This window comes from Lissotriton helveticus, chromosome 11 (genome assembly GCF_964261635.1).
Source record: "Lissotriton helveticus chromosome 11, aLisHel1.1, whole genome shotgun sequence".
Lineage (NCBI taxonomy): Eukaryota > Metazoa > Chordata > Amphibia > Caudata > Salamandridae > Lissotriton > Lissotriton helveticus.
Genome location: NC_136072.1, coordinates 67,664,695 through 67,808,873, shown reverse-complemented (window position 1 = coordinate 67,808,873; position 144,179 = coordinate 67,664,695). Strand labels below are relative to the sequence as shown.

At 46.1% G+C, this 144,179-nt stretch overlaps 2 protein-coding genes across 4 annotated transcripts in view; both read left to right on the top strand.

Moving 5' to 3' along the window:
* ECE2 (endothelin converting enzyme 2) overlaps positions 1-24,817 on the top strand; it is a 309,525-nt gene extending 284,708 nt beyond the window's left edge. Inside the window, exons 12-19 of the mRNA XM_078667332.1 lie at positions 3,708-3,806; positions 4,090-4,167; positions 5,180-5,283; positions 7,693-7,803; positions 12,720-12,787; positions 19,194-19,384; positions 21,128-21,223; positions 24,509-24,817. Coding sequence (XP_078523458.1) covers positions 3,708-3,806; positions 4,090-4,167; positions 5,180-5,283; positions 7,693-7,803; positions 12,720-12,787; positions 19,194-19,384; positions 21,128-21,223; positions 24,509-24,685 — 924 coding nt within the window. The 3' untranslated portion in view covers positions 24,686-24,817. The remainder of the gene's footprint in view (positions 1-3,707; positions 3,807-4,089; positions 4,168-5,179; positions 5,284-7,692; positions 7,804-12,719; positions 12,788-19,193; positions 19,385-21,127; positions 21,224-24,508) is intronic.
* A 35,493-nt stretch (positions 24,818-60,310) lies between these two features.
* LOC144792935 (mitochondrial ubiquitin ligase activator of nfkb 1-A-like) lies at positions 60,311-142,064 on the top strand. 3 transcript variants are annotated; one of them, XM_078668140.1, is made up of 5 exons: positions 60,311-60,423; positions 103,536-103,675; positions 132,950-133,037; positions 134,767-134,887; positions 137,816-142,064. In XM_078668140.1, the coding sequence occupies exons 2-5, from the start codon at positions 103,559-103,561 to the stop codon at positions 138,549-138,551; spliced, it is 1,062 nt and encodes a 353-aa protein (XP_078524266.1). In that variant the 5' UTR covers positions 60,311-60,423; positions 103,536-103,558; the 3' UTR covers positions 138,552-142,064. The 3 variants fall into 3 exon arrangements, with proteins under 3 accessions (XP_078524266.1, XP_078524265.1, XP_078524267.1); XM_078668139.1 differs by having other exon boundaries at positions 60,354-60,452; positions 137,816-139,089; XM_078668141.1 differs by having other exon boundaries at positions 60,395-60,554; positions 137,816-139,089.
* The last annotated feature ends 2,115 nt before the right edge of the window (positions 142,065-144,179 follow it).

Genomic DNA, 144,179 nt, shown 5'->3' with positions numbered 1-144,179 from the left:
CCACTTAAGCGTCTGTTTTAGGACGAAAAGCGGCGATAATTCTAATGCCCTATCAGCATGGACACGCTAACGCGTGAAACTATGCCTTTGTGCATATTTTCCTAGCGCCTCGCATCGCTAATGAGATGCGAGGTAGGCGTTCCCGACTGAAACTCAGTGGGAATAAACGCTAACAGGGCTACTCTCTATTATCTAGTAAATCGCTAAAACGTTTTTCGGCATTAAATGTAGCACTAACCAGGTATTTCGCCGGTTCCATTACGCCTGATAAAATCATGACTTAGCAATGTTTCGCATGGGAGATGGATCATAATGCCAGATCCACCTCTCCCTATTTACAAGGTTTTCTCTAACTGTTGATTATATCGCTGATATTCCTGTGATATTTCATTCCTATCGCCGGTTTTGCCGGGATTCCTATCACCTCGGCGATGCGCGTTGTAAATATTGCGCTGACCGGGCAATGGAATCTTGCGTTAGGCAGAGTTAGATTTCTGCACGCTGCCTCTTGCTGAAAAGCCCCATAGGAACTAGAAACTAACATAAAAGAGACCAGAACTGCAGGGTAAAATGGAGAGTGAAAGAGGGGTAACAAGCAATGGGGAGATAAAACAAAAATCAAAAACAAGGAGGCCAGGGAGCAGATGTTGAAGCTAAGGATAGAAACACAAGACATATGAAACTGAAATCTCTTAGAAAAGAGTTACTCCTAGACATCTCAACCCTGAAAGCTGTAGAAAAGTTTGAAGGATGTTATGTTTCCCTTTTGCTTTTATATCATTATATCAGTCTTTTTGTTTTGACTGTATCCAGCATTACAGACATAGTGATGTTTATCCATCATTAATGGCGGCTCCTTCTTTTCTTTTCTTGGAGTCGACCCTAAATATCCTCTGGGCCTGAATCGGTGCATTATTACTAGGTCTATTTTGGTCTGTTGTGCTCTGCAGTTTAACTTTCCCATAACACTTACTCATGCAATATAGATTGTAGGTGAAATTCTTTGTATGAAGTATCACAATTTGTGATGCAGGTTTCATAAAGCCAAATGTACAGCTTTAAAAATTCACAACTTGAATGTCCAAGTCTATACATTTCTTTTATTTCTTGCTGATGTAGGTACATTTTTCATCCATCTCTTTTTTAGCACCCATTATTTAAAACTAGCAATCTCAGCATTAATAGACGATGATAAATAAATCATAGCAAAATGTGTACATATGGTACCATGCCGGTGACATTTTTCAATTGTCCCTGTCATGCACTGGCCTTCTCCCAATGTTCCATGTACAGATGTTCAGAGGTTGGTACAAGCAATGTTTCCATCTTTGTTCTTTCCACTGAAGCAAAATATCATAAAGAGATGGAAATTAATTGTGAATCAGTATAAATGATGCCATAGAATACAACATTTTCACATGTTTAATTATGCTGTAGAATACAAAATTTGCACATTTCTTAAGAGATTGAGGGAAACTGCCAATAGAAAAATATTTCAAATATCAAAGATATACGCTGAATTCAAATTCAATAACTTGAAGATTTTCTTTCAACAACAGAACACAATTATTTTAATTCCTTTACTTGAACATTTCTTTTTTGGATCATAAAACTGTTACTTCAATGATTTGAAAGTGTACATAAAAGAATTGTGATACTGAATACATATTAATAACCATAAGGGCAACAATTAAGGGTAAAGAGGAATTGTACTATAATAGAACATTTCCAGATAGAACAAATAATAATACACTGTTTAATATAAAGAAGTTATCCAGATTTGAAGATAAGAAAGGACCACAAAAGAGCAGATTGTTTTGCTATGGAAAAACTAATATATCTGAAGAAACATGTTGGCTTTGTCTCAAAATATACTTCACATGTTGCACATGTCATAAATATACCAGAAAAGCAGCATACATTTATATTATTGAGAGGTTGTATTCCCAAACATTTATCACGATTGTCCCTGACGGTATTGAAACGCACAAACAGAATACAGAGAGGATTAAGTAGAGAAAGGGAAATAAGGATTAGGAAAATAAGGTTATAATCTGTACCACAACCCACTTAAACTATGTTAATTAATGCACTTGGATGTGCAGTGTGCACTAAAATAAAACGTAAATAAAAGCTATTTTAACATATCAGAGCTACAAAGAAAAATAAACATTCCACTGTGAAACACCTCCGCAACATTCAGACTTTAATGTTTTAAATTATGTGGAATAGTTCATGTCTACAGAAATACCAGAAGATGAAAGTGAGTTATTATCCTGAAAAAATGCACAATCAAATGATTTTAAAATTATTGTTTGAAACTCCTGTAAGTCAGAAAGTTTTGATGGATATATTGCTTACAGAAGATCACAGGGTATAACTAGAAAACGTCATCACTGAATGACAGATCTGTTGCTAATCCAACAATATTAAAATAGGCATCAATAAATCGGTAATGCACAGACCATGAAGGTAATAAATGTTATGTGGTTAGAAAGGGAATTAATCAGAGAATATTTCATATGTAAATAACCTGGAATTCAAAATAATAAGTACAATGCCAGGCATCTATGTCCATATATGAATGATCTTATAGCACTCTGCTGCATAACATAACAAGTGTTGTATAGATATTTGCTAGATATCCAAATGGAATAGTTTAATGTATCAATGAAGTACCAAAAGGAATGATATAATGTTTGTGGAATACATGACCAGTCACATTAAACAAAGATTTGGAATATATAGGCAATATTTAGATCCCATTGATCTAATTAGGAAAATAATAAATTGGCTTAGACCTCGGTATGAGTTTTTTTGGTTGAAGCAAAAATGTTCACATTTGGAGTAACAGCCACAGAAACTAATTTAGTTAATTGCATAGGTATGGAAAACACAGGATAGTGTCCTCCCAGTTTTTATTTTTATGGGGGCTGTCTACTGTGTACCTCCAGCAAGAAGGGAGTTAGTACCTTAACCACCCAAAGTGAAGTGAAGAGAACTTGAGGGTTTCTAGGACACTAGGAGCCACCCGTGAAAAGCCCCCACACATTAGACATTTATCATGTTTCTGTCACCACCACTTTGTGCCACTGTATGCACATTCAAAGTGGGAATTTTTCATTTCATGGCCATGTTCTCATTCAAAATAGGGAATACTTGATATTCTGACCATATATGGTCATCGATTTTGTTGCTCGTGGTCAGGGTGTCTGTTACTTAATATCTCAAAAAGCGTCTTGTGAAGTAGTAGTGGGACTTTTTTGTTTTTACCAGATGATGGAGGGTGAGTAAAAATCATCAAAATTGGTATTTGCTCTTGTATGGATCAAGATTATCTCTATTTGTTTCCGAGCTTTCAGAAACCATGCGTTGTGTGTACTGGATAAGAGATCTACAATATAGCAAATAGGACCAGTTACAATAAGTGTTCATAACATAATAAAGCATAGCTAAGATTATCAGCCATCACATTGATGGCAGTAATGGATGTCAATCTACATTCTTCTCCCAATGTGCTTCAAGGCCCGATTATGAGAGAAAAATAAAAGAATCAGAAAGAGACTCGCATTGCTATAAAGACATAGTCATCAATGAGGGATCCATGCAGTTTGTTTTGGGGTGGGTATTTAGATGGAGACATTTGATCTAGAAGAATGAAATCTTGTACGGGACATTTTTGCTGAAATTCTTTCCCTCGCTTGCAGGCTGAAGGGATGATCGCAGAGATCCGTACCGCCTTCGAGGACACTTTGGATAGACTGCACTGGATGGATGATCAGACTCGACGAGCAGCAAAGGATAAGGTGAGCACCCTTCCTCCGTATGTGCCCACATGAACTGTCGCTTAATTACGACAGCCAAGCATGTATTGTCCCGGTGAGGTGTCATCCTGTGGGAACAGAAGCATGATTGGCCACACAACCTCTCCCATTGTGAAGGAATGCAGCAGTTTTGCAATCTGGATGGGTTCCATACATTTACCCAAAATAAGTATGCTTCTCCCCAAACCCAGTAATTGTGGAACGCCTTGCTGTAAGTCATGCCCGTATAAGTTTCCTAACATCTTCACGTCTGACCCTCTTGCAGGCTGATGCCATCTATGATATGATTGGATTCCCAGACTTTATCCTGGACACAAAGGAGCTGGATGACGTCTACGATGGGGTGAGCGCATGTATCTCCATCTCACAGGGAACACACCAGCTGGTGCAAGGGTAGTGGAGCGACCGTGCTCACATTATATCACACATCTCACATGGCAGCTTGTGGATGGAGGGCAAGGTACCAATGTGAGGGGTTCACAGAAGATGACACACCTTGAGTGTTGTGAGGAAGAGCATTTGGATCAAAGACCTCTTTCCCCACCATTTATCATTGATAATTAGGGAAGGGGATGTAGCCTCACGGCTAGAGCAGTTGACCTTGAAGCTGGGGAACCGGGTTCGAGTCTCGGCAAAGACGCTCCACATCCTGTGATTCTGGGCAACTCACTTAATCTCCCTGTGCCTAACAAAAAGGAATGTGTCTGTCTGTAACAAAACTAGTGCTCATGTAAAGCGCTCTGATACCCGATGTCTCTGTTCTAGTTCACGCTATATAAAACTCTAAAATTTGATGGAAGGGTGCTCTTTGGTTAGAGGCTTTCGAAACACTGCATCAGTTTGGGTGACTGTTAGGGTGCAAGTGTGTTTCCAAGAGTGCCTGCATGGGAAACAACCTTAACAACGCGTGCATCACATCGCGATGCCATTACAACGCGGTCAAATGGTCAATGTCAGCGTGCCATCTACTGCAAGTCGATGTAATGACTTGCGTAGTAATGGCTTTGCGTGGTAAGAACGCGGTCGTTGTAACAACCGCGTTGTAAAGGCATGTGAAGTAATGACTTGCGTTGTAATGAGTCATATTCTGCCTGTACGCATGCATGTGGTGTCTTCACATGTATGTGTACAGTACATGCGTGAGTGCCACTTGGTGATGGACCTTCACTTATATATGCATCTGCACATATGGGGATCACCGATGAAACCCAACCCATCACGGACAGTTAGGTGGGTGGGTTTTCAGGCTATCATGGGCCTGGCATGCTCGATAATTCAAGCCTCTTTGGTTGTTGCAGAGGAACTTTAAGGTATTCTCTTTGCTCTTATACAGTCTCTCTTCTATCTCATTGCAGTATGAAGTTTCAGAGGATTCATTTTTCCAGAACATGTTGAGTTTTTACAACTTCTCTGCAAAGGTGATGGCAGATCAGCTTCGGAAGCCGCCTAATAGAGACCAGTAAGAAATCATCAGCCCCCCGGGGAAGGATGGGGTGTTAGTAGTCAATGCGACTATATATTTCAACCAGCAGACTTGATAAGGATGCCTGGCGGGAAGTTGGTGATGTAGAGACAACTAAAAACTGTCTGGGAGGAAAGCAAATTAGGGATTTTGCCCTAGAATTTGTGCTATTATGTGGCTGTTTTTACATCCTGTGTGGGTTGGCATGCTCACAGACGTATGTGGGTGTCTCTAGACCCACTTCATGGTTTTGCTATATGCACTTGTGCCTTTGTTTATTCTCAATTTTTGGCATGTTTGTGTTAGCACATGCCTGTTTTCTATGTCTATGTTCACACATGCCTGTGTTTTAATATATTTATTTTCATATGACTATCTGCATCTTCACAGGGTTGCCTGCTTCATCCATCTCATCCATTTTTCTTGCCTTTTTTTATCATGTTGTTTATGTCACAGTCTTCACATTCCTTCTTGTCTTCTTTTTGTTTTATAAAGAGCAGCACTTTTATTGACTTTGTTCATTAGCTTTGTGTAATTGAGGGGTTCACCTTGGCTCAAATGGTCCATTTGTACATTTACTCACATTATGAATTCTTACATTTGATCCAATCGACTATCACAACCAATAAAGGGAACCATTCAAACTAAGTGTTCAGCATTGTCAAACATTGCTTAAAAATCTTCGTTCAATTTTGCGCTTAAATCGTCCATGGAAACATGCAAGCTGCTCTCTCCTCATCCCATTTCGCCTCCCATGAGACAGGACACAAGCATTAACACTTTAAAATACCATTCACAACAAGGCTTGGTATCCGCTCCGTAGGCACTCAGCGCATTATTGCATTGGCAGTAGTCGCGATCATTTTGATAGCGACTCCTTGACTGGTTAATATTTGGAAAGCGGGTGCAAACGGTGCAGTTTTGAAGTTCTCAATCTTTGTCAGGATGCCATCTGCCATGTTTCACCTAAAAAGTATTGTTCTCTTCCTGCACCGCCCGATCAGAGTCCGCTGCTGTTGCCCTCAAAGCGACTTTAAGGAAGTGGACTTATGCACATGTAACATTTGTGTGAGCATCTCCATTCTCAAATACTTACCTGGTTTATTCTCACATTATTGGTGCATCTGTAGAATAATGTTCATGCTTCCATCTCTATCCTCATAAGTGTGTGAAAGTGTCCACAAGAAATGTATGTGGCGGTGGAGATGGAGTAGTCTCTCCCATCTACTTACTGAAGTTCCATCCAACTTGAAATAAGGCGGCTGGAACTTCAACTTTGGTGAAGAGGGTACTCCGTCACCATTGGACAGAGTACCCTCTCTGCTGAAGTCTAAATAAGGCACTGAGTTTCACATGCTAATCCATCACCCTCTATACTAATGAAAGTTGAAGAGCAGTACCTGGTCTCCAGAATGTAAAGGCTGTCGATAGAGCAGGAATCACTCAGCCCGTTCTCTTTGGCATTACTCAGTACATGCAGGCCAAGACATGTGTTGCGCTCAAAGGGAGCTCTCTCGGCGAGGGGTGTGGACTGCCTTAGCATGTGCCAATCATGTTTCATTGACACTGTAGTTAGTCGAGCAAATCTTTTTGCAAGGAGCTTCTGCAGAAAGGAATGAAGAAAACAGGCCAGAGATCTGAGAGATCTGAGAGTTTAAGATCCCAAAGTTAGTCCTTCTTTTTGTAAAACAGTTTCAGCCTGCTCTAGAGGATAGAATAGGATGGCCTCAGAAAGAGATTGAGAATTGTAATAAGTTTGGACATTCGCAATAATCTTTGCCTAGATGTTATGTGAAGAACTTCACATGAAAGTGAATACATTACTTTAATGGTTTCTTTGGTGTTGAGCTTCAATACTTCAAGATGAAAATTAAGGTGCTGAGCTCAGTAACATTTGACCAGTCCATATTGCTGAGGACTGTGGATGTTGCCAGACAGTTCACCTCTGATGGTTGTGTCCTCTTAAGCCTTTATCAGCTTATACAACCATACTGGCATTTGTGCTCTTATTCCTGTGGTTATGCTCTTAAACCTGCGTTCTTCACTGCATCCGCATATGTCTTCATCATCCCATGTTAGTGTGCAATTGACTGTATCCTCACATACCCATCATGAATATCTGTTTTTCCCATACATCTGTGGTTCATCCAGGTACTTGCCATCTCTGTACTATAATTTTAGTTTCCTTTCATGCTTGTGTCTTTACTTCACCTTTGCAGGCTTGCCTGGTTTGTTTCTAGCCTGTGTGAGCATTTGTGTGTCCTTCTATTCCTGTGTGGGGTGGCTGGGTTCCTCTCTTATCAGTGTAAGTTTGGCTTGGCCTGGTGTCTTTGACCTATCTCACCTGGATGTTGTCCATCAATGATGTGTTGGTGCCTACTCGTGTCACTTCTCTTGTTCTTTTAGGTGGAGCATGACCCCTCAAACTGTGAACGCTTACTACCTCCCAACCAAGAACGAGATTGTCTTCCCAGCTGGGATCCTACAGGCCCCATTCTACGCCCCTAAGCACCCCAAGTGAGTATGATACCTTCACTTCATGCTGATGAGTATTTGCTTTGGGTGGAAGTGAAAAGCTATCTTAGCTGCTGTGAAGGGGAAACAGCCATTACAACAAAACTTTTACAACGAAGTGCTATTACAACGCAACTTTTACAACGCAAACTATTACAACGCATTGCTGTAGGGGGCGCTCTAGGATAGGGAATAGGTTAATTTACTATCCAATAACCTTCCCTAGTGTCCACGGGGACTGGAGTTGGAATAGTAAATTAAACTATTCACTATCCAGCACCCAAAAGCATTATGCGTTGTAATGGCATGCGATGTAAAACCTGCGTTGTAACAGCATGCGTTGTAAAAGCATGCGTTGTAGTGTCATACATCCCTGTGAAGTAGCCTCCTTATGCAGTCCAAATGCATTGCTTGTTCGCTCGGACCTTGATATCTTTGTACCATTAAAAGAGATGCTCACTTTCCCTTCTTAGTGGATCAGACTTCCGGGGAAGGTGTTGGCCTAAGGTTTGGGTGATGGAGAGATGACCACATAGTGCTTAGGAGACGTGCAACAAAAATGTCGTGGTTCAGAGGACCACCCTTTTTGTTGCTGCTGTTTGTATCACCCTTAATTTGTTCCCTTCTTCTCTCTTTTAGCTCTTTAGTTCTTGCTCAACGCGCACTTTATCCTTCTTTTAGGAAGCAGCTCCTCCTGGCAAATTGTCGGATGCTTAGCTAGTCCATCTCCTAAATCTTCCAAAGATCGCATTGGAATGGGTACACTGGGTCAATAGCCTATTGGTGATGTTGGCCAAAGTGCCCACCAGTGTGTACGGGGCCTACTCTCGCACAACACAGGACTGACCCTGGGTACCTTGGCACTCCCTCATTTAATAATTACATATGTTCTGATTGTCCTATCCATCCGTTGTTGCATGGCAAAAGGTAACCATGTCCTGAATGATTGTGCCCCAGATCTCATACAGCCCAATGTCATTTAATAAGAAAGTCTGCATTCATTGTACCATAGTTATATATATAATTCATCAAAAATAAACAAGAAGGTTAAAATAAAGGCAAAAGAGCGGCTGAACTAACAGATGTTCCTCCAAACCTTCTCCAGCAATCGTACATATCAGTTGTTGTGCCTTCATCCCTCATTCTAGATGTCTCTATATTTCCCATGTTCTTGTTGAATTCTTCCTCTTCAATCCCATCCCCGCCTTTCACACAGACCTACTTCAGATCATTACATCCCTGCCCAGATTTTCATAAAGTGCTTCGAATGCCCTTTACTTAAAGACATAGTTTTTCCTGAGCATGTAGTGGTCCATCCTTTTTAACCATCTTCCCTCATTTGCTGTGGATTGTTCTTTTCAGATTGCAACCTTGTCCCTTTTCCCCACTAGCAAGGGTCGCACCAGATAAGATATATCATATTTTGTCAGCTCCAGCTCCCCATAGATCCAAAAGAGAGCATTTAGGTTTTAGCACATGCTCTAAACTACGACCCTTGCAAGTATTTCAGAGCGCAATGCCATTTTAGATATATCGACACATGCCCTACCTTGAATTTGTAACATACAAAACGCTGGCGAGTAGACCTCTAAGTGTGTAACTACAGTATCAATCAAACATCTCACCTTAGTGGTGTCTTGTCTAGTTGAAGGCAAGAGGCCAATGTCTGACTGATATCTTCTTTAATGGAGGATACACACTGGGAGCTGGATAGCATTTGCAGAACAAGAACCCATTTACCAAAAACCATCATCAAGAATGTTAATTATTATCTTTGTCACCACATCTCATTTTATTTTGGGAGAAACAACTGTAAACTTCCCTACCACCACACTTGACACTTTCCTGTATAGGTCCTGCTTTGTCTGGTCTACCCCTACATAAAAATTAGCAGTTATGATTTTCTTGATAAGATTTTTGTGATGGGGGTTCTTGTTAATAAGGTAGAACGTTTTACACAATGTTAACTACAGCATAATATTCCTGCTGTTCTCTGTTGACATTGGCACACTGACAGGTATTTCACACAAGTCATAAAATAGAAAGGTTACAAAACGTGAGAAATCATGTCATGTTCTCCAAATTACATACATGATGTGAAATATGATTTACCTGTATCTCCCTAAAAATTTTCATGCAAAGCCATACTAGCTTCTGCAAGATATTTTCTGCTCAAAGTAGTCTCAGATGAACAAAAGATTATGTGACATAAAGTTTTGCCAATTTTGCATAATGTGAAAGTTGTGAATTTCAAATGTTTTGGGAGTATAATTAACCTTCTACCCAGGACTAATTACAACTCAATACTTACTCTCTTCCAGTACTAACTGTGCTCTTGGCCTTGGTTAAATTTTTAAAACAGTCCCGCCTCCACATAAACTCGTGCCACTCAGATATCCCCTCCTCAAAGGGTTATTTACCAACTTATATTTGCTCCTTTCGCTTGCCATTGCCCATCAGGTCAATAATTCCATCTGAGACCCATAAAATACTGGCAAAATCAATTGACCCCGTAATCAGCCAGAAGTCACTGTCTTCCTTTTTTCTCAAATTGTTTGTTGTAACGCCTAGTTGTACTGTATCACATTGCATTGCATTGTATTGGATTGGATTCTCACATTTATATTGCTCCCACTACCCTTCTGTTAGGGGCTGAATCACTTGTCTGCAGGGATAGAATGCTCCATTGTGTAGGGTGTGTAGTTGGAAGGGTGTTGTCTTTGCTTTGATCCTCTGTGGGAAGTCTTTCCATGTTGTGCGTGATGACCATGGAGTTGCGGTCATCCTGTTATGGGATGCATGAAGTGTGAGACATAGGCGCATAGCTTATGGGTTTCGGTAAAATGAAAGATTTGAACTTCTCTTCAGGTCCCATTATGATATTTCTTATAGCAGTCCAACTAGTAACTTTCTGCGCTGAGATGTCCATTCTGTGATTTTTCGTTTATAGTTTGTGGTCCTGAGCAGGCATAGGTTGATGGAGAGATATGCTGGGATTTACTTTGTTACCATCATTCCGTGTATGATTGTCATTGCGATATGTTGAAAACTGGTCAAAGTGTGTAGCTAGTTGGATTCTACAGTGGTGTACTAAATTAAAGTCCTCCGTTGGCCAGTAGTAAATGGCATAACTCTTCCTTATCACACACCTGTTCAGTTGGCGATGGATGGTTTATTGCTGTGGAATGTGTGTCGGAGAAGACCCATAGGGGTTCTGTCTTGTATGAGTGTCAGAGGACAACTTAAAGAAATTAATCTACAGCTTTTTTGAACTAAAATTGACTGCCTGACCACTGGGTGCTATGGTATTAGTATTAATACGGGCTGGGAGGGTTATATATGAATTGACATCACTGTATAATACTCAGACTAGAAATAGGCCAGCCCTTCATAATTTGCCCAGATATGGAAAGTTGTGTTCTGGTTGAGCTGTTTCATATCTGTGTGATCTAGACTGTAGATTGTACATTAACCCCTTCGCTGCGGGGGTTATTTTCCTGCTGTGCTGGGGAAGAGGGGGGCGCGCACGGCTCCCGCATGCTCATGACGAGCTGAGCTCGTCACAGGTGCATTACCTGCCGTGGAACACTCAGCACAGCAGGGGAATTATCCCCGCATGCGAGCGTTCCACGGCTCATGACGAGCTGAGCTCGTCATGAGCACCGGAGCGCCGTGGCTCATGACGAGCTCAGCTCATCATGAGCATGGAAGAGGTTAAGGAGACATTTTTATTTCAAGATCGATTCCATCGATGTGGTATGATGTAGTTATCTTGGAAATGAACATGGTTTTACCTCTCTACTGAAGTTTAAATGCTCCAGAATGCTTAGAATCTTAGCTGGTAGTAAGTGTCTGAGATTGGTAGTTTGTTCTGGGAAGGTGAAGCCTCCTATAGATTTCAAATAATAAGGCGGGATGATGATCTGTGATACAAGCCTGCAGCAGTGTCCTATTCTGTTTATATTGCTTGAATTTAAATTGTAGGTGTAGTGGCCTTTTTTCGTGGGAGGTTCTGTGGACAATGGAGAGCACCTTGCACATTGCTCTAGTCTTGCCTTCTCTTGGTTGGAGTCGGAGAAGGAATCTTTTGGCAGCGTGTTGGATTAGTTGTATTTTCCATATGATCAAACTGGGGCCATAAACGCACATGCTGTTGGCATAGTCAAACTTGGAGATTACGAATGTAAGGATAGCTTGAAGCTTTTGTTGGTTTCCACGGTACGAGAGTCCAGGGATCTGAGCAGGAAAGATTCACAAATATGCACCAGGGATTGGAGCAGGGACAACACATCTGGCGGGAGTAGGAAAGATACACCAGGATAGAAGCAAGAAGTATGCAGCAGGGGTTGGAACCTTAGAAGTAATGGAAAAGCTAATGAACTTGTGGATGCGTACACCATTGAAGGGAGGAGGAAGAATAGACCAGTGATTGGAGGAGGAAAGTGGGTAGGCCATGGAGTAGGAATGATACACTAGGAGTTAAAACATAAGATGGGATGGATTTTTTTTGGAAAGAATTGCTCTATTCTTGATATTTTCATCAATAATAAATGTTTTTCTGAAACATATGTACATGTGTAATGGTGTTCTGAGTGGGGAAGAAGCTAGAACATTGTAGCTGTTAATAGGGATATACTGGATGTATGTGTATTTTTCTTTGTTACATGAGCCTTCCTGCAACTATAGCTGAAGAGGCTCCTTTTAAGAAATGTTTTCTGCATCAGTGTCTGCAGAAGGGAATGGAAACATCTGAAAGTTTTTAAAAAGATACTTCGAAGGAAGGAGCATGAAGGATAAACCAGAGAAGTAGCGGCCGATTTATATTATTAAAATTTAAGCTGTTCGTGACAGTACAATCAGAATGCCTTGATGTGTGTGATGAGATATGATTCTGACTTTTACATCTCTTTTCCCTGCAGAGCTCTCAACTTTGGCGGCATCGGGGTCGTGATGGGACATGAACTAACGCATGCTTTCGATGACCAAGGTTAGTAATTAATAACATTGAAGTAAGCAGAGCTTACGGAGTTTCCGAGAGCGCGACATAACAATCACTCATGGTCCTAAATGTGGGAGACTAGATTCAACATATAGGGCCACATCTGGAAGAACTCCTCTTACATCAGAGATTGAGGCTGGGCAATAGAATCAGTGTCTGAGAAGAAGGTTTGACCAAAGTCATCACCTTCTCAGACTAGGACAATAACATTGACCTCTAGAAATGGGTGGGTGAGATTGACCTCTAGAAATGAGTCTGGGTGGGTGAGATCAGCAGCAGGGCAGAGGCTTGAACAGCTGACTCAGTCTCCAAGCCTGATACTTGGTGCCTTCTGACCAGTCTCTGAATGAAGCATCCATTGCTTGTGGTTGAACTAGAATCTGCAGCAGGTACACTGGCACTCTGTGTGCTATTGATTTCAATGAATGTATGGGGAGTGATTTGGCTTTAAACAGATGCTGCTGAACTTCTGCTGAAGACACCATCTGGGCCATGATTTCATGCTGACATTCTATCTTTTGAATGGTCCAGCAAATGACCCAATCTTAATATCTAATGACCAAAGCTAAACCTAGTGTTTTATCATGGTATAGCAATAATGTAATTCCTTACATTTTGGGAGGCAAGGGCTGCCCTAGCAAGAAAAATAGTGGCCCATGGGTAGGTGAGAAGTAAGATGCAGTATTCAGGATCTCCATTTTTCAAGCCTGGTAGCAAAAGAGAAGGCAGCACACCCTGTGGGATTCGTAAGAGTTTTTGGCTATAATTCGGTGCAATGATATTCTTTGTGTTCTGTAAAACATGCAAGTTGGGTTAGTGAATTCTGGATTAATTTTAGAAATGTATTGGGATCTGCAACTGAAGGGCTCTGTGAAAGTACAAACACTGTTGCAGAATGTTAGTTTTGTTTAAATAAATAAGCCCTATTAATAAGACAGTTTGCTTGTGCCACCTCCGAAAATTCCAGAAATGATTATGCATTTTAATGTAGGTAGCCCAAAATAAGGAAAATGTTCACAGTCCCAGAGGAAGGACGGATGGGTGCAGAGCTTTGTTGCAGGTCAGACCTGGGTCCTAGGATGCATGTGGGGGTGGGCACAGGACCTGGTCACTGGCCAGGCCCTGCATCCAATCTGTTAGATATGTGTATAGTTGTGGGCAGGGCCTGGAGGCAAATAAGGCTTAACTTTCAGTCTCTGTTGTACAGTGCTGAAGTCTGTATGCTGTGAGATCAGGAATCATGCAGATTTGGGTGCAACCTTAATCACAGGTCATTCTCCATGTCCAAAGGGTACTGGTATAGGACAATGAAAAACAAATTGGAATAACAGAAAAAAATGGAAATTTTACTAAAGACTCTGTCAATGTGAAGGGTTTAGAACAGTTAAAAAATGTACACTGCAGTATGATTCTCAATAGTACATATACTCCATTAAAGGACCAAGCATGTCCAAAAACATAGACATAACTCACATGTAAACAAATACTACATTTACAGCACTGGAATATATACATATTCACAGACTTCAAAATAAATATAATGTTTGTTGTGGAAAAATATAACATTTGCAATATGTTGACACACAAGAGTACAGAAACTAGAACTATACAGAAAACGGATATACGAGTAGGTTACACATTTACATCCAGAACACAAATTAAAGAAATGCGGAGTGCAATGTTTGATACAGCAGTGAATAAATCATTTCACTTTCCTCAGTCATAGGGGTAGTAATGTAGAGGAAATTATTCAATCAGTGTATTGTACACTGCAATTTAAGTTACCTCCAGAAATTGATGTAATTTCTAGTTCTCTCAGAACTCTAAATCTTACGCTATGTTCTTGCTCAATATTGTCTATGTTGTTGATGTACATTGTTTCGGCTTAGGCCCGTACCCACCGGTCCCACTATATGATTAGCTTAGACACTCGCGTTTAAGTACTGCTGTGATGACTGTGCCCAAGTAGGCGTGGCCTTAATCAAACTGCAAATCACTCCCATAACTTCCTAATGTGTAAGGACCATTATTCAGACTTATTGGTAGATACAAAATTCTAGTCTTTTTATTTAGAAAGATGTAACTGTTCAGCCAGATTGTCAAATGTATCCACAACAGTGACTTCATTGATAATGATGTAATTCATGATGTCATATGGGATGTTATCAGTGGTGTCAAAAATGATTTCATTTGAGATGCCATCAGTAATGTCATTTGAAGTGTCATCAGTGATGTGTGTGAGTTTGGAGTGGTCCACAACTTGCACCGCAACACGCACTGCTCATGACATCATATCTCAGATACCATCATCTGTGACATCACTGAGACATCTCATATTATATAATTCATTTCTATCGCTGATGAAAACTCATATGGCAGGTAAATACCGGGGTAAACAAGGACACATTGTCCGGGGGCACATCCACAGAAATCTTCGTTGTCTGATACTGAAAATCACGCTGAGTGGGTTTCCACCCGACTTGAACTGAAAGTAGATCTTCAAACAGAAAGTATGTTTTTGGTGTTTTTGTGTTGGCACAGTGTTTTCATCATGTATGCTTCTGATAATCACATCATAGAATTATTGTTCTTCATAGGAATATATCGGAAAAGATCCAAATAATATATTCACTTTCTTCTGCAAAATGTTGCATTCTAACACAACTCTAAGCCTAAATTCTTCTAAGATTCTTGAAAATAATATGTGGCAGAGCTGGACTCAGCACACAGCTAAATGCAAAGTACAAAAACAGATATAAATCACACTTTAGACATGAATCCATATGGTTTCCTTTACTCTGCTGACACTTTAGGGTTCCTGAACAGTCAGTGTTTGAGTTGCAAGCAAACACATTTCTGGTTTGCGTTACTTGAATTTCAGACACCATTTGGTGAAACTTGGCATTGCGTTACAAACAACCTGGGAAGTATGTTTAAGTCTGTGTGTTTTCATAATCATAGAGTATATGCACTGCGCAGAGCAGTGCTTCATTTGTAAAACATTAAATGCCAGGGCTCTGACCAGGAGGCCACTGCAGCTTGTACCACGCATCGCCCTTGTCATCGCTGCCAAAAGAACTACTAACCATCTCTCTTGCATGTAACTGCGACAGGTTAGAATATTCCAGGTCCCCAAAGCTAAAGGAATGGCTGGGGAGGCAGGTATTAGCAATTTTAATGTATATTTTATTCCTAAACTACCATTGTTCTGCTCATCTCTAAATTAGATGAGCAGCGCCACCATGTGGCAGACTGTCATAAGTGCGGGGTTGACAATTAAGTGCTGGTGCCAAGCACCGGAAACCAATTAACCTCTTGCGTGCTGATGACGAGCTCAGCTCGTCATGCAGCACGGTGGCGCTGTGCTGATGACGAGCTGAGCTTGTCATGACCTCCGTGGAACACCCACGCGGGGATAATTACCCTGCTGTGCTGGGCGTTCCATTGAGCGGTCGTGGCCATGACGAGCTCAGCTCGTCATCAGCACAGCGCCACAGTGCTGCATGACGAGCCGAGGGGGAATTAGCCCCGCGGCGATGTGGTTAAGTACCTGTGCTTAGCACCAGAAAGTCCCGGCTCAAATTCAGCACTGACGCAGAGACCAGGCTCTGAAGTAACTGTGTAGGAGTAGAGATGAGCTGCGTTAGAAGGCAACTTGAGAACACTGCTTTTCATTTCTAATACCAGACAGCATTCTTCTACTTTATTGGCTAGGGAAGCTCTGGAAGCATGACAACACGTTAGTCCTGGTTTGATTGATTGATTGATTTTATTAACAGTTTGATATTGAGCCAATAAGGCAACACAAGCTTTTCATATATATAGATCCAAATTACACCATACTACTTCAAATAAATCTCCAATCAATCTAAAAACATGGCATTGATGTTATACAAAATACCATTACCTTCATACAGAATCAAACCATAAAAATTGCATCATACAAATATATTTATACAAAAATACTATTATTAAAAAAGAGCAACCAAGAGATATAATTCCTTTTATACAAGATAAACCCCTAACAATACAGCATGAAAAGATATTTGTGCAAAGAGGCTATAATTGTGCAATAAATACCATTGCTTTTATGCCAAAAAACATGGTTATACAACATATAAATATATTTGTACAAAAAAATGCTATTATAACAAAAGGGCTTCAAAAGATCGCTACATATTATGGCATTGGTCCAATTTGAATACATGGATAATGGCAGGAGGCATAACTGTAAAACATGAACTAGGTTCTTGTCCTAAACAGATTTTGTGCATCTTCACATTTGACAGTAATTAAAGGAAATAATTCAGACATCATGAGTTTTCATCTTTTTGTAGAGAAAAAGGACATACTTCCTACCTTCCCGGAGAAATAGAAAACCTTCTGAACCTTGTCAAAAGATCATAAGCTTGACAATTGGTTGAAAGTATAATGCCTCGCTTAATTCAATGAAATGTGAATGACATCTCATATTATGGATACTAGACACCAAGAAAAAACTCTAGCCATGCAACTTCTTTACAGCCCTTGCCCAGTGCCTTCACAAGAGGATAGGCAGAGCTGGCACTGTTTGTTAATTAACTGGAAGCTAATACATCCTACCACTAGATGGTGTTAGATGTTGGAGCTGCCATGTTTTATTCATTCACCAAGGATATACGTCTATGCCTAGAAAGAGGGGCCACACAATTAAGCATTTGACCCAGGCTTTACAAAAACCTATTACTGCCCTTTATAATGTGTGTCCTCATGTATGCCTCAATTAGAATTTCTATACCTTGTACTTGAGTCTCAATCTTTGACAACTGATCTTTTTTACAAATTATAAGGGATTTTTTTCACTAAATGCTTTGTAATTCAATACAGTTTTGATAAAAATTAAAAGAGGAAGTTTGTTTTTGTTTCTTTAATATGGTGATGGGATTGAATCTTGACATATCCACTTGCTATTTCAGATGTCCTAATCTGATTAATTAATAATGGGCCCTATTCACAGAACTAACTTAAGACAAAATCCTAAACTTACTACCATTTTGGTATTGACAGAAGGCACTTACTCATTTTGGTTTTTACAAAAGGCACTTACTAATTTTGATTTTCACAGAGGGCACTTACTCATTGTTGAGTAAGTGCCTTCTGTGAATACCAAAAAGAGTAAATGGTAGTACGTTTAGGATTTTGTCTTGTTATTTCTGTGAATCGGACCCACTGACTTCACTAACAAACTATCCTAACCAGAGACGGTAGGTTTTCAGTGAATTGAAGACTGTTAAACATAGTTTTCCTCTTAATCGAATAATTCACCCAAACAAAAAGTAGTAAAATAATATTACTGTGGGCAGAAAAATAGAAAAACTATTCTTGTGTGATGACTCACTGTCATAGACCTCAAGCGAGGGGGTCCAAAGTTCCTATGCCAAAGATTTATCTCTCATAATTACTGGTGTCCTTACTTTATAGCTGGTTGAAAACATCTCACTTGGCTTTATTTACAAAACCAAAGTGGATCAAGAGAACTAAATATTTCATTATAAACTGAGACATGCTATAGCAATAGGCATACTACAGCATACTGTTTCTGACTTAATGACTGGGAGTTGATATCAATAGAAGTCATGAATCTTGAAAAAGTGTCTGTCATTATTCCAAAATCTAATAAGAAAGAATCTAGTTTCTTCATCTTCGTTTAAACCATTTGCACCCTGTCCAAAATATGTATCCATAGAGCTCTTTCTCTTGCCCACTGCTCACACTCACCCACACCACACCGCTCTGATCATTGGAATTTAAGAGATAACAATTAGTTTGATTTTTTTTAAATTGCTTTTGGATTTGTGTTTTAGAGAAATGTTCAGCAATCAGATTTTCGTGGTGACAATTCTTTGGCGCTTGCAGATGTTCTTTTCATCTGTATTCTACAACAAATTTGCGACAACTAACATATCGTGTACCACAGTCCCATCTAATTATATATCTATACACACAATATGGTGTTTTACAATTTAACAAATGCTCAATTTTCAAATTCCCATTTGAATTCTAATTTTAAAGTTCAACTGCTGTGTCCATAATACAATAGCAGCAGTTGAAGGCAGAAATGCTGATTAATGGTGACTTCCAAATTCAAATAAAAAACAAATGTTGAGATGAGTTCCTACTCTCGAGGGCCTTAGGTGACCAGAATATTATTACAGATTTATACTGCTGTGATAACAGACATATTATACTCAGAAAATAATTGAAAGAGGGTTCCTTCCTTACAAAGCAAGGCACTCTGTATGTATGAAGCCACTTGTTCGGAGGTCACTTCAATATGGCCCTGCACCGATCAAATAGTCGAACGTAGGGAATGATATGAGTGATCATAGAATCTTGATGCTGTTCTTTCCTGTAGGTCGTGAATATGACAAGGAGGGGAACCTGAGGCCCTGGTGGCAGAATTCATCTCTTGAAGCCTTTAAGAACAGGACGGAGTGCATGGTGGAGCAGTACAACAAGTACACGGTCAACAGCGAGCACATCAATGGCAAGCAGACTCTGGGAGAGAATATCGCCGACAATGGTGGCCTAAAAGCCGCATATCATGTAAGTACTGATTACATCAATCTATGGCCATTTAGGTAATGACTGGCAAATTAAAATGTGGGAAGAACCTACAACTCCACATGGATTTGTTTTACATTCCTGGGTACCAAGGAAACCGCAATACCCACATTTATACAATTCGCCAGAGTGCAGGCAAACTTGGGTCAGATATATTATTTCATCCTGAAATTCAAGGTCTCGTTCTGTGAACTGGGAGTTTCCTTTGCTCAATCCCTGGGGAAAAAAAGACCCTAATATCTTCCTGAATTGTGGCTCTGATCCAGGGGTCTGGAAACTCTCCAATCAAAGATCTGGAAAACTCTCTCTTCCTTTAAGTCTGGGCGAATACCAGGGTCTGAGGATTTTACACCTTCATTGCCCTAGATCAGGTTGTATTTATTTGTGCAGAGGAGAAGTATTTGTTGAGGAATTTCTAACATGTACTCAGTAAAATCAAATTTTTCATTTTTTCAAATTTTCCCTTGTTGGATTTTCCAAGTTCTCTAGGTCTCTGCCATGTAGCTATGAATATTTGTCAGATGGTATGATGTTCGTGGTAGAAGGGTTATTGGGTTATTTTTAATTTCTGATGGTGTAATATTAGATGGGGATTGTTTGTTTTTTGTCTGTTATAGAGTTACTGGTGAATCATGTGGTTAGTTAAGTGACAAGAGTTTGGTTGTGATTGTTTGGGCTAGGTTGGTAACTTACTGATGGTGCGGTTGCTGGAAAGGGATGATTAACGCAGAAGGAGGGTCATTGGGATGGTTGTCAGATGACAGGAAAATGTTTTAGGATAGGATGACATGATAGCCTCAAGATCTGTCTCGTATGGAAAGAATTTGCATTTATGTTTTGAAAATAACACACTTAATTTAGATTATTGGTTTAAATCACACATCTTAAATGTTTACTCAGTCTAAATACTTTAGACATTTTTTGTTGTGGGTCTCCTCTGCCAAAGCCTCTTTCCATGTGCTCCTGAGCCTGAACATTCAGCCGTTCAGGGCCTAAAGACACTGCATGTACCTGCTGATGTAATTCAGTCATATGTTTGCCTACAATTTGCCTGGTCTTTGGCCCCAAGTTCTCGCTCTTTTTCATAGAGTACTTATACTTCAGCCTAAGGCCTTGCGGTGCCGTATATGTTCAAGAAAACATTGCCTACTTACCTTCCCATCATGACTGTTAGTCCTTCTTCTACCTAGGGTTTTGACCAAAGCAACATGGCTTCTGCCCACTCCTGTCTCTTTTGTTCAGGTGCTTTCTTTTGCTTTTATATATACGCACCACTCCATATTTGTGTCTCAATTTTTCTAGTCTGTTCCCTTGATCCATCGGATTTGTGATCTTGTGTGATCTATTGATTTTCCAGTTTGCAGATGTAGTACTTGCCTGAATAATAGCAATCATAAAAGGATTGTTTATTTTAGAGAAATGTTTTCTCCTGGGATGATTGATTGGAATAAAAGAACTGCTTTGCTTGAGATGCTTGCTTGCCTTGAGCTGGTTGCTTAAGGTGTGATGGTTGGTTGACTTGACATGGTTGTAAGTTTTGATGTGATTGGTAGTTCAACGATGGAGATTAGGATTTTAGTGAGGCCAATGCTGGAAGAACCCGATGGTTGATTGGCATGGAATTGATGACGGTGAGGTAGAACGGGTGTTGTACATGATTGGTGAATGCCACTCGATCAAATCCAGCTTTCTTTATTTCTGATGCTTTGCCTTATTATCTTTCAGGCTTACAAATCCTGGCTGCGGTTGAATGGAGAAGAGAAACGCCTGCCAGCACTGGGTCTTAGCAACCACCAGCTCTTCTTCCTTGGATTTGCACAGGTAACGAAACCATCCAGATTCTGATGGGTTTTGGGTGTGGAAGATTAGTCTTCAAGGATGAAATACACAGAACAGTAGTTGGTTTAGAATGAATCCCGCCAAGCTGATCTGCATTTCATTGAGCACTGATGACATGGTCATGTTGGGAATTCAAATACTAATGAACCAATAAGGTCAGGCTGGCGTTAGTTGTGCAAGGCAGTATCCCGTACTTAGGCCGTGGATTTAAAAGGTTTACATTATCAACCAGCAAAATAATTGACTTATTTTCACCTTTGAAAATCCTGAAAATGAATGCAACCTTTACCAAGAATCAAGATGTTTGAAGGGGGCACCCAAATCAGGATTCCAAGTGGGGTGCAAATACTGCACTGATCCAGCGATTTTCCTTGCACACTTTTGCCACACAAAACCTGGGGAAAAATCTGCATGAAAAACATACAAAGATTCTGGTTTTGGCTGCTCAGAATGGGAAAAAATCTGTGGTATTACTGCGTTATCCAACATTCTGAGCTTCATAACTGAAAATGGGTGTAATGAATGTGGCTGCTCACCATCAAGCCACACCCAAAACCCCAACAATCCCTTAAGACAGAGGTAAGGCACAACACTCCCTTAAGGCGAGGTAAATAAACCAATCCAAATGTATGGAATATAACACACATATGTTTAGTAATGCAATGTTCAAAATGGTAGGCCAAATATATCAATCATAGCAGGCTCAAAGAAAACTATTGATTAATGCAGTGCTCAAAAAGGTAAGCCAAATATATCAGTAAATGCAGATTCTCAAATAAACAATTAAAATAAAATGCAATATGTACAAGTAGCAGAAAGTAGAAAATAGATACAAGAGAGAGAGTGAGTGTGGTTAGGTACACCTCACCGACTGATTCTGCAACATTCTTGCCCGCTCTTCAGCTGGGGAAGCCCTTTCACAGCCTAGGTAGGAGTATCAGTCAGGACTCAAATTCCATCACCAACCCACAGCAATACGTCTATTCTGTGGTGAACTTCCACCTACTTCCAGCTTAAGTATAATTATTCAACGTGAGGCAAAGTTTCTAGAAAACCCTGCCCCTTTCTCATTTGGAAAAAAACGAGCAGGCTGTACCAGTCTGCGTCAAGGCCAAAACAGTGGCTGGCCAAGCCTCTGTATTTTGACCCTGAGACAGAGTTTGTACATTCCACAGATAATATCCAGTTCACTCTGCTCAGTTAAGTGTGAAAAACAAGTGAGGAGCAGGTAAGACCTGGAGGACAAATCACAAGCGCTGCTGTGTAGGCTGGAGCAAGACAAAGTCAGACATGAGGCCATGTCAAAGCCAATAGTAAGAACTCATATTCTGTGCACGCAGAAGCAAGGCAAAGTCGGAAAGCAAGATGACATGAGACCATGTCAAAGCCAATAGTCAAAGTCAAGAAATAAGATGATGTGAAGCCATGTCAAAGCCAATAGTAAGCACTTATAATATAAATGTACCGTTCTACATTAAGGCTAGGGTAAAATAACACACTAAAGTCAGTTAAAATGGTGGTGGTTGAGGGTCATCATAGGGTGCCAAAATCACAAGAGTGGCTCTTTTATTACAATGGGGAAGTAACATTGCAACAAGGAAAAAGTCAAACCTCCGGGCATTGTTGGTTTGCGGCCACTGCGTAAAATTTAAGGTTGGCTTATAAATTAATTTAGTCAAAAGTCTTTTAATTGCACGGACATGGTAAATGCAGTAGAAAACAACTATGTGTAATTAACTAAATTTGCAGAGACCTCACAAAACAAGACTTTACCATTGTGGAAGCTATATAGGGCTTTTAACCATTTTTAACCTGCTACATTTGAGATTCTTTTAATTGATAAATGTCATCAGAATCAGACAGTATTTGCCAGAATTAATGCAATTACCTTTTGTGTTAATTTGTCCCCTGTAGTAACCCGGTGGTGTGAATCACACTAGTCAGCCGAATTTCCTTTTCTGACACACATATTTAGGAGGCAAAACAATTGGTAGCAAAACAATTTAAGTCAGTCCAATACATGCATGTGTTTTTGTGCCACAGCAATTAGTGCCCTAGTTTGCGACAAACATCACTGCAATTTCACACTGTGATCACTAATTTATAGGTCATACTACATATTTTATGCAGTATGCCTGATTGTAGCACTGTGTTCAGTGTCACGTTGACACTGAATAATACCAAGACACGTAACACCTTCATGTGATACGTATGACGCAGCATGATGTCATCACATGACACGCGATGAAGCACGGCCCAGACATCCTCGATAAAGAGCATGGACAGCACAAATGCAGATCTTCAATAACACTAATGCTGCCTCACTAAAACGCCATGCAGAGGCACGTTCAGCATAGGTAAAATGGCGGGAGATCCCTTTGATTACATGAGTGTATTTTCTTTGATTTACTAGAAACAAACCCCCTCTTTTGTGAGTTCTGCTTTGTCAATGATTTCCTGTGCTGCTCTTCCCCCTTGTTTCTCCATTCCCCAAGTTTCTCTCTCTAGCTCAAGTCTGATTGTGAAAAATAAGTGCTCACCCCCAAAACATTAGTGCCAGTGCCCACCATCTGCAGTCACAGGCACAAACTAAGTTCTGGGTGTATCTGCTGAGGCCTGTCCTTGGCGAGCTACATTCACTATCAAGTGACCTACTTCACTCACATGAACCAGTACTCTTATAGATTCACTTTACGCCATTTCCCTCTATGAAATAGCCATGTATCAGTGGCAGCCGTCACAAGCAAAGGCTGGTTAGGTGGGTGGAGGCAAAGCGGGAGAGGGTCCGTGGGGGAGGTGAGAGGAGCGCACGCAGGGGCTTGTAATTATATATTTTAAAAAGTACTAACTTACCCAAATCCGGCTGCCTCCCACGTCGCGTCGCGCCTCCTGCGTGCTTCCTGGTCCCGGCAGCTATGAGAGCAGCTGGGGGATTAGCCAGAGCAGGCTGAAAAGATGCTCTGCTCAGGTTGTCTGTGGGGGTTTCTTCAGCCCGGCCAGTAAATACACCCGGGCTTGAGAAACCTAAGTGCGCATTTGTGTTTTGGTCGTATGTTGGCTAACTCTACTGAATACGTACTTTTCTCTACTAGGCACTGCGACCATAATTCTTCTAGGTGTTGCAGCCTCAAAATCTTGAGTTTGGGGTCTTGTCTATTTCTAAAACACCTCAAATGGACAGTGTGGGGTGTTGTGCAGTGTGATATTTTGTGATTTCGCCTAGCTGTGGATTACCATATGTTTTAATGCTCCTCTTCTCTCCCACAGGTGTGGTGTTCTGTCCACACTCCAGAGAGTGCGCATGAAGGCCTGATGACCGATCCCCACAGCCCGGCCAAGTTCCGCGTCATTGGTACCCTTGCCAACTCTGTGGACTTTGCTGAACATTTTAACTGCCCTGTTGGGTCCCCCATGAACCCGGGCGAACACTGTGAAGTGTGGTGAAATGATCCCCATGAAAGGAGGAGGAGAGTGTATGCACACATTGTGCTACCATCAATATCTACACTTTGCACACTTTTCGGAGATTGGCACAGCCATTGCATAGCAGATAGGTACTTTCCACCATCTACCACAAGCTTATGTAGCATCATCTGTGCAGCTAGAATGCATCACCTAAGATTCTAGGGTGTATTATCTGGGATGCATCACCTGAGAAGTAGGGTGCATCATCTGAGAAGCTAGGGTGTATCATCTGATAAGCTAGGATGCATCGCCTGAGAAGCTAGGGCGTATAATATGTGCAGCTAGGATGTATCACCTGAGAATCTAGGGTGTGTCATCTGAGAAGCTAGGATGCATCATCTGAGAGCTAGGGCATATCTGTGCAGCTAGGATGTATCACCTGAGAAGCTAGGGAATATCTGTGCAGCTAGGATGTATCACCTGAGAAGCTAGGATGCATCATCTGAGAAGCTAGGGCGTATCTGTGCAGCTAGGATGCATCACCTGAAAAGCTAGGGTGTATCATCTGTGCAGCTAGGATGCATCACCTGAGAAGTAGGGTTCATCATCTGAGAAGCTAGGGTGCATCATCTGGGAAGCTAGAGTGCGTTACATGTGCAGCTAGCATTGCTGGGTTTCCGCTGTATTCTATAGGAAGCTCTTAGTTCTTCTAGAAAATCAGAAACTGATCAAATGAATGATTGAATGAAATAATCTCACTCATGGGAATTACTCTGAGCCACAATCAAGTCCATAGTTTCTTTTCTTGGTTTACTGTGCCAACTACAGGCAGGTAGTAGGTACCAACCATTGCAAAGTAGTCTTGTCCCAACATAAAGGGATTTTCCTGTTCATACTGCTATTTTGGATGTGGTCGGTCCTCGTCTGCATCGGTAAGAAGGAAAACGTCATGGGACGGGAATGCGGCGGAGTGTGATCATAAGTGGCTGAGATTCATTCAAGCATGCAACTCAACTCTGTATTCCTTTATCAGTGATTCACCCCTTGTTCTAGGTGTGATGGGTGGGGCCATTTATAACACGGTAAATATGGGGCCCCCTGTCAAAAAACTGATAGAGACAGTAAGCTGTCCTGATCTTTCCTAAATATGGTAGTTTGTCCCCATGCGTTGCACTAGTGTAGATATGGCAAACATTGACCTATACTGGAGTGCATGAGGAGCCCTCTAACCAATACTTGAAGAAAACAGGGCCCCAGAACAGATGTACAAGCTTCTGAATCCCGCTGGAACATATAGGACACCCCCTCAATCTCTTTTCAACAAGGCACAGAGGTTTCTCATAGCAAGTACATCAGTTATGACACTTTTCACATGATCCATGTCATCTTCTTCACACGTTCTATATGGGCGCTTTTTGGATTTAAAAAGCACCTTTTAAAATCTAGACTTTAAGACGCCCCTACCGTTGTATTTGGATTGGACAACAGAGCTACACTGGGAGTTGTGTCATATCCTGTACATGGATATCATGGGTCACTGGTCCCTAAAACAGTATCAACCTTCACTTCATGCATAAAGGGCTAAGGTCCTCTTTGAGACCTTGACGCATCATGTTCCAATGTAAAAAGCAGCCACTTGGGCAACTCTGCATGCCTTCTGATGCTCATTGTAGCCGAGCCTTGCTCGCGTACATTTTTGTATGGCTCTCGGGTGATGCCTCCCATAGTTATTGCTAGAAAGTTTGTAGTTTCCCAACGAGGCAGAAGAGTATTTGAACCCAGAAGAAAGCGTAAGTGACTCGCCACAAGTGACCTTTGCATCCCTCCTTCAACCAACACCCTCCATCTTTCCTACAGCTCTCCCACCCTCATTGGCAATCTCAATCTATCTGCAATGTGGTGTAGATGGATAGAACAGGAGATGATGTAAGGTTAGACGGTGATTGTGCGGACGTGAGGAGTGGTTTTGTGATGGTCTAACTATGCTACTGAGGGGAAACATCACTTACAACGAAACTTTTACAACGCACTACCATTACAACGCGGTCATTACAACGCAAACTATTACAACGCATTGCGCTGGGGGGCGCTCTAGGATAGGGAATAGGTTAATTTACTATCCAATAACCTTCCCTACTATCCACGGGGACTGGAGTTGGAATAGTAAATTAAACTATTCACTATCCAACACCCAAAAGCTCTATGCGTTGTAATGGTATGCGATGTAAAAACCGCGTTGTAAAGGCATGCGATGTAAAAGCATGCGTTGTAACGTCATACATCCCTACTGAGGCTCCAATCACTTTTTGCTTCTGTACTACAAACGTGCTGTGGTCACCTGTTAAACTGGACATCCGAGCCTTGAAGAAGGGAAGGGCATGCTTAGCAGCACCAGCGCTACTATAGCAAATAACACATACTATGTACAACCAGCTCGTTCGAAGTTATCAACACTGCCTGATAAGAGAAGATCATAGAAGAATTCCATATGGCATAATATTGTGCCCTACACATTGTGTATAAAAAAATGAAATTAATAATGGAAAACCAACAGTCAATGAGATTTTAATTTTGTAAATAGTATTTAGGACATGACATCTTTGTCATGCATTATTTTTCGGCAACATTCTGGCGTACAAGCTATAGTAGAAAGACGTTTCTTAAATTGCACTAAAGCTGTGAGGTATCAAACACCTGAGAAAGGAATTTGAGTCTTTTGCAGCACTAGGAGTTTTAGGACTCATGGACCATCACAGGGGAATGTCTCACATCCAAGGGGATCAAGAACTAGGAAGTCTACTAGAGTTTACAGAGGAAGGTTTAGGTCATCACAAGTGAGTGAAGGTTGATCCATCTGCGATTGACGGGGGTCTTACGGCTCTGCGGGTCAAAGACTGAGACTGAAAGGATGGGGATTGCCAGTCTCCAGATGAGTTGGATGGGGTTCCTGTCTACTGTACTATCTGTGTGTACTGAGCCGCCCAACATAAACGCTGCTGGCTTTACGCAGAGACGTACAGGGATCGCTTACTATGTGTTATAGCAGATAGGGAGTACGGCGATACACCTCGGGTTTAACAAAATAAAACTAACATAACTAAAATAAACTAACATAAAATATAAACTAGGAAAGATATGAATCCTCCTCACATACATGCAAGGAGATAGGTAGCACCTGAGATGCATACTGATACACTGCAGTGAACCACTTGGAAACACATGGTCACAGAGATTGGACATTATTTAAAATCCCAGTAAGAACTGCACAAACCTCACTGGGCAGATAGTGAGACCCTCAGTTAAAGCTTGTTGGAGGAGGACCTTAGTTTACAAGGTGCCTTGTAATCCACTCTCCAGCAGACTCCATATTTACAAATAAGGTTTCACATATTGCACAATTTAGAGGACAACACCACCACAACTCCAAAGCCTTTGTGAACGGGCATCTCCTACACATACCCGGACAGAGGGGTCCCAATGAATTCCCATGCTAGTTGTGTCATAACATACTGCCATAGTCATGCAGATCGGATAGTGATGGATAGATAATGCTCAACTTACTCTAAACCACAAGCAATCCTGGGTGCATTCCATTCCATCAACTTTAGCTCATTTGTGCTATCAACGTCAGCGACTGACCAAAATCTAATCTTTTTTGGCCTTCTCCCAAAAAAAACCACTGCAACCCAAACTGCAAACCCTTATCCCCTCTCTAAGGACCACAAGTAGTCCCAGATGCATTCCACCTTATTGAGCCTCACCAGTGAAGCTGACCTTGAATCCCTGTGGCCCAGCAATCTAGGAACCCCTACCTGTAAACACCCATGCTACTTAGGGCGGCTCACTTAACAAAAAAGTGATGGATGGAAATGCCTGAATCGACTATTGATAATTATTTTTGGTATATTTGATTCCTTTGTTTTTTAGCTTGTCTGGGCCTGGGTATAATTTAGGTAGCCGGTGGTAAATGTAATTCTACTTTGCAATAGCTGCTTGTCGCCATCTCCGCTGTGTTTGTGCGTGTGAAAAGTGAGATGTTGGTGCACACAGTGTGTTGAGAGATATATGTTTCTCTTCTAGAACACATGGTTCACGTGTGTGGGATTAATGAATGCACATGCGCAAGAGGGTGTGTTTTAGAACAGAACGTAGATTTATTTATATATATATATATTCATATATGTAACATTTACACAATGACCTTTGAGACCATATTCACTGGCAGAACACTGGACTTATGCTGCACTGTGACCTGGGCCAGAAATGGGGAATAGCTGGGGGGCAGTAGCATGGGACAGGGCTTCGTCGGCTTAGGCTCTACTGCTCAGACCCCTGGCGCAGTAAAAATGTTTCGATCCTTTTGCTTGCCTTGAGCCACCCTGTATTACCCCATTTCTCTCCAGTGCCACCTCTCACCCTTTCAGTGTTTTTTTCTCTCTGCCTCCTACATTTCCTGTCTTCTGTTCCACATTGACACGGCTCCGAACCTCAAATCTGTTTCCTCAGGGCAAAGACGGCCACAAGAGATGGTCATTGGTGAAGGACGGGGCCGGGGTAACCCTGCCTCACAGCCGACTACATCATCTCCACCCGGTTCCCCAAGACTGTGCTTCGCAGAAGGTGACCTTCCAACCAGTCAGTTTTCCCAAGGATCTTCTTCACAGAAGTGGACACACTCAAAGGTCTGGTTCTCTACTACCTACTACTCTGAAGTAATTTCCTCACTGGTCAGATCTCCAAAGGCCCTACCTCACATGTCAGAATATTCTTGATTACACCTTCTCAAGATCTCTCTGGTCAGCTTCCCAATGGTCACTCCTAAATATCTGGGCATTCGGTTCGGTTGGCCGGTTTGGTTGGGTTTTCAATGATCACTCAAACAAATTCTGGCAGTCACCTGTAAGTTTCTCTATGGTCACTCTTCTAGATTTGGCCATTCCTCAACAGACGACTCAGCTTCTACACCCACACCCGCCAGCTCAGCTCCGTCGACCTCGTCCTCGCCACAGTCCCCCGCTTCGGAAGATCGACCACCGGTGGCAGATCGTTCTCCCACCTCGCTGCCAAGACCTGGAACACCCTCCCCATCCACAAACGGCAGACCCAAGACCTGCCGACCTTCAGAAAACTCCTCAAGACCTGGCTTTTCGAGCAGTAGCAGCATTACCCACCCCAACGCCTTGTGACCCTCACGGGTGAGTAGTGCGCTTCACAAATGACTGATTGATTGATTTATTCCGAGTCAGTTTCACAATGATCCCTCCTTCAGAGATAGGCATTCTCCGTTCAATTTCTCTATAAATCACGCGTCAAGATATGGACATTCTTTGGTCGGTTTTTCAATGATCACTCCTTCCAATCTGGGCATTCACTTAAAGTTTCTCTATGGTCACTCCCCCAGATCTAGACATTTGTTTGTCAGATTTGCAACAATCACTCCTCCAGCTTTGGGCATTCTCTGATCAACTTTTCAATGATCTCTCTTCGAGTTCTGGACATTCTCTAGTCAGTTTCTCTATGTTCACTCCTCAGGATCTGGACATAATCTGTAAGTTTTTCTACGATCACCTCTCAATATCTGTGCATTTACTGGTCAGTTTACCAATGATCATTCCTGCTCTTATTATTCACCTATACGTTTCTCTATGGTCACTCCTCCAGTGATGGACATTCTCTGGTCACTTCCCCAATGATGTTGCGTACAGATTTTCTCTATGATACTCCTACAGGTATGGGTATTCTCCTGCATTTGTCTCTATGATCACTCTGTGAGATCTGGGCATTCTCTGGTCAATTTCCAATGGTCACTCCAACAGATTTGAGCATTCCCCCTTACGTTTCTCCGTGATCACTCGCGCTCATATTTTCTGGTCCGTTTCGCAATGATCACTCCTACAGATGCGTGCATTCATCTGTACGTTTCTCCGTCATCACTCACACTCATATTTTCTGGTCTGGTTTGCTATGATCACTCCTACAGATGTGTGCCTCCACCTGTATGTTTCTCTGTGATCACTTTGACAGATCAGGGCACTCTACATAGTCAGTGTCTCTATGATCACTCCTCCAGATGTGCTTACTCTGCTGTAGGTATCCCCTATTACCTCTCCTTCAGATCTGGTTTTTCTTCTTTCCGTTTCACTATTAGCACCACTTACAAGATTACCTTTTCTTCTGATCAGAACCTCAGTTGTCTTTCTCACACCACCATATCTTGGAAATCTTCATCATATCTGTATGGAATATTAATATGTAGTTTTAAAAAGTGGGTCTATTTCCTCTTAAAATTTATATTGTCTAGGGTTCCACAAATGGAAAAACAGAAAAAGCTTTTTAGAACTTGTTATATTCTTTAAGTTTTCCTGGTGCCTCCTCACCAAATCCTGACTTTACCAGTCAGTTTCCTCATTACCTCTCAATTCCTGGCCTTCACCGTTAGTGTTCCCCCATTACCTCTCTTTCCAGATATAGACATTAACTTTCCGTTTTCACCATTACCTCTCCCTCCAGTTCTGGTTAATCACATGCAAGTTACCTTGTTAACACCTCCTCCAGAGATTCACATTTTCTATTAATGCTTCTTCACAAAACCTGGACATTTTCCTGGTAACGTACCCTAGTACCATCTCGGGAGCTGAATATTCTAATTGTCCTTTCTTGCCATTACCCCCTTCCTTCCATATATAGAGTTGTTCTTCGGATCAAAGCCTCCATAACCCCTCTTTCTAGATAGGACATTCTTGAGTTCATTTCCCATCACCTCTTCTTCCTGGTATGTTCAATGTCCTGCTCATTTTCCTCACTCCGTAGACCTGGATCTTCTCAAAATCAATTTCTAAATACGCATGTCCCACAAAGGCTGTTTTTGTTTTAGTAATTTAATGAGGACTCTTCAGCATGGGGTACCACCGTACCATAGTCAGAACATCGCCTGGCATAAATATTGTATCCTAAATATCGTTTACAAAAATGTATTTTTTCCACTGGAGGTAATAACAGAAAATTTACACCCAAAGGGACATAATATTGATGTCCTACAAAATTTCTGTATACAATAATTCTGACATGCAACCCTTGTGAGATCTGAATACAAAGTAAAGATGAGGAAGGGTCTCCTTTGTTGTCCCTCAAGAAGTTGCCCCTTGATTTTTTCAAGGTACACTGGGTAATTGTGAATGAAATAAGAGATTTTTTAAGCACACAAGAAAATAATGTTCCCACATCCAAACCTAAACAGTGTTAAGATCTCACAGGGGTTTTGACACACAGTCAAAAATGTTTTCAAGTGGAGGAGTGTTTTTTTTTTTAATTAAGGAAAAGGTGCCCATGAAATATTGCTATGGTGTTACTCCGCTCGCCATATTTTAGTCGTAACTCTGCGATTTACCACTTGGTATTTACTAAACGTTACTGATTTCTAAAAATTAAAGGTAGTCCTATTTCATTAGTCTCTGACCCACCTGCAGTCAAAGGCGGGGAAAAGACTTTATTGCAGTCAGTTCAGGCAATGTGGTGTTTTCATGCCTGCAATTCTATATGATGAGGTAAGGCAAGCGCCTTAAGCGCAATTTTAGTACAAAAGATGAGAAATTGTTCCCTTTTCCGCCCATACAGAGTGCCAGGTAAAATTATATTTTGCCAGGAGCTCTCCAAATCCTTCCAGGTTGAACGCCTGTAGGGAGTAGACAGACATCTGTGCAGCTGCACCCCCTAGTGTGTAGTCCTAACATGACAGTTTCTGAGTCACTGAAGCAGAAAGACACCAATGGAGCTCTAACGTGACTGGTCAGATTATGGCGCAGGCTCCTGGTGGAAGGAGATGACCATTGTTGTACCAGTGACACCTAGTGGCCAGTAAGGGCATTGCACCACTATGGAAAGGTCATGGAAAGAGCAGACCCTGTCTGCAGTACTGGCAGCGAGGAAACATTCTGGCTACAGGCATGAACTGGGGCCCTAAAACACGCGTTGCTGCATTAGTGATAGCATAAGGTCCCTGGAGTGTGTACACATACACTGATGCAGTATTGCCACCTAGTGGCCACTGACAGCTAAACACTGTCCCAAACCTCTAAGAATATGGAACTGTACAGCTGGAACGGTGAAAGAGTGCCCCTTCTGGACAGTGCCAGCATGAAACTCTCCGAAGTACAGGGGTTGGGGTGGTGAGGGGTCTGTAATTTGCTTCCTGCCCACAGGGTTCACCCTAGTGCCTGCCTCTGCAACAGAATTGGGAAATGAAGCTGTAGCAAAATATCCCACCCCATATTCTGAGCCAGTGGGCCAAACATATCTCTGAACTTCAGAAAACCTACATAAACCACTCCGCGGCTGTCCTCGGCGGGTGAAATCCGTATTTTCTGTCCTAACCCTGATATGGCCCTGTCTGCAGAACATTGGGAGGGAGGGGGGAGCTGTTTTGTACCTCCTTAGAATCCATGCCTTAACGACCACCCTGCAAGATACAGAGCGGAGGTCTGAGCTTGTACATGCTTTAAAATTCCAAAGATGTTGTGACGTGGATGTGTCGTCCCCCCGGGTAGTGGCTTAAAGGGAGCCGGGGTGGGCGGATGCGTGCTGCCCCGCTCGGGATGACATTTCATCGTGTATGTGTCTGTGGGGAAAGTTTTATTTTTACATGCACTGTTGAATAAAAGTTGCCAAACTTGCTCTCACTTGTACTGTGTCTGACGTCATAACTTTCTTGGCTTCTGGGTGCTTGTTTCAGTGTTTTTTCCTTCTTGTGTTTTGTCGATCCTTTGGTCGTTCGAAAGCCTTATGAAAACATGAAAATAAAATTGAAAAAAATGTATTTAATTAGAGTGTTCTGGATGCAAAGGGACACTGTTATGGAAAAAGGACCGACAATAATTTCATCTGTTCATGGTCTTTACCATTTAGCAGAATTTACCAGGCTGTTTACATCTCATCTCACGCTTTTGGAGTGAGACTTACGCAGTTTGACTGCTAGTTAAAGACTCTCGCCTTAAGTAGTAAAAAGATGCAGCACACTGTTACTTTGCTTTCGTATCTTGTCCACTTTTTTTTGTAATGTTTTGGATTGCTAATTTCTACAGTCACAATTTGGGAACACTGGATCACAATAAAGATGTGCTATTTTAGAGGCCTAGGTTGTATGCTCTTTCTGTTCTGTTCTTTCTTGGAGTCATTTTTTGCATATTTACTGGTGGAGAGAGTATTCTAAATTTCAAGTACACTGTCAGCTGTGCGAGAGGAGACAAATAAAAATCAAATATTTCAAGGAAGTCATTCAGCAATGAAACCAGAACCTCTATGATCATGTATTCATAATTATCATTTTGAACCATGCTTTCTTTTCAAGCTCACTACATGTCACACTATACATACATTTTTCAGTTTTTCTTTATGCTGTCTTGTGAACTCATTATTTCAAGATTCTAGCAAAAGTACACCTGAAGAAGGCAATGACAATGGTTAGTAATGCCGAAACAGGTTATCATGTTTAAATAATGTGAGAAGTCAGTTTTCATACTCAGCGAAATAACCAGATTTTAATATAGTGTACTGAAACGCTGTAACAGAACATCGAACCACTCTTCAAACACAAGATAGCACACTACGCAACACAGTATAACACCAAACAAAGCCCTACTATGCAGCGAATAATACCCCAGCATGATTTCCCACGCATATCCCTCTGGCATACTACCTCACAGGAGCGGCCCGTGCAGGTAAGAGTGGTGGGGTGGGGTGGACTCGATAGACGACGATGATGGAAAACCAAATAAATATTTCATTTTCCCTTGTGGTCATCTTTCGAGTCCCCGCTCCACCCCGCCCACCGTTCTTACCTGCACGGGCCGCTCCTGCTACCTCATATCATATTATGACCACATCACACTTCCCCCTCCTAGAGCATGTCACACTAGAACTCACAACATCAGATATGACAATCTGACATCTCTGTAATCCACACAGTATCTCATAACATCCCACCATACCACAAAAGAGACCACATCACACTGACTACAACACAAAATATACTGCAACCTAAATCCACGTTATAATTCTCAAAATACTAGAGCACAAAATCCCACTCCTTATCTCCAAAGATACCATGCTATATTATGTAATGAGCACATGGTACATCGTCCACCACACCACACGCAGGAACCAAATACCAGTATATCACCCACTGCGATCCAACACAGAACCTCATCGTTCTACAACACTATACGTTGCAGCTTATCAGGATTCACAGGCAAGCACATTATCAAACAGACCCTAAGACATTATGTCACTCCATTCAATAAAACAATACATGAAACAACACAACACCATCCCTCTCCATGCCATATTAGACCACTTTCAACAAGAAAGTGCACCAACCCGCACACCATCCAACATCACACTGGATACACCACTCAAGACAACTTAACATCATAGACATAACACTACAAATCTGAAAGAGACACGTTAGTGATAGATTCTTTACCTTAGAATTACCCCCAAGCATCAGACTGGATCCGGAAAGTTTTCGTCAGCAGTACCCCTGCGCGTTGGAAGGTGGCGTGGTGCGGCTCTGCATCTATCGTAGGTGTCGTGAACGCCAGGATGACGTCTCAGCAGCTACTTAGATGCTGCCCTCGCGCGCTGACTTAAATTCTTTCTTTTTCTGCGCCAGCAAGCGCAGATTCGGAGAGAGCGGTACCCCCAGTCAATTTTTTACTGAGTTTTTTAGGACTTTTGTCTCTGTCTTTTTTTGAGTCTTTGACTCCTGGTGTTATAGGGATGCCCCGTTTCAAGTCTTGCGAGGTTTGTCCCCGCATGAAGTCGGTTAAGGACTCGCACCGTGAGTATCTCTATTGCCTGGGGCATGACCATGACCCCACATCGTGCCCCGACTGCCGGGCCATGGCTTCGAAAACTTTGCTGGAGCGGTCCAGAAGTTGCTTGAGGCCCGGGAGTCGGCTCCTCGCCGTTCAAGGTCCCGGTCCCGTGGGAGGTCGAGGGACCGGTCGCGGAGCCACCACCATCGTTCGACTAATTCTTCGCACTCGGGGTCAGGTAAGACGAAGCACAAGAAGTCGAAGAAGCGATGTTGCTCTTCGCCTTCCCCTAGCCTGTTGTGTGATGTGGCTGAGGGTGTGGGTGGTGCCACCCCCGCGGCTACAGAGGAGCCTACGCCGTTGCCGATGGCCTACCCGCCTTTCCCGGGTCCGTCGGCGACTCTGGCACAGCTGCAGGAATTTCTGTCAGCCATGGCCATCTCTTTGGCCTGTTGGGCCTGAATGGGGGTCCTCGCCCTTCTTCGTCGATGGCTCCGGCCCCAACGTCGTTGACAGCTCCGGCCTCGGCGCCGCGATTCCCCCATAGATCCATGCATGGGCACCGCTGCCGGCGTTGGCCAGCTCCCCGGCCGATGTCGTCCCCGCCTCCCACACCGACATGGAGACGGTGCCGAACCGGTGTCGATCGACGACAATTCCGACGCCGATGGGGAATTTGTATTCCTTTCTCCATTCTCCTCCCTCTTTCGCACCTGTCCAGCAGGTTACGGAGGACGGGGAGGACTGGGAGAGGTCTGAGGACTCTCTCGCAGCCCAATGCGAGTTACACCCAGACTAGGCAGAGGATGTGGAGGACGCAGGTGATCTAATTGCTCTCCAGAACCGGGCGCACCGTCTCCTTTTACTGTGGCTACGGAGGAGGGTGGTACTTATTCAGTGGTGTTGTGCAGGGTGACAAAGGCTCTCCACCTCGAGCTCCCTACAGTGGCCGTCAGGACTAACCTCCTGACAGAAGTGCTTCGGCCGACAGCTTCCTCTGTAAAGCCGCTGCTGCCCTTTAATGATGCACTTTCGGACGTTCTTTTGGGTACCTGGTCCAGGCCCAACACAGGGGCTCCTGTGGATAGGAACATGGCCCAACGCCATCGCCCGCCCCCGGGCGACCCTATTTTCCTCTCCCAACACCCTACCCATGAGAGCTTGGTTGTCCAAGCCTCTGCGTCTCCGAGCACATACCCTTCCGCACCTCCGGACAGGGAATCCAAGAAACTGGAGCAGTTTGGGAAGAGATCTTGTCTTCTGCCAGTTCAGGGTTGCGGTTCGTTAACACGGCATGCCTCTTGGGCCGTTATTCCCACTCTGTGTGGGAAACAGTGGCACAGGTACTGCCTCAGTGTCTGGAGGAGGCCCAGACGGGGCTCTCCCAAGCTATTGCTGAGGGGAGAGATGCAGCCAAGTTCATGATTCGTTGTGGACTTGACACCGCGACTTGCTGGGCAGAGCGATTTCCATGACAGTGGCGCTACGCCGTCATGCCCGCTTTCAGAAGTCCTTTTGTTCCTTCTTTCTTTGGCCCGGCGGGGCTCTGCTCTGGGCACTATTAAGGGCTACCTTTCAGCAATTTCCGCCTTCCTTAGGTTCCCTGATCAGTCCTCTCTTTTCAAGTCCCCTGTCGTACGTAGATTTCTCAAAGGTATTACTCACCTTTTCGCTCCTATTCAGTTTGTGATGCTGCAGGGGGACTTGAATCTGGTTCTTACTTATTTGATGTGTGCTCCTTTTGAGCCGCTTCACAACTGTCCTCTTCGTTTACTGACTTTAAAGACTCCTTTCCTGGTTGCCATCACCTCCGCTAGGCGTGTGAGTGAGCTCCAGGCTCTTTCCTGTAAACCTCCTTTTCTGTCTGTTCATCCGGACAAAGTTGTGCTCCGCAATTGTCCTTCCTTCTTGCCAAAGGTTGTTACTGCCTTCCACATCGGGCAAACTATCACCCTTACCACTTTCTTTCCGCATCCGCACCCTTCCAGAGAGGAAGAGAGGCTCCACCGTCTGGACCCAAAACATGCGCTCTAATTTTACCTCAATCGCGCACAACAGTTCCGGGTGGATGACCAGCTCTTTGTTGGCTACGTCGGCGCCAAGAAAGGCTGGGCTGTCCACAAGAGGACTATCTCCCACTGGGTCATCTTGTGTATAAAAGCCTGTTATTCTCTGGCTAAAAAGGAACCTCCGGTGGGGCTGCGCGCCCATTCTATCAGGGCGACAGCAGCTACTACTGCAAAGGGACTTGGTGTCCCCCTGCAAGAGATCTGTCAGGTAGCCACATGGGCCTTTCTGCACTTTTACTAACCATTATTGCCTTGACAGCCAAGTTGGGAGAGACTGCTTCTTTGGTCGTTCTGTTCTCCATGACTTTCTGGTGTGATCTTGGTTCACAGACCCACCACCAGGATTGGTATTGCTGGGGTATCTATTCTAAGGTAAGGAATTTATCACTAACGTGTCTCTTTCAGATGCACAAGTTACTTACCTTTGTTTACGATATATCTGTAAGAGACATTAGTTAGTGATAGATTCCTTACCGCCCCACCCATCCTCCCCATTCTGCGAACTGATTTCTAGGGTTAAGGTCATCCCTTTCAGGGCCCTAGTTTCAATACACCAATGGTCAGTATCTTGCATGGCTCTGCTTTCCTGGTGCGGAAAGTCGAGTACAGAACTGACGTCTGGGTGCAAGGGCAGCGTCTAAGTAGCTGCCGCGACATCATTCCGGCGATCACAACACCTACAACGGACGCGGAGCCGCACAATGCCACCTTACGACGGGCAGGGATACTGGTGACAAAAACTTTCCGGATCCAGTCTGAATCCTGGGGGTAATTCTAAGAGAAGGAATCTATCACTAACTAATGTCTCCTACAGATATATCGTTACCGAAGGTAAGTAACTTGTGCAACACCACTCAACACCATACTGCAACATACAATCCATCAAAAAATCACACTAACCATCAAACACTCTACACCAAGCATTCCATAACAATTCAACTTACCATAAGGCATACTTACATACATACCACCTGCATGGATGCCAGATTACTAAATAGCCATGGGTGGAAGAAACAAGATGACATGCCCTTTGTTGGCTCCTGTTTGGTGAAAAAAACACTCTCTAACACCACCCAATAACTTAACTGTGTTCGACCCATGTACCATTCTTAATTCCTCATTAGCCACCTCTTGGTAGCTGAGAGGTTAGGGGATGATTAAATACAGAAAGTGAACATTGATATAAGAACCATTCTTGCATTCTCTTTTTTCTGCTGTGCTGTTGCCTTCATGACACCTGAGACCCGGGGTAGCTAGGGCAGGGCTAATAGTACCCATGAGCAAGCTAAGGTTACCAGTTGCTATCCCTGACTGCTGCCTATTGATGTACGTGTGCATCGCAACTCAGCTATCGGAGGCCACCCAATACTAGAGCACAAGGAGAGATGTGCCCTCCACTCAACACCATGCGGTGTCAGCGAGAGTACCATCAGAGGTAACTAGTGGCATGTAAACAACATGCCATTGACAAGCTCAATGGAATAGCACACCTCCCTCATCTCTGCACGAGGGTTGTTGGTAAGACGCGATTGTGGTCCTCAACCGGTGGTGATAGCTCACAACCAGAAGTTGATAGTCAGGGGAAGAGGGGAATATATACATGAATGAATCCTAGGTGCCCTGGGAAAAGAAATCTGACACACACCCTGGCTACAATCACACTTGGCAGGGAAATTACCTTCCTCGAGGAACAAAGAAAGGATATGCAGTGAGTGGCATACGTTTCAATAACAACACAGGGAATACATCAGCAAAGAATTAAGAAATCCAGAATAGTATGAGAGAGGGGGCAACAAAAGGAGACTGAAATAGAACCATGGCTGGACAGGGAGGAAAAAGGTGAACAGGAATGCAGAACAGATCTTGGGGGGTGTAGCATATGTTTCATTCATCCAGGCAGATCTGCACATAATGCAGTAGGATTCGGTGGCAGAATCTAGGAGACTGGGTGTCACTAAAGACCAACTACAAACCTCTGAAAGCAAAAATGAGAAATTAGGAAGATATAGTGAAATAAGAAGGACTCCTTGGACTTGATGTGGTATCAACTGGAAGATTTGAAATCAAGGCGCAGAAGGCATAATATTCGAGTGGCAGGCATCAGTAAAGAAGTAGAAGAGAGCAGAGAGGAAAAACAGTTTATGGGGATGTGCTAGTATAGGTTTTAGTTTGAAGGAGAGACCAGAAGTGGACACAGCACCCCTAACACTGAAGGCTGAGCCAATGCGGATGCCCCGCCAAGCGGATTTGTGGATAACCTTTTGAGATGTAAAGTCAGAGAAATTATACCGGAAAAAGCAAGAAAAATGAAGATGCTGAGGTGGAAATGAGCTCAACTGGAGCCACACCCAGAAAGGACCGGAGCTGCAAGTTAAAGGTGCCTGCCATGTTTTCCATTAAGGGTCAAGACTCAGCACTTTGGTCTGCATTCCTTTTTCAAGAGAATCTGCTACCTTGCATGTCCCCCTGCACTGCACTGAAGATTGCCCCTCCCACTTGTATTCTTTGTAAAGCACAGTGCAGCGTCTGACTCTGGATTATCATTCAGAGAAAGGGCCTTTTTCTGCACATGATTGAAACTGAACCAGATACAGTAGGTTTTGTGTGACCTTGCAACTTGGACAAAGGCTGAGGCCTGACAGCATGGACACTCCCCAATGGAATGAGTGGGCTTCCTGCCTATGCACGATATTTCCTGGTTTGTGGAGTAAACAGAAACTGTCTTCCTGGAATCCACCATGGAAAGTCAAGAGTTTAACCTCCAAGTGGTTACCCTGGAGCAATGGCGAACTAAGGCCGTCATTATGATGTCGGTCAAAGGTCAGACCATCATCTAGTGCTGTGGTCTGACCACCGCATTATTAGGTGGGTCAGAGGCAGCATGTGGAGGGACCGACGGACGATTCCAATGAGTTCAAGAACCCCATCCGACCGTCGGTAAACTCCTACTATGGGGCGGTGCCTGCTCAGACACTGCCATAGGGATTACGATTTCCCTTTCAGGCAGCTTTTCAAGGGTGGTCCGACCGCCATTGAAAGGCTGTTGGAAACTGATTTTGGGGGTCCCTAGCAGAGGCCCGTATCCCTCCGCGGCCTCTGCTATGAAGCCTGGGGGACACCTTTCGTGCCCCGCTAAACATCCATGCCCCGTGTGCCAGGCACCACATGGTGCCTAGCACGCAGGACTTGGATGTTTGTAAACATCCATTTTCCCAATGCGGCTTTTCCGGCCACTGCACAAGCCTCAATGAAAAAAATGATGTTTCCGATCACCTCATGAGCGGTCTCATCCATATTCGTTGGATGGAATCGCCGACTACTAGTCAGTCGGTTTGCATTCTGACACGATGCCGGTCGGACTCTCATCCCACCGGTATAGTAATTCGGACCTAAATCGTAATTTGATCTGATTTGTTCCTCACAAAAACTTGATGCAAACTATGAATTTGGTCGAACCACTGGAAAAGCAGCTGTCATGTGGGCTAGATAAAGCAGACCTCTCCAGCTTATCCAGCATTCCTTTTAACTCATGCAGCTCTGCACATTGGAGTAAAGGAAGACGAGGCTAGAAGTAAGATCAGTAGTAAGAAATTTTAATTACGCCGGAGTAATCTTAGTAATTTTTGCAATTCCGTGTCTCAAATGATGCAAAATTACACAATTACGTGCACTCGCATAACCAAGAGTAATTTGGGGCAAAAATCCTTCAGAAGGAGCACACAAACAACAAACTAAGGGAGCATAAGTGGCCGCTGGCTGCTGCTGTTCCTCTTCTATTGCATTCAGCAGTATTTTATTAATTTAAAATGCATCCTTGGGTCCATTTGGGACACGGGGTGTATTTTGCCCTAAGAAATAGTGCTAAATGCTGGATTACACTCCTCGTGTAGGTGCACACAAGTTCCAGTTGCTGAGAATAAACTCAGCTGCTGTTCAATGAACAAAGGGGTAGACTGCCTGGCATAAGTGTGACTGATCCGGAGCTGCACCCCCTCCACCCCCCAGCACCTTGAGACCCTCACAGGTGAGTAGCGCGCTTTATAAACCCCTGATTGATTGAAAGGTTCATGTTCCAGGAAACTGCGGTGTCACAAACTTTGTTCTTCAAGTGACCGAGAGAAGACCCTTGCGCCTGTACCTGGTGGTCACAGCGCTTTCCTCTGTGCCTTGGGTAGCTACATAAGCTGCTGGAATTTCCACAGAATCCACGCGTTGTCGCCAATATGGCAGAATGGGCCTATCAAGATGGGCAATGATGCTCTCACAAAGAGAGAGTGGGATAATAGAGGCATCATTAACATTAAACAATTGGGCCATGAGGGAAAACTAAAAAAAATACATCCTGCACATGGATGCATATACAATTGATTCACTGTCTCTAAAAGGTAGCCCATAAAGTAGGTTGTATGACGTTACAACGCATACTTTTACAACACATTTTTTACAATGCAACATCCATTACAACGCATTCCATTACAACGCATGCCATTACAACACATACTACCTTTACAACGCATACCATTACAACGCATTACATTACATTGCATGTATGGTAAGTATTGGATAGTGTAGGGGTAAAAATTACTATTCTAACTCCAGGGGGTGCAACAGTAGGGTAAGTGTTGGATGGTAATGGTATGCGTTTTAATGGTATGCGTTGTAATGACTGCGTTGTAATGGTATGTGTTGTAGTGTCATGCGTTGTAATGGTTGCGTTGTAATGACATGCTATGTAATGGATGTTGCTTTGTAAAAGTTTTGTTGTAATGGTAGTGCGTTGTAAAAGTTGCGTTGTAAAGGTTGTTCCCCATAAAGGAACCAGTAACCGAAGTCTACACACAGGGATGAGAGCAACACTATATGATGCACTCATAAACAATCTATAGTCTAAGGAGACCAACAAGCAGCTCAAACTTCAAAGATGAGATATTGAGTTCCAAAATGTGTGAGGTTCACACAATGGGATGCAGCAAGGATTAACAGAGGAGATGGGACTGAAGCTAACTCACTGCAAGGTTCTACATGGCTGGCACTGGATAAGCAGAAAGAAGAAGTGATGCCAATGTTCTCTAAGCGCTGTAGATGTTAAGAGGAGGGCGCCAACTTGATGACCATACTACGGTGCTATGGGGGGCTATAGGCTTATAGGAGAAAGTCAGAGTGAAAACGATGTGAACATTACATTACTCTTCAATCATACAAAATAAATATTATTCTTACCAAAGTATTTGTTATGAATCTGTGTAGAAACTTGAAACTATACTAACATGACATTGTGTCATAAGTAATCTATTGGTAAAGAAAACACAGTTCATTAATTCGCTAAAATCCTGAAGTAATAAAAGTTACTAAAATTGATTATTTCAAAGTCATTAAATGCAGCAAAGACCTGGGATCGAAGCAGGGAGGTGCCAAGTATGAAAGAGTTGCTGTCCATCATTAGAGCTTACCTTGAATTATCCCCTGTTGAAGACAGTGCAGAGCTTTGAACTCAACCTTTATCAAAGAACCAGGAGTAGACACTCAGGTCTGAGCAATGTGGGCAACAGAGGTGCCAAGGCTCAGTAGCCAGGCCCCATGGAAGGCATTACTTCTATTTCAGCTGAGGCAAAGTGGTCAGCTCCAGAGGATCTTGTGACCTACCTCCACGAAGGTACAGTCAACATTCACGCTTGAAGGAAGACCAGAACTCATCTGGGGCAGGGGAAGTTACTACCTCCAATCCACCCACCCATGACCCTTGAGAAGACAGTTCCTCTGTCCAAGCCTACCTGGGCTGACCAAGAACTGGTGGTGTGCTAGAATATAATATTGTGTCATAAATAACAGCTTAAAATTCCATCTCTCTGAAAGATCTGGTATGTTTTTCCTGCACAGGTGTCAAATTCAGACAGGTGCTCTGCTGCATTTGGTGTTGATACCCAGCAGAGTGTTAGGCCTATGGCATGGCTAACAGGTGTTGGCAATCTATCGACAGTGAAGGAGTACAGACATGTTTATATGTGCTCCAAGTTGGGGAGATTGTGTTTGGACTTCTGTGATAAAACAATTGCAGTGTGTCATTACTGGCCTCCTGCATTCAAGCAGTGTGAGTATGACAGGCAAGGAGGGTCTGTGTGCATGCGCAATAAAGTGTTCTAGTATTAGAGCTGCTTTTTATGTACACTTTCACTTTAATACAGCTTAGCCTTTGTGCTGCCCTTTTGCGCGCTTTAACTCCACATGGTCTCTCTTGTTCGTTCGCTTTCACCCCCTTCCATGTTGCTCCTTCTCCATTTGCTTCCCTCTCCGCGCGTTCTATGTTGCTTTTGCACGCGTTCTATGTACCTTGTGCCCGCCCTCCGTATTTCTTCCACTGCCCTCCTGTCACTACCCCGTCCTCTGTGATTCTGCCCTCCATGCTGCTTCCCCCAGCTGCTTCCTATCTCCTCACCCACATTATTTCCCCACCTGTTCAGACTAATTTTTTTAGTTTACTGATCCAACTTGGTTTGGCAAAAAAAAAAAGATTAAAGCGAGGCTTGTGTTATTTTGAAGGTGCCCGCATGCTTAGTGAAAAACAGGGCCCGGCCAAACTAGTAACACATGGACTTGGGAAACTTGGCAACTATATCTATTTGTAGTTATAAGAATTCTCTGACAGCAAAGAGTTACAAAGATCAGAGAATTGCTACTGATGCCCGGCCCAAAATCACCACCTACAATATGAGGGTATAGTGTATTCAATGGTATCCGACTTTCAAAATGAATTAGGTTTTTAACCAAAAAAAACACTACTGGAGGACAGTGTCCTGGGTGACATAGAATAATCTAATAACTTTACATTGCCCATTAATTTCTGATTGCCCTGGACTGGAACCCAAAGAACAAGTGCTGGCAAAGTCAAAAGGTCTCGCCTTTGGGCCTATTGGCTTTGCCAATGTTGTTTAGCCGAGCTGCACAGTGTTAATGATACTTGTAAGAAAGTGCCCTCTTTTTGCATGGTTGCCCCCACTTTTTTCTAAACTGCTAATGTACTTTGACTGAGTGTGCCCTGGGTTCCTGCCAAAAAGGTACACAGTGCCTATGTTCTTTCCCAAAAACTGTATTAAGACAAGACCCAATTGGCACTCTTTGGCCACCGGTCAGTCCCTTGTAAATGGTACCTCAGGTACCAAGGGCACTGTGGCCAGGGAAGACTTCTAAGGACTGCAACAATCATTGTACCACCCTTAGAGGCCCTGTACCGTTATACACACACACACACTCTGCCTTTGCAGGCTGTGTGTTTTGGTGCAGAACAAAGTGAAGAGTCGACATGGCATACACCGCTGTGTGCCATGCCTACAACTCACTGCCCTGCCCCTGTCAGCCACCCCTCTAGCTGACTGCACTATACCGGTGGTGAGGGTACAGGTGCATGAGCCCTGTACCCCTACAGTGTCTAAGCCAACTGTTAGACATTGTAAGTGCAGTACTGCCATTAAAAATATATGGTGCTGGGAGTTTGTCATTACGAACTCCACAGCACCATGTTGGCTTTACTGAAAACTGGGAAGTTTGGTATCAAACTTCTCAGCACATTAAACCCACACTGATGCCAGTGTGGGTTCAATGAAAAATGCACTCAGAGGGCATATTAGAGATGCCCCCTGAAAAACGACCTAACACTGGTGTCCAGGCTGAGTGGCTGCTTGCCAGCTGCCGCCACCAGACATGTTTCTGGACTCCTGGGTAGAAAGCCTGCTGCTCTCGGGGGTTTGCAGTCTCTTTCTGGAGGACCACCAAGACTGCGACTAGAGCTGGTAAGAAAACCAGACGCCTAAAGACACCCCGGCACCCGACGCCACACAGCCTTGGGTGTCCCAACCAATGGTGTTCCAGCATCCCCAGGCATCCCAACTTACCTCTCCAACCAGTGGACACCTCCAGAAGATCTTCGTCCCCGAGCCTGCAGTCTTTGTTGAAACCGGAGAATCCCATTGAAAACAACAGGACGCCCGACGCCAAAACAGCACCCTGCACCCAGCCGCCCCAGTGCCACTGCAGGTGTACTTTGAGTGCTAATTCGGATCCCCCTTTGACCTGCGCCTAACACCAGGAGCTTTGCTCCAGCAACCTTGTGGCCTGCTCGTGAGCAGCCACCAACCGGAGGCCCTCTATCCTCCATTGGATAACATTGGTCCTCAGCACTCTGCAACCGGCCGTCCTAGTACTGCTGAGGGTGTTTCAAGAGTGCATCCTTGACCCTGGGGGGAACCCTGGGTCTAACCCCAGAATACCAACTCCCACAATCAAGTACTTACCTGTTAACCGATAACCTCATTTTCTCCATAGGAATACATTGACTGTTTTTCCTTGAAAATTGTGTGGAGTTAGTTTTGTAGGAGAACTTGGAAAACTGCAAATACCTAAAACCTGCTTTACTTACCTTTTCTCTAGGAAATGTCCCAGTGTGATATCAAGGCATATCACACTATGTAGAAAAAGTAATCCATAAAGTAATCTGTAAAGTTATAAAAAGTAATGTAACAGTAATTTCCACTGTATTGAAATATTTACAAACCGTTCAACATGCCTTGAAAAGTACCATTTACACTTATTAGTATCAGGCTTGCTTGGTTCTAGAAAATAAATATAACTAAACAATATTTTTTTATACAAACAAATTGGTATGAGTTCAGTCTTTGAGTGTGTCACATTATTTGCTGCTTGAGTGTGTACAACAAATGCTTAACACTACCCTCTGATAAAGCCTTACTGTTCACCCACACAACCACAAATAGAGAGTAAGGTCCTATCTACTTTCACCTCTACCTACCTTTGGGGTTCCACTGGACCCTGTATATAGTATATACACAGCCAGCTTCCTACAGTGCTGTGCAGCATAGCTAAAGAATTTTTTTAAAGCATTTGACGTTGCAGGCTGTGTTATTTTGTGTGCAGGCACAACACCATTTGTGCAATATCAGAAAAAGCAAGCTGCGGCTGACTAAGGTTCGCACTTGAGTTTCATAGTAGAAAGTATATTGATGATCGTGCAAATCACATCCGGTGCTAGCCGCACAGAAGCTCCGCTGCCTAGGCAGATACCAAATTGTATAAATGAAGGATGGTGCACCGAAAGAACTGGTCCGTAACAGCAAAGTGGTTTGGAAAAAGTTCCTTTATTACAAACGTTAAAAGGCCTCAGCCAACGCGTTTCGTCCCCGAAGGGACTTCGTCAGGGCTAGAATAGAACGTCAATTGTAGCTGGTCGAGAAGGAGGATAAATAGTCACTCCTACAGCAGCAGCGTATTCATTCAACAATGTAGATAGGCAATATAAATCTAGAATAAACCGTCAATTGTAGGTGGTCGAGAAGGAGGATAAATAATCACTCCTACAGCAGCAGCATAATCATTCAACAATGTAGATAGGCAATATAAATCTGCAAATGTGAGAAGAAACAGCAAGCGAAGCGGCATATATCGATCCTCTTCACCGCTGTAGTAGAGTTCGCCCCATATTAAGGGAATGTACTGGATTCGGAGTACCGTGCTTCAAAAAACCAATGAATCATTTTGCTGAGGCCTTTTAACGTTTATAATAAAGGAACTTTTTCCAAACCACTTTGCTGTTACGGACCAGTTCTTTCGGTGCACCATCCTTCATTTATAGGACACCATTTGTGCGTCTAAAAATGGTGGAGATTTGTTTTCTTTTTCGTGACCGATCCGAGTCGGAACTTTAACGAAAAAGGGAAAAAATGGATGGTCATTGTAAAGAGCCATATGCCACCAAATGCACTCCAAGGCGCTGGAATACATCTGTATAGTAAGCATTTTGTGGTTTACAATACAGCACACAGTACATCAGCAAAACCCTCCATGGTCTCCATTGCCTTGCAAGGTCATGTGATCACTTTGTTTCAGCTGCCCTTCACTCACTCATTCTCACTTCCCTCCCCGCCCATGAGATAGTTACGAAAAACAGGAACTCGTCATAGCGGGCTCACAGGTTACCAATGAAAGAGGTTGAGGAAAGGACTTGTTTCAGTTCACTGGATGGTCATTTTAAAGCGCCACATGCCACCAACTGCCCTCCCAGGCAATGCATCTGTCATATAAGTGTTTTGTGGTTTAGAATACAGCGCACAGTACATAAGCAAGCACATGGCTTGTTTTGATGCAGATTTGCAGGTTAAAAGCCAATAATCAGTAAAAGGCTTATCAAAAGATAAAATAAACAAAGGTATTTTCAACAGATGGCACCCTGCCTTTGAGTTGTAGGTTTGGTAAATGTTGATGCCAGCACCCAAGTAAATTCACATTACTCAGATTTTGAAACTGCAACGTACCAGGGGCACCAAAGAGGCACGTGCACGGTCTCTAAGCCTTGTGTGAACTATGAACACAACAGTGGGACAAAAGAACACAATACAATTACATAACACTTTAAGGCTGACATAGCTAAGTACAGCAAGAATTTGTTACTGTTATACAAATTAACAGGATTAATTGTATTAATCTCAGAACATCCAAGGGCTGAGCTAGTCCCGCCAGGATCAAGCCACGTGACCCAGTGATAACAGCACAGTGGCCTAATGAGCTGGCTTACCACTTTCTTGCAATGCCCTTGACATCTAGGTGGTCGCTGTAAATTCAATTCACTGATTGAAAGGGAGGTATGGTCAGACTATACCATGTTTATGTCAAACCAGATAGACACAACAGAGACCCACTAAACAATACGTAGTAGTAGGAGGAATACATTTAATAAAGGATTCCTGAATTTCAATCTACGTATGCAATGATCTCTGCATTTTGCTGATTGCTGCCCGTGATACTTTAAGCCAGTAAGATAGCTCAGTGGGTTGGGTGCCTGCAGCAAGCATGCATGTGTAACATGCAAGTCATAAGTATGAAATGCACTAAGGCACACGGTACCGTAAGTTCTTGAGAGGTGAACAAAATAAGTATCATGATTGTACTAGGTAATTTTGGCGGCACTTGTTAAAGGGAATTGACACATTTCATATTGTGTTTGGTTCTCTATCAAATGGTAAATTTAATTTGGGATGCCTTGTTCATGTATGCCCGTGGTTACACAAAGGAGTAATGGCGTATCATCTGCGGGCACTTTGGGGCTGCATCTGCCTGTGGAACACTTACCCTCTGGCCATGCAATGCTGAAACACATTGACAAAAGCAATAGATCTTGCATTGCCAAGACCGATTGGCTTTGCCAATGCTTTTATTACATTATCTTCCTCTTTCTTGTTTCGAAATTTGTGTACGTGTAGATTCAAGCACCTTGTTCATGCTCTGGGGGATGGACAAACAATGGAAGAGGAAGTGTAGTGTGTGCCTCTAGGCAACACACCAAGTACGACAAACAAGCAGAACAAGGATGCAACTTGTTCCTTTAACCCCTTGGGCGCGGCCGCGATTCTGCACCTGTGCGGCCGTTTTAATGAGTGGGCGGGTTCATGACGGCCCCCAGCCGTCATCAGCACACGCCCACCGTGATGCATGACGGACGGGGCCGTCATCAGCATGGAAGGGGCTAATGAAATACTCCTTACACAGGAAACAGGTCTGCACGGTTCCTCTAAGACCGCAACTGTCTCTAAACAGAATCCTCTGGGCACAGGAATCCACATTATACTACGGTTCCAATGGAACATGCCTAGTACACAAAACATAACAGGAAGGAGAGTCCACACAAGCTGGTGAATCAACAAGCAAGCAAATGAGAGTGACAATAAAGCCATCAATGGTAAGCAACGGGCAGACTCTAAGCTAGCAAAGCATATATGCCAACATTTTAGAAGAGTAAAGAGGGAGATTTCAAAATAATAATAGGGAGAATGCATTTTTCCCATCGACTTCTGTTGAGGCCGGAATCGGGTCTTTTGTCATGTATGCATAAATGTAAATGTCAAGGTATTTGTAGAGCGCACTGCCACCAAGCGGTTTCCTGGCACTATTACTCATACCACTGTGGAACCTTTCCTGGCTTTCCCTGTGAAGTGTCCACTCCTGGGCACACCCAGGGTGAAGCCAGGCATCCCAGCGCTGTTGGGCCCGGTGTGGAGGTTAAGCAAGCTATTGCCCAGAGTTGCAGCGTGGGGCCCATGATTAGAATAGGCACCGAAGCGAGAATTGTCAGGTCCGAGGAAACTGAGCCGAAGACCCGCCAAGGTGGGAATTGAACCCTGGTCCCTGGCCAGAACTCTGCATCAGGGTCTGCCGCTCTAACCATTGAGCCACACTCCTCCACATGCATACAAACCAATAGCCCCATTTCAGGTGGGAGAATCCCGATTTTTCAAGCAGAAAATGGCTTTATTTTAGCTGTCTCCTGCCTGAAATTGCATTTTCTGCAATAGAAGTCAATGGGGAAATTATATTCTCCTGATTTCTATTTTAAAATCTCCCACTTCCCTGCACTAAAATGTTGGGAGTCTGTGTATGGGACTTGCAACTGTGCTGCTGCAGGATCGGATTTTAGAAATGCAAATAGATATATTTTTCCTTTGCCTGTCAGGAGCTTGGCGAAAGCCTATGGTAGGCAGAGACAGTGTGACAAAGGAGCAGGTTACTTGCAGTGCACACTCAGAGTCACACAAGACAAGTTTGGCTGTGTCATGGCTGTTTGTCCAGTAGCGCTCATCTCCCATTTGCCTGTTCTCTGCTCCGTGTTTGGTCTGAAGCGCCGGGACACTCCTCGGAGTAGCTGAGCGCTATACAAAACCACCCCTAACATAACATAACATAACAAGTCCCTGTAGCCAGAAGCCTGCTGAGGAATCTGTTTTTGGGACCTAGGAATCAAGAGACTAGCCTTGAAATCGTCTGAATCAGAAGGGTTGGCATGTATGACAATGCGTCTTGTGACAAACACTGTGTGCACTGTCTAGTAGGTAAGACCTAAAAGCACCCATTGGAATACTGTAAATTTGGAATTGTCACACTTAATTCATACAGCATGAATATGTTTACAGCAAGGCTGCACTACAGGGCATAGCACCAGAGCTACCAAGTTTCCCAGGTCTATGCATGTCTAGATAGAATTCTGGGCCTTGTTGCCATAGCTTTATACTGGGTTTAATAAGACTCCAAGTCCCACCACATTACTACAAAAAACAAGCATTTGCAATGCAATAGGTCTCGCATTAGGAAAGTGTGAGCTATTGGCATTGTAAATGACATTTTTTTTTAATATGTGTTGGCTTTGAAAATATATAAATTAATAGCATTGTTATTTACAAAGCCAATAGCTCACACTTTCCTAATGCGAGTCCTATTGGCTATGGCAATGCTTGTTGGTAGCAAGCAAGGACAGTGCTGTTGTGGTGCTGAGTGATGCTGTTGTGGTGCTGAGTGATGCTGTTGTGGTGCTGAGTGATGCTGTTGTGGTGCTGAGTGATGCTGTTTTGGTGTCTCAGAGTGATGTGGTGGTGTCCCAGCAGAGTAATGTGGTGGTGTCCCAGACTGATGTGGTGGTGTCCCAGAGTGATGTGGTGGTGCCCCTGAGTGATGTGGTGGTGTCCTATAGTGATGTGATGTGGTGGTGTCCCTGAGTGATGTGGTGGTGTCCCAGAGTGATGTGGTGGTTCCCAGAGTGATGTGGTGGTGTCCCAGAGTGATGTGGTGGTGTCCCTGAGTGATGTGGTGGTGTCCCAGAGTGATGTGGTGGTGTCCTACAGTGATATGGTGGTGTCCCTGAGTGATGTGGTGGTGTTGTGAGGCATGCAGCAGTGTGAGGCGTGCAGCAGTGTGAGACGTGTAGCAGTGTGAGGCGTGCAGCAGTGTGAGGCGTGCAGCGGTGTGAGGCGTGTAGCAGTGTGTGGCGTGCAGCAGTGTGTGGCATGCAGCAGTGTGCGGCGTGCAGCAGTGTGCGGCGTGCAGCAGTGTGCGGCGTGCAGCAGTGTGAGTAATGCAGCAGTATGCAGCAGTGTGAGACGTGCAGCAGTGTGTGGTGTGAAGCAGTGTATGGCGTGCAGCAGTGTGCAGAAAGCAGTGTGAGTAATGCAGCAGTGTGAGACGTGCAGCAGTGTGAGGTGTGCGGCGGTGTGAGGCGTACAGCAGTGTGAGGTGTGCAGCAGTGTGAGGCGTGCAGCAGTGTGAGGCATGCAGCAGTGTGCAGCAGTGTGAGGCGTGCAGCAGTGTGAGGCGTGCAGCAGTGTGAGGCGTGCAGCAGTGTGTGGCATGCTGCAGTGTGAGGCGTGAGAGTGTGAGAGAGAGTGTGAGAGAGAGAGTGTGAGAGAGAGTGAGTGAGAGTGTGTGAGAGAGAGTGTGAGAGAGAGAGTGTGAGAGAGAGAGTGTGAGAGAGAGTGTGAGAGTGTGAGAGAGAGAGTGAGAGTGTGAGAGAGAGAGAGTGTGAGAGTGTGAGAGAGAGAGTGTGAGAGAGTGTGAGAGAGAGTGTGAGAGTTTGAGAGAGAGAGTGTGAGAGTGTGAGAGAGAGTGTGTGTGTGTGAGAGAGAGTGTGTGTGAGAGAGAGTGTGAGTGTGTGAGAGTGAGTGTTTGTGAGAGTGAGTGTGTGTGAGAGAGAGTGTGTGAGAGAGAGAGTGTGTAAGGGAGAGAGTGTGTAAGGGAGAGTGTGTAAGGGAGAGAGTGTGTGAGTGAGGTAGAGAGTGAGGTAGTGAGGTAGGGAGAGAAGGTGAGGTAGTGAGGTAGGGAGAGAGAGGTAGTGAGAGAGTGTGTGAGAGAGAGAGTGTGTAAGAGAGAGAGTGTGGAAGAGACAGAGTGTGATTGGCCAGTGGCTTGGGGCAGATCTCTTAAGGTGTTAAGGGTTGCGTCGTCGCCCCATTTCTGTTTACTCTGAACATAAATACAGTAGAATCTTTTTTAGTATTCCAAGGTAGGGACATGTGCCATACTGGCTCACACCACATTGCGATTTTCCTTACCAAAATGAGTCTGTTTTCATGGCAGGCGCAGTAAATGATTCACATAAATTATTGGATTATTTCGTCATTTTTATGGATGAATTGGATCTTAAAATTGCAATCGCAAAGATCTCTTTTTATGGTTTTAGTGTAAACCGAATAAAGAATGAACTGACTGACGTGCAATAGAATCCAAAAACTGTAGCTATGTTGTGTGGCACCGAGCACTTTGAATGATTCTGAGTGGCAAGTCTGAGCCGAACCAATAGATAGTGGAATAATGCGAATCTGGAACAGATTGTACTACAAAACAACCAACCCCACTGAATCCCAGCCGCCAAGCGTCCATGAGCACCTCCATGCTGTGAGCGGCCTCCTCCATGGCCCACGCGCATATAGATTTATATATTGCAGTCGCTGGTCTTAGCACAGTGAATGTGATGAGGGACTAGCTGCTGAGCGTCAGTGAGAGCCAGGCTTCAGTGGGCCAGCATTATGACAGTGAACAGGAGCAGGGACTAGCCTCGGGGCAGGGACGGCGATCTTCAGGGCAGTGAATGTGAGCTGGGCTATCCGTGGGACAGAGAAAGTGAGAAGGGCTTCAGGACACTGAATGTGAGCTGGGCTATCCGCGGGACAGAGAAAGTGAGAAGGGCTTCAGGACAGTGATGGTGAGCTGGGCTAGCCGAGGGACAGAGAAAGTGACACAGGCTTCAGGACAGTAAATGTGAGCTGGGCTAGTCCTGGGACAGAGAAAGTATGACGGGCTTCAGGGCAGTGAATGTGAGCTGGGCTAGCCGCGGGACAGAGAAAGTGAGAAGGGCTTCAGGACACTGAATGTGAGCTGGGCTAGCCGAGGGAAAGAGAAAGTGAGAATGGCTTCAGGACAGTGATGGTGAGCTGGGCTAGCCGAGGGACAGAGAAAGTGAGAAGGGCTTCAGGACACTGAATGTGAGCTGGGCTATCCGCGGGACAGAGAAAGTGAGAAGGGCTTCAGGACAGTGATGGTGAGCTGGGCTAGCCGAGGGACAGAGAAAGTGAGAAGGGCTTCAGGACAGTGATGGTGAGCTGGGCTAGCCGAGGGACAGAGAAAGTGAGAAGGGCTTCAGGACAGTGATGGTGAGCTGGGCTAGCCGAGGGACAGAGAAAGTGACACAGGCTTCAGGACAGTAAATGTGAGCTGGGCTAGTCCTGGGACAGAGAAAGTATGACGGGCTTCAGGGCAGTGAATGTGAGCTGGGCTAGCCGCGGGACAGAGAAAGTGAGAAGGGCTTCAGGACACTGAATGTGAGCTGGGCTAGCCGAGGGAAAGAGAAAGTGAGAAGGGCTTCAGGACACTGAATATGAGCTGGGCTAGCCGAGGGAAAGAGAAAGTGAGAATGGCTTCAGGACAGTGATGGTGAGCTGGGCTAGCCGAGGGACAGAGAAAGTGAGAAGGGCTTCAGGACAGTGATGGTGAGCTGGGCTAGCCGAGGGACAGAGAAAGTGAGAAGGGCTTCAGGACTTGAATGTGAGCTGGGCTAGCCGCGGGACAGAAAGTGAGAAGGGCCTCAGGACTTGAATGTGAGCTGGGCTAGCCGCGGGACAGAAAGTGATAAGGGCTTCAGGACAGTGAATGTGAGCTGGGCTATCCGCGGGACAGAGAAAGTGAGAAGGGCTTCAGGACAGTGATGGTGAGCTGGGCTAGCCGAGGGACAGAGAAAGTGAGAAGGGCTTCAGGACAGTGATGGTGAGCTGGGCTAGCCGAGGGACAGAGAAAGTGACACAGGCTTCAGGACAGTAAATGTGAGCTGGGCTAGTCCTGGGACAGAGAAAGTATGACGGGCTTCAGGGCAGTGAATGTGAGCTGGGCTAGCCGCGGGACAGAGAAAGTGAGAAGGGCTTCAGGACACTGAATGTGAGCTGGGCTAGCCGAGGGAAAGAGAAAGTGAGAAGGGCTTCAGGACACTGAATGTGAGCTGGGCTATCCGCGGGACAGAGAAAGTGAGAAGGGCTTCAGGACAGTGATGGTGAGCTGGGCTAGCCGAGGGACAGAGAAAGTGAGAAGGGCTTCAGGACAGTGATGGTGAGCTGGGCTATCCGCGGGACAGAGAAAGTGAGATAGGCTTCAGGACAATGACTGTGAGCTGGGCTAGCCGAGGGACAGAGAAAGTGAGAAGGGCTTCAGGACAGTGATGGTGAGCTGGGCTATCCGCTGGACAGAGAAAGTGAGATAGGCTTCAGGACAATGACTGTGAGCTGGGCTAGCCGAGGGAAAGAGAAAGTGAGAAGGGCTTCAGGACACTGAATGTGAGCTGGGCTAGCCGAGGGACAGAGAAAGTGAGACAGGCTTCAGGACAATGACTGTGAGCTGGGCTATCCGCGGGACAGAGAAAGTGAGACAGGCTTCAGGACAATGACTGTGAGCTGGGCTATCCACGGGACAGAGAAAGTGAGACAGGCCTCAGGACAATGACTGTGAGCTGGGCTATCCGCGGGACAGAGAAAGTGAGACAGGCTTCAGGACAATGACTGTGAGCTGGGCTAGCCGAGGTAAAGAGAAAGTGAGAAGGGCTTCAGGACAGTGAATGTGAGCTGGGCTATCCGCGGGACAGAGAAAGTGAGAAGGGCTTCAGGACAATGACTGTGAGCTGGGCTAGCCGAGGGACAGAGAAAGTGAGAAGGGCTTCAGGACAGTGAATGTGAGATGGGCTAGCCGTGGGACAGAGAACCTGAGACGGGCTTCAGGACAGTGAATGTGAGCTGGGCTATCCGCGGGACAGAGAAAGTGAGACAGGCTTCAGGACAGTAAATGTGAGCTGGGCTAGTCCTGGGACAGAGAAAGTATGACGGGCTTCAGGGCAGTGAATGTGAGCTGGGCTAGCCGCGGGACAGAGAAAGTGAGAAGGGCTTCAGGACTTGAATGTGAGCTGGGCTAGCCGCGGGACAGAAAGTGAGAAGGGCTTCAGGACTTGAATGTGAGCTGGGCTAGCCGCGGGACAGAAAGTGAGAAGGGCTTCAGGACTTGAATGTGAGCTGGGCTAGCCGAGGGACAGAGAAAGTGAGAAGGGCTTCAGGACAGTGATGGTGAGCTGGGCTATCCGCGGGACAGAGAAAGTGAGACAGGCTTCAGGACAATGACTGTGAGCTGGGCAGGCCGAGGTAAAGAGAAAGTGAGAAGGGCTTCAGGACAGTGAATGTGAGCTGGGCTATCCGCGGGACAGAGAAAGTGAGACAGGCTTCAGGACAATGACTGTGAGCTGGGCTAGCCGAGGGACAGAGAAAGTGAGAAGGGCTTCAGGACAGTGAATGTGAGATGGGCTAGACGTGGGACAGAGAACCTGAGACGGGCTTCAGGACAGTGAATGTGAGCTGGGCTATCCGCGGGACAGAGAAAGTGAGACAGGCTTCAGGACAGTAAATGTGAGCTGGGCTAGTCCTGGGACAGAGAAAGTATGACAGGCTTCAGGGCAGTGAATGTGAGCTGGGCTAGCCGCGGGACAGAGAAAGTGAGAAGGGCTTCAGGACTTGAATGTGAGCTGGGCTAGCCGCGGGACAGAAAGTGAGAAGGGCCTCAGGACTTGAATGTGAGCTGGGCTAGCCGCGGGACAGAAAGTGATAAGGGCTTCAGGACAGTGAATGTGAGCTGGGCTATCCGCGGGACAGAGAAAGTGAGAAGGGCTTCAGGACTTGAATGTGAGCTGGGCTAGCCGAGGGAAAGAGAAAGTGAGAAGGGCTAGCCGCGGGACAGAAAGTGAGAAGGGCTTCAGGACAGTGAATGTAAGCAGGAAGGGGAGGGGGAGGAAGGGAACAGATAAACAATGAACAGCAGCAAGAGGAAATAGCGAGACAGGGTCACACTCCAGCCACAAGAAGACAAGGAGGTGAGGAGAGGGCGGTAGCAGGGACCGGCCTTAGCACAGCTTCTGTCAGCAGGGTCGTAAATGGCGGTCTTTTAATAGAGAATGACAGCCTTAAGGCACTGAAACGTGAAGAGGAAAACACGGACTGACCTGGGACAGTGGACGTGAGGAGGAACGGGAAGGGAGGCAGTTTGCGAGCAGACTTTAGGACACTATCTAAGCAGGGGGGCAACGGGGGAGGTACTGGGGTGGGAAGGGGTAAATAAAGAAAGTAAATGTGAGCGAGGTCTCAAGGACCGAGTTTAGAGAAGTGAAGAGGGTCCAGTCACGGGACTTTGTACAGTGCAAGTGGGCAGGATCTTTTGAGTCATGTGCATTGTTCACGGGCGGGATCACGGCAATAGCTAGTAATAGTTACCCTGCAGGGATGACACATCCTTCCTCCGACTCACAAACGGGACACTGAGAGAAATGTAATAACAGCACACTGGATTCTGTGCCGAAAAAAGGTTTAGTAGGGTTATATATAAATGCGTTGCCTTCGTGAGTGAGAGGCATGAAACCGGTAATTCACCACATAATTCTTAACAAAGGTAGAAGAAATAAGCTCTTGGCATTGCTGTGAGGGGGGGAGGGTGGGCGGGGGAGCAGCAGCCTTTCATGTCTGATGGTGCTGTAAGAGAGACAAATGTCGGTGTGTGAGGCTTCCTTTCAAGTCGGGTGGGGGGCGGGGAGCAGGGGAGCGAGCGAGTGGGAGGGAAGGAGGGGGTGTGAGTGAGAAGTGAGACCAAGCGCGCGCTGGCGAAGCCTAACGCTTGATTACCTCACATGCATTGGAGACAATCCTTGCTTGGTCAAGACTTTGTTTCAACTACTATATGTTTGAGCTATTAATCCCTGTGGGATGTAATAGCTCGACCTAAAAACAGGGCCCTGCCAAACTAGACTAGCATGGTCTTGGGCAGCTTGGGAGCTTTGTTCGACCATAGCAATCTGTAGATGATGCCTCTGAAGGGGTCTCTCTTACTACTACAATTCGTAGCTAACACAATAAAGCAGGGTCTGGTTGGTAAGGCGGTCAGTCGGTCAATGGCCGAGGGGCCAGTATCCGAGTTCCAGCTGTGGGCTGCTTTTTTTGGGCAGCCTGCTGACCGATTTGGACGGTGTATGTGTTGTTCGGATGCTGCCAGCGGCCCAGTGGCTGCCTGAGTGGCCTTTCTGGAGGCAGATGGGTCTCTGTTACCTCACCTTTTAACAACGGGCCGAGATGTCACCCCCTTTCTTTCGCTGGGCCGGCCCATTAATGTATGCAGATTGCGCAGGGGAAGGGGGCCTGAACAGAAGTGACCTCACTTGTATTCAGGTGTGTTTCACCAGTGTGAATAAATCTGTGCATTTTTTTAAATCTAAGTAAAGTTAAGAAAACATGCCTCTGTCAGAGCCCCCCACCTTCTTTTTATAAAACTTCGCCGAAGCAGAAAGGCAATATGCCGATTTTTTATCCCAATCCAACCCTGCAATAAATGTATTTAATGCGATTTTGTATAGAGCGAACATTACCCGAAGGTGTCAGAGCGCTTTACAAAAGAACCAGTTGCGATACATAAGGATTTAGGATTAGAGGAGTTACATAAAAGATACAATGAGGAAAAAAATTATTGCAAATGTACAAGTTGTAAAGTCACACAGGGAAGAGATACAAATTGCAAATGTACAAGTTGTAAAGTCACTCAAGGAAGTATATATATACAAATAGTAGATTTTCTCAGGATTCCATTTTACCAACGATTCGGCTTGGACAAGTATATATCACATATTTACCGAGTGAAAAGAGAAATAAAGATACTTTTAAAAAAAAAAAAAAAAAAAAAGGGGTAGAGAGTGGTATGTGGGGGAGAAGAGTAGGAGGCTGAGATTGGTGAGAGGAGAGAGGGGGACCTGAGGGGGAGAAAGAGATAAGGTAGTCCAGCGTAAGTGAAATGTCTGAAGGTCAGCAGGATGGAATCCAAGGCTCCAAAGGAAAGGACAAGCATCAACAAAATGGCAGACCCGGGTCGTGGGCATCGATGGAAACCCTCTCAACATGGCAAGATGCACCCAGGGCAAGAGCGACAACAGGAGTAGATCCCATAATGGCGGGGCGCACACGAGTTCCAGTCCAAAAGTTACGAGGGCCAAGTCCAAAGAAAACCAGGGAGCTGACCCAACGGAGGAAAAACAAGAGGGGAAAAGGAGCCAGACAGTCAAAAGGAGGAGCATCTTCAGTATTTGCACCTCCTTTCACTACTGCTGCACACACATGATCCCTGGTCTAAATGCTCCCACGCTCCTGTACTGGACACCACAGTCCACCCGTGTCATTAGCTGGAGGGGTGTTAAAACAAATCCCCAGGTCTCCACCCAGCTTTCATGCTCGACAAAAAGCTGATGTCTATCTTGGCTCTCCCAGGGGGGCATTAGCGGCGTCGTCATATGTAGGGGGTGAGCGCTGTAATTAAAATCCTCTCCCGGTCGTGTAACCTGTCCCGCCCGTCCGCTGTGGCCATGGGCCCCATCCACACACTGCGGTCCGGCCACACAGGTGGATGGAGGCTGTAGATCCGGCGATCACGTGCTGCACCAGCTGCGGGTGCCCGCCGGGGAAGATGAAAGGGCAGCAGGGGACCCGCTCCTGATGTCGCTGCCCCCGCATTGTTACCTCATAAAGTGGGTCCGTTTTACTGCGGCCCCCCCACTTCTACCTCCGTTTCACCTCTGGCGCCATCTTGAGGTGTTATCGCCAGGGGTGGATATTGCCGATATCACGGCAGAGCAGCCACTGGAAGTATCGGCGGCCCCAGCAGCAGACGCTCCAGATCGTCCGATTTTGGTCTGCAAGGCACTATGGGCTGTGCCGCATAATTGATGAGCGGCTCTCCCGCTGCTTCTGGGGAGAGCCGCGATGTGGGCCTCCGGCCGCTTCTTGCGCTCCGGTCGCTTCACATGCGGAGGCCACTGCAGTCTTTCTTGCCCTGTGGGCAATGTTGCGTTATTGGAGCAGCAAGCCAGGCCTTGCTGCGCACTTTTCAGCTGGTTGCGGCCAAGCTCCGCTGCTTGGCTGGGAACATGAGCTGCATTACAGGAGGACACTGTCCAGGTTTACAGTGCTGTGATGGCACTTCTCTTTTCTTCAACGCCACGGGAGTCGGTAGGGGGGGGGGGCACCTCGCACTCTTGTGAAATTTGGTTCTTTAGACGGGGCTGCTCATATATTTTACGCTCTTAGATGAGGGGGCTGCTACTGCCCACATCGGCGCGTCGCCCCTCGGGCCCTGCAACGGACAAATCTGGTCTGTTGGCTGCTGCGCAAAAAAGTGGATTTTAATTATGATTTGTTGGTTATCATGGCGCCCAGGGGTGGTCCATCATTTTGAAGTCAGCACTCCAGTCATTTTCTGTGTTTTGTTAAGCAGTCTGCGGTATAAACGGGTTTTAAGGTAAGTCTATTTTTTAGATCCAGAAGAAATATTTAAATGAAAATGTTTACAATCATTTAAACTGCAGGTTTTTCAATATGATAAATAAACACGCCAGTTTCCAGTACCACACTTTACCACACGTGCCTGCATGTGTAATGTAAATACGGTGCTCATTTATAGCGCTCCAATACCTTTGGGTCGAGTTCGCGCTATATAAAATATTCACGAAAAAAAAACATGTTAGAAGGTGTATCATTATTCAAATATAAAATGTTGAATAACCACTGTAAAGGCATTACATATTGTATAAAAAGATTAAAATGATAAAGCAAATTACTCTTACAGAGCCTGCACGCAAACGTTGTGCGTTATTTCTAAAAACTCTCAATACACGTCCGTTTCAGTTGCTCATTCAAAGAGGGACGCAAAATCCAGATGACATGATGACGCGTTCTACGGCGGCCTTGCGTCTGGGTGCCCCGTCACCGGCTCGCGCTATTCGTTTACTGGGTGTTGTAGTTCACACAGAAATTGTGACACCATGGTACAGAAACGGGGGCGCTGGGATTTGTAGTCCCACTAACGCCATTTTCCCTGGATTCTGCAGGGCATGGAGCTCCTGCGGACTACGAGTCCCAGTGAGACGTGCTGTTGACCGGCTCACCTTGGCCTCGGTTACCGGGGTGCAGCAGAACCTGACAACCGGCCCAGGTGGAAGAGTGACGAGTAGGCCAGGAGTGGGGTAGGTGATGCCTGGAGCAGGGTTAAAAGGTAGGGGAAGTGGGCTTGGGTCTGTTGGGGCGAACAAGAGCGTCTAGCGGGGAGAATTAATCGGAGGAAAGTGATGCTGTCACTTGCTGTCTGTTTGCTGATGTAGGTGAAAGTGAAACACTTCCCTTGTTTCGACAGAAATCTGTGACGTCACGTCTGGGATGAGTGACGGATTTGACAGATAATTGTTAGTAAGGGGACGCAAGGATCACAGGTTAGTTTAACAACCTGCAGTTATGAGCAGTTTTGTTTGAGGTTTTAAGTAGCGAGTTATAGCTGTTTCAGATAGCTAAAATCACAACAATGTTCAAATGTTCCTTTCTAAACCTCGACGTGACCATGGGCATACAGGTGGGTTTTAATGCATTGGTATCAATCAATCAATCAATACATTTGTAAAGCGCGCTACTCACCCGTGAGGGTCTCAAGGCGCTGAAGAGAGGGGGTGCCTACTATTGTTCAAATAGCCAGGTCTTCAGGTGTTTCCTGAAGGTGAGATGGTCTTGGGTCAGTCCTAGGTGTGCGGGGAGGGAGTTCCATGTCTTGGCTGCTAGGTAGGAGAACGATCTTCCTCCGGTGGTGGTTCTGCGAATCCGTGGGACGCTGGCGAGGCAGGTGGAGCGGAGCTCTCGGGTGGGAGTGTAGAACGAGAGGCGGCTGTTGAGGTATTCGGGGCCCATGTTGTGGAGCACTTTGTGTGCATAGGTGAGCAGCCTGAACGTGATCCTCTTGCTGACGGGGAGCCAGTGCAGGTTTCTCAGGTGGGCGGATATGTGGCTGTGGCGAGGGATGTTGAGGATGAGTCGTGCAGAGGCGTTCTGTATGCGTTGAAGGCGTTTCTGAAGTTTGGCTGTGGTTCCTGCGTACAGGGCGTTTCCGTAGTCCAGTCGGCTGGTGACGAGGGCCTGGGTGACCGTCTTTCGGTGGGGATCCACCGGAAGATCTTTCGGAGCATGCGCAGGGTGTTGAAACATGAGGATGAGACTGCGTTGACTTGCTTGGTCATCGTGAGGGAGGAGTACAGGATGAATCCCAGGTTTCGTACGTGGGTATGGATCCTTTCCCAAAGCTATCAGGACTTCTAGGTCCATGAATGAGGAACCTATCCACAGATATTTTCTTTGCATTCTAGTATTTTCACTCGTGTGTGTATAAAGGGGTAACTATTTATTTAATGAAGTTTTATATAGAGCGAACTTTACCCAAAGGTGTCAGAGCGCTTTACAAAAGAACCAGGGAAGTTACAAAAGGTACACAAGATAGACTAAACACGCTAAAAGTTACATATGTACACAAGATAGACTAAACACTTTAAAAAGTTACATATGATCACTTCTCAAATTCAACTATACAAATTCACCACTAATCCTTTATGGGTTCCGGAGTGCCGTGTTACTCCCCAGAATCGCGCTTCAACACCAATTAGGGGTAACAAGTGCTATATGAATGCAAACCTTTCTTCCCCTTTTATCCCTCCGCTATTCTTCTCACTCCAAATAACTGACTAATATCCACCATTTCTTCATATTTCACCATATTAATTCACCACTTATCCTTTATGGGCTTCCTGAATAGCGTGCGTCAACACCCCAATAGGGGTAACTAGCTCTATATAAATACAAACCTTTCTCCTCCTCTATCCTTCTGCTATCATTCCAAATCCAAATCATTGACTAACCTATCCACCACTTAAAATGTACTTGCATGTTTCACTATACTAATTCAGCACTAATCCTCTATGGGTCCTGGAGTAGCATGCTACTCGCCGAAAAAGCGTTTCAAAGGCTCGTCAGGAGTAGCAAGCGCTATATAAATGCAATTACAATACAATACAATACAATACATATATACAGTTACAAAGGTACACAAGATAGACTGAACACGCTAACAAGTTACATACAGGCAGTTACAACGCTAATAAGTTACATATTTTGTATTGTAAAAAATAGAAAAGTGCCCGAGTTAGGTTAAAACAGGAGTAAAATACATATTTACAAAGTTTTTTCTTTCTAATGTAGTTTTATTTTTAAAACTGAACAAACAGCGCAGTACAAGTTTGCATAAGATCTCCACCGAAACAGGATTACAAATCAATAAATGTAAATCCGTATTTGTAAAGCGCGAACTAGTCACCCTTACGGGTATTAAGGCGCTGGGTTCCGTCGTGGAAATTAAGTGAGCTATTGCCCAGAGTCACATGGTGCTGAGCTGAGCTGCCACCGGAGCCGGGGATCAAACCGTGAACCCTGTGCTTCAAAGTCAACTGCCCTGGCCGCTGCACCACACCTCTCCAATCAAAATTAATGCATACATTTTCCCACCCACACCAGGTCGTCTCTCACTCTCACCCTGGAATTCACATATACCAGTATTTCCTACCCATGTCATTACACTACGTTCGCATTTATACACCTGGAGTCCAGAAACGGTGGTGTCTGGGCCTCTCCAGTGATCATGAATGTACCACATCATCTGGCCCCTGAGTCTAGTGTAATTGTGTGGTGTATGTCGCAGACTGTTGTGTATCTCCCCCCATGTCGAGTCCAAAGTGTCGTCGCCAGGGGTCCCAGACTCTGTGGAATTTCTTGGGGCACCCTCTGTTACGATATGTGGTCTGCTCAGCTATCATGTACATGTCCATGCCTCACGTCCATTCCTGAATAGTCGGCTTGTCTGCCACTCCTCATTTCCTGGCAATGTCTCTTTTTGCGACCACCAGCCCTAGGGAAGCAAAGATCAGCTGCGCTCTGGTAATGTCAACCTCACTCGGTATCCCTACTATCACGAACCTGGGGTCCATTAACGCCACCCCCAGGACAGTACCTAGTAGTCCCAGCACTTGTGCCCAGAATGATTGAATTTCAGGATATGTCCAGATCGTGTGAAAGAAACCGCCAGTGGTCGCTACGGCGCCCAAGCAGAGTGGAGACTATGTCCTCCCCATTCTATGTAGTCTGTCTCTGTCGTAATAAGACCGATGTAGTATCTTCAACCGAATGAGTTGGAGTCTCGCCTTTATGGCCACCTCCCTGGGGTGCATCAACAACGCCTCCCAGTCTGTCTTCCATGACCCCCACTTCACTCTCCCATCGCGACCAAAGTCTCACCAGCCCGTCGGGAATATTGTTGTTAATGGTTTTGTATGTGAGTGAGATCGTCTTGTGGGTGAGCTCCTCTTGCAGGAGTCTACCCTCTAAGGTCTGCATATCCCGGATGTTGGTCACACGAAACATTTTCCGCCAGCCATGCGTAACGCAGTTGTGCGTATTTAAGGAATTGTGAGTCACTCAGATTGTATTCTTGTTGAAGTTTGGCCCAAATTATGAAATCTCCTTTCTCAACTATGTTACCTATCATGGAAATTCCAAGGTGATCCCAGGCCCGAACCCAGTGAGCGTATTTAATTCCCTGAAGCGGGTCCCCTCCCAGAGTGGGGTGGCTTTCGTCACCCACCCCATGGTCCTAATTGCCCTCGTCCATGCCGCCAGAGTCACGTGGGTCGCGGGCAGCAAGCGGTAGCCGCCCTTCCCTCCATATAAGTAGACATATTTACAAAGTTGACCTCCTGTGTGTGCTAGATGGCCGTAAAGGTCAAGAAATGGGTTGAAGGGGAGGAGCCAAGATGGCGTCCGGAGCAGACCTGTAGGCTCCCGGCTCCTTCAGCCTGTTACCGCCGCTCCGTGATCCTGGCATATATCCTGATGCATTTCACTACCGGATGGAGGGCGGCGCGGCGCTGATTCCAGAGGTGTGATCCTGGTCTCTCGACCTGCCCGGCGGCCGGAGATAGCCGCGGTGATGCCCGCAGCCCGGGAGCCCGTCTGCACAGGGGCTCTTTGCCGTTCCCCGGAGACCTGATGGCGGCCAGGATACCTTATCGGCACTGAAGACCTGGGCTCTGGTGGGGACCTCACGGAGCACTGTCTGTGCTGCGACGCGTGCGGCGATTGCAGAAGGAGGCCAGGAACGAGCGCTCATGGAGCTGAGGCACCCTATCGCAGCACATCCTTTGTTTGGGGCAGGTACGGACGGAGAGTGTTGCACGGCCATGTTTGATAGCCTGTGCTTGCCAGGCCCCGCGCCTCGCTACCCCCTATGATACGGGGCGCCTCTCCGCGCTGTGTGCCTTACTGGTGCTGTACTTTATAAATGCTTTAGCCCCGCAATGACGCTCGCCTGGGCCACGACTATCCTGTGATTTCCCCGGACTTTCGCCGTGATGGCTTTGTTGGAGGCACCGGGGTGTGGGGGAGAGCGCCCGTCCCTGTCACTGGCCTGTGTTACCCCGCCTGCGACGGGGTCAGATTCCCAAATACCCCCCTTGGGAAGTGAGAGCCCGGGGCTTCAGCCTGCAATTTCTCTCGAAACCCTCCTGACTGCCCTGCATGTCCTCCGCGCTGATATGCGCCAAGGCTGCCAAGTGCTGTGGAAGAAGCTGGACGACATGGCGTCGTCGCTGCGATGGGACTGCAATATACTGACCCCGCCACGTCTACCCTCGTCTCCGCTTGCGCTTCATTGCGATACAGTGCTTCCTTCAGCCTACGGGACAGAGGTGCTCGCTCCCGAATTGACCGGTGCCCGAGATTGTCTGCCTGCTGCCTTTACCAGAGATACTTTGTTTCTCCTTTCACCGGAGAGTGTAACATTGTTGGACTGCTCGTCGCAAGTGCCTTGGGGCATTTCTACACCGTTGTCGACCTCATCACGGGCCCCTGGATTGTGCCCTCCGACTTTGCCTTCAAAGAACTCGTATGCTCTGCAGGTTCCTAGGGAACTCACTACTACAGCTGATGGAGTTACTGTTGGATCTCGACGGCCATTTTGTGTTCCTGCGACACTCACACTCTCTCTGTTGCCATATTGTTTCTCTGCTTCGCTGTGGCTCTGCCTGGTGGGATTTCGACGCTCGGGACAGGGTTGATGACTTTTTCCCTATTGACACTGACTGTCCACTTGGTTGTGACCCCGGTCTGATACATTGTAGATGTGTTGATTATGCATTCTGTGAGACTTCTACCTATTCCGTACTGTCTCTCCTGTTCTGTGCGCTGGCCTCTCCCTTCATTTCAAGTCGCAAGTATTGTGTTCTATCATTTTTGGTTCCTCTCTGTGGGGCGACTGTTGTTTTGCGGGCGGGTTGCTCGGGGACAGAAGATGCGGTTGATGGCTATTGAGCCTATATTTGTTTCCATCTTATTCCTATGTTGTGGAGGGGATCGACACTTATGGAGGGTTATGTACTGTCCAATGGGACGGGGGTTTGCCTGTAAAGGGTGGCGTCCATTTTATTTCTCTTAGTCTCTGCACTGCCTGGGGCGGCCATCTTAGTCTTTGCTCTGGTTGGGGCGGGTTTCGGGCGGGTACCATGATGTAGTGATCGTTTGCAACTTATATGACACTAGGGGGTCCCGGGTTTTCACTTGCATTGGCCTATTTTCTGTGATTTATACCTATGGCGCCTCTTTGGCGCGTATCAACGCTTCAGTTCTTCACATCTGTTTTCCTTCTTGTTTCTCCTGACACCTTCGATTATGATTTGGGACTGCTCATATCCGGTTGTCTACTCTACACATGGGGGGGTGTTTTATGGGTCCGGTTCGCGCTCTTGTGTACCGCATTTGTAACCCCCTTGTTTTTCGGCCTGTGTCCTTCTAGACTCTAATGACGTCTGTATCCTTTTTGGCTGGATGTCCGGGAGATCTGTTATTTTGTTGGCTCCTCCCCACCTTCTTTAATGGGGATCCGGGAATGTCTTTCCTTGCTCCCTTTATCACTTGTGAAAGTTTTTTCTTTACCTTTTCTCCTCTTCATGAGTGAGAATCTTATTTCTTTTCTTTTCTTTTCTTCTCTTCTCTGTATTTCGGGTTCTTTATAGGGCGACAGGCACTTTACCGGGGGGGGGTAGGCCGTAGCCTCCGGATTGTTGTAGGGTGGGGGGGTGGATTTAGTTTTTCTTTTTGGTTTCTATGGGCCTTGTTTTTTCTATCATTTCTGCGCTTTCTTGTTCCTTTTTCTGCTCTGGGTCTGACAAGGGATTAGTGGGGAGTGGGTGGCACTGTAGGTGATGCGTAAATGAGTACTGATACTCCTGCTGTTCTGCATTATATTGCAATACCGTGGAATGTTTATCTCTACTGTTGATCTTCATTATGCTACCTACCCAGGTTGTGAAGTTATTGTACGGACTCAGCTCTTCTTGCATCTATTCTTCATTGATTTTCTTTAGATTAAATTTAAAACTTAAACCTCATTGCTCCTACCCTTGGCGACGTGTTCTTGTGTATTGTGACTGCTACTGATTGATGCTATATTGTTTGATGCCGCTGAGGAATTGCATTGCTTCCATTTTGTGCCTACAGTATCGTGGCCGGCCTGCTGGTTGTAGGCCCGTATTTGTTCTCCTTTTAAATGCACAATAAAGGTTTTTAAAAAAAAAAAAAAAAAAAAAAAAAAAAGAAATGGGTTGAATTTGTCCAGGAAGTGCCGTTGGAGGAGGAGAGTTTTAAGATCTGTTTTGAAAGTCCGGAAAGAGGTGGCGGTTCGGAGGGATGGAGGAAGTGAGTTCCCGATTCTGGCCGCATTACCAGAGAAGGATTGAGCCATAAATCTTTTTCTTTTGAAGGTAGGAGGTTCTAGCAGTAGGTTTTCTGCATTGCGTACAGGTCTAGAGCCGCCTAAGATTTTGAGTCTATTAGCCAGATAGCGTGGGGTGGAGGTGTGCAAGGCTTTGTGGGTGATACAGGCAGTTTTGTAAAATGACCTTGCATCGAAAAAAAGCCAGCGAAGAACCAACATCATGGGTGTGATGTGATAATTTCTTTTATCCCCATATGCGAAGTGAGCTTCTAAGTGGAATAAGGATTTTAGAGGGGAAAGGTGGAATTTGGGGAGGCCAGCAAGGAGAGAGTTAAAGTAGTCCAATCTGGAAAGAACCAATGATTGGAACACGTTTTTAAGTCTTGCTCAGGAAAGAAGCACCAAACCCTCCAGAGAAGGATCAGTTGGTAATGTGCATTCTTGGCGATGATACTGATATGGTTCTGTAAGTTGAGCCTTTTGTCTAGGATGACTCCTAGAGATTTGGCACTGTCAACAATGGTAGGCTTGTTGTTGAGAGTGTTCAGATTGTTCATCCAAGATTTGATAGGAGGAGGAGATAGTGAGATTGCGAGGAGAAGGAATTCTGTTTTGGAAGGATTACCAGTGTTACAAGTTTATGAATAAAACTAGACGATGTACTCAGGTCATGGAAGAAGTGCACATTCACTTCTGAAGCTCCCTCTGGGCACTATGTCTCTAATCTCACCATATATTGCAGTTATAACAAATTGTGAACTCATCGCATCTATATTAATATTCAAACTGCACCATTACAATAAAAAGCATGGTGTTGAAAAACAGCATACTTTAACATCTAAAGAAAGGTTGTCAAAAGTGTTATAATAATTCTAGGTTGATAACTTTATTTACTCCCTTAATATTTTCACACTGTGGTGACAAATGTTTATCTTACATACATATAGTTTTCTGTCACCACTAACTTCACTTTTGAAATAAACTTAATACTTCCAAATAATTTTTAGTAGCTAAAATGTTTCTTAAAGCTCATCATTAAATATTGTCTGAGCCCAACCCTACACTTTAATGGGCATAATTAAAAATGGAATGATATAATGCTTTTTTGATCATTTGGTTGGCAAACTGAAATTTACGTGGGGATGAATCGGATTGGCTGAGAAAGTTATTCCTCCCATCTTCGATGGCATGGTTTGTAAACCTGCACCTAACCTAAAAAAAATAAAATGAAATACACAAATTCTTGTCTATACGTTTTGCATCGGGTTCTATTATTGCAAGGCCCCCTGGCTTGGTACATTGGTCTTCAGATACCACTCAGTGATCCAAGCCCCTTTCTTCCCAGCCCCCCCATATTTGATATGGGTATGGGCTATTTTCCCTCCCGACCAACTCTGGACCAGAGTGTTGAAGAGGTTACTATCACGCTGTCCAACCTTGCCCAGGGACAGAGGAGTGAAGGCTAGTGTGGGAGCAATGTTGCCTACCGCTCAATTGCTGGCTCTCCACCTTTGGTCAAGGTCAGAAGAGCAATGTGTTCATCATTACGGACTCTCCAGTCAGTGTTATTTTCCACACCTATCAATTGACTTTGGGGAAACTGGTTTGTCGCTCTGTGTATCCACCGAAGGGCTTCCTGTCAGGAATCGAATTAAATTTAAGACGCTTTGTATCGTCTACAAGGCTTTACATCAGCAAGCACCTCAATTTCTGCGCGACCATCTTGTCCCATACATCCCCACTCGAATGCTACGATCAGCAGGACAGAATGACTTGGCAGTGCCACGGACTAGGCTGGTCAACTGGGGAGACAGACGTTTCCTAGTTGCCGCCCCAAGATTGTGGAATTCTCTTCCACAAATCATAAGATCATGTCCGAACCTAATGTCCTTTAGGAAGAAACTGAAAACTTGGCTATTTAACCTCTGAAAACATCCCCAGTATCAAATAGGTGAGTAATACAATACAGCGCCGAGACGCCTGCGGGCAATTGTTTGCGCTTAATAAATTCTAAAAATAAATAAATAAATAAATAAAATATCTAGATGGTGAAAGTAGCACTGCTTCCAAAGGCCGAGTCAAATATAGCTGGCTCTTAAGCCAGAAAGTCTCAGTTGGAGCTGCATGAGCTGTGGTGGCAGGGTCTGGCCCTGAGCCTACAGGGTATGGATGTGCAAAGGTGCCATGGGGCAGAGAGGGTTAGTTGCTGGAACAGTCCGATGGCCAGGCCCTGCAAGTTTGACCTTGTACAGCGGGCTCGTAAGGCAGGGTGATTAAGCGCATTGATTTGTCTTTGGCCAGCACCCACAGCCTGCTGGACACAGCTAAAGGATGAGGCCAGTGGGACCAGGCAAAGGGTGCCATTGAAGGCCACATCCTGTGCTTAGTGGGAACTGCAGCAGGGGTCAAAGTATGTCCTAGAAAAACTAAAGGAATTCAGGTTAATTACTGGCCACTCATATCGCGAAAAAGCTTCAGGTTAGGGGCTGTTATGGTTCTGATCCAAACCCTTATAACCTCTGAAATTCCAAAGTATTAATAGAGTTGAGGTAACATAACGCCCTGAGTGTAGTGCTGTTGACTGCCTTGCAGATGACATCACAAATGGCTTAATTGATGATATGGAATTGAAACCGTCCATGACATTATTGAAGCCACACTTGATTGCAGACTACGGACTGTGGAATACAGCCTTGTAGCTATATGTTTAATAATCATGGACCTGTGTATAGTAAAAGACACCGAAGTGTACTAAAAACAATGATTATGCATTGCTGTTGAGTAAATCTATGTTCATTGTGGTTTTATTGAGTCCTACGTCTTCCCTTTTGATTACATCAGAGCTCTGAGTCTATGAGGAGAAAATCTGTAGTTATTCACCTGGGGCACATTCAAGTTTGATCAATAAGATTGGTTCTCATCAAATTTTCTCCACATACAGCCACTTTCCTGCGTGAAATGGAGTTAAAGGCAAGTTTGAAAAGATCAGTATTAATTATGCTTTTATCTACATGTAGTTTGGCTCTCAATACATTCCACAGCCTTGGACCCTCAACTCTCCATGACCTGCCTTTGTTTTGTACACTTTTAAAGGCCCTTTAAACAGAAGGGATGCTTATCTTGACTTATTCTCATATGTTTTCAAGGCATCAGAATTGAGAAATGTTTGTCACATAGGAGAAAATCACTGACCTCCTTTGATGCGATGAATGACCCAAAACGTTGTTACCTCCATCTGTTTGTTGGGTGTGGAAATACTGCCTTATCTCCTATCCTTTAATTGAATATATCTTGTTCCAAGTGGCATTCCTGCCTCACAACTATATTTTTTCTGCATTATCATATGTGTTACAGGTGAGTATGATGGCGAAAGCTTTTATTCTCTTTCTCCCTATATGTGTGTGTGTGTAAAAAAAGTTAGATATTTATATATCTATATATATATATATATATATATATATATTCACCCAAAATTGCTCCAGCAATATGAGACCGCACTCCCATTGAGGTGAAAGAAACATCTTTATTGGTTTTAAAGCCGACAGCTTTTCCTTCCGTATTTGTGTCCCTGGCCTGACGCGTTTCGATGGACTCTCACCATCTCATCAGAGGCCTCGTGAGCAGAAAATAATTGCGTGCATGACTCGCCGCCCCTTTCTTTTTCTTTAAGTACACAGTACCTTTTTTCCTTTGCATGCTGGGCAACGTAGTCCTTTTCGGCACAAATTACACCCTCCAGTGGGTTGTCTGCTCACGATTTCTTGGGGACATAATTTATAGCCCATATTGAGCCCCCGGAGGAAACTCTGTCAGCTTGAAATTAAACACCTCAATTTGCCCAATTCAAGAAGGAGGTCCTCCTCGAGCGGTCCCGGTGAGTCTTCTTCCAGGTGGTGCGTCGCCTCCACGGCCTGAGGCACGCCGTGTATAAATTCACCCAAAATTGCTCCAGCAATATGAGGCCGCACTCCCATTGAGGTGAAAGAAACATCTTTATTGGTTTTAAAGCCGACAGCTTTTCCTCCCGTATTTGTGTCCCTGGCCTGACGCGTTTCGATGGACTCTCACCATCTCATCAGAGGCCTCGTGAGCAGAAAATAATTGCGTGCATGACTCGCCGCCCCTTTCTTTTTCTTTAAGTACACAGTACCTTTTTTCCTATATATAATTTTTTTTTAAACGCGTCTGTCGAGGGGGCAGGGGGGTCTGCCAATAAATCTTTTGCTGTGAAACACCGACTTGGAGTGCCGTCTATCTTTCACTGTGTGAATAAGTGTGTGATATATATATATATCTATATCCCCACATATTCTCGGGCACACCACAACATGGCTCCGAGCCAGTAGTACTCTAACCACTTTGTCAAGAATTTCTGTTAGATTGGTCCTCCGCACCGGGATCAGCGGCTCTTGCCCACTGTGGAAAAGTAAATTTTGCCATGTTCTGTGTCCCTACGCCTCATCCATCATATGTTATGTGTGCATGACTAATATGCATATGTTATTCCCCATGTCCGATTAATGACGCAATTCCAGTTGTGTCCACCTCTAGTATGCTATTTTCCAGTCCTCGTGAATACTACGAATATCAGGCCTATGTAAAGTTACGTTGCCACGTTTCTCAGTGTGCACGTTATTCCATTATAAAGTCCCCGTTTCCAGGCCTCAACAGGGCCCGGACATCAGATTCAGCTCCTGTCTCCTGAAAGCCTCGCTGAGGAGCGATCCAGCCCCCACCTGTATCCTCGACCCTTCACTTACTTCCTGCCTCGCAGTGCCCGGTGCAGCCTGGCTCTGCCTCTGAGTCTGCCAAAAGTATGTTATAGTTCCAGTTATCAGTTCAGTCCTCCTTCTCTGCATTCCTAAGCTACTGAACTGCATCAATAGTTTCCGTCATTGTCTAGCCTTCTCGTCTCCACGTTAGAGAAATACTGTATTTAAATGGTCATTTAATATTCTTCATCACGCACTACATGTAGAATAATGCATGGTCCAGTCTTAGAATCAAGTTAGCTTTTCCCCTCATGACTTCTAGTTTATATCAACATGTTCCCTAAACATCAGATACCAGATAGGGTTTAGGTACATGTCGCTCCGACCCTCCAGACTCTAGTCTCTGCTCCTAGCACAGAGTTCATAGCCCCCAGCTTCTCCTAGTAATACGTCATTGCCGGTTTGCGCGCACCATCAGGTTAGAGGTCCCGGCTCCTTAGGTAGCCCCCTCCAAAGTTTCCGCCCATTCATGACATATTCTGTTACGTTAGCATCACATGTCTATGTATACTCCCAGTTACACCTCTTTTTACTGTTATCTTTCGCGACTGCTACGCGTCACGCCTTCTGCTCCACCCACTGCTACGCCTACTGCAATGTAATGCTATGTGTTCGCGCTATGTATATATGCCTGTGTTTTGTTATTAAAAGCGAGCGCGCTCATCCCAGACCAAGCCCCAGCAGCTGCTGGGCCTCTTTTCCCCTGCTGGGCCTCTTTTCCCCTGCTGGGCCTCTTTTCCCCTGCTGGGCCCCAGTTCTCCTGCTGGGCCCTGTCACCTCTGTTCTATGCAGGTTGTCCTGATCCTGTCCTTATGCTGTAATAAACCTGCAGAAACTCCTACTACCTCGAATCTTGACTCTTATTTTATTGAGCTATCTGTTATTCATTCATTCATTCAAAAATAGATCCGGTATTATTTATTTCTATACCACATAATGGCGCCCGAATAGGGACTTGCCCTTTCCCCACGCGTCGGTGAAGCCACGCCGGCCCCCTGACCCTCTGCAGTCGTGACGGAACCATACCGTGCACTGGCAGATATTTCTGCTCCAAGTATCCCTCAGGCCCACGGAGGAGACGGAGGAGGCGGTCCAGCATCCGAACGAGACGGTGGAGGAACGCGGCGAGTCCCGACCTGAGCCCAAGCCGAGAGTCCAAGGTCCGAGGTATCCGGAGGCCCACCCGTAACTGAAGTCCGAAGTTCGTCGTCGTAGCAGTCCAGTCCCGTCCGAGGCCTTCCGTTCCGTGCTGCCCGGTGAGTACCATTGCTGGGGTAGTATCTAGACAGGACCAATCTAAATTGACTCCTGGTCCGTGGGTTGGTGGTACCCAGACTCGCAAACGAAGTGTTCACCTAGGTGGATACGGGTCTTGATGCGTTCCTTTATGGGACCGGTATGTTCCGTACTGTTATAGCAGTGCATCCAGTAATTCTAGTCTGTTCCGTTCTCGAGAAATTCTGTTCTGTTTCGGTTTTCAGTATTCCAGGTAATATTCTGTTCGAACTGTTATTTATAATGTTCTTCATGTATTTTAATGTTGTGGTATGAGTGTGATGTGATTTCGTGTTTTTATTGTGTATTGTATTGTGTCCAGATTACAGTTCAGTCATGCCTATATTTTCCAAACTACGTCAGTTAAAAACTAGAAAGGGTCTGCTGGAAGCAGCAGTTCCTGTTCCGCCTAGGGACAGTCCAGGTCACTTTATGTATCAGAAACATGGCATAAGCGCCATATTGTATCTAGATTTATGGGTAGAGTATACCAAACAGTTAGAAGAAAAGTATAGATGGCCCGTATCGGGTACATGGGATGCCGAATGTATCATGCGAGTAGAAGAAGCATTATGGAAAAAGAAAGCCAGACAGTCACAGAAAGATGCCATCGAGTTATGGCGTAAAGAAGCTCATAAAAGAACTGAAAAGGAAGTCAGAAAGTCGGAGTTAAGTAGAGAATCCCAGGAACGAGCCCAAGAAAGAGAATTAATCGAGATAGGTGAACAAGTCAAAGCCGAACAGTCAGACAGACAGAGGCATGCCCTCATTAAGGGTATGTATCCTCTTCTTGCCGAAGGTTTGCCAAAAGCGACCCCAGAGGCATCCAGTAATTTCCCGCCACCATTAGTTCCGACTAAGTTACGTCACAAACAGACCGCAGCTGATATTTTTATTTCGTCCTACTTGGACGACACAGTCCCAGAATATGCAAATCCTGTTCGCGCTCCGCCAGTCCCTGTAAATCAGGCACTTCCCGCTCTTCCAGACACCGGAGTACCTGTTACGGTACCCCCGGTCCAGCCCGTCATACAAGTCCAGCCTACATTTCCATTTCCCACTCTGCCAGGACGTAGAGCCTCAGTAGACGACTCCAGTATAGGGGCCGCAGGAGGAGGTCCTCCTCAAACCCCGCCGCCACACAAGCGTTTAACGTTAGCCGAATTACATGCACAAGCATTACAGCGTACGCCTAGATATCAGTCTGTAGCAGAAATAAGAAAATCCCTTGCCGAATGTTGCTATGATCCAGTCCCAGGCGAGGATAATATGGTTTTATATTCATTCCGCGTAAGAAAGGTGGCCGAGTATTTAGTCACCTTACCGAATATGAAAGAAGATCTAGACAGAATATATCGTTTCATCCGTACAGGGGATGATCCAGAAAGTATTAGCGAGACTATGTCTCAAAGGAAAGCCGAGATCCAGCTCATGATATTAAAGTTCCTGATCAATTGTCTAATAAGAGAACAAGATTACCCGTCTAAAGATTCCGCCGAAATGAGAATCCTGACAAGGTGGAGTGATAATATAGCCGAGGGTAAGCACAAGACCGTCGGTGCTATGGAGAGTATGTACAAGAAAATCCGTAAAGAGATAATAAAGATACACGAACAACGTAAAGCAGCACAAGTAAGCGAGAAAGAAAGTATCTCTGATCCTGAAGAGGAAGACGAGAATTCCGCCAGAATAGCGTATGTAGGAAAATCTAGATTTCCAGATCGCCATTTACGCCTAGAACCCAAGTCTATTTTTCATCTAGCACCAGAACAAGGTTCTCTAGAACAAGTATTCCAAGCTACCGATCATATCCTGAAATCACGAATCGGTTATAGTGAGTTAAGTACCATGCATGAACAAGAACTAGCCCGATCAGCAGTCCGATGGATTACTGATTCTACCACTTTTCCAGACGAAATAGTGGCACAAATGTTTCTGAAACTGCCCCCAGCCGAGCAACGACTGGTGGGTATGTATATGATCCAGTACCTCATTACTCTGTATGAGGGTCAACACTCTGATCCAGGCCCGTTACATGATATCCTGAACGAGTTACTCCAGTATAAATGGAGAGGTCTAGGTACCGATTTAATTAGTGTCATTCTAGAACAGCGCCACAAATATAGAACGTTCCTGAACCCGCATTTTGTTCATGTCTCACCCCCAGAAAGTAAATCATTCTACATAGACAGACAGAATCCGTTACGAGAAGTCCACCCAGTCAGAGGGACGGGTGGTGAAATGCAACGAGTGTTTGTATACACTCCGATTTCAAAGATGGAACTTCTTGAAATGAAGAAATTAATTCCCTGTCATGACAAAGATCCAGCAGGGTTCCATAGAGAATTAAAAGACATGCTCCGTATGGGAGAATACACTTACCCAGATATCATTAAAATGTTAAAGGTTCTGTTGCCCGCAGGGGTGTATGAAAAGTTAAAGGAAAAAGAATGGGAGGTGGGAGAGAAAAAGATAGATTGGGCAGCTCTAGAAGCTGAAGACAAGGCACGAGTACCAGGTACCGGTCTTGGAGATAAATGTAAAGAGTTACCAGAATTATTAATACAAGTTTTACCCAGATTATTGACAACAAGAAAAGAAGACTGGGATGCAATCTCAGCCTGTAAACAGAAACAAGATGAAGATATTAGTGATTTTTATTCTAGGTTTGAAAAATGTTTCAGTATTAACAGTGGTCTCAAGACAAGTAGTGAGTCATACCCTCACCTTTTCGTTACTAAATTAGTCGAGAATTCAAGTCCACAAATTAAAAATCGAGTTTTGAAAGTCGAAAGCACCTGGCAAGCAAATACTCCGTCCCAGATGCTCCAGATGCTTCAGTATCACCAGAATAGAATCAGGGAAGAGCAAGAACACGAGAGAAAACGTATGAAAGACACGAAAATGAAAGTGCTGGTTGCACAATCTGTTCCTCAAGACAGTCAGAAGAGGGGTCCGAATCAAGTCAGTCATCCTGCAGCTCCCGTTAAAGGGAACTGCAATTATTGTAAACAGCCAGGTCATTTTATAAACGAGTGTGCAGTTCTGAAACATAATATAGCTACTGGTAAGACTAAAGAAAGACCACGTCCGCTTAGACAAGAACAAGTTTCACAGATTCCTCAGTCACAGAATGCACAGCAGACAGTTACAGTACCGCAGCCTATTGCTGCAACACAGCATGTCACATCACAGATGTACCAGTATGCACAGTCTGAGTATCCAGAGTACCAGCCATATTCATGAAACAGCCTAGAGAGGGAGGTAGGCTTGCCTCTCATCGAGATACCTGTAGATCAAGAGGGTCCCTATGTTCACAGTCAAGTATTAGGGAAAGACAGAAAGTTTTTGATCGATACAGGGGCAAGTAGGACCACAATTAGTCATGCCGAAGTTCCAGGGGCTCCGCTCTCAGGCTCAAGAAATGTTTCCCTTGGATTTTCAGGAAAACCCATCGTTAATGAGATATCAAAGCCAGTCACTCTAGAAGTAGGTCCATTGTCCCGCACTACTGATCTGTTACTTACTAAGTCATGTCCAGAAAACTTATTAGGCATTAAGACACTGAAAGAGTTAGGTGCAGTTATTTGCTGTTCCCCAGAGGGAATACGTCTGTTCCTACGTGACTTCAAGGGTCACTATGTATTACGAGATTTTGATTCGAGATTGTCTAATGTTCCACAGCACTTATGGGCGCAAGGTCCAACTGATGTAGGTTACATGCAAATCACACCCCATCGTGTGACTCTCAAACCAGGTGTAGTGTTACCCCGAATCAGACAGTACAGATTGCCACCTGAGGCTGTAGCAGCCTTATCCAAAATTATTGACGAGCTCATGGCTCAAGGAGTAGTTGTAGAAACTGACTCCAATGTATGTAATTCTCCGATCATTCCAGTCATGAAACGTACTGATCCAAATGCACCCCCAGTATATCGATTAGTGATTGATTTACGAGAACTTAACAAATGTATTATTCCGCAGTACCCAGTTGTCCCAGACATCTCTTCCCTATTAACAGCCATTGATTCCGAAGCCACGTTCTTCACTGTCATAGACCTCAAGAATGCATTTTTTAGTGTCCCAAATCATCCAGACAGCCAGTTTCTTTTCGGATTTTGTTTAAATGGAAGGAGCTATATGTTTACACGCGCTCCTCAAGGTTTCACAGAAAGCCCTAGTATTTACAGTCAAGCACTTAAGAGACAACTAGACAACATTCACATGCCAACTGACACTGCCCTGCTCCAGTATGTCGATGATCTCCTGATCACAGCCCGTTCTGAACGTGCTTGCGAGCGAGCATCCCTTACAGTTCTGTATTTTCTAGCCGAGATGGGGCACAAGGTGTCACCTTCGAAGCTTCAATTCTGTGTCCAGCAAGTGGTATACTTAGGACACTTGCTGTCCAAGAGGGGTAGGCAGTTGACACCCGACCGTATCCAGTTAATAGCGAGTCTTCCCCAGCCCAGAACCCAGAAGGAGGTACGTGCCTTTATCGGCCTTACTTCTTATTGTAGACAATGGATTCCCCAGTATGCATTTCTAGCCAAGCCACTGATACAGTTAACGACACAGGAGGCAGCCGTATCGACTGTCCTCCCTTGGACATCTGAACACACACTTAGTTTCAACGAGTTAAAGAAAGCCCTATGTCAAGCTCCAGTTCTAGCTACACCGAACTACAGTAAGCCTTTTACACTTTTCGTTACTGAACGTGAAGGTACAGCATTATCTGTTCTTACACAAGATCAAGCAGGACAATACAAGCCCTGTGCTTATTTTTCGAGCACATTAGATCCAGTCGCCCAGGCGTTGCCTGCGTGCCTCAAGTCAGTTGCAGCCACAGCACTAGCAATCAGACAAAGTGATTCCATAGTTTTAGGGCATTCCCTGACCGTACAAGTCCCACATTCAGTAGAAGTTCTTTTAAACCGAACACAAACTCAGCACTTGACAATTGCACGTTTAACAGGTTATGAATTGACACTGTTCCAGCCTCACATAGAAATTAGACGCTGCAACGTCCTGAATCCTGCTACACTGTTACCATCAGTTAGTTCAAATCCTGACCCACATGACTGTGTGGAAGTAGTTAATATTACGACAAAACCAAGACAAGACCTGACAGATATTCCGTTACCAGATCCCGACCTGACACTTTATGTGGATGGTTCATGTATGAGAACTAGTACAGGAGAACTAGTCGCCGCGTATGCAGTAACTACTGACACCGAAGTTATTGAGACACACCGTATTGACACCCTGTCCGCTCAAGCAGCAGAGCTAGTTGCTCTGACACAAGCCTGTATACACGCCAAGAACTTGAAAGTTAATGTTTACACAGATTCACGTTACGCATTCGGAGTTGTACACGACTTCGGAGTGCTCTGGCAGGAGAGAGGTTTTATGACTTCTCATGGAACCAAGATTCAGCATGGTCTCCTTATTCAAGCCCTGTTAGATGCCATACATTTACCGACATCTATTGCTATCATGAAATGCAAAGCACATACGAAAGTTACTGACATTATTTCCCAAGGTAATGATCTAGCAGACCGCACAGCCAAGCTTACAGCACAGACTCCAGACATTCCAGTTAACATGACACATACTCCAGACCTGACTACATGCATGACAGTTAAGGACCCTACACAAGATGTCATAGATATCCAGTTACATGCTACTCCCGATGAAATCAAGAAATGGTCTGAACAAGGAGGGGTCCAGACAGATCAAGGATGGTTAACGAAGGGTAGAGCCACATGGTTTCTCCCCGACTCTATGGTTCAAGTCATTATCAATACCGCACATAGTCCAGCACATTTAGGAGAAAAAGCTATGTTAAACAGTATCCAGAATATTTGGTTCAATAAGCATTTACGAGCTGCAGCCAAACAGAAAGTCCGTACCTGTATGATATGTTGTCAGTTTAATCCAGGTAAAAGTGTCCCGGTGGAACAAGGTGGTTTCCAGCCCCCTGACCACCCTTTTGAGGTCCTCCAGATGGATTATATTCAGATGGAGCGATGTCGAGGTTTCAAGTATGTCCTTGTAGTCGTATGCGCTTTGTCCAGGTGGACAGAAGCATATCCAGTCCCAGATTACACAGCCGCGACCACTGCCAAGCAGTTGGTTCGTGAATTCTTCCCTAGATACGGACTCCCTAGAGTCGTATATTCTGATAACGGTCAGCCATTCTCCTCAGAGTTAATGAAGCACGTTTCCCTTTTGTTAGGGTACCAGTGGAAGTTTCATTGTGTACGCCATCCTGAAGCAGCCGGTTTAGTCGAGAGACATAATCAGACCCTGAAAATCCGTATTGCCAAAGTTTGTAAGGAAAAAGGTGTGGACTGGCTAGTAGCTCTGCCAGTCGCTTTGTTTTATATGCGCATGGTCGCACATTCCAGATCAGGTCTGTCCCCGTATGAGGTCGTATTCGGCCGCCCCCCTAACATGTGGGGTACTCCTAGACCCCGAAGTATTACCGATGTTTCATGTAATATGCTGACAGATTACCTAGCTTCCTTGATGTCTGCCCTCAACTCATGTCGTTCACAGGTTGCCGCCGCATTTCCAGACAATACCGAGGTGGCACCGCATGAAATCGTTCCAGGTTCCCTTGTGATGGTCCGAAATTTTGACAGATCAAGTCCGTTGGAGCCTCGTTGGAAGGAGCCACGTCAGGTCCTCTTGACCACCCGTACTGCCGTCAAGTTGGAAGGCAGAAAAGGATGGGTCCATCTTTCTCATGTAAAACTTTTTAAAGGATTGAAACCCGTCTCCAAGAACATTTCCAAGGATTCCCAAGATTCTAAAGACTGCCAAAACATTGTTTTAAAGGACTGTCCCGCAAAAGACATTACTACAACCCCTCCCTTGTTAGAGAAAACTCCGCAACAGGAGTATAAGTTAAAGCTCAGGTCTAGCAAAATAAGTCAGTCAGTTTGATTGTATAAGTCCTCCCCTAGGTGAAACGGTTAGATTGTTTCTGACATGTATAAAATAGACCCCCATAGTGAGAGAGTCAGTCAAAGTTCAATCAGATGTATCGTTTTTCTAAGTTTCATATTATTCATCAGCATTATGATTTCCTGCATCAGCTATGCGTTCTATCTGTATTTTCCAGTTCCTCATGTAAATATGTCTGCTAATGCTACAGTAGAGCACACGTTTAGTGATCTGCCTCCTCACGAATATTCTTACCGCCTCGCTATGCGCAACAACACATTTATCCGTATGTTACATTACTCACACCAGACCAGCAATGCCACTAATTGTTGGGTGTGTGGTCGACTCCCCCCTTTTCAGACGTCAAAGGGAGTTCTGCCACTCTTTCCTTATCCATTCTCACACAATGGTTCGTGTGGAGCATGGTCCACGTTAACGTCATCCTCAACAGATATGTCTTTTCTTAACAGTACATGTTTTCCAGACAAGAAAGGTCTCCCCCACAGAACAGGTTTAGATCTAGAAAATGAAGTATATAATTTAGGTAATTATTCTTCGAATTTCATGGTCCTGAATGTTCAGTCTGATACTACTCCAGACTTACCTGCTATTTCAGTACTACCTGTAAAAGGCGAATTATGTGTCCGTAGTTATGGTTCCATACATGTAGGTCATAGTGAATGTACTACTGTTATCCAGTATAGTGACAGTGGGAAATCTGTTTTCAAAGCTTCACGTCATTCTTATTTTATTTGTGGTCAAACTGCATATGTCCGTCTGCCCCTCGATTGGGAGGGAACCTGTTACATTGCCTTCCTACTGCCACCTGTTTTCCTAGCCCCATCTGATTATCACAGAAACACACATCTAGTACACATTAGACATAGAAGGGAGTCCCCAATTGTCGATTATACTGAAACTACTCTAGAACAGTATACAGATTTCAATAAAGGTTTCTTCTTCTTTGTAGGACCTGTCCAGAATAGTAAACTGATCCGTAGGTTAACAAGAACCCTTGAAGCTGTAGTAAATGAGACTGCCTCTGCTCTAGGTAACTTAACCGAAGAACAATCTGCTATGAGATTTGTCGTTTTGCAAAATCGTCTCGTCCTTGACGTCATACTGGCCGATAGGGGCGGGGCCTGTAGAGTCATCGGATCTAGTTGCTGCATTTTCATTCCAAATAACGCGCCGTCTGTCTATTCAGCTATAACCAGACTCCATAAAATTGCCCATCTGTTACACCAAGATCCAGGCACCTGGACATGGTCCGGTTGGTTCTGGAATATAATTTCCGCATGGGGATGGAAAGTCCTGTCCTTTTTAGGTATTGCAGTAGCGATCATATTTAGCTGCTGCCTCTGTATACAATGTGGCCCTGCGATTTGCAGCATGTGTGCTACCTCTTGTATTCCTAGTCCCAAGCCCCGTTCTAAATCCCGTTCCAAGACAATTCGAGACGAACAAATGGTACTGTATGAAATGATAGATGGTATCATGAATATTGATGTTTCCTGATGGAAACGTAGTAACAAGGAGGGAATGTGGAAAAGTAAATTTTGCCATGTTCTGTGTCCCTACGCCTCATCCATCATATGTTATGTGTGCATGACTAATATGCATATGTTATTCCCCATGTCCGATTAATGACGCAATTCCAGTTGTGTCCACCTCTAGTATGCTATTTTCCAGTCCTCGTGAATACTACGAATATCAGGCCTATGTAAAGTTACGTTGCCACGTTTCTCAGTGTGCACGTTATTCCATTATAAAGTCCCCGTTTCCAGGCCTCAACAGGGCCCGGACATCAGATTCAGCTCCTGTCTCCTGAAAGCCTCGCTGAGGAGCGATCCAGCCCCCACCTGTATCCTCGACCCTTCACTTACTTCCTGCCTCGCAGTGCCCGGTGCAGCCTGGCTCTGCCTCTGAGTCTGCCAAAAGTATGTTATAGTTCCAGTTATCAGTTCAGTCCTCCTTCTCTGCATTCCTAAGCTACTGAACTGCATCAATAGTTTCCGTCATTGTCTAGCCTTCTCGTCTCCACGTTAGAGAAATACTGTATTTAAATGGTCATTTAATATTCTTCATCACGCACTACATGTAGAATAATGCATGGTCCAGTCTTAGAATCAAGTTAGCTTTTCCCCTCATGACTTCTAGTTTATATCAACATGTTCCCTAAACATCAGATACCAGATAGGGTTTAGGTACATGTCGCTCCGACCCTCCAGACTCTAGTCTCTGCTCCTAGCACAGAGTTCATAGCCCCCAGCTTCTCCTAGTAATACGTCATTGCCGGTTTGCGCGCACCATCAGGTTAGAGGTCCCGGCTCCTTAGGTAGCCCCCTCCAAAGTTTCCGCCCATTCATGACATATTCTGTTACGTTAGCATCACATGTCTATGTATACTCCCAGTTACACCTCTTTTTACTGTTATCTTTCGCGACTGCTACGCGTCACGCCTTCTGCTCCACCCACTGCTACGCCTACTGCAATGTAATGCTATGTGTTCGCGCTATGTATATATGCCTGTGTTTTGTTATTAAAAGCGAGCGCGCTCATCCCAGACCAAGCCCCAGCAGCTGCTGGGCCTCTTTTCCCCTGCTGGGCCTCTTTTCCCCTGCTGGGCCTCTTTTCCCCTGCTGGGCCCCAGTTCTCCTGCTGGGCCCTGTCACCTCTGTTCTATGCAGGTTGTCCTGATCCTGTCCTTATGCTGTAATAAACCTGCAGAAACTCCTACTACCTCGAATCTTGACTCTTATTTTATTGAGCTATCTGTTATTCATTCATTCATTCAAAAATAGATCCGGTATTATTTATTTATATACCACACCACACTGGTGCCAAGCTGCTCTTGCACTGCTGGCTCACTCCTTCCCTCTCCATCCAGGCAGGGTACTTCCAGGTGTTCCAAGACAAGGAGACAGATGTTCCACCAGATCACGCTTCAGGTCATGTTCTCTCACATATATATATATAACATTCCAGATCCTTTATTTTGTGGCGGAGAGGGAAGGAGCTGCATCACGAGCCAACAAGATACTTGATAGACTGCCAACGCGTTTCGGCATTTCGCCTTACCAAAATAATATATATATACACACACACACACATAATATAGATGGCATAACTGGTGATATCACGTCTCCATTAACTTAATTGATAACTTCAACACTGCTGATGCTGCACAAATGTCTTTTTATTATTGCTGTATGTTTACGGCAGCTTGGGCACACGTTTGGCAAATGTCACGGGGCTCACCACCACATACTCGGGCACTCTTGGGCAGTGCCAGCAGCTTGAAAAAATTCTCTTCTTCAGTGGCACATACCAGTCGGGCACACTTTGGATTGTGGAAATGGCTGTGATGGCAGTGTCTGTTTCAGGCTCAGTTGGGTGAGTGCACTGGCTTTTCAGTAGTCATTTCTTCAGCTGTGCAAGCCGCTCGGGCAACCTTGAGGCAAGTGCCACGGCTGGAACGCAGAGTCTGTCTCAGGCACACTTGGGAACAGTACCACAGACTGAGCTGGCTGATTTTGATGACCACATATTCTCGGGCACTCCACAACATGGCTCCGGGCCAGTAGTACTCTAGCCACTTTGTCAAGAATTTCTGTCAGATTGGTCCTCAGCACCGGGATCAGCGGCTCTTGCCCACACTGGTGCCAAGCTGTCTTGCACTGCTGGCTCACTCCTTCCCTCTCCATCCAGGCAGGGTACTTCCAGGCAGGGTACTTCCAGGTGTTCCAAGACAAGGAGACAGATGTTCCACCAGCTCACGCTCCAGGTCATGTTCTCTCACATCCCGGAAGCTGGCTGTCAGGCAGACACTAGCTCTAGTGAGGCAGTGGTCCTCTGGGTACTCTGTGGAGCACTCCTTCATTGGTCAGAAAGAACGTGGAACTGGAACAACAAGTGAGTCATCCGCTCCAGCTCTTAAAAGTGCAGCAGACATATGATTTGTATTCTTCTTCTACACATTTAGAACTGAGTTTGGTCTTTTCCCATTTTCTTTGTTCTTTTCAGGTTGTCTCCCATCCTTTGCCTTGATTGATGCTCCTCACAGGAGCAACTGTCTGCCCCTGACTACCAACAGCTGCACCAACAGTGATCAGGAAGAGAGACAAGACATTTTCTTAAGAACAGTTCACACCCTGAACAACAGGTCTCACCCTTCAACATCACCATCTACCAAATGGCAGAGTTCAAAAAGACAAATTCGCCACGTCTGGAGCAAAAGCAAAAATACATATTGATTTATTTAGTGGAAGCCTTCCACCTCTTTTCCCACTTCAGTGCCCGTGTTACCTCCTTCCACATTCAAGAATGACAGTAGTACACTTCCAATGTCTTCTAAAGTATTTTTATCGGGGGCGTGGCCAAGATGGCGGGCTAGGTGGACGTGGTTGACCTCGGCTCCCCGGCCCAAGCCCCGATTTCGCCTTTCTACAGCAGTGGTGACCTCCACAACGGGCGATTTTCCGCTCCTGCGGAGCGTGCGGGTGATCGCCAGCGACGTGACCGGCCCCGGCCCGGACCAGCGGAGAGAGAGCAGAGACGGCCGCTCCGGCCCAGAGCGGGAGACGGCCGCCATTGAGGCGGGCCCCGAGGGCTGAGCGGTGAGGGCGGCGGATCGGCCTGTGGTCCGCAGACGAGGCGGGGGTGCGAGGAGCTGCCGGCCCCGGCTGATAACCGGAGTAGAGAGAACCCCCTGGAGCGGTGAGGAGCAGCGGCTGCCCGATTCCCGGCCGGCGGGCTGATTCACCCGAGGCCCCGGCTCCGGGCCTGGGCGGCCGCGACGAGGCTTCACTGGCTGTGGCACCGGGGGTTCTGCAGGTGGCACGGCCACATTTGGCCCTCACTCCGCGGAGCTCGACCGGCCGCGGCCGCTGGTTGAGGCCGTGCAATCCTCCTGGGACGCTGGAGACAACAAGGAGCGGTGGCCACCTGACACCCCACCGGCGGGCTATCTAAATCGAGGCCCCGGCTTTTGGGCCTAGGCGGACACAGCGGACCCCGGCAGTGGGGTGCGGCAGCGACGCTGGGCAGATCCGGAAGGGGCCCGCCAGGCGCAACGCGGACCCCAGGAGAGGAGGGGGTCCCCCACACGGCGCCCGGTGCCTCCAAGACAACGAGGCCAGGACTACGCCGGGACAGGAGGTGAGATTGCGCGCTCCTGGGGGAAACGCAACACTGATATCCAGAAGCGGCGCGGACTGCAGCAGTCCCGGGGGTGAGAGGCTGGAACCCCGCTGCTGGCGCTGGGACTGCACGTCGCACTAGGGGACAGGAGGTTTTGGCAGGGTGCCCCGCCATTACCCTTGGAGGCCGGCCTGGGGCCTATGCTGCTGGACACGAGCTAAGTGGGGCCCCGGCTACCTGGCGAGCACGAGTTTGGGTGGCAAGCAGTAGCTCCAGACCTGGGGGCAACGGCTGCCTAGACCAGACCTACGAGGCGAATCGAGAGAGACAGTCCCCCCCCCCGGAGCGTGGGGAATGAGGCCCGGCGCCTGCACACTTCCCTTGCTGCTGGGGGAGCCTTGGAGTGCAAGAGGGCCCGCATCGAAGTGAGGGCTGGGCCGCATATCTCGGGGGACGGGGAGATCGAGTCCCCGGCAGGAGGAGTGGGAGACATTCACTGGGGCCGGACCGGGCGTGGAGAGGTTGTTGGAGGCGGGCGACGGTGAACCCCGCGGACAGGACCCAGATCGGAGGTGACAGCCGGGGAGGTCTGAAGGCCGCAGTGGTGTCACCGGGGGGCCAAGTAGCTCGCAGGAGGGTGAGAGCAGGCCCACTCCTGGGCCCGCACGCGGCGCGGTTCCGCCCTAGGGGGCAAGATGGCCAGCACGAACTGCAGGACTAACCGCACCATCCCAGATATGCTCAACAAACCTACTACCAAGGGGGGGAAGACTCAGACGCCCCCCTCCACCCCGGCTGACACGGGGACGCAACATCAGGAAGAGCACGAAGCTCCCATCACACGCACTTTTCTGGAAACGCTATTCAATACCCTCAGGGAAGACTTCCAGGCTCTCAAACAAGACATCGCCGGAGAACAACGGGAACTCCGCCGAGACCTGGACGGTCTAGGGGAAAGGGTGGCAGCGGTGGAAGAGACCGGTCACGCTCGCAGTGAAGAACTAGTGCACCTGCAGCAGGAAGTCCTCCGTCTTCAGGAGCAACAGGTCGGCCTGCAGGCGCACGCTGAAGACCTGGAGAACCGCTCTCGGAGAAATAATATACGGGTCAGGAATGTGCCACAAAGTGCCGAAGGGAACAGTGTCACTGGATACCTGCAGGACCTTTTCCGGGAGGTGCTAGGTGAGGCGGAGGACTTCCCCATACGCATAGACCGTGCTCACAGGGTGGACCTGCCGCGACGGGCCCCGGCCCCACCACCAGATATCCTCGCTTATCTCCCTGACTTCCCGTTGAAGGAGCGGATCCTCCAGGAGGCTCGGCGGAAGCAACCTCTGCAATTTCGAGGAGTGAACGTGGCATTGTTTCAGGACCTGTCGTATCACGCTGCAGAAGAGGCGCGAATTTAAGGTCGTGACAGCTTTCTTGCGCGAGAAAGAGGTCCCGTATTCCTGGGGCCATCCATTCTGGATCATTTTCAAATGGCAGGGGAAACTGCACCAACTCCGCTCTCTCAGGGACACCTGCGCCCTCTTGAACATCGACCTGCCAGACCTCTCAGACACGGAGGATGGATTGCCCCACGGTTCTCAGGACGGAGCGGCACAGCGCAACCAGAACGAATGGCAGAGGGTTGGCCGGCGGCGCAGGCGTGGAGCGCGCCTAAAGCCAGACCCCGAGACTATAGCCCAGGAGAAGGCGGCGGCTGTCCAGGAAGTGGTGCGAGATACCACTGTTGCCCCGTGAGCAGTATGTTGGAGGTCGCTCACCTCACATTGCCTTAACGTGGGGAGGTCCGGGGGGCCGGGGAGAAGCCGCCACTGTCACGTTTCCTACGAAGACTCTTCTACGGACCGGTGTTGCCCACCAGGACCGGGACTATGGTTTGTTCTTTTGGGTTTCGGGTTTGGATTCTGTTGGGGGGGGGGTGGGGGGGGGGTGAAGAGGAAGGTGGTTGGACACGGGCGGGATGGGGTGGTGGGGCTCGCTAGTTGGGGTTAGGGTGGGTTTGTTCTTTGGAAGGAGGGGAGGGGGGAAGGGGGGGAACCTACTTGTCCGCAGACACTGAGAGCCTTCACTGACCTTTTATCTCTCAGGCCACTAGCACACACTGCACACAAGCGCGCCCACACGCCGCATCTGGAATGATGCCTCCACTGACTATTCTTTCCCTAAATGTCAGGGGACTTAATAGCCCCAATAAGCGCAGGGCGATCCTTTCCAGAGCGCTCACAGGCCGACATCTGCCTCCTACAGGAGACACACTTGCTGTCCAAGGACCATCACAGGCTTCGGTCCCACGCCTTCCCTGAGCAGCTCTTCTCCTCCGTGTCCAAGAAAGTGGCTGGGGTGGCCATACTGGTAGCGCGATCTTTTAAGGGGCAAGTGTTGCAGAAGGAGGCAGAGGTGGAAGGGAGGCTACTAATTCACCGCTTCCTTGTGGCAGGGCAGACACTACTCATAGGCTCCATGTACGCCCCCAATGAAGGTCAGGAAAGATACTTGCACTCTACGCTTGAAGCGGCCACAGCCAACACGCACCAACACCTATTACTGGGAGGGGACCCAAACCTAGTGTTCCACAATGTCACCGATCGCTCCAACCAAAGGGTGGGCCAGGTGGGGGCATTATCGACAGAGGGCCACGCACATCTTGCAGACCTGGGTCTTATTGATCTGTGGAGACACTTTCATCCACACGACACAGCCTACACACACTACTTGGCAGCCCATAAGTCTTATGCACGACTAGATTACCTGCTTTGCTCCGCCCAATTGGCAACGCGCGCGCAAGAAGTGGAGATCCATCCGGCCTCGCTGTCGGATCACTCCCCGATCTCGGCATCCTTTCTAGAACCCGATAAACCCCGCCCGCAACACCACTAGCGCCTGCGCGACGGCTTGCTGCAGAACCCCTCCTCAGTGGAGAAGATCAAGGCAGCCATCAGCCAATTCCTCGCACATAATGCTAACGGAGACACCTCCAAAGCTACCCAATTGGCAACACTAAAAGCGGTCCTCCGAGGCGAGTTTATTTCCCTGGCGGTAGCCAACAATAGGGAGCGCGCGCAGAAAAGGGCCGACCTCACACAGCGCGTAAAGGAACTCGAGCAACTGCATCAACGCACCGGGGCGGCCAGGGCGTAGCGCCAGCTCTGCACGGAGCGGAAGATGCTTGCCGCGCTTGATCAGGATGTCGCGGAATTCGCAGCAATACGCCTGAAACATGCCTACTACACAGGTGGGGACCGCTGCGGGAGACTGTTAGCATGTAAGTTACGGGAACAGCGGCAGCAACGGCGTATCCACGCCATCCGAACCGCTCGAGGGGATACGCTCACCGAAGACGCTGCCATATCGGCGTCATTCGGGTCCTTTTATGCCGACTTGTATGAGGCAGACAGGCTGGACGTGGGATGCGGTAGCAATTACCTCGATGGAACAGTTCTCCCATCGCTGACCGAAGCGCAGTCCCAGTTCCTCGACAGGCCCATTGGTCTGGAAGAGGTCATTTCCGCGATTTCCCGCCTCAAGCTGGGGGAATCCCCGGGACCAGACGGATTCTCGGCGGCCTTTTATAAGACATTCTGCCAGCAAGTGGCCCACCTACTGCGGGACCTCTTCAGTACCTTTGATCAGGTCGGGGCTATCACCCCGGACCTTCTGGAGTCGGCGATATCAGTGATACCCAAGGCCGGTAGGGACCCCACTCAGTGCGGATCCTACAGACCAATATCTCTATTGAACGTGGACCTCAAGCTATATACGGGTATCATCGCGAGCCGGTTGGCACCGTACATGCAACAACTAGTCGAACCCGACCAGGCCGGCTTCATCCCCCAGCGGCAAACGAGTGACAACACCAGGCGCGTCCTCCTTCTTATTGAGGCCGGCTTGCGCATGAGGCCGGGATGTATGCTTCTCGCTATTGATGCCGAGAAGGCATTCGATCGGGTGCACTGACCCTACCTTGACCAGGCGCTCCTGAGATTCGGTCTTGGGGAGACTACCCGAAATCGGATATTTAATTGCTATAGACAGCCCACCGCGACGGTACGGGTTAATGGCCACACCTCACCGCGTTTCCCGATAGGAAGGGGGACCAGGCAGGGTTGCCCACTCTCCCCTCTCCTGTTTGCGCTCTACATGGAGCCACTGGCGCAGAGGGTCAGGCATCACCAACGCATTAAGGGCATCCTTTTTGGGGGAGACACGCACAAGATCAGCCTGTATGCAGACGACATCCTGCTCTCCCTGATGGACCCTATGCAATCTCTGCGGGCACTCCTGGTCGAACTGCACTCCTTTGCGCAGGCCTCTGGCTTTAAAATTAACGCGGGGAAGTCGGTGGCCCTGAATGTGTCCTTGCCCCCCGACGTGTTAGCGGATGCCAAAGCTGAGTTTGATCTGCAGTGTGTGGAAAAGTAAATTTTGCCATGTTATATGTGCCTACGTGTTCCCCATCTTATGCTATATGTGCATGATCGATATGCATGTATCCCCTATGATCGATTAAAGACGCAATCATAGTTGTGTCCAACGTTAGTATGTCAGTATCCAGTTCTCGTGAAAGCAACGAGTATTAGGCCTATGTTGCCACGTTTTACAGTGTGCACGTTAATTCATTGAATTGTCCCCGTTTCTAGGCCTCAAAAGGGCCCGGACATCAGATTCAGCTCAGATTCAGCTCCTGTCTCCTGAACCCTCTCTGAGGAGCGATACAGCCCCCACCTGCATCCCTGACCCTTCACTTACTTCCTGCCTCACAGTGCCCGGCCCGGCCTGGCTCTGCCTGCCAGTCTGCCAAGAGTATGTTATGCTTCTAGTTATCAGTCTAGCCCTCCTTCTCTGCATTCCTAAGCTACTGAATCGCATCAATAGTTTCAGCCATGGTCTAGCCTTTCTGTCTCCATGTAAGAGAAATACTGTATTAATATTCATAGAATATTCCTCGCACACGCAGTACATGTAGAATTATGCACGCACCAGTCTTAGTGTCAAGTAGCCTCTGCCCTGATAACTTTTGGATTCTATCAACATGTACTCCAAACACCAGATACCAGATATGATATAGGTACATGTCGTTCTGACACTGTAGACTGTAGTCTCCTCTTCTAGCGCAGAAGTCATAGCCCCCAGTTCCTCCTGGTAACACGTCATTGCCCGTTTGCGCGCACCACTAGGTTAAAGGTCCCAGCTACTCAGGTAGCCCCCTCCATGTTTCTGCCCCATTTATGACACTTCTGTTACGTATACATCACATGTCTATGTATACGCCCTGTACACGCCTTCTTGTTACATCATTTTGCCCTTATCTTTCGCGACTGCTACGAGTTACGCCTACTGCTACGCCTACTGTATTGAATGTAATGTAATTGTTTTAGTATATATACTGTGTACTGTTACTGAAAGTTACCCTTACCCTACCCCATGTCATTCCCTGGCAGCTGCCATCAGTCTATTCCCATGCAGGCTATCCCGTTCCTGTCCCTTCCCTTATGCCTGATTAACGCCTGTCAGACTCCGATACCTCGAATCCTGTCTCTTATTTATTGAGCTATCTGTTTTATTCATTGTATTCAAAAATAGTACCGGTAATTAATTATATATTTACCACATAATGGCGCCCGAATAGGGACTTGCCCTTTCCCCACGCGCCGGCGAAGCCACTCAGGCCCCCTGACCCTCTGCAGCCGGGACGGAACTCTACTGCGCACCGGCAGATATTTCTGCTTCAAGTATCCCTCAGGCCCACGGAGGAGACGGAGGTTGCGGTCCAGCATCCAGACGAGGCGGTGAGGAACGCGGCGAGTCCCGACCAGAGCCCAAGCCGAGAGTACAAGGTCCGAGGTATCCGGAGGCCCACCTGTAACTGAAGTCCGAAGTTCGTAGTCCGACGTCGTAGCAGTCCAGTCCAGTCCGAGGCCTTCCGTTCTTGCTGCCCGGTGAGTACCGTTGCTGGGGTAGTATCTAGACAGGGTCAATTAATTTGTCTCTGGTCCAGTGGGTTTGGGTACGCAGATCCAACACGAAGTGTTCACCTAGGTGGACACGGGTCCTGACGTGTCTCTTTATGGGACCGGTATGTTTCGTACTGTTTTAGCAGTACATCTAGTAATTCTAGTAAGTTCCGTTCTCGAGAAATTCATGTCTCTGTTTTCAGTGTACCAGGTAATATTTCTGTCCGAACTGTTATTCTAAATGTTATTTAATGTGTTTTCAATGTCGTGGTATGAGTGATTTGTTTTTCTAGTCATTACTGTGTTTATCGTGTATTGTATTGTGTTCGGATTCAAGTCTAAGCATGCCTCTGTTCTCTAAGTTACGTCAGTTAAAAACCCGAAAAGGGTTACTCGAGGAAGCAGTTCCTGACCCGCCTAGGGACAGCCCAGGTCATTTTATGTATCATAAGCATGGCTTAAGTGCCATATTATATCTAGACCTATGGGTGGACTATACCAAGGAGTTAGAAGAGAAATATAGATGGCCCGTATCAGGTACATGGGATGCCGAGTGCATCATGCGAGTAGAAGAAGCATTATGGAAAAAGAAAGCCAGACAGTCCCAGAAAGATGCCATCGAGTTATGGTGCAAAGAATCTCATAAAAGAACCGAAAAAGAAATCAGAAAAACAGAATTAAGTAGGGAATCCTCAGAAAGAGCCCAAGAAAGGGAATTAATCGAAGTAGGTGAACGAGTTAAAGCAGAACAGTCAGACAGACAGAGAAATGCCCTTATTAAGGGTATGTATCCTCTTCTTGCCGAGGGCTTGCCAAAAGCAACCCCGGAAGCACCATGTAATTTACCGCCGCCATTAGTCCCGATTAAGCTACGTCACAAACCGACCGCAGCTGATATTTTTCTCTCGTCCTATTTGGACGACACAGTCCCAGAATATGCAAATCCTATTCCGCCTGCTCCCGTAAATAATGTAATTCCTGTTCCTCCAGCCACCGGGGCCGTGGGTACAGTCCACGTTACAGCACCCGTTACAGCATCTGTTACAGCACCCCCGGCCCAGCCTACAGTACATGTACCCGCTACATCAGTCACCCTACCAGCACGTACAGTACCCACCGACGACTCTAGTTTAGGAGCCGCGGGGGGAAGTCCTCCTGGTACCCCGCCTCAACACAGACGTATGACGCTACATGAACTAGCGTTACAGCGTACGCCAAAAGTTCATACCTTCACAGATATCAAGCGAGCTCTTACCGAATGTCGTTATGATCCAGTTCCAGGCGATGGTACCATGGTCATATATTCATTACGTTTAAGACGGGTGACCGACTATTTGGACACCCTGCCCGATATGAAAGAACATCTAGACAGAATATATCGCTTTATCCGTACAGGAGTGTATCCAGAAAGTATTCGCGAAGCCATGGTTCAGAGAAAAGTCGAGACTCAGCTCATGCTTTTAAAGTTTTTAATTAACTGTTTAATAAGAGAACAAGATAATCCAGGAAAAGATCCAGAAGAAATGAAAGTCTTGACCAGGTGGAGTGACCATATAGCCGAGGGAAGACACAAGACACAAAACTGTATAGAGAGTATGTACAAGAAAATTCGTAGGGAAATAATAAAGTTACACGAGAAACGAGAAGCAGCACAAGTAACCGAGAAAGAAGACGACTCTCCTACTGAAGAGGTAGACGACGAGAATCCCTCCAGAATAGCGTATGTAGGTAGAACTAGACTTCCCGACCGACATTCACGCCTAGATCACCAGAAAGTTTTCCCTCCTCCCGTACCAGAACAGGGTTCTCTTGAACAAGTATTCCAAGCTACCGATCACATTCTGAAATCACGGATAGGTTATAGTGAGCTTAGTACAATGCATGAACAAGAACTAGTCCGATCAGCAGTCCGATGGACTACTGATTCTACCACTTTTCCAGACGAAATAGTGGCACAAATGTTTCTGAAACTGCCCCCAGCCGAGCAGCGACTGGTGGGTATGTATATGATCCAGCACCTCATTACACTGTATGAGGGACAGCATTCTGATCCAGGTCCGCTACATGATGTCTTGAACGAGTTACTCCAGTACAGATGGAGAGGTCTAGGTACCGATTTAATTAGTGTCATTCTAGAACAGCGCCACAAATATCGAATGTTTCTGAATCCACATTTTGTTCACGTCTCACCCCCAGAAAGTAAATCATTTTACATAGATAGACAGAATCCGTTACGAGAAGTACACCCAGTTAGAGGAACGGGTGGTGATCTAGAACGAGTATTTGTTTACACCCCCATCACGAAAATGGAACTCTTAGAGATGAAAAAGCTAATTCCCTGTCACGATAAAGATCCAGCAGGGTTCCACCGTGAATTAAAAGACATGCTCCGTATGGGAGAATACACGTATCCTGATATCATTAAAATGTTAAAGGTCCTGTTGCCTGCGGGCATATATGAAAAACTCAAGGAAAAAGAATGGGAGGTGGGAGAGAAAAAGATAGATTGGACAGCTCTAGAAGCTGAAGATAATTTACGAGTACCAGGTACCGGTCTTGGGGAGAAAGCTAAAGATTTGCCCGAGTTATTGATACAAGTTTTGCCAAGATTACTAGCCACGAAAAAGGAAGATTGGGATGCCATCTCAGCTTGTAAACAGAAACAAGACGAAGACACTAGTGATTTTTATTCTAGATTTGAAAAATGTTTTATTATTAACAGTGGTCTGAAAACAAGTAGTGAATCGTACCCTCATCTTTTTGTTACCAAACTAGTCGAGAATTCAAGTCCACAAGTTAAAAATCGAGTATTGAAAGTTGAAAGTACCTGGCAAGCTAATACTCCGTCACAAATGTTACAAATGCTCCAGTATCACCAGAACAGAATCAGGGAAGAGCAAGAACACGAAAGGAGACGTATGAAAGACACGAAAATGAAAGTATTAGTTGCACAATCCGTCCCACAAGACAGTCAGAAGAGGGGTCCGAATCAAGCCAGTCATCCTGCAGCTCCCGTTAAAGGGACCTGCAATTACTGTAAACAGCCAGGTCATTTTATAAACGAGTGTGCAGTTCTGAAACACAATATAGCTACTGGTAAAACTAAAGAAAGACCACGTCCGCCTAGACAAGAACAAGTTTCACAGACTTCTCAGCCACCACAGAATGCACAACAGACAGTTACAGCACCGCAGCCTATCGCTGCAACACAGCATGTTACACAGCAGATGTACCAGTATGCCCAGACAGAATATCCAGATTATCAGCCGTATTCATGAAACAGCCTAGAGAGGGAGGTAGGCTTGCCTCTCATCGAGATACCTGTAGATCAAGAGGGTCCCTACGTACACAGTCAAGTATTAGGGAAAGACAGAAAGTTTCTGATTGATACAGGGGCAAGTAGGACTACCATCAGTCATGACGAGGTTCCAGGGGCTCCGCTCTCAGGCTCTAGAAATGTTTCCCTTGGATTTTCAGGAAAGCCGATTGTTAATGAAATATCGAAACCAGTTACTCTAGAAGTCCGTCCATTGTCCCGAACTACTGATTTGTTAGTCACGAAATCTTGTCCAGAAAATGTGTTAGGCATTAAGACATTAAAAGAATTAGGAGCAGTAATTTGTTGTTCCCCAGAGGGGGTTCGCCTGTTTTTGAGAGACTTCAAAGGTCATTATGTATTACGTGATTTTGATCCAAGATTATTGAATGTACCACAGCATTTATGGGCGCAAGGTCCAACTGATGTAGGATGTATGCATATCACACCCCATCGTGTGACTCTGAAGCCAGGTGTAGTTTTACCACGAATCCGACAGTACAAACTGCCACCTGAGGCTGTAGCAGCCTTATCCAAAATTATTGACAAGCTTATTGCCCAAGGAGTGGTTGTAGAAACTGACTCCAATGTATGTAATTCTCCTATCATTCCAGTCCTGAAACGTACTGATCCAAATGCACCTCCAGTATATCGATTAGTGATTGATCTTCGAGAACTCAACAAATGTATCATACCTCAATACCCAGTAGTCCCAGACATTTCATCCCTATTGACAGCCATTGATTCTTAAGCTACGTTCTTCACAGTTATCGATCTCAAGAACGCATTTTTCAGTGTCCCCATTCATCCAGACTGCCAGTTCCTTTTCGGTTTCTGTTTAAATGGAAGAAGCTATAAATTCACACGAGCTCCTCAAGGTTTTACAGAAAGCCCTAGCATTTATAGTCAAGCACTTAAGAGACAACTAGACAATATTCACATGCCAACTGACACTGCCCTGCTCCAGTATGTCGATGATCTACTGATCACAGCCCGTTCTGAACGTGACTGCGAGCGAGCGTCACTTACAGTTCTGTATTTTCTGGCCGAGATGGGGCACAAGGTGTCCCCTTCCAAATTACAATTCTGTGTCCAGCAAGTGGTATACTTGGGACACTTACTGTCCAAGTGGGGTAGGCAGTTGACACCTGACCGTATCCAGTTAATAGCACGTCTTCCACAGCCCAAGACACAGAAGGAGGTACGAGCTTTTATCGGCCTCACTTCTTACTGCAGACAATGGATTCCTCAGTATGCATTTCTAGCCAAGCCACTGATACAGTTAACGACACAGGAGGCAGCCGTATCGACTGTCCTCCCTTGGACCCAGGAACATACACTTGTTTTTAATGAGTTAAAGAAAGCCTTATGCCAAGCACCAGTTCTAGCAATACCAAACTACAGTAAGCATTTTACACTTTTTGTCACAGAACGTGATGGTACTGCATTATCTGTTCTCACACAAGATCAAGCAGGACAATACAAGCCCTGTGCTTATTTTTCGAGCACATTAGATCCGGTGGCCCAGGCTCTGCCTGCGTGCCTCAAGTCAGTTGCAGCCACAGCTCTAGCTATCAGACAAAGTGATTCCATAGTGTTAGGACACTCCCTGACAGTACAAGTTCCACACTCCGTGGAAGTTCTCTTAAACCGAACACAGACTCAACACTTGACAATTGCACGTTTAACAGGTTATGAACTGACACTGTTTCAGCCACACATAGAAATCAGACGCTGCAATATTTTAAATCCTGCTACACTGTTACCGTCAGTTACTTCAAATCCTGCCACACATGACTGTGTGGAAATTGTTAACACTATGACAAAGCCAAGACAAGATTTGACAGATATTGCATTACCTAATCCAGACCTGACACTTTATGTGGATGGTTCATGTATGAGAACAAGTACAGGAGAACTAGTAGCCGCGTATGCAGTGACTACTGAAACCGAAGTTATAGAAACACATCGTATTGACACCCTGTCTGCTCAAGCAGCAGAGCTTGTCGCTCTGACCCAAGCCTGCATACGTGCCAAGGACCTGAAAGTAAACATATACACAGATTCACGTTATGCATTCGGAGTCGTACACGACTTTGGAGTGCTCTGGCAAGAAAGAGGTTTTATGACTTCTCATGGAACCAAGATCCAGCATGGTCTCCTCATTCAAGCTCTGTTAGATGCAATACATTTACCGACAGCTATTGCTATCATGAAGTGCAAGGCACATACAAAAGTCATTGACATCATTTCCCAAGGTAACGATCTAGCAGATCGAACAGCCAAGCTTACAGCTCAGACTTCAGACATTCCAGTTAACACGACACTGACACACATTCCAGAACAGACTACTTGTATGACAGTTAAGGACCCTACACAAGATGTAATAGACATACAGTTACATGCTACTCCCGAAGAAATCAAGAAATGGTCCGAACAAGGAGGGGTCCAGACAGATCAAGGATGGTTGACGAAGGGAAAAACCACATGGTTTCTCCCCGACTCTATGGTTCAAGTCATTATTAATACCGCACATAGTCCAGCACATCTAGGAGAAAAAGCTATGTTAGACAGTATTCAGAACCTTTGGTTCAACAAGCATTTACGAGCTGCAGCCAAGCAGAAAGTCCGTACCTGTATGATATGTTGTCAGTTCAATCCAGGTAAAAGTGTCCCGGTGGAACAAGGGGGATTCCAACCTCCTGACCACCCTTTTGAAGTCCTCCAGATGGATTATATCCAGATGGAGCGATGTCGAGGTTTCAAGTATGTCCTCGTAGTTGTATGCGCTTTGTCCAGGTGGACAGAAGCATATCCAGTTCCAGACTACACAGCTGCGACCACTGCCAGGCAGTTGGTTCGTGAGTACTTTCCCCGCTATGGATTGCCTAGGGTCGTGTATTCAGATAACGGCCAGCCATTCTCATCCGAGCTCATGAAACATGTTTCCCTTCTGTTAGGGTACCAGTGGAAGTTCCATTGTGTGCGCCATCCTGAAGCAGCCGGTCTCGTAGAGAGACATAACCAGACTTTGAAAATCCGAATTGCTAAAGTGTGTACAGAGAAAGGTGTAGACTGGCTAGTAGCTCTGCCCGTAGCTCTGTTTTACATGAGAATGGTTGCACATTCTAGATCAGGTCTGTCCCCGTATGAGGTCGTATTCGGCCGCCCTCCAAACATGTGGGGTACACCTAGACCCCGTAGTATTACAGACGTTTCCAGTAATATGCTGACAGATTACCTAGCTTCCTTGATGTCTGCCCTACACTCTTGTCGTTCACAGGTTGCCGCTGCATTTCCAGACAACACTGAGGTGAAACCGCATGAAGTCGTTCCGGGAGAATATGTCCTGGTGCGAAATTTTGATCGTTCAAGTCCGTTGGAGCCCCGGTGGAAGGAGCCCCAGCTGGTTTTATTGACAACAAGGACTGCAGTCAAGCTTGAAGGCCGCAAGGGCTGGGTCCATACCAGTCATATCAAAAAGTTCCATGGATTACGACAAAAGACATTTATTAAGGACTGCCCTATTCCTAAAGACTGCCTAAAAACAGACTCTGAATTCAAACTTCCACTATTAGAGGAAACTCCGCAGCAGGAGTATAAAGCCAAGTTGAGGTCCAGTAAAATAAGTCAGCCAGTTTAATTGTCTAAGTCCCTCTCGGGTGAAACGGTTAGACAGGTTCCTGACATGTATGAGATAGACCCACACAGTGAGAGAGTTAGTCAAAACTCTAAAAGATGTATTATCGTTCTATTCTTTTTGTTATTTTTGAGTCTTATGGTTACATGCATAAGTTATGCTTTACATTTATGTTTTCCGATTTCACATGTACATATGTTTTCTAATGCTACAGTAGAGCACACATTTAGTGATCTGCCTCCTCACGAGCTATCCTATCGTCTTGCTATGCGTAACAACACATTCATCCGAATGTTGCACTATTCACACCAGACCAGACTAATTGTTGGGTGTGTGGTCGACTCCCCCCTTTCCAGACACCGAAGGGAGTACTGCCACTCTTTCCCTATCCGTTTTCACATAATGGTTCATGTGGAGCATGGTCCACGTTAACGTCATCCTCCACTGATATGTCCCTTCTGAATCGAACATGTTTCCCAGACAAGCAAGGTCTTTCCCATAGAACAGGGTTAGATCTAGAAAATGAAGTATATGATTTAGGTAATTATTCTTCGAATTTCATGGTCCTGAATGTTCAGTCCGATACTACTCCAGATTTGCCTGCTATTTCAGTACTACCAGTCAAAGGCGAATTATGTGTCAGAAAGAATGGTTCCGCACATGTAGGACATAGTGATTGTACTACTACTGTCGAGTATAGTGACAGTGGGAAATCTATTTTCAAAGCCTCACGTCATTCTTATTTTGTTTGTGGTCAGACCGCATATGTTCGTCTGCCCCTCGATTGGGATGGAACATGTTACATTGCCTTCCTACTGCCACCGGTTTTTCTAGCCCCATCTGATTATCACAGAAACACACATCTAGTACACGTTAGACATAGAAGGGAGACTGAGTCCCCAATTATCGATCAAACTGAAACTGCTCTAGAACAATATCAAGACTTCAATAAAGGTTTCTTCTTCTTTATAGGACCTGTCCAGAATAGTAAGTTAATCCGTAGGTTAACCAGAACCCTTGAAGCAGTAGTGAATGAGACTACTTCCGCTCTAGGTAACTTAACCGAAGAGCAATCTGCTATGCGTTTTGTTGTGCTCCAAAATCGTCTCGTTCTTGACGTCATACTGGCCGATAGAGGAGGAGCTTGTAGAGTCATCGGATCTAGTTGCTGCATTTTCATTCCTAATAACGCGCCGTCTGTTTATTCAGCTATAACCAGACTTCATAAAATTGCCCATCAGTTACACCAGAATCCAGGCACCTGGACATGGTCCGGTTGGCTCTGGAGTATTATATCTGCCTGGGGATGGAAAGTATTGTCATTTCTAGGTATAGCAGTAATGATCATATTCAGTTGCTGCCTCTGTTTACAATGTGGCCCTGCGATTTGCGGCATGTGTACTACCTCTTGTATTCCTAGTCCTAAAACCCGTTCCAAGACAATTCGAGACGAGCAAATGATGCTATATGAACAGATAGATGGTATCATGAATATTGATGTTTCCTGATGGAAACGTAGGGCACAAGGAGGGAATGTGGAAAAGTAAATTTTGCCATGTTATATGTGCCTACGTGTTCCCCATCTTATGCTATATGTGCATGATCGATATGCATGTATCCCCTATGATCGATTAAAGACGCAATCATAGTTGTGTCCAACGTTAGTATGTCAGTATCCAGTTCTCGTGAAAGCAACGAGTATTAGGCCTCTGTTGCCACGTTTTACAGTGTGCACGTTAATTCATTGAATTGTCCCCGTTTCTAGGCCTCAAAAGGGCCCGGACATCAGATTCAGCTCAGATTCAGCTCCTGTCTCCTGAACCCTCTCTGAGGAGCGATACAGCCCCCACCTGCATCCCTGACCCTTCACTTACTTCCTGCCTCACAGTGCCCGGCCCGGCCTGGCTCTGCCTGCCAGTCTGCCAAGAGTATGTTATGCTTCTAGTTATCAGTCTAGCCCTCCTTCTCTGCATTCCTAAGCTACTGAATCGCATCAATAGTTTCAGCCATGGTCTAGCCTTTCTGTCTCCATGTAAGAGAAATACTGTATTAATATTCATAGAATATTCCTCGCACACGCAATACATGTAGAATTATGCACGCACCAGTCTTAGTGTCAAGTAGCCTCTGCCCTGATAACTTTTGGATTCTATCAACATGTACTCCAAACACCAGATACCAGATATGATATAGGTACATGTCGTTCTGACACTGTAGACTGTAGTCTCCTCTTCTAGCGCAGAAGTCATAGCCCCCAGTTCCTCCTGGTAACACGTCATTGCCCGTTTGCGCGCACCACTAGGTTAAAGGTCCCAGCTACTCAGGTAGCCCCCTCCATGTTTCCGCCCCATTTATGACACTTCTGTTACGTATACATCACATGTCTATGTATACGCCCTGTACACGCCTTCTTGTTACATCATTTTGCCCTTATCTTTCGCGACTGCTACGAGTTACGCCTACTGCTACGCCTACTGTATTGAATGTAATGTAATTGTTTTAGTATATATACTGTTACTGAAAGTTACCCTTACCCTACCCCATGTCATTCCCTGGCAGCTGCCATCAGTCTATTCCCATGCAGGCTATCCCGTTCCTGTCCCTTCCCTTATGCCTGATTAAAGCCTGTCAGACTCCGATACCTCGAATCCTGTCTCTTATTTATTGAGCTATCTGTTTTATTCATTGTATTCAAAAATAGTACCGGTAATTAATTATTTATTTACCACAAGTGGTCCGGTTCCACGGTTCCCTATCTGGGGGTCCTCCTAGCTCCGACAGTGCGGGGTACGGCAGAAGCCAACTACGCCAAATTAAGTGCGCAAATTAGTGAGACGCTTCGGAAGTGGAATCACCTCACACTTTCCTGGCTCGGACGTGTCGCAGCGGTCAAGATGACCCTTCTACCGCAAGTTCTGTACATCTTTCAGACCCTGCCTCTACGCCCACCGACGGGATGGCTCCAGAAGACACAAGCGGACTTGGCGCGCTTTGTCTGGAACGGACGCCGCCCCCGCTTCAAGCTTCGGACAGTGACTCTTCCCCCTGCACATGGAGGCGTGGGTATGCCGGACCTCACCCTGTACTTTCAGGCGGCACAGCTGCGTACTTTAGTTGAATGGTACCAACTTGAGTCTAGTAAACACTGGCTCTTTCAGGACCAAGCGGTCGCTGGTCGACCTCTCCAGGGTGTACCCTTTCTGCCGCGGCGCCACAGGCCCCCTAACCTCTATGCATCCTATATCACGAGCACGGTGATGAAAGTCTGGGATCAAGTGGCTGTCTGGAGAGAACTCACTTCGTTTCCCTCCCCGTTGACGCCCATATTCGGGAATCCCGACTTTACTCCGGGCCTAGACCCGCAGCTTTTTAAAGCATGGAGGTCCACTCCCTGTAGAGGGGTAGGGCACATGTTCAATCTGGAAGGCATCCTATCCTTTCAGAAAATGAGAGAGGACTATGGGAAACAGGAGGCAGACAGACTCCCATACTTACAGGTCCGGCATTGGGTCCTTTAACCCTCCGTTTGACCAGGGGCGCAGCGTTTCCTCACGCCTTATGAGAAATGGCTCCTCACGCGCACGTCCGAGAAGAAACTACTCTCCGATCTGTACCAACACCTACTTCTCCCTCACATATACACCTACCACCCGGGGAAAGCGAGGTGGGAGGAAGACCTGGGGAGGCAGCTCAAGCGGAAGGAGTGGGAAGGGATTTACCGTAGAGCCAGACACTCGGCCTACCACACCGGCCTCACGGAAACCCTGACTAAAGTAGCCATGTACTGGTACCATACCCCAGCGCGTATCCATCGTTGGGATCCCAAGGCAAGTGATCGATGTTGGAGGGAATGTGGGGAACGGGGTACACTCGAACACCTGCTGTGGAGCTGTGAGAGGCTGCGACAATATTGGGACACCATCCTAGACCTCGTAGATGCGCACTTAGACACCCAGCTCCCTAGGTTCCCTGCCTATGTACTTCTTGGCTTGCCGAATGCGCTAATGTATCCCTTGAAATCCATGAGAGGGAGGTTGATTGCCATAGCTCTGGGAGCCGCGGTACAGAACATTGTGGCACGCTGGAGAGACCCACAACCCCCCGTACACCTGGGCTGGCTACATAGACTTTGGATAGTGTTGGGGATGGAGAAGCTGTCCCTAACGGCGGCGGGACGGAGCGAGGAGTTTGCAGACATCTGGCGGCCGTTCTTGACTTTGCTCACCGGAGAATTTCGGGAGCTGAGCTGCCCCCGATACCCGCGACTGTTGCACCTCGCAGACACTCCGCTCCCTGAGCCTAAGGCCAAGACCCGCAGGCTTAAAGCGCAGTGTGGAATGGTTCAGGAACCGTCCTTTTTGGACGGCTAGGCTAGATGGGGTTTGACGTGGATTACTTAGCGGACGAGAAGGGGGCGGGGGTGGGGGAAGGGGAGGGTCGTTTGGGGTTGTTTGGGATTTGGTTTTGTTGCATAGATCATTTCAGCTTCCGACATGCTACACTGCTTTTCGACGCGGCCGGCCCGTCTGGGTTGTAGGCGGCTTGCTATGTTTAATGAGCTCCGACTGTTACCTATGCCCACTATGATCTCACTTAAGCATTGTAATTGTGTGGCCGGTGCCTCCACGAGCACGGGTCGGTATACCTTTTTTGCTCTGAATAAACAGATTTAATACTAAAGTATTTTTATCTCCATCTTTTGTACGTGAACAGACCAAGGGCTTTCAGATTGGAATCTACAAATCTCCTAACTTTGGTTCACTCAGACATGCACTGTGTGTGTAACACAGAGACCACACACACATACATACAACCACACACACGCTAGAAAGTTAGCACAAGGATTCAGGTTAGCTTGTAGCAGCTGAACTTGACACAAATTGGCCGGTAGGCCAGTACTCCTGTGACCCAGGTCAAAAGGTTTGGGCACAATATATGATTACTAAGACACAAAATGTTGCCACCACCATTCTTCTTACTAGAACCTGTGACAGAGACTGTTGTCCACTGCCACCAACTATGGTGAGCGGGCTTAGTGCACCAATCCAGGTCCAGGATGGTACTCGCATCAAAGGACAGCGCTAGGTATTGGGCACATTAGATGAGCGTGAGGCCACAAGTCCTAAAACATGATACTCTCACTTGGGACAGTAAGGGCAGGGGACGCTGCACAGTAGGCTGGGGCTATTCGTCCCAACAAAAAATGTCAGTGCCTTTTAGGTTTTGGAATGTAATATCCTTACAGTTGAAGTTCATTTAGGAAAATGCATTTTAATTTCATGATTTGAATGCTTTAAAAAAAGACTCTTTTCAGTAAATTTGTATTTGGGATCAATACTTTAATTATGACCTTAAAATATTCGGGGAGGTCGAACCACTCCTAGCTCAAACTAGTACCTTTGAGTATGGAGGAGTGTGATAATATTGCTTCATGTTTTCTTTATATAGGTGCAGACACCCTACCTGTCGCCATGGATGGCCTCAGCATCTCTCCCCTGGAAGCCATCTGCCTCACCTCCAGTGTTGCTTTCTCAGGGCTCTTCTACTACTTGTACCGGAAGAAAGCCAAAGCTGTGAACAAGATCCTGGTAGGAATGAATTCCAAACTACCCCTATTTGAGTGTGAGCCCTAGTTCTAGAGGAACCTCTGTGTGTAGGGCCTGGGTCTGGACAATTCACTCTTGAGTAAGGTTAAGGCTTAGTAGGAACTCGCTTCTCTTGCATCTTTAGGAACCACTTGTGATGGAAGATCATGCCTAGCGGAAAGCGAAGAGGCTAGCGATGTATTATCAACATGGAATTTGGAGCTGCCTTCAGGGAAGGTGCATTGATATTTGCAACCCTGGGCTAAGTGATATTTTGCCATTTACAAAGGGACGAAATCTGCTTATTGCCATGGCCATCTGGCAGACCCTTGTTAGTGATGTCTTTGGTGATTGTCCAGAATTGTCTTACCTTAGACTGGTCCTAGATCACCTCTCTGTCTGGACAATACAGGATCAATAGTGTAAAACAGATAATGTTTATTTATCCTTGTTCTGGAGGAACCGGGTATTATTCATGGTTAAGTACTGTTGGCGCTGACTTGAGTTGGTTTCGAAAGATGAAAGTTTTAAGGTAGGGCAGTCCGGCTTGTGTCTGACTTGCTTTCAGTCTGGCTTCCATGTGTGCTCGAGCATTATGCCCAACTGGTGCTTGTACGTATTTGTTTTGGAGCATTCTTGCCCAATATTGGTATATGCCCATTTGGAACTTATGTCCTGGAGCATCCAAGCGAGATGGCGTGGTAAGCGCCAGTGAAGCGGACATGCCCTGGTCTTGGAGCAGTGGGTACTGTCTGGGGAGGGATAGGCCTACTTACTTGTGAGGTGTCCTTATTTTTGTGGATCCAAGTATGATTTAATATTAGCTTCAGTAATGGATAACCTGTTGTAGGAAGCTAGCTCTGTATATACTATACCAAAGTAAGGTGTAGTGTGCACAGAGTCCAGTGGATCCCCAGTGGCTAACCGAGGCTTAAGTAGATAATACTAAAAGCTCTACTTTTGGTAGTGTGGGCGAGCAGTTCGGCTTATCAGAGGCCTGTGTTAAGCATTTGTTGTACACACTCAGGCAAAAAATTATTACGCACACTCAAAGACTAAATCCAAGTCTAATTGTTTTGTATAAATAAAGATTACTTTGTTATTTTATTTTGGAACTCAGTAGCAGTTTTAAGACTAGCAAAGCAATACTTTACAAATACTGTAGGTACTGTGTTGTAAAGGTACTGAAATACTTTACAGGAGCATACAAAATACTTTGGTAATATCAATCAAACAGTAGCAAACTTAGCAAATGTCAGTGTTACACATTTAGGCAAGAGGCAGAAATGCGATGCAATCCTATGGAAGGAAAACAGTTATGCACAATTACAGGTAAGTACTCGACTTAAACATCCAGTCTTCGGGGGTTTAGACCAACACTGGGCAAGGGTCTGACCAAGGTAGGTACTGCACCACCAGCTGCACTGGTGCGGCTGGGTGGAGAGGTCACTGGGCCCAGTGTTAGTCAGTGGAGACTGGGGGCAGCCACAAGTGGTGCTGGTTACAGGTAGGTACCCAAGGTTTTACACGGGGGTCCACAAGACAGCACCAAACCTACAGCACCAGCGGCACAGGTGCGGTGGATGCAGGGTGCAAATCGGCATTGGGCGCCCAATACAAATGAATAGGAATCTCGGTCACACAGTCTCTGAACTTGTGGTATATAAATAAATAATACCGGATCTATTTTTGACTGGGTATAGTAATAACAGATAGCTCAATAAATAAGAGTCAAGATTCGAGGTAGTAGGAGTTTGCAGGTTTAATACAGCATAAGGACAGGAACAGGACAACCTGCACAGGAATAGGATGGCAGCGCTGCACGGGGGCAGGATCGGCGTAACATTTAATAACAGTGCACAAGTATATATACTAAAACAATTGCATTACAATACATACGATAGGCGGAGCAGTGGGTGGGGTCAGTAACAGTCGCGAAAGATAAGGGTGAAAGTAGGTGTAACAGGAGGCGTGTACATAGACATGTGATGTAAACGTAACAGAATATGTCATAAATGGGGTGGAAACATGGAGGGGGCTACCTGAGGAGCCGGGACCTCTAACCTAGTGGTGCGCGCAAACTGACAATGACGTGTTACTAGGAGAAGCTGGGGGCTATGACTTCTGCGCTAGGAGCAGAGACTGAAATCTGGAGAGTCAGGGCGACATGTACCTAGACATTATCTAGTATCTGATGTTTAGAGAACATGTTGATAGAATCCAAAAGTTATCAGGGTAAAGGCTAACAGATTCTAAGACTGGTGCATGCATTATTCTACATGTAGTGCGTGTTGAAGAATATTAAATGACCATTAGTACAGTATTTCTCTTACATGGAGACGTAAAGGCTAGACCATGACGGAAACTATTGATGCGATTCAGTAGCTTAGGAATGCAGAGAAGGAGGGCTGGACTGATAACTAGAATCATAACATACTTTTGGCAGACTAGCAGGCAGAGCCAGGCTGGGCCGGGCACTGTGAGGCAGGAAGTAAGTGAAGGGTCAGGAATACAGGTGGGGGCTGTATCGCTCCTCAGCGAGGGCTCAGGAGACAGGAGCTGAATCTGGTGTCCGGGCCCTTTTGAGGCCTAGAAACGGGGACTTTTCAATGAAATAACGTGCACACTGGGAAACGTGGCAACGCAACTTTACATAAGCCTGATACTCGTAGCTTTCACGAGAACTGGAAACTGGCATACTAGAGATGGACACAACTGTAAGTGCGTCTTTAATCAAACATGGGGAATACATATGCATATTAATCATGCACATACAACATAAGATGGGGAACACGTAGGGACACAGAACATGGCAAAATTTACTTTTCCACATTCCCTCCTTGTCACTACGTTTCCATCAGGAAACATCAATATTCATGATACCATCTATTATTTCATACAGTATCATTTGCTCGTCTCGAACTGTCTTGGAACGGGATTTAGGACGGGACTTGGGACTAGGAATACAAGAGGTAGCACAAATGCCGCAAATCGCAGGGCCACATTGTATACAGAGGCAGCAACTGAATATGATCGCAACTGCAATACCTAGAAAGGACAACACTTTCCATCCCCAGGCGGAAATTATATTCCAGAACCAACCGGACCATGTCCAGGTGCCTGGATTTTGGTGTAACAGATGGGCAATTTTATGAAGTCTGGTTATAGCTGAATAAACAGACGGCGCGTTATTAGGAATGAAAATGCAGCAACTAGATCCGATGACTCTACATGCCCCGCCCCTATCGGCCAGTATGACGTCAAGGACGAGACGATTCTGGAGCACGACAATTCTCATAAAAGATTGCTCTTCGGTTAAGTTACCTAGAGCAGAGGTAGTCTCAATCACTACTGCTTCAAGTGTTCTGGTTAATCTACGTATCAGTTTACTATTCACGACAGTACCTAAGTAGGGGAAGACACCTTTATTGATATCTATGTATTGTTCTAGAGCAGTTTCAGTATAATCGACAATCGGGAGGTCTCTCTTGTGTCTAGTATGTACTAGGTGGGAGTTCCTATGATAGTCAGGTGGGGCTAGAAAAACTGGTGGCAGTAGGAATGCAATGTAACAGGTTCCCTCCCAATCGAGGGGCAGACGAACATATGCGGTCTGACCACAAACAAAATAGGAATGACGTGAAGCTTTGAAAATAGATTTCCCACTGTCACTATACTTGACAATAGTAGTACAATCACTATGTCCTACATGTACGGAACCATTCTTTCTGACACATAATTCACCTTTGACTGGTAGTACTGACATAGCAGGTAAGTCTGGAGTAGTATCAGACTGGACATTCAGGACCATGAAATTCGAAGAATAATTACCCAAATTATAAACTTCATTTTCTAGATCTAACCCTGTTCTGTGGGGAAGACCTTACTTGTTTGGAAAACATGTACAGTTCAGAAAGGACATATCATTTAAGGATGACGTTAACGTGGACCATGCTCCACATGAACCGTTATGTGAAAATGGATAAGGAAAGAGTGGCAGAACTCCCTTCGGTGTCCGGAAAGGGGGGAGTCGACCACACACCCAACAATTAGTGGCATTGCTGGTCTGGTGTGAATAATGTAACATGCGGATAAAGGAATTATTTCGCTTAGCAAGACGATAAGATAGTTCATGAGGAGGTAGATCACTAAACGTATGCTCTACCGTAGTATTAGAAGACTTATTTACATTAGAAACTGGAAAACATAAATGCAATGCATAACTCGTGCAGGTAATCATAAGGCTGAGATATAGCAGAAAACATAAAATAATAATGCAACTTTTAGAGTTCTCACTAACTCTCTCTCTATAGGGGTCTATTTTATACATGTCAGAAACCGGTCTAACCGTTTCACCTAGGGGAGGACTTAGACAATCAAACTGGCTGACTTATTTTACTAGACCTTAATTTTAACTTATACTCCTGCTGCGGAGTTTTCTCTAACAGGGAGGGATTTTTATCAATGTCTTTTGCGGGACAGTCCTTGAGAATAGTACTTTGGCAGTCTTTAAAATCCTCGGAAATGTTCTTGGAAACAGTCTTTAGTCCATAAAACTTCTTTACATGCGACAAATGCACCCAGCCCTTCCTGCCTTCCAGCTTGACGGCAGTACGGGTGGCCAGGAGAACTTGCTTGGGCTCCTTCCAGCGGGGCTCCAGCGGACTTGAACGATCAAAGTTCCTTACGAGAACCAAACTTCCGGGAACGATTTCATGCGGTGCCACCTCGGTATTGTCTGGAAATGCGGCGGCAACCTGTGAACGACAAGAGTGTAGGGCAGACATCAAGGAAGCTAGGTAATCTGTCAGCATATTACTTGAAACATCTGTAATACTTCGGGGTCTAGGTGTACCCCACATATTAGGGGGGCGGCCGAATACGACCTCGTACGGGGACAGACCTGATCTGGAATGTGCGACCATGCGCATATAAAACAGAGCGACTGGCAGAGCAACTAACCAGTCTACACCTTTTTCTTGACAGACTTTAGCAATGCGGATTTTCAGGGTCTGGTTATGTCTCTCTACTAGACCGGCTGCTTCAGGATGGCGTACACAATGGAACTTCCACTGGTATCCTAACAACAGGGAAACGTGTTTCATCAGTTCAGATGAGAATGGCTGGCCGTTATCAGAATATACGACCCTAGGGAGTCCGTAGCGGGGGAAGAATTCACGAACCAACTGCTTGGCAGTGGTCGCGGCTGTGTAATCTGGGACTGGATATGCTTCTGTCCACCTGGACAAAGCGCATACAACTACAAGGACATACTTGAAACCTCGACATCGCTCCATCTGAATATAATCCATCTGGAGGACTTCAAAAGGGTGGTCAGGGGGCTGGAATCCACCTTGTTCCACCGGGACACTTTTACCTGGATTAAACTGGCAACATATCATACAGGTACGGACTTTCTGCTTGGCTGCAGCTCGTAAATGCTTGTTAAACCAAATGTTCTGGATACTGTCTAACATAGCTTTTTCTCCTAAGTGTGCTGGACTATGTGCGGTATTGATAATGACTTGAACCATAGAGTCGGGGAGAAACCATGTGGCTTTTCCCTTCGTCACCCATCCCTGATCTGTCTGGACCCCTCCTTGTTCGGACCATTTCTTGATTTCATCGGGAGTAGCATGTAACTGGATATCTATGACATCTTGAGTGGGGTCCTTAACTGTCATACAAGTAGTCGGATCTGGAGTATGTGTCTGTGTCGGATTAACTGACATGTCTGGAGTCTGTGCTGTAAGCTTGGCTGTGCGATCTGCTAGATCATTACCTTGAGAAATAATGTCAGTAACTTTCGTATGTGCTTTGCATTTCATAATAGCGATAGATGTTGGTAAATGTATGGCATCTAACAGAGCTTGAATAAGGAGACCATGCTGAATCTTGGTTCCATGAGAAGTCATGAAACCTCTCTCCTGCCAGAGCACTCCAAAGTCGTGTACGACTCCAAATGCGTAGCGTGAATCTGTGTAAACATTGACTTTCAGGTTCTTGGCGTGTATGCAGGCTTGAGTCAGAGCAACTAGCTCTGCTGCTTGAGCAGACAGGGTGTCAATACGGTGTGTTTCTATAACTTCAGTGTCAGTAGTCACTGCATACGCGGCTACTAGTTCTCCTGTACTTGTTCTCATACATGAACCATCCACATAAAGTGTCAGGTCAGGATCTGGTAATGGAATATCTGTCAGATCTTGTCTTGGCTTAGTCATAGTGTTAACTACTTCCACACAGTCGTGTGTGGCAGGATTCGAAATAACTGACGGTAACAGTGTAGCAGGATTTAGAACGTTGCAGCGTCTGATTTCTATGTGTGGCTGGAACAGTGTCAGTTCATAACCTGTTAAACGTGCAATTGTCAAGTGCTGAGTCTGTGTTCGGTTTAAAAGAACTTCCACAGAGTGTGGAACTTGTACTGTCAAGGAATGTCCTAATACTATGGAATCACTTTGTCTGATAGCTAGTGCTGTGGCTGCAACTGACTTGAGGCACGCAGGCAGAGCCTGGGCTACTGGATCTAATGTGCTCGAAAAATAAGCACAGGGCTTGTATTGTCCTGCTTGATCTTGCGTGAGAACAGATAATGCTGTACCATCACGTTCTGTGACAAAAAGTGTAAAAGGCTTACTGTAGTTCGGTGTAGCTAGAACAGGAGCTTGGCATAAAGCTTTCTTTAACTCATTGAAACTAAGTGTATGTTCAGATGTCCAAGGGAGGACAGTCGATACGGCTGCCTCCTGTGTCGTTAACTGTATCAGTGGTTTGGCTAGAAATGCATACTGAGGAATCCATTGTCTGCAATAAGAAGTAAGGCTGATAAAAGCACGTACCTCCTTCTGGGTCTTGGGCTGAGGAAGACTCGCTATTAACTGGATACGGTCTGGTGTCAACTGCCTACCCCACTTGGACAGTAAGTGGCCTAAGTAGATCACTTGCTGGACACAGAATTGAAGCTTCGAAGGGGACACCTTGTGCCCCATCTCGGCAAGGAAATACAAGACTGTAAGTGATGCTCGCTCGCAAGCACGTTCAGAACGGGCTGTGATCAGTAGATCATCGACATACTGGAGCAGGGCAGTGTCTGTTGGCATGTGAATGTTGTCTAGTTGTCTCTTAAGTGCTTGACTGTAAATACTAGGGCTTTCTGTGAAACCTTGAGGAGCTCGTGTGAATTTATAGCTCCTTCCATTTAAACAAAATCCGAAAAGAAACTGGCTGTCTGGATGAATGGGGACACTGAAAAACGCGTTCTTGAGGTCTATGACTGTGAAAAATGAGGCTTCGGAATCAATGGCTGTCAATAGGGAAGAAATATCTGGAACAACTGGATACTGGGGAATAATACATTTATTGAGTTCTCGAAGGTCAATCACTAATCGATATACTGGGGGTGCATTTGGATCAGTACGTTTCATGACTGGAATGATCGGAGAATTACATACATTGGAGTCAGTTTCTACAACTACTCCTTGAGCCATGAGCTCGTCAATAATTTTGGATAAGGCTGCTACAGCCTCAGGTGGCAATCTGTACTGTCTGATTCGTGGCAGGACTACACCTGGTTTGAGAGTCACACGATGGGGTGTGATTTGCATGAAGCCAACATCAGTTGGACCTTGCGCCCATAGATGCTGCGGAACATTAGACAATCTTGGATCAAAATCTCGTAATACATAGTGACCCTTGAAGTCACGTAAAAACAAACGTATTCCCTCTGGGGAACAGCAAATAACTGCACCTAATTCTTTCAGTGTCTTAATGCCTAACAAATTTTCTGGACATGATTTCGTAAGTAATAGATCAGTAGTGCGGGACAATGGACCTACTTCTAGAATAACTGGCTTTGAAATCTCGTTTACAATAGGCTTTCCTGAAAATCCAAGGGAAACATTTCTAGAGCCTGAGAGCGGAGCCCCTGGAACCTCGTCGTGACTTATGGTAGTCCTACTTGCCCCTGTATCAATCAGAAACTTTCTGTCTTTCCCTAGTACTTGACTATGAACATAGGGACCTTCTTGATCTACAGGAATCTCGATGAGAGGCAAGCCTACCTCCCTCTCTAGGCTGTTTCATGAGTACTGTTGGTACTCTGGATACTCTGTCTGAGCATACTGGTACATCTGCTGTGTAACATGCTGTGTTGCAGCAATAGGCTGCGATGCTGGAACTGTCTGTTGTGCATTCTGTGGCTGAGAAGTCTGTAAAACTTGTTCTTGTCTAGGCGGACGTGGTCTTTCTTTAGTCTTACCAGTGGCTATATTATGTTTCAGAACTGCACACTCGTTTATGAAATGACCTGGCTGTTTACAATAATTGCATGTCCCTTTAACGGGAGCTGCAGGATGACTGGCTTGATTCGAACCCCTCTTCTGACTGTCTTGTGGAACAGATTGTGCAACTAGTACTTTCATTTTTGTGTCTTTCATACGTTTTCTCTCGTGTTCTTGCTCTTCTCTGATTCTATTCTGGTGATACTGGAGCATCTGAAGCATCTGGGACGGGGTACTAGCTTGCCATGTACTTTCGACTTTCAAAACTCGATTCTTAACTTGTGGACTTGAATTCTCGAGTAATTTAGTAACAAAAAGATGAGGGTATGACTCGCTACTCGTCTTCAATCCACTGTTTATAATAAAACATTTTTCAAATCTAGAATAAAAATCACTAGTGTCTTCGTCTTGTTTCTGTTTACAGGCTGAGATTGCATCCCAGTCTTCCTTTTTAGTGGCTAATAATCTAGGCAAAACTTGTATTAACAGTTCTGGTAATTCTTTACATTTGTCTCCAAGACCGGTACCTGGTACTCGTATCTTATCTTCAGCTTCTAGAACTGCCCAATCGATCTTTTTCTCTCCCACCTCCCATTCTTTTTCCTTGAGTTTTTCGTATACCCCGGCGGGCAACAGGACCTTTAGCATTTTAATAATATCTGGATACGTATATTCTCCCATACGGAGCATGTCCTTTAATTCTCGGTGGAACCCTGCTGGATCTTTGTCATGACAAGGAATTAATTTCTTCATCTCTAAGAGTTCCATCTTTGTAATCGGGGTGTAAACAAATACTCGTTGCATTTCACCATCTGTTGTCCTGACTGGGTGTACTTCTCGTAACGGATTCTGTCTATCTATGTAAAACGGTTTACTTTCTGGAGGTGAGACATGAACAAAATGCGGGTTCAGGAACGTTCTATATTTATGGCGCTGTTCTAGAATGACACTAATTAAATCGGTACCTAAACCTTTCCATCTATACTGGAGTAACTCGTTCAGGACATCATGTAACGGACCTGGATCAGAATGTTGACCCTCATATAATGTAATGAGGTGCTGGATCATATACATACCCACCAGTCGTTGCTCGGCTGGGGGCAATTTCAGAAACATTTGTGCCACTATTTCGTCTGGAAAAGTGGTAGAATCAGTAATCCATCGGACTGCTGATCGGGCTAGTTCTTGTTCATGCATAGTACTTAATTCACTATAACCGATTCGTGATTTCAAAATGTGATCGGTAGCTTGAAATACTTGTTCTAGAGAACCTTGTTCTGGTGCTGGATGATGAAAGACTTTCTTGTGTTCTAGGCGTAAATGGCGGTCTGGAAATCTAGATTTTCCTACATACGCTATTCTGGCGGTATTCTCGTCCTCTACCTCTTCAGTAAAAGAGTCATTCTCTTTCTCGCTTACTTGTGCTGTTTTACGTTGTTCGTGTAACCTTATTATTTCCTTACGAATTTTCTTGTACATACTCTCTATACTACTGATGGTTCTGTGCTTACCCTCGGCTATATTATCACTCCACCTTGTCAGGGTTCTCATTTCGGCCGGATCTTTAGTCGGATAATCTTGTTCCCTTATTAAACAATTAATCAGAAACTTTAATATCATGAGCTGGATCTCAGCTTTCCTTTGAGACATGGCTTCGCCAATACTTTCTGGATCATCCCCTGTACGGATGAAACGATATATTTTGTCTAGATCTTCTTTCATATCCGGTAGGGTGTCTAAATACCCGGTCACCCGTCTTACACGTATGGAATATATAACCGTACTATCATCGCCTGTGACTGGATCATAGCGGCATTCAGTAAGAGCTCGTCGGATTTCTGCAACGGACTTATATTTGGGCGTACGCTGTAACGCACGTTCATGTAACTCGACTAACGTTACACGTTGGTGTGGCGGCGGGGTACCAGGAGGACCTCCTCCTGCGGCCCCTATACTGGAATCGTCGACTGATACTCTTCGTGCTGGCAGAGTGACTGATGTGGCGGGAAGTTGTACTATGGGCTGGACCGGGGGTACCGTAGCAGGTACTGCAAACGGTGCCCCGGTGACTGGAGGAGCAGGATTTACATTATTTACAGGAACTGGCGGAACAGGATTTGCATATTCTGGGACTGTGTCGTCCAAATAGGATGAGATGAAAATATCAGCTGCGGTCGGTTTGTGACGTAGCTTGGTCGGAACTAATGGTGGCGGAAAATTACTGGATGCCTCCGGGGTTGCTTTTGGCAAGCCCTCAGCAAGAAGAGGATACATACCCTTAATGAGGGCATTCCTCTGTCTGTCTGACTGTTCGGTTTTAACTCGTTCACCTATCTCGATTAGTTCCCTTTCTTGGGCTCGTTCTAAGGATTCTCTACTTAATTCTGACTTTCTGATTTCTTTTTCGGTTCTTTTATGAGATTCTTTGCGCCATAACTCGATGGCATCTTTCTGTGACTGTCTGGCTTTCTTTTTCCATAATGCTTCTTCTACTCGCATGATGCACTCGGCATCCCACGTACCTGATACGGGCCATCTGTACTTTTCTTCTAACTGTTTGGTGTACTCCACCCATAAGTCTAGATATAATATGGCACTTATGCCATGCTTTTGATACATAAAATGACCTGGACTGTCCCTAGGCGGGACAGGAACTGCTTCTTCTAACAGACCTTTTCTAGTTCTTAACTGACGTAGTTTGGAAAACAAAGGCATGACTGAACTGTAATCTAGACACAATACAATACACAATGAACACGATAATTACACCACTTTCATACCACGACATTAAAATACATGAAGAACATTTAAAATAACAGTTTTGACAAAATACTACCTGGAATACTGAAAACAGAATACATGAATTTTCTCGAGAACAGAACTGACTAGAACAGAAACTAGATGCACTGCTAAAACAGTACGAACTTACCGGTCTCATGAAGAGACACGTCAGGACCCGCATCCACCGGAGTGGACACTTCGTGTTGGGTCTGTGTACCACCAAACCCACGGACCAGAGTCAATTAGATTGACCCTGTCTAGATACTACCCCAGCAACGGTACTCACCGGGCAGCAAGAACGGAAGGCCTCGGACTGGACTGGACTGCTTCGACGCCGGACGGACACGGACTTCGGACTTCTGTTACGGGTGGGCCTCCGGATACCTCGGACCTTGGACTCTCGGCTTGGGCTCTGGTCGGGACTCGCCGCGTTCCTCCACCGCCTCGTCTGGATGCTGGACCGCAACCTCCGTCTCCTTCGTGGGCCTGAGGGATACTTGAAGCAGAAATATCTGCACGTGCACGGTATGGTTCCGTCACGGCTGCAGAGGATCAGGGGGCTTACGTGGCTTCACCGGCGCGTGGGGAAAGGGCAAGTCCCCGTTCGGACGCCATTATGTGGTATATAAATAAATAATACCGGATCTATTTTTGACTGGGTATAGTAATAACAGATAGCTCAATAAATAAGAGTCAAGATTCGAGGTAGTAGGAGTTTGCAGGTTTAATACAGCATAAGGACAGGAACAGGACAACCTGCACAGGAATAGGATGGCAGCGCTGCACGGGGGCAGGATCGGCGTAACATTTAATAACAGTGCACAAGTATATATACTAAAACAATTGCATTACAATACATACGATAGGCGGAGCAGTGGGTGGGGTCAGTAACAGTCGCGAAAGATAAGGGTGAAAGTAGGTGTAACAGGAGGCGTGTACATAGACATGTGATGTAAACGTAACAGAATATGTCATAAATGGGGTGGAAACATGGAGGGGGCTACCTGAGGAGCCGGGACCTCTAACCTAGTGGTGCGCGCAAACTGACAATGACGTGTTACTAGGAGAAGCTGGGGGCTATGACTTCTGCGCTAGGAGCAGAGACTGAAATCTGGAGAGTCAGGGCGACATGTCCCTAGACATTATCTAGTATCTGATGTTTAGAGAACATGTTGATAGAATCCAAAAGTTATCGGGGTAAAGGCTAACAGATTCTAAGACTGGTGCATGCATTATTCTACATGTAGTGCGTGTTGAAGAATATTAAATGACCATTAGTACAGTATTTCTCTTACATGGAGACGTAAAGGCTAGACCATGACGGAAACTATTGATGCGATTCAGTATCTTAGGAATGCAGAGAAGGAGGGCTGGACTGATAACTAGAATCATAACATACTTTTGGCAGACTAGCAGGCAGAGCCAGGCTGGGCCGGGCACTGTGAGGCAGGAAGTAAGTGAAGGGTCAGGAATACAGGTGGGGGCTGTATCGCTCCTCAGCGAGGGCTCAGGAGACAGGAGCTGAATCTGGTGTCCGGGCCCTTTTGAGGCCTAGAAACGGGGACTTTTCAATGAAATAACGTGCACACTGGGAAACGTGGCAACGCAACTTTACATAAGCCTGATACTCGTAGCTTTCACGAGAACTGGAAACTGGCATACTAGAGATGGACACAACTGTAAGTGCGTCTTTAATCAAACATGGGGAATACATATGCATATTAATCATGCACATACAACATAAGATGGGGAACACGTAGGGACACAGAACATGGCAAAATTTACTTTTCCACAAACTCACACCAGGAGGCTGGACGAAGGTTACCACCAGCTAGGCAGGTAAGTTGGGATTTCGATGGAGGTCTGGACATAGTCTGCTGGGCTCCCCCAGGTCTGGGAGCTGAGGGTGCAATGGGTGCCTTTTGGTGTTGGATTTTATTTACCGGAGCCAGTCGCGGTCAGGGGGACCCTTCGTTTTGAGGCTGCAGACGTCTTCATGGAGTCCAGGAGGGGCAGCCACCAATTGAGTCGTAGTCCGGATCACTGGGGAGACTTAAATGGACAGGTGAGCCACTCAGACTCTGGCAATGGGCATAGGGTGCACAGTGGGCAGGAGCCCCAGATCTGCCTGGATCTGGAGTCCTTGTGGATGGATTCTTCTGGATCGGGCCGCTGTCCTTTTGGAGATCAGGCCCTTGTTGAATAGTGAGTAGTCTTAGTCGGGTTACTGGAAGTCGCTGGGCGCAGGACAGACGTCAACTTCTCCGCAAGTTCTTTAAGCAGGAGACAAGCCGGTAGGGCTGGGGCCAAGTCAGTAGTCGTCTTCAGGCTTTGCTGCACGGCGTCTTCTGTCATCCTTCTTCTTAGTAGGTTGCAGGAATCTGAAGATCAAGGTTCAGGGGTGCACCTAAATTCAAAATGTAAGGGCGCTAATAGCCTAGCAGGTAGTAGCCAATGGGCTATATAAAGTTAGGGTGACTACACCCTTTGTATGTCCCCTCCCTTTGGGGAGCCGGCATCCCCTAACCTGATTTGCTAAAATCCTTTCATTCAAGTTGGTGGATTTTCGAAGGAGGAAGTCACCTTGGTCCAGGGCGCCTTAGGGGTGGTCCTCGCTGAACGGGTACACACTTCTCCTGCTGGCTAATTTTCCTTTTGACCTTACTGCTAGAAGTGGGGCTTGGTCAAGGGGGGGTGGGTTCTCCACTAGCTGGAGAGGCCCCGGCTAGCATAACAAAGGGCTTGAAGCCTTTAAGGCTCTCCGCCCTAAATGCTGATCGTGCTTGGAGGTAGGCGAGAAGCACCTCCACCCCTAGCAGGCTTTGTTTCTGACCCATGAGAAGACAAGATCTCCCACCTCGGGAAGGTCAGAAATGTGTCTGAAAGTGGCAAGCTGTTGCAAGCCATCAGTCACACACTAGTGGTTCGGTCGTTTTTCAGGGGGCATCTCTAAGTAGCCCTCTCAGTGCATTTTTCAATAAATCAAGCACCGGCATCAGTGTGAGTTTATTGTGCGGACAAGTTTGGTATCAAACTTCATAGCATTCAGTAAAGCCATTGTGGAGCTGTGGAGTTCGTAATGACAAACTCCCAGCCCTTGTACTAAATATGGCTTCACTGCACTTACAATGCCTAAGAATGGACTTAGACAAAGTAGGGGCATATTTACACAGCACTGTGCCCCCGCCTGTGCCATAGTGCACCCTGCTAGAGGGGTGACTTACCTATGCCACAGGCAGTGTTTGGTAGGCATGGCACACAGAGATGCGTGCCGTGTCGACTCTTAAGTTTTGTCTGCACCAAAACACACAGTCTGCAATGACATGTGTTAGGTGCAATACATGCTGCAGCCCTTAAAGACCCTGTCTGGTCGCAAGGCCCTCGGTACCACTGGTACCTTTTACAAGGAGTTTACATGTGGGCCTAAGGTGTGCCAGTTGTGGAAAGAAAGGTACAGTTTTAGGAAATAACACCGACACTGAGAACTTGATTGACAGGGACCCTGGTTTAGCCAAATGTATTCATACCCCTAGCAAGCAAGTTTTGTTATCAGCCTATTGGTTACGTTCCAATAAGTAATAAGAGTGATCAATAATGAAAGTGACATTACATGTCTAAAGCATTGCTTCCTCAAGTGAATTATGTTACTTTACCAAATGAGTTATGTTTGGAACTAAGTAAACCTTTAAAGGTAGTCCAAAGGAATGACCGGTTGTCTAAAATGGATGTATACTTGCCATGTCTTGTCAACACTGATGGAGGGTTTTGAGGGAGGCCATTGAAAAGAACGGGAAGAGGGACAGTGGTGAGAGAGAGAGGGCAGAAAAAAGGAGGAGAAGCAAATGATGGAGAGGAAAAGACAGTGAACGAGCTGAGATAGGAGGAGAAAGAGCGAGAGTTATACAGATGAGAGGTCTTAAAAGATAAGAGAACGACAGGGAGGTGAGAGGGGAGAGACCAAAGGGGAAGAGAGAGCTGAGAACAGAGGTAAAAACAAGGAAGGAGGAGTATGGAAAGGTGACTGGGAAGTTTGAATAGAAAGGGAGTACAGAGAAAACCTGTGAAGTTGTGTGGGCGAGGAAAAAATAGAGACATAAAACAGCAGGATGGAGGGATGTTTAGTGAGACAAGAGAAACAAGCATTGGAAATGCAATAGGTCTCGCACCATTAGAGTTAGTGTTTTTAGAATTGTTTATGGGTTTTTTTTGTAAATGTTTAACATTTTTGTTTCCTGTAGCCAATGCTAAAGAATTACAAATAAAAAAAGCCATAAACATTTCTAAAAGCTCTAACTGAAATGGTCTGAGACCTATTGCACTGTGTGAGGGTGAGGGGTTGAGGGTGAGTGAGGGTGAGGGTGAGGGTGGGTGAGGGTGAGTGAGGGTGAGTGAGGGTGGGTGAGGGGTTGAGGGTGAGTGAGGGTGAGGGTGAGTGAGGATGAGTGATAGTGAGGATGAGTGAGAGTGAGGGTGAGTGAGGGGTTGAGGGTGAGGCGTTGAGGGTGAGTGAGGGTGAGGGGTTGAGAGTGAGGGTGAGTGAGGGTGAGTGAGGGTGAGTGAGGGTGAGGGGTTGAGGGTGAGTGAGGGGGTGAGGGGTTGAGGGTGAGTGAGGGTGAGGGGTTGAGGGTGAGTGAGGATGAGGGTGAGTGAGGGTGAGTGAGGGTGAGGGGTTGAGGGTGAGTGAGGGTGAGTGAGGGTGAGGGTGAGGGGTTGAGGGTGGTGAGGGTGAGGGTGAGTGAGGGTGAGTGAGGGTGAGGTGTTGAGGGTGAGTGAGGGTGAGTGGTTGAGGGTGAGTGAGGGTGAGGGTGAGTGAGGGGTTGTGTCTTAACTTTGGTCCCAGCACCATGAAACAGGAGTCTCTTGAGGGGATAAAGGTGGGCCTGGCAGTCAAATGTGTGCTGTCATTGGCGAGGAGTCAAATAATCAGTGATGCCTCTCGTTGCTCTTAACTTTGGTCCCAGCACCATGAAACAGGAGTCTCTTGAGGGGATAAAGGTGGGCCTGGCAGTCAAATGTGTGCTGTCATTGGCGAGGAGTCAAATAATCAGTGATGTCACTTTCGCTATCCTCAGCGAATTAATGAGCTGATGTCCATGTGCATATACATTCCACTCTGTACCGCGAGGATTGTTGTGGGTGAAAAACGCTCTTAAACTTATATCCTGGAGGCGTGATCCAAACCAGGTTTTCTAGACGCACAACAAAAAGCAACGGTTTATAAAAAATATATAATTGGAGAGGTTAAAATGTGATTCAAATAGTAATTCAATTCCCCCCCCCCCCCTCTCTCGCGGTCCTTGCTTCCTGGAAGGGAGCCAAGCCCTTGGGGCGGGGTGCTGCAAAGCAGGACAGGCTGTGGTATGCACGTGCAACAGGAAATGAGGCAGCCTGCGCCCACGAGGACTCTCTCGAGCAGGGTTAGGTGCACAGTTTGTTTAGAATGTGTCCGTCCTATAAGCTGAATGTTGCACCTTTGAACTTGTCGCGGGAAAGGCAGAGTTTTGTTTTTAATATACAAAATGTTTTACCTCTGCAGAGACGTCTGGTCCTCGAGGAAGGAATGCATGGTTTCCCAAAGTCCAGCAGCATGCCCTACTCCCAGAGTCGAGGCGAACATCCATCACCCCATAAACCGTTTCCCACGGCTTTTTACGAAAGTCAATAGATTACAGATATAAACAAGACGGAGGGAAGGAAGATAAGGGGAGGGGGGAGGAGAAATGCGACACGGCGGGCAGGGGAGGGGGCGGAGCAGGGAGAAGGAACAGACGAAGGAACGGCAGATAAGGGGAGGGGGGAGGAGAAATGCCCCCTGGAGGTCTGAACCTGGTGCTTACTTCTGGAGGGCGTTGGAATCACCCTGTGAGAAGCGGCTTATTGTGGCTCGAGGGACGGAGGGAGAGAGCAGCAGCCCGGGTGGGGCTTTTTCCTGTGCGCGGGATGTTTGTCAAGCATGGTCGCATTTCAGTTACAGGAAACGGTACCCACGTGAGAGCCGGCATACTGACCGCGTTGCTCAATGTGGGAAGCACGTGGTGGCTGACGGGGGGTGGGGGGGGGGGTATATGGGATGTGTGCGTTTGAACATTGTGCACCTAAAGCAACTGCTTTCAGCGTTGATGAAGCAATAAATGTTCACGCTCTTGAGCAGTCATCTGTGCAACTCCCAAAATGCACAGTAATCGGCCGAAGCACACTTGCGTGCAGTTGTGACATTAATAACTCCCTTTTAGGGTTGGACGCTTTGCTGTGAACTCCGTGAACTGCAAATTATTGTAATGTTTCTGAAGAAAAAAAGCAAAACTCACGCTTTTTTTAATGAAAAGTAACAATATAGATACTTCAAAGTTCTGCTCAGACTGTGGAGTATTCCCCAATCATCGGTGTGCTTATACATTGCGAATTCAGAGCTACAGATTTATCTATACTGGCCGTAGGCTGCTTTGGAGCGACACGGCGGGCAGGGGAGGGGGCGGAGCAGGGGCCTGGCAGCTGGCAGGGGTCAGGGCATATCTAAATTTGAGTGACACAAAATGGGACTATAACTAATGTGGCAGAGATATGGGGAGTGGGTGGGCGAAGCTAATCCCCATATGTACGTTAAAAATGCTAAAAAAATCTGCTGCTGTTTTTATCTCACCATTAACCGATTTCCAAACTCAAAAACCGTGCAAGAAAATAGCAGCAAGGAATTATCACAAGCACTCAGTGGGATTCCATGATGGCGGTACATCAACTACTGGGCTGAGGTGGACTGGAACTGACCTAGGAGGGGGGAGGAGGGAGGAGAAATGCGTCTCGGCCGGAGCAGGGGGCGGAGCAGGGAGAGCGGGCTTTTAAAATGTACTTCACACGGCCGGCCGGTCGTGAAACTGAAAGCATGGCCGGCCGGCCGTGAAAGCCTTTGATGCCGCAGGGGGTGGAGCGGCACCAGCTGGGAGAGTAGGCAAGGCAGGCGGCTGGGGGCATGTGCACGCGCTTTTAAGCTCAATGCGCATGCGCATTGAGCTTAAATTTCTCGTGCACTGCAAGGAATCGCCACGATTCCTTGCAAGTTGGATAAAGAGTGGATAAGCCACCATAGTCTCGCTTGCTCGATGCGCATGCGCATCGACAGGCGAGACCTAAAAAGAAGAGGGCAGAAAAAAGAGACAAAAGTGTGGTGAGGGACAGACAATATAAGGGAGAGAAGAGATAAGAGAAAAGAGGAAAGAGGACTAAAGAAACAGCTGGAAAGATACTGGAAGGAGATAAGAGGGAAAACTAGGAAGCACTACAAGGAGATGATGGTGGTGAGGAAAGATGGAGTTAGTGGGGGAGGAAGGGAACATAAGAGGTACAAGAGAGTGGAAAAAGTGGAGGTGGGGCATGACAAAGGAAGAGTGAGGAGTGTATGTCAAAGTGAAAAATGGGCAGGAGGAAAGGAAGGAGTGAGGGAGTCAGGAGTTTCCTGGTTTGTAACCAGTGAAGGATGGCTAGGGCCTCACAAGCACAATTTTGTTAATGTCTTTTTACAGGGATTTAGTGCTGAGACATCACCTTGGTGACTTCTGAGCACTATCTAAGTTACCCTAAAGTCCAGCAGCCTAGTTTGGAGGTGGGTGGTAGTAGGGAATCCTCCAACTCCTGGTGGTGCTGATTTGAGGTGCCGGTCCACCGCTCAAAATATCCTGTACCTCTGAGATCGTATGAAGCGAGGGGTACCTTGGGTGGGTTTCCCTCTGGTATTGGCACTTCCTCCAGGTGTGGGAGTATTTCCTCTGCCTCTCTGCTCCAAATCCTGCAAAATAAGAACCCATCACTTCCCTGGATAGCTATTAGAAGTGGGTGGATGTCAGTGTACTCTCAGCACAAGCAGTGCTTAATTTGAGCCGGTGATTTCCAGTGCTCAGCACCTGTACCTAATCATCATCACTGGCGCTTTACATGAGCACCAGTTAATGGCACTTTCATTCATGGGGAGATTAAGTGATTTGCCCAAAGTCACAAGATGTTGAGCAGACGCCGAGACTCGAACCTGGTTTTCCAACTCCAAAGTCAGCAGGTCTGCCCATTACGCCACATCCTCTGCCCACTTTGATGGTTAGTAGTTGGTTCTGTTTTGGGCGGCACTAACAGGATAAATGGGCTGGTGCAAGCTGCCTCCTGATGAGAGCCCCGGCACTTATGTTTTTTTAATAAATTAAGCACTGAGCACAAGGACACTGAGCGATTGAAAGGCAATGGGAGTGGTCCACTTATGCAAATGGCTGGTATGTACAGGTTTATTTGGCGAGGATATGACTGACGGTAAAAATCCAGAAAGCATATAAACTAATAAAACATTGACAACTGTTCTTTTAAGAATGTGAACGTACTGTTGTTTTTTGTGTTTTCATATAATGTGAGGATTAGCATCATGGTGAATAACTCCTGTTAACTGTACCCTTAGTTGTGCTCCTAGATGAGGAGTGCACGGCCAGAATAGGCGATGCTGACATACCTAAAGATGGGTCTAGAATGTGAGTTGAAAGGAGCTGCCAAAGTGCAAAATAAAGTTTAGCTTGAGACTACGAAAAGTCCTACTAAGAGCCAGCTTATCAGATGTTTGTGGAAGGCCCGGTAATCAGTCATTGTGAGAGTGTGTCCAAGTGGCCTTTACCCAAGACTGACTTCAGAGAGATTATCCTTCGCCCAAGACTGACTATTGACAACCGCATCAAAGGAACTCCTCGGGAACTCTTTTTCGATCAAGTTTAAATGATAAATTAAGCCAAAGGGTTCAGATTCTGACGCTTCCATACCTTTCTGATCGCTCAGATGTGACTGAAGTTAGCAATCACTGTGTTGGAAATTGCCTGTTGAATAATTTTTGGCCAATTGAAGGCCCCTTGTTTTCTGTGTCACATCCTTCGCCTGTCTCTTGCAAGAGTAAAAGCTGTGTCCTTAGTGTCTGCTTCAGCGTGTCTCCTTTTGAGTCGCTCATTGGTAGTATATGCTGAAAAGAGCTTTTGAGACATTCCTAAATGGTGGTAGTATGTTCTCGAAGGACTGGTCTCCCTAGGGTAAGGGATTACTTTTACGTTGATAATACCTTGGTCCATATTCAGAGGTACGTGTATCATCGGGCTCCCTAAAGCTGTCCAGAGTATACCGCACAGGTGAGCGCATTTCCTCCTCTGGAAACGATCCTCTGATGCATCAATTCTAGTATTTACAGGAATCTCTTAAATTTCCTAATCCTTCAACTGACTAATCTTCATTATTCGCCTTTTATAGAAAATTGGCATGTTGGGTGCTCCCTTGAAAGCAAAGGAATTACTCTGGGCTAATATTCCTTCGGCTCCAACATTCGGATGTTTGTTTTTCTATTTCTCCCTTTTTAATTTAGAACATTCTACCTTTAGTGCGTGGAATGTGCCAATAGACATGTAGCCCTTCTGTCTTGGGCTTTTAAAGGCCCTCTCCCTAGGGATTGGCATATAACTCTGCTTCAGAGCTTTAACAACCGGGATTGCCCTCAGCAGTGGGCTATAAGGCTACAAGGTGCTCAGTACTAAACCCTATGGAAGATGAAGGTGTGGAAGCTGATCATAGAAATTGATTGCGGGCTGAGCTAATGATCCTCTTTCATGGTGGTGCAGAATAGACATGAATAGCTTGAAGAAACTGAGCCCTTACTGTTTGACTCTTGAATGGCCAAATGTTTGTTGATCCAGCTAGCAGTTGACATTCCTTGCTTGGATAGCAGCCATAGAGGGAAACTAGGTGATGTCCGAAGTTCTGACCTCTGGTCACTCCCCACGCCGCACGGCCCCTCCTGGTGGCCTGTGACTGTCCCACTGCTGCCAAGGGTTCGCCGCTGGTGTGCCCCTGGGAACTGCTAGCTGGTTCTGTATCGTTTATCTTCCCCATACCTGACTGTTTATTTGGTATTGTGTTCCTCTGTTTGCCGTTCTTCTCCATACCGGACTGTTTATTTTGCATTTTTGTTCCTCTGTTTGCCGTTCCTTGCCCTCTGTGCCTCCCCGCTTCCCGCCGCTGCTCCCCCGCTGCCCAGCCCCCTTTTTAGGTCGAGCTGGAGAACAATGCAAAGCATTGTCCAGCTCGACAACTATAGTTGCCCGTCTCCTGGGAATCTGAGACAGGGGTCGGGCATGCGCGACGATTGCTGTCTGTGGACGCGCACGTCCAGGTCGGCGCCGTGCACATCCCCTGCCTCAGATTGCCTGAGGTGCGCAAACACACGCAGGCAGACACACACGAGCGCCCATGCACGCACGCCCACATACAGACACCCCCCCTAGCCGTCACGCACATACCCACACACACACACACAAGCGCACGGAGCCCCCGCTCCCGCCGCCCTAGTGTTTGCACATGATCCGGACGAGCATTCACGATAGGCTTAAACCAGCTTGTTTCAAAACGGGGGTCTCAACGAACCTGTGAAGTAAAAGAAACTCCGAGTCCCAAGAGCACACAGTGACACACGAAAGCACGTACCAACCTCCAGCTGCACAGGTTCGTGGAGTCGGAGCCCAGCACCGAGTGCACGATCCCGAGGTACAGGAGGAAGGCCAGCCAGAGCATCTTCACGCCGAGCCCCTGCGCACGACACACGGCATCAGCCTCCACCGGCAGCTTGCATGGTGCCCGAGGATCACAAGAGGGAGGCGCCGAGACTCGCGGAAACACATCCACCACCAACAACCGCTGCTGACTGACCAGCGGCTCCCGGCAGGGCACGGGGGAAGGGGAGCAGGGGCCGGCCAATCGGACAAGGCCGGACAACTTCGGACCAATCCAAGACCGGCGAGCCTGGAGGGGGAGATAAACTTCACGAGTCCGGGAGGCGGGCGGCAGGTTTAGTGGGAGAGGCATGTGCATTCCTCGCTCCTCCTCTGACAACGAATCTGATCCCATCCGAAGAGTTTATTTATTTATTTAGGTGTTTGCAGAGCGCTATTGCTTCGAAGCACTATTGACTACGAGTCTTTAATAAGGAGAAAGACAATATTTTGCAGGTAAGGATGCCTTCTCTAGGCAGCTGTCCACCCACTGTCTACTCCCAAGCCGGGCCGCAGAGAGGATTGTGAGCACCTCATAAAAGAAAATAATAATAAAAAAACACACTTTTTCTTGATTTTTGTGCGTCACGTAAGTTTGCAATGAAATTGTGCACATAGTGCAAAAATCAGCCGGGCGTCTTCATGGGTCTTTTTTAAAATAGATTGCTTGGCAAAGTTCAAGGAAGAGGTTGTGAAAATGAATTTTGATTTTTTTTCCTTCAAATTTCCCTACTCATGGCATGCCAACCAGGACACTTTGCCCATTACCAAACTTATTGTGATCTGCAGAGACAGTAGCGTAGGAAGGTGCAGGCTGCCCCTGAGGTCATCACTGTGTGTGAATAATAACAGCTGTGAGGCCTTGCTTGAGGTGCATCATCAGAGCTGTGTGAATAATAACAGCTGTGAGACCCGTGCTGAGGTGCATCATCAGAGCTGTGTGAATAATAACAGCTGTGAGCCCGTGCGTGAGGTGCATCATCAGAGCTGTGTGAATAATAACAGCTGTAAGCCCGTGCCAGAGGTGCATCATCAGAGCTGTGTGAATAACAGCTGTGAGCCCGTGCCTAAGGTGCATCATCAGAGCTGTGTGGATAATAATTGCGTCAGCCCCGTGCGTGAGGTGCATCATCAGAGCTGTGTGAATAATAACAGCTGTAAGCCCGTGCCAGAGGTGCCTCATCAGAGCTGTGTGAATAATAACAGCTGTGAGCCCGTGCGTGAGGTGCATCATCAGAGCTGTGTGAATTATAACAGCTGTGAGCCCCGTGCCTGAGATGCATCATCAGAGCTGTGTGAATAATAACAGCTGTGAGCCTGTGTGTCTGTGCGTGAGGTGCATCACTTATTTGCCTCTCTTTCGAGTTTCAAGGGAGGCTCACAAATACAGGCACTTTCAGGATGCCTCAGCCCCGTGCGTGAGGTGCATCATCAGAGCTGTGTGAATAATAACTGCGTCAGCCCCGTGCGTGAGGTGCATCATCAAAGCTGTGTGAATAATAACAGCTGTGAGCCCGTGCGTGAGGTGCATCATCAGAGCTGTGTGCATAACAGCTGTGAGCCCCGTGCTGAGGTGCATCATCAGAGCTGTGTGAATAATAGCTGTGAGCCCGTGCCTGAGGTGCATCATCAGAGCTGTATGAATAACTGCGTCAGCCCCGTGAGTGAGGTGTATCATCAGAGCTGTGTGAATTATAACAGCTGTGTGCCTCAGGTACATCATCAGAGCTGTATGAATAATAACAGCTGTGAGTCCGGGCCTGAGGTGCATCATCAGAGCTGTGTGAATAACTGCGTCAGCCCCGTGTGTGAGGTGCATCATCAGAGCTGTGTGAATAACAACTGTGAGCCCGTGCGTGAGGTGCATCATCAGAGCTGTGTGAATAATAACAGCTGTGAGCCCGTGCCTGAGGTGCATCATCAGAGCTGTGTGAATAATAACTTCGTTAGCCCCGTGCGTGAGGTGCATCATCCACATTGCTCAGGTCACCCAAATTCCTGCACTCTCTACCACACTGCTTTCAAGAACAGCATACTCTTACACACACTCACACTGCTCACCAATTCAAAGTTTGCTAAAAATGTTATGCAACGCATTCATACACAATGCCAATAACTCAAACTTTAATGCTGCGCGACCTATTGCATTGTAAATGCTTGTTCCTTCTGTGCCCTGTGCCCTCGCACATTGGCCGCGCTCCCGCCTCCCAGCTGCTCCTCCCTCCCACTTCGCCTCTTATGGAGGGCACCGCGCGGAAGCGCAGCGAACGCGCCGCAGGCGCGCCAAAGGCCAGCCCTTCTGCGCCCGGACCGCGCCCAGCACCAGAACCCCTGGACCCCGCGTCCCCCGCAACACCAGACTGCACTACGACTCCAGCACCCTCCACGCACTCAACACCGGACGAGACCACCCTTGCTACCGGGCCACCCCGAAGCGCACCCAAGGACCCTTCACCTGCCAGAACTGCAGCTTCACCAGCATCCGGCCCGCCAAACCATCAACCAGAGAACCCAACCACCTCTGCTGCATCCTCCTCAACACCCGCTCCACTCGCAAGCACGCCATCGAACTCTGGGACCACTGCTCCCGACGTGGCCTTCCTAACGGAGACCTGGCTGAACGCCACCTCAGCACCAGACATCCCCATAGCCATCCCACAGGGCTACAAGATCTCTCGCAGAGACCGCACCAACTGAGTGGGAGGGGGAATCTCCATCATCCACAAGGACACCCTCAGAGTTTCGACCAACACCGACGACACCCTCACCACCGCCGAGCACATGCACTTCCAGATCCGCACCGACCCCCAACACCACCCTCCGAGGAACACTCGTCTACAGACCACCCGGACCACGACCACAATTCTGCGACACCATTGCCGACCTCGTCAGCACCCACGCCCTCGCTTCCACGTACTACATCCTCCTCGGGGACCTGAACTTCCACCTCGAGAACAACGACGCCAACTCCACCGCCCTGATCGACAACCTCGCCAACCTCGGACTCAAACAGCTCGTGACGACACACACTCACACCGCTGGACACACGCTGGACCCCATCTTCTCCACAAGCCCCCACGTCTCCTTCAACCACACCACCGAACCCCACTGGACTGACCACATATGCTTCCACTTCACCTTCAGGAAACCCACCACACACCACGGCACCCAACAGCTACCACATCGCTGCTGGGGCAAGATCACCAAGGACCAACTGACTACCACCCTCGCCCTGAGACCACCCGCCAACCCCACCGACCCAGACACTGCCGCGACCAACCTCAAACAATGGATCAATGACTGCGCCAACACCCTCGCCCCTCTCAAGACCTCCACAACCAACCACACCAACAAGAAAGCCGCCTGGTTCACCGAAGACCTCCGGATCTCCAAACGCACCTGTCGGAAGCTGGAGAAGAAATGGCTCCACGACCGAACACCAGACAGCCACACAGCCCACAAAAGCGCCATCCGCAGACACCACCAACTCATCAGGACCGCCAAGAGGACCGCCTTCAAGGACCGCTTAGACAACAATGCCCACAACACCAAAGAGCTCTTCAGCATCGCGAAAGAACTCTCCAGCCCCAGCTCCAACACCAACGACATCGCACCATCGCAAAACTTATGCGACTCCCTGGCCACCTTCTTTCACCGCAAGATCGCCGACATCCACGACCGCTTCAACTCCGACACCCCCGCACCCACCACAGAGACCACCACCCCTGCAATCACCAGCCGCCTGACCGCCTGGTCCCACGTCAGCGACGAAGACACCATCAAAACCATGAACTCCATCCACTCCGGATCACCATCCAACCCCTGCCCTCACCACATCTTCAACAAAGCCAGCACAACCATCGCACCCCACCTCCGGAAAAAAATCAACAGCTCCTTCGAGACCACAACCTTCCCGGAAAGCTGGAAGCACGCAGAGATCAACGCCCTTCTGAAAAAGCCCAAGGCGGACCCGAAAGACCTCAAGAACTTCCGGCCCATCTCCTTGCTCCGGTTCCCGGCAAAAGTGACAGAGAAGATTGTCAACAAACAGCTGACCCGCTACCTCGTAGACAACAACATCCTGGACCCTTCCCAATCCGGCTTTCGCAGCAACCACAGCACCGAGACCGCCCTCATCGCCGCCACTGATGACATCAGGATCCTGATGGACAAATGAGAAACAGCCGCCCTCATCCTCCTAGACCTATCAGCAGCCTTTGACACGGTCTGCCACCGAACCCTATCAGCACGGCTCCACGACGCCGGAATCCAAGAGAAGGCCCTGGCCTGGACCACATCCTTCCGTTCCGGCAGAACCCAGAGCGTCCGCCTCCCACCCTTCCGCTCAAAAACCACCAAGATCATCTGTGGCGTCCCATAGGGATCCTCCCTCAGCCCAACGCTATTCAATATCTAAATGGCACCGCTCGCCCACGTCGCACGACAACACAACCTCAACATCATCTTCTACGCTGACGACACCCAGCTGATCATATCCCTCGCCGAAGACCCCCACACCGCCAGAGCCAACCTCCACAGAGGAATGAAGGCCGAAGGCGACTGGATGAAGGACAGCCGACTGAAGCTGAACTCAGACAAGACAGAGGTCCTCATTCTCGGACCCTCCCCATCAGCCTGGGACGACTCTTGGTGGCCCACATTGCTAGGCGCAGCCCCGGAACCCACAGACCACGCACGCAACCTGGGGGTCATCCTCGACTCCACCCTTTCCATGACCAGGCAAGTCAACGCCGTCTCCGCGTCCTGCTTCAACACCCTCCGAATACTCCGGAGGATCTTCAAATGGATCCCAACTGACACGAGAAAAACCGTCACCCACGCCCTCGTCACGAGCAGACTCGACTATGGGAACGCCTTCTACTCAGGAACAACAACCAAGCTCCTGAGACGACTACAACGAATCCAGAACGCCTCGGAACGACTGATCCTCTACGCTCCCCGACGCAGCCACATCACACCCCACCTGAGAGGCTTGCACTGGCTCCCCGTCAACAAGAGGATCACCTTCAAGCTCCTCATCCACGCACACAAAGCTTTACACAACGCCAGACCAGGATACCTCAACAACTGACTCAGCTTCCACACCCCCACCCGAAGCCTCCGCTCAGCCACCCTCGCCATCGCCATCGCCACAGCTCCTCGCATCCGGAAAGCCACCGCCGGCGGCAGATCTTTCTCCTACCTCGCCGCCAAGACCTAGAACACTCTCCCCACCAGCCTACGACAGACCCAGGACCTGCTGGCCTTCAGAAGACTTCTCAAGACCTGGCTCTTCGATCAGTAGCAGCCCCCCCCCATCCCCAGCGCCTTGAGACCCTCACGGGTATGTAGCACGCTTTAGAAATACTTTGATTGATTGATTGATTGATTGAAGTCGCTATGGGGCTTTGAAAGCTTAACTCTCTTCAGTGATGCCAGGGTAATAAACGTTAAATGATATCTTACTTTTGGGTGTGGAAGCGGTCAAGACCACTGACATCAAGACTTCTAGCTGGGGTGGAATGAAGTTGGGTGACTGTCACGGCTAAGGAAGCGCTGCTTTGACATTGACAAGTCATTTGCCTTCTTTGTCGATCTCAAAGGATCCTCTTTGGCTTGGCTTATGGGTGGGGCTGGTACTATCAGAGCTGCTGGCCTGGAGATCTTGTCGGACAGAGCAAATAGCTGGTAATCAGCGGGCCCTGTGTACCGCCAGAACATACCTTAATCTTCCATTTACATTTTCAGATGTAACCCAACGTACCTTGTTTTCAGGGTCCTCCTATTGAAGTTCCACCACAGTCGCTACTATTCTAGTTCGATCATGTACCAAAAACATTGGGCAAGTGCAATTATCCCCTGAAAGTACCAATGCTGATTTTAATTTGTTTTTATTTTAAATAGTACTGTTTGGTTTTCTCTTTTTTTGTTTTGTGTCTAACATTCTGCGACATAAGACCGTTCTCTTTGTGCTTATACAACTACATCAAACCATTAAACAGTCTGAGCCAGGAAGCGCGCTGTGCAAGGAGGAAAAACAGAACTGCAAAATGCTCACTGCTGGAAACAGTGCTCTGCAATAAACATACTTTTATAGCAGTGTGGATTGGTAGGACGAGGGAGCCTGCGGCTTGGTGGTCAAGGGAGAGCTTGAGCAGGCAAAAATATACATTGCAGGTCTTTTATCATAGGCCCTCTGGCACTTGGAGCTAATTTGAAAGCAAACCCTCACAGTTGTACAGTAAGGATAGACATTTTTGCTCACTCTGTTCCCAAGTTTCTTATCCTGTGACGGTTTATTTATGCACCCTACAGCTCATTGAAGCTTAGGTCTTAAATCTGAGGCTGTGTTACCCCCTCATTTAAGATTAAAAAAATAGAACTAATGGATAAGAACAACTAAACTGCATGTTTAATAGCTTTAGTTCTGCATTTACCACCAGACTTTTGCTGGTGGTAATAGCAAATGTTTTTCGCATATGATACAATTGTACCTCCTCAATTTTTCAGTAAAGCCACAGCACCCACTATGGTATTTGCGCTGTAGGTTAAATGTGCGCAGTTTGGGGGAAAATGGTTAGTATATCCGAAATGCCATTTAGGCCCATTGTATAAATTACCGTCTTTTGGGATTTGTCTGTAATCTTGATGCCTAAAGGACAGTTTCAGAGTTACCACCTACACCCAGGAGCCCCCTGATGGTTGCTTACTCTTTATTTGAAAGTATGCCTATTCTGTTTGTTGTCATATATACATTTTTACCACTAGCAATACACTGGCACATTGTATTGTATTGTAATTGCATTTGTATAGCGCTTACTACCCCTGATGAGGTGTCGAATCGCTTTTTTCGGCGAGTAGCACTCTACTCCTGGACCCAGGTAGGATTAGTGTTGAATTAGTATAGTGAAACATGCAAGTAAATTTTAAGTGGTGGATAGGTTAGTCAGTTATTTGGATTCAGAAGGATATCCGAAGGATAGAAGAGGAAAAAAGGTTTGCATTTATATAGCGCTTGGTACCCCTGAAGGGGTGTTGAAGCACGCTACTCCGGAAACCCATAAAGGATTAGTGCTGAATTAGTATGGTGAAATATGAAAGTGATTTGAGTGGTGGATATTAGTCAGTTATTTGGAGTGAGAAGGGTAGCGGAGGGATAGAAGGGGAAGAAAGGTTTGCATTCATATAGCACCTGTTGCTCCTGATGGGTGTTGAAGCATCATATCAATCCAGAACACTTTCAGTACCCTTTTCACGAAAAAGCTGAAGATCCTCCTCTTCTAGGAACCAACCCATCCAAAAGTAACTACTTTGATTACTTACACTAGATGGACAACAATGAACCAACTATCATGAGAGCTCTCCTACTTGTTCGCAAGTCTTTGTCTCTCGCTTTTATCCCTACCCTTCCTTTTGTATTATACATGTTTACGTCAACAAGGTAATCTTACTGTCCTCCCCATCTAAGTCTTTTTCTTTTGCACATTCTTTCTGGACATACTTGCCTCGTTCTAGGTCTCACATCTGTGTGAAAATGATCTCCCCAGTGTGTGACTAGGCCAGTGTGAGTGACTTTTGATACGCGACCGTTCTCTATGAGCAGGCACCGCGCTGAGAGTCTGTTTCTGATGCTCATTCAGTGCTGAATATTATTCTCATCATTTCAGGATATCCCTAAGTTCCATGTAGATGACCAGCTAACTTCCATTTTGGAGGCCACCACAGGGAAATGTCTGTGCTATGTTGCAGTAGAAGGTGAGTGGTTTGTAAAATGTTTAATGTCCTGTATGCTTTGGCTGCACGTGGGCTGTTGATGTCATCTGTCCTTTACAATCCAGCAAGCCTCTACTCTTGAATCTGCAAACTCTGTTGCTCAGTGTTCAATTCCCAACTTGCTGCAATGAAAGGAGCTTATGCTTCGACTGGAAGGAGGTGTGTTTGCAGAATGTAGCGCAGTGGTTCTGAACCTGTGGTCCGGGGATCCGCGAAGCCTCCTCAGGGGGTTCGCGACTACTTGGAAATTTAAATAATATTAACAGATGTATAAAGTGTATATAAACAATGAAGCTAAATGTACAATTGAAAATAATTTTAAAACCTAAAAATGGGAATGAATTTGAAATTGGAGGCTAAAAATTAAATGAGTATCCTCAGATTGATTCGTGGGCGCAGTGTAGGTGCATCAAATATAATATGGCAGGGACGATGAGTGGCCTTGATTGATTTTAAACAAGCTCGAACCTTTCTGTTAAAATGTTTTTTTCTTCTTAATATTATGTTTTTATTAATTAAATAAAATGTGCCATCATTTGTGTGTTTGATGAATGTTATTTTTCTGCATTTTTGTGTGTGTGTGTTGTTTTGCCGTTCAAATCATCGACAGTGCTTAGTCCGGGGTCCCTGGCTTCCAGTAATGACTCGTGTGGATCCCCGGATTCCAATAATAATTCAGTGGGGTCCCCGGGTTCCAGTAACAATGATGTGGGAGGCGCCAGAAGTAAAAAGGTTGAGAACTTCTGATGTAGAGAGTTAAAGAAAATAATGCTTTAGGGGTGGTCAAGTGAACTGATGGCCCTTGTGAATAAGAAAGGCATTGCATAGCTAGTAAATCGTGCCAGAGCCCCCGTGAATTGATGCATTTATTTTAACTTCCAGATCATAAATAAATTGGTGTAAAAATGCTCAACACTCTTCTCACTGAAGCATGTCCTTGAGAGCAGGACATTTGAGCTGGCATGACCTTTTTCAGATACACCAGCTTGAAGATATATATCTGGTGTCACAAGCACTGTGCCAGGTGAGGCAGTCTCAGTGATGGACAGCTAGCCCACTGAGGAATCGATGCACATCCAATAATGGCTAAGTGTGCCAGATGACTTCATGTCATGCTGGCCAACCTAATGCTTTCATGGAATGAGGTTGTAGTTCACATTCATCAAACCAGTTGGAGCACAGTTCTAGAGTACAGTGGTTTGTGTGGGGAACATTGGAACTGGAATGCTGTGCCCTCATTGTTATAGAGTCATTGGGTAAGCGGAGCCGAGCATTGGCATCTGGCTGGTGTTCGTCATATGCCTGACCTGTCTTGGGGTGGGCATGTTTTCAGTCCTAAACAAAGGCTTGATGGAAGTGAGGGGACCGAGGGCGAATTTTCTGGCACTCAGATAGCATTGAAGGAGGACAGTGCTCATTGACACAAAGCCTGAGGGTTTAAAATGTTTGGGAATTGACTACCATTCTGGGGGATTTTTCTGGAGGATTATGTCTGAGTAAAAGCGAAAATTAGGACATATTTCTTTACCTCTGAACGTGTCGTGATAATCTGCAGTGATGGTATACTTCCTAATTTTTGTGTCGTATGGATGTTAAAAGTGTAATCACTCAATCAACCAATATGATGTCTTCCAAATTGTGTGCGGCAGTTTTTTCACACTAATGGTTTGTAGCATTATGTGTGACTGATTATTTTGGTTGTGTCTTCCAGGTCAGGTTCAGCCAGTGGGGAAATCTCTACATAGCCTGCACCAAGAGAACCTGAAGGGGGTGATTCAGAAGCAGGTCCTGAAAGAGCATCGCTTGATCTGGAACAGCCTGGCGCGACACTGGTGAGTGAGCATGGCCCTTAGAGCAGATCTTTGAGAAGCGCAAAAGTGCTTAGTGCATGAGAAGCAGCTCTCTCAACTTAGAAGGGTCTTTGAGGATCTGTGTGTGCATTAGTTCTCATTGGAGCATAGAGGTGATGTGATAGCACCCATTTGTGGCCCCAGTCCCAAATTCAAATCCTTATTTTATATTCTCCTCAACCCACCCCTTCTTTCTTCCTTTTCCTATTTTCTCTCCCCCTCTCCCCTTCTCTCTCCTATTTTTCAGCCTTCCTCATCTCCCTTATTTATACCTTAGTTACTTTCTTTCCTCATTTCCTTCGTTTAACTGAAATGCCTTATCCTATGTTAGTTTAATTCACTCTGTAATTTTGCTTCGATGTGTTTACCTATCTGTAAAGCGCTCTGATACTCTTGGGTCCAGTAGCGCTATCTAAAACCTTTAAAATAAATAAATAAAGGGCATCAAAGATCTGTTTGTCAAGTCATCAAAGCTGGACCGCACATCCTGGTGTCAAAACAGACTGCCTCTGGGCCTTCTCAGGCTGAAGCAAGGGGTAGGGAGGTGTGAGATCCTCCATGGGCGTGCATGGTGTACACTCACCGGTGTGTGGATGGCAGGTGAGGCATCAACCCCACAAGTGTAAAGCTTTTTGTGGTTCCTCTTGAGCAGCTGTGCTGTGGCGACCTTGTGGTTCCGTTGAGGTGTTCCTGGTTTGAGGCCACTGCTGTTGACACGCGCTGTTCGGCTACTCTGCAGGCAGGCAAGTCTTCCTTCTTTCCTCAAGTTACCTCCACAGATAGAGTTCCAACACTTAAGCTCAGTCTGCAGAGACTCCTGCATAGCTTTTACTCCTAGTCCTGTGCAAGCCTCCTTTGTGTATAAGTGACTAAGAACCAATAATTATCTTATCTTAGAGTTCTAGTACTTGGTCTTCTTTGGTGCTAAAGGCAGGATATCAGAGCAAACTTGCAGTTTTGCAATTTATTAAAAGAGTGTGTTCTTGTTCATGGACAGATCTGCAGACGTCTGATCCCAGGGTCCTCAGTCAGACCTGTTCTGCTTGGTCAATGTGGTCTGTATATTGGCATATTGTAGATCTGCTCTGTTTGCCACAGGGAATTCTTAAAATACAGAAATGGATAATGGCTGATATTCACCCGGGGCTTGGCAAACCTGCTCTTGACAAAGGTAAAGAGCTACAAGCCTCTCCATTAATTCCCACGTTTTGCCCCCGACCCCTACGGCTGCCTTTCCCCCTTTACGCCCCACATCTCTTGCCTTCCCCTCTCTGCCTGTCGCTCAGTAGTTTTTGAGAAATAAGGGATCAAAAATGTCTGGAGTGTTGGGTTGGAGGGACTCTTGAGAGAGTACCTTGAACCCAGGTTTTAAAAAATAGATCCTTCTGATTGGCCCACAGGACTTTTTTAGCCTTGGGCCTTCTCGCTCCCGCAGGAGTCAGACCCCCCCCGGGAGCAAGGCTTTGATTGGCTGCCAGCATCATGAGATTATTTATTGGTGGCAGTCTAGGTTTGTAGGGGTATTAAACACTTTCTAAATCTTTGTAATGAAGACTAACTCTTTGTATAGGTGACAATTGATGACTTGTATCCAGTATGTTCCTTATGTTTTCTGGTTCTGCACAAATTCTTTCCAACAGAGTAAATATTCTACATAGTAGATACTAAGTATTGTGAGCAGCCTTGTATATTTCGACCGGATTGTCTCATCACGATAATATCTAAGGTTTTCACCTCCGTGTGAACGTAGTATGACCTTTAGTGCCTTAAGACCATGGGACTTTTTAATGAATAGTGTCTCTATGAACACTGTTCTTGGTAGATACTTTTTATTACTCTGTGGCGTATTTCCCAGGAGAGTTTCACTGTCTGCAAACAGTGTGGTACAGAGTAAACTCTCTCCTTAGACTAAACACGGTTTACAGCAAGTGTTGCTCCTCGAGGGAGTGCTGCGAGGTGGTGGGGCAGAGGAGGGGCAGGGTGGGGCGTAGTAAACTCTGGAATACGGCCGAAAGAAGTTGAGTAAATAAATAAATAAATAAAACAAATTACATTGTGTGCTGCATAGTTGATTTGGCTTCGCAGCACGCGCAATGTAATTTGTTTATTTATTTATTTACTCAACTCAGTTCGGCCGTATTCCGGAGTTTACTACCGCCCGCCCGCCTCACTGCCCCAGAGCACTCCCTCGAGGAGACGCCACTGGTTTACAGAACCCATTTCAACTTTAATCCACTTCATATCTCGCTGTAGGTTTGGTTACTGTGAAGGGTTTGATACAGGTATAGGCTGTCCGTATTAGGGCATTAGTTATGTGACATACGTTGAGTATGTAGAGCAACTTGGTTTTCTCTGACCAGTTGTATACAGATTGAACACCATGTACAGTAGAGCTTACCCATCTATATGTGGTTGTTTGTTAATATGAACTCGGCTACCCATGAAGTGTATGGTATAAGGTCAATGTAGCACATAACTATTGGGCACAACCATGAGGCACTGACAAGGGCTTGGAGGTTTTGTAGTTGGTGGTCTAGCATCAGAATGGACAGAGAGGGAGCAGAAGCAGTTGGTGGAGCTGCACGGGTTGGCCAAATTGATTTGGAGTTGAAGAAGTTCAGCAGGTTCAGGATTAGAGAAGGTGAATGCATGGGTTTCAGAAGGAGTATCAGCTAAGACTAGAGATGTGCAGTGTTTTAATGTGCATACCTGACAGGAGAAGCAGTGTGTTGTGTAGGGCTCCTAATGTCTTCTGCTCAGTGTTGTCATGTAGTCTTGTCATTATCCAACTGTTTCTGAAGTCTGGTAATCATCTGCCCGCACGTGTTCGTACACAGAAGTCTTGAAGGGTACATAATCTTGAGTCATTACTTCACACCTATTACTCCCTGCCTCTTTTATATTTTTTAGGACCGACAGTGAACGAGTGATCCACGAAAGCGTGAATATCGTGCCATTCGTAATAACTCCTGCTGACGGCAAGCCGGGGGCACCGGTGCGAGTGCAAGATCCATTGGAAGCCTCCGGCCTGAAGCTGGAAACGGTCTATGAGCACTTCAGGGTGTCGACGCAGGGATTCACCGATCTGCTTGGCAGTTACCTGAGTGGCGAGAAGCCCAAGGGTCTTCTGGAGACGGAGGAGATGTTGCAGGTGGGTGCCACGCTGACTGGCATAGGACAGTTGGTGCTAGATCCCCACGGAGTCTTGAAACTGCAGCCTCCTGATGATGGCTCTGAGTACTTCCTCGGTCTTGGGGACTGGCGGGCATTGCTGAAGGAACAGGAGTCGGTGGCCTGGTTCTGGAAGGGAGCAGCGATGTTCTGCGGCCTACTGGGGACTATAATTGTGTTCATCGTTGTACGCAGGATGTATCGCCATCTTCGAGAGAAACAAGAGCAGGCAGAGAGAAGACGCGAGTTTGAGTCCATGAGGCCGCCTTCTCACACTGGGGTGGCAGGCCAGGATGATGGTGAGAACATTCCAGAGAACGCTTGCGTCATCTGCCTGCAGAATCCTCGAGAGTGCGTACTACTGCCCTGTGGACACGTCTGCTGCTGCTTTCAGTGCTATGAAGCTCTGCCCTCTCCTGTCTGCCCAATCTGCCGTTGTCACATTGCGAGGGTTGTGCCACTATACCAAGCATGAGTGGTTTTTTACTCCACCCTGGGACACTGATGTTCCAAGTGGACTCCTGCCTTAAAGTAATGTTGATAGTAGTGCCAAGTGGTGGTAAAAGACAGTGGCGGGCACTGACAGTGGCCTTCTGTAGCTCAGGGATAGTATCTAATAAAGGCTTCCACAATTTTGGGCTGTGATTGCACTTCGAAATGTGAACTTAAAAACCTGGTGCAGACTTAAGTGGAGTAAGAAAAATAACAAGTGTGCATAAAAACAAAAATTAAAAAAAAAAAAAAAATCAGAAAAAACATTGATGATCAATACAGCACTTTGACCCAAAGGTTTTACTGTACATTTTAAACGTTAAATGGTCCTCCAGATGTCTTCGGTTATCACCCAAACTGAAACAAACCGTCAATAGCGGTTTAAATGGGTTAAATAATTACTTGTTAATTACAAACAGTTGCAGAACCAAGTCTTATGCTGCTGATATTGTTAGAAATGTTTTGTCATGTACTTCTCTTCATCTGTATCCATTAAAGCGATTGAAATAAGCTCCATTTTACCAAATGTGTGAAAGTACTCTGCTCTCTCCTGTGAGTCCATGTACAGATGTCAGTCAACAATATTTAAGGATTGAAATACAGCACAAATATGGTCTCTGAAAGTTCCACAATTACATCTGGAAAATAGCTTGACACATAGTACAAATTAAATCAGTGCTTCTAGTTTATTGCAATATATTATATATTTTTTTTCTTTGCATTACTTTTAAAAAACAATCTTTTTATTCATGTTCAATATAATACAAAACATATTAGTGCAGCGTTGCGCTATCAAGTACCATCACATTATTGGTGTGGAAGGCGTGAAAATAGGAGCTTCCTAGGGGAAGGCAAAGAAACTCTATAGACAGATCAACCCCAGACCACATACATCCTGGTGTTACATTGGGGAACATTGCGTACGGTCAAGCTATTCGCGATTCATCATCATCAAAATCTTTATTCGGATTTCTACTCAAATCTATAAAAGAGACTAAAGATCAGTATTATACATAAAAGTGGTAAATATCCACCATTATAAAAGAAATCATAAAAAATATATTGAGAATTTAAAATATTACGATCAATACTCATCGGCTGGCCTACAAATAGTGCAAATTACGTATTCCAATTTTTAAAATAATTCCAAAGGATATTTATATACATTAACAGACACATTTTCTTATTAAAAACCTACAATAACACTTTAGTTCTATTTTTTTTTAAAGTAATAAAAGAGAGATCAGCCATGTCCCTTCCTGAGAATTCACATATCGCTTCCGCCTTTTCAATATTCTTCGTCTCTTAAACCATCCAAATGAGATAGTGATTTTCACCTACAAAGAGCCATTTTAATGTAAATGAGGATTGTACAACACATATGTACATTTCTCAGTGATTTAAAAAATGAGGGCCTCCTGGTGGTACATAACACCTCGTGACAGGAAAAGAGGTAGTAGAATAGCAGATCTAATATCACAGTAAAATGTACAAAATGAGTTGTCGACTGTGTTGCCTTTCAGTCACAAGGGCATCTCGGTAAGTTCCAGGCCACAGATCTGTTTTTGGAAAGACCACTAAATGATGGAACAATTCTAGGCGTAATCTGGTCAACAAAAATCTGTCCGGTTTTTCTCACACCTACCAGGTAGCCTTGTATCCCCTGATCGTATTGGCCCATACAGTACCTATTTGTTGTAGGTTTGATTTTTTTTCCCACTGTGTTCTCTACGTATATTCCTTTTACCCACCAGGATAGATTTGATTTCCTTTTTGCTAAATTGAAGGATACTGTAAGGTTCTTAGGTGTTCAAATCTTCCCCTAGTTCCTGCAATAGGGTATTAATGTACCGAAGCCAAGTTATTTTTATCAAAACGGTCCATGCCCAAGCAATCCTTAATGATCTCCCTTGTGAATTTAGTACCCTGCTTTGACCAGATACCATGCTAATTGATCAGTGATTACAGTAGACAATGGCCTCTTGGTACTCTATGCCAAGTTCTTTGTGTGCTATAAAAGCAGGATTCAGACTTGGCACTGACGAGAGACTACGTAGGAAAATCTTTTCTTGGACCTGAAACTGGTAACTTTTCCTTACCCCATATCAGAGAACTGAACAGAGCTACTGAAAGGCATTTGCTTCTGTACAATTTAATGATTTCTCTTATTGGCTTGCTTCCTATTTTCTTAGCAAACCTAAAAACAGCCCCAATAGACCTTATACATTTTAATTTGGCGAGTTCCAGATTAGGTAGCCAGTCACCTTTCTGTGAGAAAATAATGCCCAGGTAACTAAAGTTTTTTAATTCTTGTAATGTTTGGCCCTGGACATTGTGGCTCTTCCATAATTTCTGCTTTTTCCCCTCATACCATGGTGTATGTCTTAGTTCAATCCAATTTTAGATCCCTGCTCGCCATCTAAATTTTCTATCAGACTCCGCAGGCCGTTTTCTGTCCTGGATATGAGCGCCGCATCGTCTGCGTAAAGCAAAATGGGAGTAGGGCAAGAGCCCGCCATCGGAACGTCGGCTTTCACGTTCTGCAGAAAAACGATCCACCACGTTTAATTATTATGAAAATAATAATGGTGCAAGCACACATCCCTGCCTAAACCCGCAAGCCACCCAAAATTTCTCTGCGTTGCCCATTGTTGCCAGAGCGCTCTGGAGGTGGCTAAGGAGGCAGACAGTTGGGAAAGGTGACTGTCTATATCGCTTGGGGCGCCCATATCTAGTAAAACCTGCCATAAATTGGGATTGTTTACGAGATCAAAGGCACTAGACCGGTCTGCAAAACACTAATATATGTGCCCCTCCCTTGCCACTGTATATTTGCTAATTATGAGGTGTGAGTTAATCCCATGTTCCACTGTGCCCATTTCTTTTCTGAACCTGTTCGTGATTCATTGCATTACTTAATAAAATATGAAGCATAACATGAGGTGAAAGAGAAGGGGGATGCAGGCTGATTTCAGTCTGTTGTTAGTGATTGATGGGTAATCCTACTGTATGTGAAGCAAAGATCAAAACCATGTATAGTGTCACAACACTAAGGAAGGATAATAAATACAGCTTGTTCTGAAACCCAGGTTATCCTCTTGGTTGCAGCCTACCTAGGTGATCACCCTGCTCTCCTATATGTAGAATTGTTGAAGGAGGATTGTATATATTTTATAGGTTTTTTTATCTACTGTAAGAAACAGGGCCTGTCTAGATTCTTAAGTACAACTGAGGATTTGATTTTTTAGGGACTTTTTAGGCCGAGGTGGACACGCCTACCCTTATTGGGTAACACTAAACTCAGGGGGTGGTGATCAGTTTGTTTTTTAGATATTTTGTTGTCTTTGATCAGACTAGAAAGGGGGGTTTTGGGTCCCTCTTATATATTTTATATGGTATACTATTTAATGTAATCCTATTTTATTGTATTTTGTATTCTTCTGTAACTTTTATGGTTTACTTTCATGAAACCGAATAAAGTTCATTTGATTGATTGATTGTCAGGGCTGTTGGATGCAGTGGTTTTTCTAGGATCCAAATTCCATATGATATAAGGTTCACACACACCCTGCCCTTTTTAAAGCTAAAGACACACTACTTTCTACCCTAATGCCTATGTGCAAGCACTTGCTTACCTTTGGTTTGAAGTGCTAAATAATGACTGTGGTATAATATGGTAACAACAGTCAAGGCCACTGGAATGATACTATTTTGCTACATAATCTGCAGATTAAATAAAATGTTTTTAGTTCGTACGGATAAAAAAAGCTGCTAAAACCGCATTGAGTCGTGTTGCTGCATCGTGACACGTGTTTAAGGCAATTCACAAATGTTGACTGGCCATCTTTCTGTTTCTTTTAGCTGTATTTGTGTTTTACAGTTGTACTAATTAGGGGAAACCTTTGTCCAGACAGTGTTAAAATACTATCACAAATGTGTCTCATTATACAGCATAATTTGCCTTTTCTTGCTGCTGGATTTACTCAGCCCTGCTGCATAATGTGTCTTTCCTGCCGCATAATCCCGGTACCAATGACTATATAAGGGAGGGCTCATTTGGAAATTTGGTGATGTAGTGGGCCAAATGTGTTTGCACGAGTCAGTTTGGTGTTGGCCGGGGCTTGAAGTTCATATGCTTCAGTACGACACGGTGTAACACTGCAAATTACTACAGGTAATATAAATAAGTGGAAAAAACCTCTGTTATAATGTTCACATTTCTGTAGGGGGGGTGATCTCCCGATCAAACTTAAAAAATCTGCAGACGCAATTATTAATCATCAACCATCAATTTCTTTATTAGGATACAGAGAAATATCCATAAAAGTACAGAATAAAAAGTCAAGACGGTACATACACTACTATAATATTAAAAGGTAGGTCAGCAAATGCGATGCAATTATTAATATGTTTCTTCAATTTCATGCACATGCTAAAGAAACCTAGTATAGCTGAAGGTGCTCACTGTCTCTACTCATTGCAAGCTCTTATGGCGGTTTAGAACCCTCCCTGGTTAATTGAATATGTAAGGTCGTGGCCCACCTCATATGCCGGGTCTGGTGGCTCAGTGGACTAATGCATCCACTACAGGGGCTTGTGTTCGACCTCATGGACACAGGTTCAAATCCTGGCGGGTCCCCTCAGCCTTTCATCCATTTGAGGTCGATGAAATAAGTACCATTGAGTTGGGTAACACTATATATCTGTTATTTCAGCGCCAAGATGCCCCGTCGCTGGGGTGAACATGCACTTTACAAATACACCTGTTATGTTATCTCTTTAGTCTTCCTTCATGTGTCCTGATATCAGTGACTCAGTCCCACCAACACACCTCTCTCCTCTGCCTCTCTGTGCCCTGGTGCCTTGTTCCGTGCCCCCCCAATACTACTGCCTGTCCTCTCTTTATATCCCTAACAGCATAATAGTGCACACAGGGCAGGTTCTAGGATTTTTGGGGCCCCGGGCGAAGGGGAATGTGCAAGGCCTCTCTACTTTACATAAGTGACACCTTCAGGGCTCCAGAACCTGCTTTGTGCAGACTCCTCCTGGGCCGCAGCTCCCCCCTCTGCCACCTACAAGCACCTCTTCACAGCTGAAGGTGAGAGAATAGCTTGGGGGCTGAAAGTTAAAACAATGCAGACAGTAAAGTGTCCGGCAGTGTTTCTCAATGGGCAGCCAGGCTTTGAGGCATAAGTGCAAGACACACCTGCAATTAGGCCTCCTTGCAACTGGCACAAGCTGGAGGGCTCCCTCCCCTAGGCTTCCCCACACCATCCTGGAGAGGCCTAGGGAAGGGGCCCCCTCCTGTAAACCCAATTGCAAACAGACACATTTCTTCAACGGGATCAGCAGGGGCACAAGAGGTTTGGTGGTGTGTTGCACTAGTGCCAGACCCCAGTGCCAGCTTTGGCACCGGTGGCGCCCAGTGTGGCAATGTTTGTTGGCGCGCCCCCCCCCCCCCCCCCCCAATGACCACCTTCGCCACAGATTCCACCATTTGTCAGTGCCCCTCAAGTCTCCATAACCACAGTCTCTTACATTAATTTAGTTGGGTAGAGCCACTCAAGCCAGTTTAACCCCTTCCCTGCTGGGCACATTCCCCCGCTGTGCT

Excerpts from the sequence above, each read along its gene's own strand:
- LOC144792935 (XM_078668139.1), top strand. The coding sequence starts at position 60,431 with ATGCCTGGAGCAGGGTTAAAAG. Across the intron at positions 103,676-132,949 it reads AAGCTGTGAACAAGATCCTG|GATATCCCTAAGTTCCATGT; the intron begins GTAGGAATGAAT and ends TCATCATTTCAG. Across the intron at positions 134,888-137,815 it reads AACAGCCTGGCGCGACACTG|GACCGACAGTGAACGAGTGA; the intron begins GTGAGTGAGCAT and ends TATATTTTTTAG.